The sequence below is a fragment of the Orbicella faveolata genome, unplaced genomic scaffold (assembly GCF_042242905.1).
Source record: "Orbicella faveolata isolate gen_17 unplaced genomic scaffold, um_ofav_v1 contig_25, whole genome shotgun sequence".
Taxonomy (NCBI): domain Eukaryota; kingdom Metazoa; phylum Cnidaria; class Anthozoa; order Scleractinia; family Merulinidae; genus Orbicella; species Orbicella faveolata.
This window is the reverse complement of record NW_028301553.1, coordinates 3,270,650-3,412,944: the sequence shown is the minus strand read 5'-3', so window position 1 is coordinate 3,412,944 and position 142,295 is coordinate 3,270,650. Positions and strand designations below refer to the sequence as shown.

Sequence of the window (142,295 nt, the reverse complement as noted above, 5' to 3'; positions counted from 1 at the left end):
TTCCACGAGAATTTCGTCCGAGAATTTACATGTTCATTTTACAAGATTTTGCACGGAGCACTACCAGCTTAGCTCAGCAAATGCACATACTGGGCAAAACTACGGAAGTTGGTCGGCAAAAGCAAATGGAACGTACATTTCGAATACTCCAGCTGAGAATTCTGAACTAGTTTTTATGGTGTTCCGTCGATTTTGGAAATTTTCTGGTAGGGCAACCCATATAAACAAATCACCAGTGAAACGAATTTTCTGGATTTGTTTTGGTTAATGGAAATAAACAATAACGGTCGAGATAAATGCCTCTGTTTTGGAAGGACATCATAAATAGCGTATTGTTTGGCTCCATAAGGTCTCCGCGCTAAATTAAACTTTCAAGGTATTGCAATGTTTCTGTTGAGACTAGACGGAAAAGAGAATTAAGCTGAATCCAAATAAAAGTATAAACACATGTTCTGTAGAAGTCAATTCTGACTCCTCACCTCATCTGTTCCTTCAGCCAAATCTATTTCTGCTCCGTCGATTTTGATTTTATTCTCTCCGTCTTTTTTCTCACTTAGAACTTTCCGAAGATACTGCGGAAAAGACAAGAAGAGACATGTCAACTACTCGCGAACGTTTAACAGTGTAATTTGTCTTCTGTTTACTCTTTATTACACAATACTAAGCTAAAAGAGAGAAAGGAAAAATCCACTAATATAAAAACAAAACAGATTGTGTTCAGCAATAAAGTAAAGCTAAAATGTTGAAGTTAATTTAACCGTAAAGCTAAAATTCTAATACTTGAGGAATTAGACCTAATAAACCCTAACTGCAGCTTGCAGCAGGGTCAAATGCTAGGGAAATCAGGGAAAAACACACTGCATTACATTGGAGATTGATTGCTCCCTCTAGCAAGCATTTCAAACTCGTTTTATCTCATCTTTTGACTAGTGGCCGTAGCGGGCTAAACTATTTTTAAGATAATCGATTTCGGTTGTATTTGCAGCTTGTATTCTCTCATTCCAACCTGTTTACACTGCTTCAGCTCAATTTGCTTTGTTTGCAGCTGGTCCTCCATCAGAAGTTTATCATTGTTCAGTCGATTCTTATCCTTCTCTAGATTCTTCACGCTCTATATCAAATCAAACACACACAAAGAGGTCAGAATCCTAAATATTTTCATTACTTAACCATACCATTAAGGTGCAGGGATGGCGCAGTGGTGACCAGTGGCCGATCCAGACCTTGAGCTAAGAGGGATGGGGGGGGGGGGGAGGGGAGAGGGGCGTTTTTTTGCTTGCCCTGCGGGCTTTTCTGCTTTCTTCTTTCTTCTTTTTTTTTTTTTATTACCCAAAATAAGAGGGGGGAGGGGCCCGGGCCCCCCAGCACCTCCCCATATATCTAGATCCACCACTGGTGAGAGCACTCGCCTCCCACCAAGAGTTGGTTCTCGCTTCGCTCAGAGGGTTTTTCTCCGGGTTCTCCAGTTTTCCTCTCTCCACAAAAACCAATTTGACCAGGATAGACTGACCCGCAAGACAACAAGCTAAGGCTGACGTGGCTTCCTCGATCTCTAAATATTTTAACTTATTGATTTAAATGTGTATCAATGCCCTTCATAGTGTAGATAAAAAATTGACACAGGGAGACATTCAGTATTGGGAACTGGATTCAGTTTAAAATCACTCAACTTACTTTCTCTTGTTTGCTCAACTCTCTTTTTAAACTGAAATTTTTAAAAGCAAATACTGATTAATTGATTTTCTAAGTCAAATATTAGAATAAAGAAGCAGGTAAACGAGGTCTCGCGCGATACATGAACTTGGTGTACCTGTGTAATACATGAACTTGGTGTGCCTGTGCGGTCAACCTTACTTGTCTATGAAGTCAGTCTGAGACTTCAGTGTTAGTATAATCCTGTTGAGTTCCTTCTCCAGAGATTCCTTGTCTATAAAAACGCGAAAACTGATTATTCACAGCCTTCTTCGTTTTAAATGGAACCTAAAAAAAATCACGACTGGGGAGCATAGGTGGAGTGGGGCGAGGAAAATCTTCATTGACAATATGAGGAAAAGGAGAGACTACTAACAGTCGAAACATAAAAACATCACACGTTGACAATTTTCAGTGATTTGATAAGACAGCTGGGAACACCCGGCAGGGTTATTCCACGAATAGAAATGGGCACGTGATCTTTGGGTATGACTGGCGAGGAAATGAAAAAGTTTAACAGATTTTTTTAACTATGGAAGGAATACAGTACACTACTTGTTATGTGCTGTCTTACCTAGCTTTCCTGCGTGACGCACTGTGTTTAATATATCGACCATTTCACCTGCCACAAGTTTCCACTGTTGAGTGTCATCTCTTCGAATACTTGATCTCCCTGCGGAAATGAACAAAAAGCGCGGGATTCAATCCACATACATACCGCCACACAATCTACAAATTTATATGAGTGAAAGCTTTTTTATAGTGAGCTGCTAAAACTACGCGCGCTTCTCAGATGATTTGCCCAATACTCTCGTTGTCCGAATCTTGGAAGCTTATCGAGAAAATTTGAGAGATCCTCCAACAATCAGAGGTTTCTTTTGCTTCTTTCTCATTGTAGCAAAATACTTTGGTCTTACTGTTGAAAATGTCTTTTCTTTGCTGCACTGCCATTTTCTTGTACATCTGCAGCTCTCTTTCCAGTTGTCGCTTTTCTCTGGAAAAGAAATGTGTCTGATAAGTAATGGTAATAGGGCTGAGCGGAGTCCAATTCGGTCTGCAATTACGAGTGATAACAAAATAGGACGAGTCCGATTTGTTTACCACGAGTATAATTACAGACCGAATTGGACGACACGAAGTCTTATTACCAATTAATGATAAAAATTACAATTTCCGAGAAAAGAAGAATAGCCAAGTTATGAAAGAAAGGGAAATTTTGCATTAAAAGACTAACAATGGAGGCGTGACTTGTTTAATGCCGCTCTGAAATTGAGATTGGTTCATTTAAACTACAGCTTTGAATGTGATTGGTCGATTTAAACTGCAGCTTTGAATGTGATTGGTTTAATGAACTGTCCGATAGTGGGGATACCAAACTGTCCGATACCAAATTGCATTTACATTGCATTTACATACCAAACTGTCCCTTGACAACTTGGTAAGTGAATTAGTGGAAAATAGGAGTTTTTTAAACCAGTCACAATCGAGGAAATTGTAATTTTTTATGATTAGGAAAGAAAATTGGCAAGAGTTGTACCTGTGAAATATGACCAAAATGGCTGAAACACCATACACTTTGGGGCCGCACATGCCCGGTACAGCCCATGAGTCACGATGTTTAGACCTGAATTATATAATTTAAACCAGTCCATATAATTGAAACATACTGTTCCAAGTCCTCCGTAGCTTCTCCTGCCTTTGATAAATCGATCATCTTTTTGTTCATCATTTTCAATTTGTCCGCGGTTTCTCTGACATTTTGAACTGTATCACTGCAAAAGAAAAAAAAGACATGGAAATGTCGGATCACTGGTCAAAACGATAGAAATGCGTCACTTTGCTCGTGTGGCCGGAGAGCGTGTGCAACCAAACCATTGCAGTGCTTTAGTCATTTCTTGTTGAATTCTCTTTTTGGGGACCAAAGTCAGAGAAGACACTGAGGAGAATAAAACGTTCAAGTTATATTGATTTGGGCCAAATCCTTATACGAGAAGGGAAAAGATTTACTGATTTGACTAATGCGAGCACTCCGTCAGTTGTGACTTCACCAAGAAAGATTGACTCCCGCAGGGTGCCCCGGGGTTTCGCCCTTTTTTCATAACACGACGTATTAACTGATCCTAAACACTAGACTACGAGTGGTCCCTCTTTCGCTTAGTCCGTCGTGCGTGACCCAAAAGAAAACTGCGGGAGAAAATTAGCCGCGCGAAATCCTGGGGGTGAGGAGCGCGCGAACGGATAATCCCCCAGGATTTCGCGCGGCTATTTTTTTCTCGCGGTTTTCTTTCCCGTCTCGCACGACGGATTAAGCGAAAGAGGGATTACTCGTAGTCTGCCTAAACACAAGCACTTGTCTTAAGGTAAGTGTTTTCACTTCCTTATCTTGATTAATTGATATTATACTGAAGAAATGCTCAGAAAGAATATTAAAATCCTCATTAATCTGTTATTGTCGGTACTAACTGAATGGCTTGCTGAGCGCCTTCAATGTCTATGGAGTGTTCCTTTCTACTCACAGCTTCAAGCTGCAATGGAAATTTAAAAAAACTTGTAAATAAACCTTGAAAAAATAAGCACAAATTGTGAATAAACGACAAATAAGAGTGATAAACAGTTTTCCGATCGAACAAGAAATTCCGGAAATTTGGATAAATAATAAACATGCACATTCATTGCTTATTTTTGTGTACATTATCCGTGATCAATTATGGAAAATGTGCTATTTTTTAATATGAAGACAATCAAGGGAATAGAGAGGAACGAATCAACCTATCACAAAGACTCAACTAAATATGTACAATCTTCAAAAATATCTTTGAAGCAAAGACAAGAGACTTACTGCGTCCAACATCTCCTCTTCGTCCACATCGAGAGACTTTGAGAGATACAAAATGTCAAGGAAAAAGTAATGTTAGCATGTAATATTAAACCACATTGCCTTTTACAGGGTCTTATGTATGCATTTTGCGTTCGGGTTTACTTTGGTGGTGAATATATACAGCCTGGGGGGTACTCCCAGAAAAATTGGTGGGGATAGGCGGCCTGCTTCCTAAAACCCTTACCCTATTTATGACCAAAATCTGCAATTTTCCCTACCCTACTTATGACCTGACCAAAACTTCCATACCCTATTTTTAGACCTGCTTCAGACCTGCCTTATAATTAGTTCCCTAGGTTTGACCGATGTTAAAAGCAGTGTGAAGGGCTTTTGTTGATGGTCTTATCGATAATGATGAAAAAGTAGCTTCTTCGAAAAAAAACATACACTATTCAGACTAGAGTGTAAAAAACATACCCTATTTGAGACCAAAAAGAGTGAAAATCGATTTCCCTCTAATTTTCTGACCAAAACGGCTAAAAACCATACCCTTTAGGGCCGAACATACCTACATAGCCTATACTAGGGAGTAACCCCCTGAGATATACAGATGGTAAAATCGGAACAACAAAAGAAATTGAAGAAGCGAGTCGAGCCCAGCTGAGTGAGAACTGACACTGCAAAAGGATGTTGTCGCTACTGAACTCGGTGACCACTGTCGTAGTAAGAGTCAAGAAAGTAAAGATAGCTACTTACATCTTGCAATGAATTCAACAGCTGAAATAAATAATATAAAACGAACAGTTAATGATTTTTGCCTTTTACGATTAGTACAAGGGTTTCTGTTTGGTAATTAAGGCAAATCAGTGAGACTGGAGCAAACGAAAAAAACTAACAAACGCAAATGAGTCACGAACAACGAATGAATGAGAGTAAAAAGTAAAAGTAAGTTTATTTGGATTGGACTTAGGTTAATGTTTGATTAACAATGTTCATGTTTACGTAATCTGTTTATTCAATTTTCAGTATATAAGAGTACGCATCAAGTGTTAGGAGTTCTCAGTTAGTGGGCTCTCTGTAGCCTGCTAGCTAGTAATTTGATCCGTTAATCAATTTGTTGTATTGTATTTTATACTTTGCCAATCAGAATGCAGGAAAGCCGTTGTATATCGCCCCCTACCTATCATGCACCGCGCGTATGTCGCACTGATTCTGTTAGCCATTCTATTTTTTATGGCATGGTATGAAATATCTGTGTTGTCACTTATATTTTCGTGGTATACGGACCTTTACTATCCAACTGCAGCGAATACCGTCCAAATATCGCGCGAAATGAATACAAATATACAGCGATATTGTACAGTTATTTGTACAGTAGCAAAGCTGTTTGCCGGACAGGTCGGCGCTCGCACGCAAAACTGTCAAATTCTCCCTCTTTCACTGATAAATTCATTGACTAACAGCAGTTGGATAATAAATCTCTTATTAGATGTTTTGGTGTGTAGTATCGCTGTATATTTGTACTCGTTGTTTATATTTGGACTCGCCCTACGGGCTCGTCAGAATACGGCACAACTCGTAAAAATATACAGCGATACTACACACCAAAACATCTAATAAGATATATGTACACACTCGCCTCGTGGCTTGAGTGTATACCGGGAAAATACAAGTGACTCGTGGGATATTCCGTGGTATACCACGAGGACGTGTTGCATAAGTGGTATATATTGTTTGATTATCATACATACGTCTTCTCTTTCACGACACAAAGATTTGTAATCACTCAACAGGCCTTCCATGGCCATCTGCGAGGAGGAAAAAGAATCTAGTTAATTTTTCAAGATTGGCTTATTTATTAAGTAATTAAAAGTGTTTTCCTTGAGACCATCGCCAGCAGTGACCCACACTAGGTGCATGGGCCCACGTTTTGTGATCGAGCGCGTGGCTAACCCGCACCAAGCAATTAAATACGTCACGTCACGCGCAAATCCGTCATGCGTCACACAACTGGACAAAAGAAAAAGGTAAAGTAGTTGCAAAATTTTTGCTATAAGGGGTGAGTGAAAACGGCCTCAAAATAATAAAATAATGAAAAGTGAAAAAACGATGTTCTTCACCTGCCCACTGAGGTGTTCCTGCATCGCGGCATAACCCTGCAGAACACACAAAAAAAGAAAAGATCAGATCACTTTAATATTGATTTTCTTCTGAGCTGCTTGCTGTTCTTGTACGTACAGTACCTGATTCTGGGCAGTGCACGAAACTGTTTGTAAATGAAAACGTGCGTTCCAATTTGCTCAACGTCTTACTTGGAAGGCAGAATGCGAGTGAATAAATATATTGATATTGAAAGCCATATTTAATGACTGAGCCTTGTTAGTCTTGTGGAATGGGATGATAATATGTTATTTTCAGATCACTCCCGGTGTTGCGGGAAATCCTAGGAAGGTGTAGGAATAACCAAACCATGGCCAGCCCACACGGCGAAGCACGCATGTTCATCATCTATGCAACGAGCGTGGAATTGGTACTATTCCTAAAATACTTCTGTTACTTGGAGGGATTACCTTAAGAATAAAACCCATATGGGGATTGGCCATCTTATTTTTCATCCTCTCTTTGTAGGTGTTGAAATAAACAACAACTGACAAAGTGATGATCGATGTTTATTTTACCTGTTGATCCTTGTCATCGTACATCGATTCATACTCGGTCAGCAACTGAAATATAAAAGTACTGAATTAGAATCAGTGATGACAGCTTATTTCTGGTAATCATGTTCTTTAATAAGAGTATGTTGTTTGTCTTGACTTACTGTTTCTCTGTGATAAGTTAAAAAAGATCTTGCGCAAAGTGCCTACACCAATCTACCGGATTCCTTCGACCAATCAGTAACAAAACCAAGAACAAAAAAGGTGCGAACAAAGACGAAACCAGTTTGTAATGTGGAGAAAGAAAAGTTTTAAACGCGATCCTCTGGAAAAGTTTGTTCATTATTCGAAAAACCACGTTAATCAGGAATTAATTACGTGATAAACTCGTTTACAAGTAACAATCAATAGCCTAAATCGGGAGACTCGAAAATTTCGGAAAAACGAAGCAATTGTGTCTCCAGCTAAAACACACGTGTAAACTGTAGAAACTCAGAACACCTTCCAGTAACGCGCACGGCCGTAGTTTCTGTTAGTCCGAATTAGATCACACTTTTCTCTTTTACATGCAATTTAATATTCAACAATTAGATATATGAGCTTTAGATTTCTATCGCATTACACCCTCGTTAACTATCACGCATAGAAACCAAGAGCCATTCAAAAGTCATTCAAAACTTTATTTGAATCCTTCTTAAAGACACTTCGAAAATGTAAAGAAGCGGCCGTCATTTTGTTAACAACCGCACACTGCTAGGCTACTCACTATCTACAACAGAATAGATAGTGAGTAGCGTGGCCAATCAGAGAACGGCATTTGTGATAGAACGCTAGCAGATTCATACTTAAGTTAGTATAACATCGTATTTCCAGGAAACAATTGTATGCTCTTTCACCTTTGATATTCGATCAGTGATGCCGCTGAATTCTTGACCAATCTGATTAGGATTCTGTTCTCCGATTCCCACTGCATGTACATTTAATGGAAGATCCTCGTCAACACCAACAGCTTCAGCTTTGTCATCGGTTTCTCCGGTTGAGAAGAGATCTCTTCTCCAGCTCGTTTCATACTCGGATTCTTTGGGGTCTCTCAACGAGGACACCACCTGGAAGTCTAGTACTTTGACCGGAGCCTTGGCTTTCTTTCGCCTACCGTCCTTTTGTATGGCAAAGTCGTATCTTCGCGCCATGATCAGCAACTAGCTAGGCTTTTCACAACTCAAAAAACACTAATACTCTGCTGGAATGTTGCGAATCATGGCACAAAATCCCTTCCGATCCAAAAGAGGGATTTTCTTGGTAAAACCTACATGGCGGGAATGCGGTATAACATTCTTGATTTTGGCGCGCGGAATTCCATCATGTGAATTGATTATTAGACTGCAATTATGTATTACATTTGTGACGTAAGTTTCGTAGATTTGACGTCATAATTTCTCCTGGGGTTTCTAGTTTTTGGAACTCCCGTAAGCTTGATATGGAGGCTAATTGACGGATACTTCTTTTGTGATGATACTGAGAACGTGAAGAAGGGGAACACACCTGGGTTAAATATAACCACATCAGACTTTCAGAAGTCTAAATTTGTAATTACAGTTACTCAAATTGAATAGTTTGAAAATAACTGTGGCTTTTCATTCTTTCTTCATTTCTTAATCAATTAAAAAGAAACTGATGATCAAAGTTTGAACTTAGTTTACATCATTTTGGAAAGCATGGGGTTTCATTCAAGGGCCGGGCACCCGGAATATGGACCAGCTGTGGGAATGATTTTGCCAGCCTGGTTTGACCTTCTAGAGGAAATATCTCTTATAAAGAAGTTCAGTTCCAAAAATTTTGTTCTCCTGTGAAAACCAGTAGCCCTCCTGTTGAAAACTTTGATGGAACCCCTGGGAAAGTCTTGAATAACGAAGATTTGAGGGAAGCTTATAAAAGCACAAAGGTGATCGAGATCACATACATACATGCCTTATTTGAAGGTTGAAAATAAAAGCAGCAAAAATATAGGCAACACCAGGTCAGATGCAGCTCTCCACAATAAGAATACAAAATGTGATACAGTTGAATACTAAAAACAAACCCAACAACTGGAATATGCTATGAAGAGAGCATTTTATTTGTACAACTACACAGTGCAAGAATTCAGATTAAATCCTTGAAGGGTACAGCATCTGCAAACAGAAAGAAAATGTTATTATAATTAATAATATTTCAAATGTCACAAAAAAAAACAGTTTTCTTGTTGCAATGTTTCTCGAAATTATGAGATTTGAACCAAATGGATCTCCTTCACGTCAAAGTAAAAATAAGACAAAACTACATAAAACTACATTTTGGTTAGTTAAATTTTCTGAGCTCTGCTCAAGTGTAGTTAAAGATCAAAAATGCTATAATGCATTACAGCATTTCAAGACAATGGAAAATGTTTTTCATCATAGCTCAGAAATGGAGAAGTAATTATTACAATATCTCTAACTCTCATGTAGTTAACAAATAGAATTGTTGTCATAAAATAACATACCACTCTGACAGTAGCGCCCATAGCTTTTGGTGGAAGGTTGTGCCTGAATCTAGCTCGCACCACACCACTGTTTCCATGAGGTCTGGTAATCTTTCCCCACATCACTCGGAGTTTGCTTGCTTTCTTGTCTCCTTTGGCTACCGTCTTTCTCTTGGCATGGTAAACAAATGCAACACGTTTGCCAAGGTAGAAGTCAGTTTCTTTCTTGTCGCTGACTCCTTCAAGCCTTATCAGGGAAGTGTTAGGTTGCTGATTCCGCAAACCTCTCTTGTAGCCAAGGACAATGCCTTTTGTATACAAGCTGAAAATAACCAAATTCTGATTATCAGTTAAAACTAAAAAAGCTTAAAGAACCGACAAAACCCAAAAGCAACCAACTTTGACAACAATAGGGTTTGTACCATTTCTGGCAAAGAGCTATTGTCCACTTTCATTGTAGATGGACTATCCAGATGGTTGTCTGGTCATGTCACTCAACAGTAAGATCACTGCCCAGATGTCTGCTCCCAAAATGTTAAATTACCTCTAACAAGTAGCTTTGCTCAATACAAAAGAACAGTTGAACCTCCACTAATGGCCACCTCTCTTCAATGGCCACTTTTTTTGGTCCCAGACAGTCCATACATGCACTCTTATTTCAACCTCTGTACAACAACCACAATGGCAATGGCCACAAAAACCTGACCCAATGGCAAAAATAATCTCTTGGAAACAGCCAGTTAATCAGTGACTGATGAATGGTGTATACAAAACATCACTTTTTGTTATTGTAAAAAGTCACCGGACTTGATCTGTATTGTGAGTCATTAGGCTCTATTTCTGCTAAGTTTCTGTTTTATTGATACATTTTGATTTATATATGCTAAATAAACATTTTTTGACAAAAAAAAGTTGTACCCTGAATAAAAAAAAAAAAGAAAACAGCTGTCAAATTACACCTCTACCTTCCCACAAAGCCACTTTCCTTTGTCCCCAAGGTGGCAGTTGTTGAAAGGTTCACCTGTAACTGCACTACAGACAGTGAAAACACTATTGTTTTATAAGCCCTGGCAAAATGACCATAATTCATCTGAACTGACACATTCAACATATTTTTGTAATTTGCTACACAGAGTGAAGTCACTTTGTGTGTGATCTAACTATTAGCGGGAGTGAACTTACTGGGAGCGATCTCACAAAGAAGCAAAATGATTGAAATTCGGCCAGGTTTTGGACGCTTCTCGGAGAATATGGTTTTCACTTGCAATTTATTCAATTCAAAATTTATTTACTATGAGTTCTAATACATAAATATTCTGCATAAAATAAAACAACAACAAATCCTGCTTGAGTTCATGTGGCAAAGCCATTAAACTAACATAAGCTTACATTAAGTATAGTGGTATCAAAATAGCGAGGCGTTTAAAACCTTTAGCATGATTAAAACTTATGTTTAGATAAACTTACCGTGTTGGTTGGGACATTTTAATCTTCTAGTTACCTGAAGCAAACAGAATAGCAATTAGTGTGGCAGCCATGTTGGAGAATAAATGAAGAGTTAAAAATGACATGAAATCGGACGTTTTCCTACAATAGAGTACACACAGGATAGAAGTATTTTATAAATGATACTCTTCTCCTGTCAAATGTGGAAAAGAAGCGATTGGTGCAACGATGGAAAGGGATTTCATTTTACACTCACTCTGTAGCCAGAAGCCGAGAAATGTCGACCCGAAGAGAAAGATTAAGCCCACAAACACAATCTTTAGTCGGTCAGCGATTCGCTAGTTTCCAGTTCCTCTGGGTTTTCGTTCATAGCAACAAGAAACATGGCGGCTTGAGTACTCAACCGTTGTTACGTTACTCTGGTAAATTTTGAGCCATTTCGACAGCATTCCTGACGGGTTATGGGTTCTGAAAGAAGAGCTTTGTCTTCTCGTTCTCCTGCTACGAGGTATGAAGTCCTTCTTGTCGAGGACACGCCAATGAAAGGTCTCAGCGAAGAGCGAATGACCACTTGCTTTCATGTATTCGATGAAATCATTCCAGATTTGGGAGTTTATAAGAAAGTTTTGAAGATGCTGCGAGATGAAATATACGAGGCTGTATATAGTAATGAATATACCACTATTCCACCGAAAAAAGGGAAAAACAAAACGTCTTATATTCAGCGTCTCCCGTATTTTGTTCTTGTTAATCGAGTTTTTGAAGAACGTGACAAAAATGCGGACCAACTGCAAGCAGACATCGCCGCACTGGAAGGAAAACTTGCCGAGAAAGATAAACAACTCGACGAAAGCAATCAGAACATTGAACAGCTTAAGAAGTCGCTCAAAGATTGCAGCGATAAGATTTACAACATGGAGATCGAAATGGAAAACAACTCTTTGGAACAGAGAAAACTTGAAGCTAACATTCAGTACGAGCAGATGATGCAACAGGCCGCTAAAGACAGGTACGAAAAACGCATTGCCAGTCTTAAAGAAGAGCTCACTCAAGCGAAGGAAAGAAATAAGTTTCTTGAAAAGTTTAAAGAGGGTTATGATGCTCTTGAAGAAGCTTTTAATGATTCAACAGTGTTTGAAAAGAAGCCCCTTAAGCCGGCTGTTTCGACGAGGAGGGCTCAGATTGTTCAGGAGATTGCTTCGGCTAAGCTTTTAGAAGAGCAGCTCCTCACCATGCAAAATGCAATTATTGAGGAATTCGAACTATTCTTGGAAGAGAACAAGGCTTCGCCCACAAGTGAAGTTGATTTGAAAAGCAGTGGGAGTAACTTTCGAGTGACCCCAGATGATGAACACGAGATGAGGGTGAAACTAGAAGAAGATTTGCACAAAGTTAAACAGAGGTTCAAGCAAAACATTGCTGATATTGAAAATGAATTTCAGCTAATTGAAATTCAGAGGTCCAGTCTTGAAGATCAGTTGGCTGAACTTGAGGAAGAAGCTAAAAGAACAGAAAGAGAGACCAACGATAAACCAGAAAGAAAAAAAAACATGTTTGCTGTGCAAGCAGAGAAAGAGAAGAAACCAAAACAGCCAGAAGAAGATGATGAAGAGATTGATTTTGTAAAGATTATGAACAGTGCACATAATCAAGATCCATTCATTGCACACGAGAGAATCCTGAGCAAGTATTCAGCAATGTTGTATTACTCATGCAACCAAGGAAAGAACTACCATGAGTTTAAAGATGCCAAGTTTTGTGCTAGCTGTGGTGAAACAACATTACTATGCCCACACAAAGTTACAGATCATAAGGTTGTTTCATTGCCCCATAACTGCACGCACATAAAAATTATCAGACCAACAGTGCACATATCACGAGATGAAAAACCTCCCGTTCTTGTTGCAGAAACCCCTGACAGTGTGCGAACTTTGTCAGCAAAAACCAACAGCACTCTGGGATATGGAGATGAGTCAATCATAAAAGCACAGCAGCACCTTACCATGTCATACAAGTCCCTTTGGGATGACTACTATTCTCGTACTTCAATTCAAAGACAGATTCCCAGGTCTCTTTCTGTGGATCGTGTGTCTTCCATCATTGAACAGTTTTGCGCTTCACTCATTTGGCAAGATGATTATGCAGTGGAAGATGAACAGATTGTTTCAGTGGTGGATACATTGTACTCCTTCTTCCATGAGAGGTATTTGGTTTCAGATGTCACATACCTGGCTGTGTATGACTTTGTTTCAAGCGTAATTACATTTGCACCAAGTAGCAAGACTATTCAGTTGTTTGCTCAAGCAATGTGTGGTAACCTAGATCCTGTTGTCATCCGTTATGTCCTTCTGGTCAATGAGTTCATTGATCTGGTTGAGTGGCTGGCAGTTAAAGACATCAGGAGCTTTGCTCATGTCGTGTTTCCCTTCATGAATGAGGAAGATATTGAGCAGTTTTCTATGGGTTACACCTCTTTCAGTGAGAACAAGATCTCCAAGGAACTGGTTTCAGAGTATTTTCTGTACATCATTCTGAAGTACAGAGAGCCTCGCTTTCAAGAAATGGAAGTGAAGCTTCTTCAGCAACCAGGAAGGAAGCCTGGATTTATGACAGATATTGAATACGCTGAAGCTATTGACAACATCTGTCCTCTGGCATCAGAGCGCTTGAGACGTCGTCTATTTGTGGAGTCTGTAGAGCACATGAGAAGCACTGATGATTCAGTTTCAGTTATGCGTCTGGCTCAAATCACTGGTTATCTTTCTCTACTACAGTTGACGCCAGTCATAAAAAATTCAATTTCTCAGAAGGTTGAAGAAGCACGTCTTGTCGTCACAGAGGGTCAGTCCCCTCCTCCTGATGTTCCAGTGAGCAGTGAATTCAAGCCTGGGAATTTTTTAACAACGAGCACTGCACGCGCAGTGGCAGCTGAGAATGCCAAGCGCTCAAGAACAAGGCAGCTGAAAAGGATTGAAGAGTATCAGTATGACTAGGACAGGAGAGTGGCTTGCAGAAAGCAAGAACTTTAAGTCCACAGTTGTGACCTTTGGATCATGTGACTAAATCAGAGAGCTAATTGTGGTTATTTAAAAATTATCAAATTGTGAGGAGAGCAGAGTTGATCACAGCAGTGACTACTCCCAAAAATGGGCTGTAGGGCATGCTTCTTGAAACCTGTACCCTATAATTTTGAGATCAAAACAAGAGATACATGTAGTTTCTATCCTTCTGAAAAACATCAACACTGACAACAAATTCCTCTTTATTGCTGTTTATGTTATTATATTATATAGATACAACTTTGAAAAACAAGGGTGCTGGCAACCCAAAATAACTATTAGGTTAAAAATGCTAGGTTGTCAGTTTACAAATTGACTGTGCTATGCCATACCCAACTCCACACCAGGGAATATAAACTATATCAGACCAAATAATCTCCAAACATTTTTCCATGTACCCTTTGCCATTGCACATACATTGCAAGGAGAAATAGACATTGAAAGACTGGTGTTAGCAAAATCATTGCTGGTTAATGTTTGGATTTGCACTGATTGATAATGAAACAATTTGAACTCTGAACTAAGATGTTGTCTCTTCAATCAGGTGTTGTCTCTTCACTTCACTGTCAACTTTTAGATACTTTACATGTAGATAACAGATTGTGTTTCAGATGTATCACAGGGCTAAATTCCAGGTTAAATTATGCAAATACAATGCTAATCTAAATGCTACTTTTGAGGATAATTGCAAAAGAACTCTCAAGGTTGAAGGTGCATCATTAAGGGGAACACATTCAAATGATTCTACCAGAGACACAAAGGAAGGGACAATGTTTGGACTATTTCCAGATAAAAAAAAAGTTAAAAAGTTTTAATGTTGCATAAGTGAACACAATTCTTGTATAGCACAGTTTGGGAATTACTGCTTGAGTGGAATTACATATGATCATTCAAGGTGTATTTTATTGTGCAAGTGTCGTTTGTTGTACTCTGTAGGAGTTGAGATATTGGAAGAGAACAGCACAGACATTTGTTTTTGTTTTTTGCCCATAGGCATGTTCACCATTTTTCACCCACCACACAAGGTTATCTTTAGATTATGGAGATCCTTGTTATAGCAAATACTATGGAAGAAATACTGTGGATACACAGTTCATTATGAATACATTTAATGTAAACTTTGTAAGATAGCTACATTGTATACTTGTTCAGAAGTGATGTATCATTTGCAATAGACAATAATTCACCACATTTTTTAAATACCAAGAAAACTACTTGTAACATGCTGGTGGAGTATTCTTGATGAACTTAAAAAAAAAATTAAATCTGACACATCTTCTCAATCAAAACTAATAGGATTCACAAACACTGTCACGGTTATGAACTCCTGAGTTTTAACTTGATCTATGATTAATGAGTTTGTAAACTTTGTATCACCTTTGATGCGTAACTTTGAAGGAGAGAATGTAACTCATATAAAAGAGGATTCCATGGATAAATAAAGATTTTACTGGAAATTTGCTCAGTGGTAGCTAATTAATGAAACAAGTATAGTTGTGTATCAGTTTCATAATTTGCATGATGCATCTGATGTTATAAAACTACTAACTGTTGGCCCAGCTTTTAAACAAGACTATCAACCTTTTTACATTTCACAAGTGACTATAACTATTCTGCCTTTTGGAAAGTGGAACAAATACATAAGATTAAAATTAATGGAAAATTATCCTAGTCTCTCTTTTTTGCAAGAGTCATAACACTGTAGTCTTTTGGATATGAGAACACTCATTAACTTGGCCAGAGTCAAAGGTTGTGCAAACTGGTTCTGTCTTCTGATGGTACATTTAGTTAATTTCTAAACTGTTGGACAATGGTTCATAAAGTCAGTCGTGACTAAAACATGTCTCAAGTCTGGGATTTTTTTAATTTGTAAAAATAGGTCTGAAATCTCTACAAACTTATTTTGAATTGAACAAAGATTATTCGCACCTTAAAATCCACAATACACAATCCACAATATAGTACATGACCACACAACTAGTAGACTGGAAATCAGTCCATATTTGTTGGATGAAATGTAGTGTCTCAATTGCACTTCCTGCTATAAATTTTGTGCATCGTACCCTTTTATCTTCAGGGAAAAACTTTGCACTCTTGACAACTAGAAGTGCTACTTTTCACTTAATCTTGCAGCAGAGACATCTTACTAGTGTTATGAAAAGATCAATGAAATTTTTTTGTGTACAGATTAAAAAAACTATGAGTCATAATCATCATCTTCATCCTCGTGCTTTCGTTTGATTGGTGTGATTAATGGCTGCTGAGTGCTGGCGACAGTCTCATCCATGCTTGGAAGAGCTGATACTGTGAGCATTGAAGCTGGGATACCTGTGACTTGAGATGCCGTGGCTCCTGTTTTGGGCTGACTTTTAGTGGGAGTTGTTCCAGGTTCACTTTTTATCTGGTGAATGGAATAAGTTATCAGTCAAGGCATGTTAATTTCAAGTCACTCTGATGCATGCACTGATAGCTGGGACAGGTGCTTGCCATGAGGGTTTAACTGAACTCGAGATAATTAACTCAAGTGTAGATTTTAGTACACAGCAACTAGAAAGAAGCAAATTCCCATGCATCATGAAGACTCCTAAGCCTGCTGACAAACACCTGAAATCAATGTTTAACCATCAATGTCCTGCAGACAGCATTGGTTCTTTGGTTGGGATTGCCATCATATTGTTGCCAAAATGAATACATTATTTCAATGCAGAAGTATACCAATATTAACTCTGTAATATTTGACAGTTAAAAATTTGAATTGAAGATCTAAAGTGTTTTCTCTGCTTCTTCAAGCAAAAACGTTTATTTCATAGGAACTGTTACAAAGCTAAGTAAATCTTTGCCTTTAAACTTAGAGATACGACAGTAAGTTACTGACTACAAGTCATGTTGAATCTTGACAAAATTTTCTGATAGAATATCAAGATCATGAATAGCATTTACTTTTATGATGATTCCCTAATGCCATAGCCTGTGAACACAGATGGATTTCCAGTGTTTGTTTCATGCCACCAAAAAATGAATGGTCAATTGATGATTGAAATATGTAAAAACAGGGATCCCACCTGTATTGTTTTTGCGGTTGTAGTTGCCACTCCAGGTTTCTGTACTGTGTGAGTAGCAGCAATCCCTATTGGCTCCTGTTTAACAGTCACACTACCCACAACTTTAGAAGTTGGCACAGCAGCAGCATTTGCTGCAGCTCCTGCAGATGCTGTTACTGGGGCAGTTACCGGCATTTTGACAGTTATAATAGTAGTTGGAGTGGCTTTGACAGGCGTTGATACTGAAGACTGGGAGATTGTTCTTGCTACCACTGGGTTGGAACGAACTTGAGAATGCTGTTGATTCAACAAGAGTTACTTATGTTAACAGCATTACTAATACAAAGCAACGCAATAATGGGGTTGAGCCAAAGGCCAGGCTTGCTTTCCAAAGGCCAAGTGGCACTATTCAAGAAAAAAAGAGCCAAGCTGGCATAGTTTAATGGAAAGATTTCCTTTTAGCATAAGAATATAATTTCCAAGCTTTTGCAAACAGGAGTGATGATGTTCTATCTGTAAACAAAAGTTTCTTATTGGCATGTTCTTTCCCATGCTCTTCATAGAGTTTTACTCCACATAACAAAGTATCAGGACTGTTACGACAACTAAGCTTCTGAGGCTTTTGCAAACTTTTGCATACATCACCTTTTTCTGTGTCTTGACTTTGTAGTTGGTGGAGGTCAGACAGTATCTGTCAGGTGGCAACCGTAAACCACTCTTTGTCTGGATCTGAGGTAGAGGGTGTCGATTCTTCTGGCGAGCAATCTCAATGAGAAACTAGCAAGAGAAAGAAAATTTGGACAAAAATGTCATTATATGAGACTAACATGACATTTGCAAAGACTTAGATAGATGCTAAAACACAAAACATCAAATGCTTTGAAGAACGTCATATAGGAGGGTTTGCAAGTTAACACAAGAGAGAGGGTTGGCATGGGTTTCAAAGACATTCAGTGTAATAGCATAGGATTGTAGTCTGTAAACTTGTGTGCTGATGACCTACTTTGGCATAGAATTGAACCATTCCATTTTTTATCTGCACCCCCCTAGTGAGGGTCTAACTGAGGGTGAGGAAACAGTCTCTTTAAAGGCTGTTTCTGAGGGAGCAAATGTGAAGGGGCCTAGTTGATCTTTTAATAAATTCCAAAGGGGGAAGTGTGTTGGCACTTTAACTTTCCTATCTTGGGAGGTAAAATGTTTACTTTTCTGAGGGGGTAAGAGCAAAAGATCCTCGATAAGGCAGGGGGAGGGGGGGGTTGCGGTTACGGAATGGAATGGCCCATCTTTAAAACTGTGGTGAACACCCTCAGTGTGCGATGTACACAGATTTAATGCATTCTGGCTACCATGGTATGACGTGCCCTATGTTAGCATGTGTATGTTATTTACTCAAATTAAGAAACAAATGGATATCATAATGACTTACCTCTCTCGGAGGTGGATTTGTATAGGAGTGGTCCAGTCTTGACTGTATGGCTAACTGCACATCATCTGCGTCAAGTTCTTTCTTGCCAGCATGTTTGGAGTAAACTGTTGCATCCTCCAGTACAGTGGTAATATAACCTGCAGTAAACAGACAGATTGTATCTTCACGAACCTTGTTTACAAGGTTTCAATTTTAAGTCTTTTAAGTTGAGCTTGATGTCCATGAAAATTAAGCTTAAAAATTTAAGCAAAAAAGTTTCACCCAATAGCAATTATTAGACGTAAACTATGAAATCTGCTGATACAGAGTCTCCAATCTATTACTAGGTTGAAAAAGCGACGTAAAACTGTGTCTTAAGACGAAAACAAAAGTCATAAAAGACCCAGGAAACTGATTTGTTATTGCAATCCAAGTTATCAAATATCTGAAGGACTTTTGAAAACTCACGGTAAGTGTATTCCAGCATTTGGTTGATAACTCTCGGCTCATAGTCACTGATTCCCATCTCTTTTAAAATAGCTCCCATGACTAAAGCATCTTTAGGAGTGCTTTTCGCTGGCAAATTCCCCTCGCTCTGTTCATTGTCTGTTTTGTCCGCCATTTTGTTCAGCTGCACTGGGAGAGACCGCTGACTGGTGAGCATAGAAGACAATCCCATGATGCATTGCAATTTTCCACAAAAATAAAATGGCGGAAGCGTTTCCATCAGAAAAAAGCACTAAAGATGTTATAAATGACATACTGGATGACTATGAAAAATTAACCAAGTATGTTATTATTTCTGTTTTTAGCTCTGTTTTGTTTTGCAAGGTGTGACTTTGTTCTGAGATTAAGATGGTTAATCCTGACAGTGCAATGACCTACTTTCACTGAAAATTATTTGCTAGTTTGTTGTAAGAATGGAGTTTCTCTCCTGTTTCTAGAGAATTATTCGAGAGTCTATCAGCAGTCTCATTGTATCGGACAACAAAACAAGATGCTAGCTCTGGAGATACAGCAAAGGTAAACTTTGACTTTGTCTTGATTGAGACTATATACAAAATAAAAATGAACTTATAATAGGGTGTCTGGAAAACCCGAATAGCGAATAGCGAATAGTCGCGAATAGCGAACAGCGAATAGTCCCGAATAGCGAATAGCGAATAGTACGAATAGGGCGAATAGTGGCGAACAGTCTCAAATAGTGGCGAATAGTGGCAAATAGAGGCAAATAGTGGCAAATAGTGGTAAATAGTGGCAAATAGTAACAAATAGGGTACCCAGTATCTCGCAGTCAACCTCGTAGCAACTCAGGATGGGATTTTTCCGCTAAAAAGCACAGACACTTATCAGGACAAAAGGTGTTTCTAAACGTAATTTCTTCTGTTTTAACCACTGCGAAAGCGTAAATACGTCTTTATTAGGTTATCCTTGTGTTTTCTGTTTTCTTAATGCTGGCGATGGACAGCCTACTAGCCCGAGTCCAGAGAAGAAAAGGTAATAAATTCACTGAAATTCTGTTGCTGATTTGGATAATTAATTAATGATTTATATTAGATCTAAAGCGGTGACTATTGACGACTATTCGCCACTATTCGCCACTTTTTGCGACTGTTCGCCACTATTCGTACTATTCGAGACTATTCGCACTATTCAGAACCATTCACTATTCGCTATTCGCTAATCAGATTTTCCAGACACTCCTTATAATAAGCTCAAGCCCAAGACTTAAATCAAAATCAGTGACAGGATTTTTTTTTATGTATAGGCTGTTGATCAGCTTATTGCAAAGGATAAAGAACTTCAAGCAGCCATTAAACAAGTGCAGGAACAGCAAGCAAGACAGCAAGAAATCCAAACAGTGAAAGAGGAAATTTCGAAGAAAGATCAAGAGATCCTTAGTCTGGAATCCCAGTTAAAGGAAGCAGAAAAGTTACTGGTAAGTCTGAATAAAGGTGCCATGATGATTTAAAGATGATTTCCAGTCCATACTACGCACTCAAGAGTTTGTTTATGTTTTTTGTTTTGATTCATGTAAGATGTCACAAAATGTAACATTATGCAATTAGTTTCATGTCTATATCCATTATGGATGCAAAGCTTAATGCTTCATTCTTTCTGACATCACTTGAGGAAACAACTTCAAATGTGAAAAGAATTTAAAATGCCTCAAAGATAAGGTAAGAGGTTGTTAATACAAATAACATGGATTTGCATTCCATTGAGTGAGACTTAAAAACATTTTGGTGCTAAGACTGTGCAGTATAGACTGGAAAATAATCATCTTTTAACTGTCAAAAGTTAGTGGAAGTTATAGAATGATGAAGTAAAAGACTTGTTAAGATAAAGGTTGTCATTATTCAAGTACCTGATTGAGACTCTTTTGCAAAGACACCTGTATTGTTATCATTGCAAGTCTCCTTATTTTGAGGCATGTTTGGTAATTTTATGAGTAAAGCAAACCCTGCTCCATATCACTCGCTCACTTACTCACTCATCCTCTTTGCTCCTGTGATTGGAGGATAAGGCTACAACCCTGCTCCAGATACATATTTCTCAGTATAATGTACATAACGACAGGGTTTATGGACCCACATATTGTAGGCACTCCTATGGAGACGCTTTCTAAGTCCACATGGTGTTTGTTTTTTGAGTTTGAACATGCATCACATAAAAAGACTGCTGTAAAGAATCATGTCAATTGCATTTTTTTTCATTTGTTTTAGTCTCAAGCATTGTTCCAAGCAAAGAAAAAGTTGTCTGCTATAAACCAGGCTGACAAGGGTAAGTAGAAAGTTATTATTTCAAATGTTGTGTTCTTAAGGCTTAGGGAGGAGTTGATGATGCTGTCATTAACATCTACAAGATCTCCACACCCTCTCCCTTGACCCAAACAACCATTCCACATTCAATTTGCCAAACGACCTCAAGTCAAAGTTATAAAATGATGTTTATCTCAAATTTGAAGATTTGACCCATTTTCCCTCTATTTATGACTCGGTTTCTAACCCACTTGTTTCATTTTAACAAGGAATGGTTTCCTCTGAAGACCTGATCAAGTATGCTCATCGAATCAGTAGCAGTAATGCTGTTGAAGCACCAGTATCATGGATGCCAGGTTTGTTCCTGAAGATCAAATTCTCTTAACCTTCTTCAGGCCCTGTCCACACTACAAAATGCAGCTTTATTTCCACAGTGAGGCCTACTGGTCACACTAATCCGTCAAAAAAAAAAGAGCTTTTCAAAAACTCTCTTCAAACTGGATGAATTTGAAAATACCAGCTTTGTGTTTTAGTGTGGACGGCAAACATTTTGACAACGGAGCTTTTCAAAAGCAATGTCATCATGATGATCATGTGATTTTGCTGCCAGAGTTTTGTTCAAACACAAAATAATCCAAAATGACCAGTGAGTGTTGCATTATCAAATTTCTCCAGCATAGTGAGGATGTAAAATATTTGGTGCATTTTCAGAGTGAAAATGCCGTTTTCAAATTTCTCTGACGCAGTGTGGATGGGACCTCAGTGTTAACATTCGCTGTAACAAAATGGGGAAATTTAGGGAATTCAGCCACTCTTGTCATTTATGTTTTTATGCACACTGATCTTTTATAGGTAGTTAGGATTGTAGGTTTGCTTTCTCAGAATTCTCCCAGAGGACGTTTTTCCATGCAGATTGTCTTATTTTGTTCAAAATGCCTGCTGTTAAACCTCACTCTTACATGACATTTCTTTCAAGGTTAATTTTCCCTGGGCTACTTGTAATTTTAGGGGATCCACGCAGGCCTTATCCTCAAGATATAGAGATGCGATCAGGATTGCTTGGTAGACTTATGGAAGGTGTTCCAAGTGAAACTGATCAGCCTGTGACCGGTGATTCAACTCTCCAAGAACTGATGCAGCCCTCAGTCTCTGCATCACACGTGTCGCAACCTGTCAGTGGACTTGGTAGGTTGTATTTTTAATCAAGAATATTAAGGTGGCTCCCTATAGTTTTACGATAGCACATGCACAGAAGACGAAAGCGCAAGTAATCTGCATGTGCTCAACAGAAAACATCAGTGTTTTTCGATTTTTATGATGTCAACACAAGGACAAAAAGCAAAACTGACAGTGAATTTTCTCGCATTTCCTTTGGTGAATATTTTTAAAATTTGGCTCAGTTGTAACCACATACACTTCCTATAAAATACCCTATTTTTGTTAAAATCTGTCAGAGCTAATCTTGTATATTTAGAAGAATGACAATTACAGAATATTGGAAAAACCGTCTGAACAACCTTCACTTTTTACCAATTCAAAATGTCAGGCAATATCATTTCCATGATCTGGCAAAGTATGAAAAAAATTCACCAAAGGAAAGCATAAATGTTAAGGAGTTTAGGCCGAAATAAGGAATATATCTGCCTCTCATTAGATGAGATGTTGCCATGGTAACGACCTTAATCCAAAAACTGACTACCAAAAAATAAGCCTTATTTTAACAGTACCCATTCTGGTAAATCTGCTGTTGTCAGAATACATTTTTACATGTCATAGAGATACCAAAACCCCTGAAAACCCTGTTGGCCATATAGACACTTAAGTAAGGTGGACAGCTCTGTAATGTAGACAGTTACAACTGGTCCTAAGAATGTAAACAAATTTGTTGTGCATTTCCATTTTGACCAGGTCTTACCAATGGTCAAGCATCTTCATTTTCCTGGCAGAGCCACCTATCCACGGGACAGTCTTCATCTCTGCAGGTGGGAAATAATGAGAGATATTTCTAGTAACTGCAGCATCTAGTTCTGTGCGCGCATTGCAGACCTATGATGCCACTTGACGAAATACATGGCCATTTCCGAATTGCCTTTTGCCTCAGTGTCAAAACGAGTCTTCGTGTGAAACCATTCACATGAAAATGTGTTCCGTCTACAGGTTCATTTTCATGCAAATCAAACTCATTTTCATACGAAAGATTTTGCATGAGGATTCGTTTTGAAACAGAGGGACAACATAACTCGGAAATGGTCTAATCTTGCGTAAAGCAGGACATTAATACCTGATTTCTTCACTAGCTTTGTATACGAAAATGTTAATAACAAATTTGATATTTTGACAGCATGACACCTCTTCTAGCTTGGACATCATAGCTAACAATCTGACGAAGGAAGTGACCAATGGCAGACAGGAACAAGGCGTGGATGAAGTCGAGTTCATGTCGTCATCATCATCATCGTCTTCTAGTGACAGCCCATAATACTAACTTTGTATAAAATAAATATTACAGTAAATAAACCTCCTTCAAATTGACTGACATCTGTGGTCTATGCGTCTATCAATTCCAAGGTGATCCTGCGCCCTCCGAACACAATCGGGACCCAGGAATTTCACCAGCTGAAATTTCACCAGTGTATTTATTTTTACAGCCACAATCTGAATGCCTACCACCTCTCCAACACCCCGCCCCCCTTACCCCTTACCACCCCCCACCTCCCAAAGGACTAAAAGAAAACACATGCGGTACAACTGGTGACGAACGCGGGAAAAAATTGAGTAAACCAAACTACGACAACTTCTGATTGGCTAAACAGAAAAAGCGTTGGCTCTGATTGGTTAAGAGTCTGTCTGTTGCACACCTCTTGTGAGTGGCTAATATTACCGCATGATTTCAGCATTTGTAGAAGAAAAGCGGTCAACGATGACTTAAAAATAGTACACAGGGAAATAAGGAATTAGCTGCTTCTGTGAATTATCTGATATGAAATATTATTCAACTCCACTCAACAGGGAATATCGCGGGAATCGAGTGCACGATATCTGTACGAGGGGAGACCGGTTTAAAAGGTTTTCTTTAGCCTAAGAGCGCCAGAAACGTCATTAATCAGGGAAAGAAACCATTGAATATTTTAAATTCTTTTATTAATCAGCCATGTTAGGCCCCTTCTACACTTCACTGGAGGAATTTGAAAACGGACGTTTCACTTTGAAAACGCATCTAATGTTTTCCGTGGACACTACGCCGGGGGAATTTAAAAACGCAATAATCACCGGTCATTTTAAATTTGTGTTTGAGATAAACTTGGGCAGGGAAATCACATGATTCTCGTGACTACGCCTTGTCGAAAAGCTCCGTTTTCAAAATGTTCTCCATCTACTCTAAAACACAAAGCCGGCGTTTTCAAATTCCTCCGGTTTGAAGAGCGTTTTCTAAAAGCTCCGTTTTCGTGACGGATTCGTGTGGACGGTAGGCCTAACCGAAGAAATAAAGTTGCAATTTTTAAATTTCTCTAGTGTATCGTGTGGACGCTGCCTTAGTGTGTTTCGATGTGTTTGCAGGATCATTGTATATAAAACTTTATTCTCGCCAATTACGTGTTGAATCGGCCCACGGGCTGGCCAAAATATCTCAAACAAGACACGTGAAAATATACAGTGATACCCCACTCTAAAATGTCTAATAAAATATAATTACTGGTAGCACTTATTCTAAAGAACCTGCCAAGTTTATCATCGATAATTTTTTAAGCTTTTCTTGTACAAACAGCTTTAAAAATACCTGCCAGTAGAAACCAAACTTGTGCTCTCGTGCAAAGGAAACCGATGCCGACAAGGTGGGCGTTTAAGATAAAGTCTTCAATATCGGTCTCGTCAGTCCATGCCATGTGAGAGTAAGCGACGCAGAAGAACTTCTTGATCGCCTGTGCAAAGCGACGCAATGAAAGAAAAGCGAGGTAACTATAACTACAGTAGCCTATTAATGAAAATATTCATTGCAGGCTTGTTGAGATCTCTAAGTCAAGAGATCATAATTTATAATACTAGAGTGAGAGACAAAGCCACTAGGCACGGAAACTGGACGTAAAGAGAGTTTTCTTTTTCGCTCTTCCTCTTTCTCTCGCCAGTCGAGAAACATGTACTTTGTAAACGAAGGCATCTTCTTAGAGGCCTTTATCATGGTATTAAACTTTAGCACAGCTCAAAAGAATATACATTCGGGAATTTTTTAGTTTAAAATGCATTTTCTGTCTATGAAATTAAACCGCTGAGAAGTTACAACGTAGTAAAGTCCTTGGACATTGTAGTATTTTAACAACATCACATATGAAATCCACCTTGGCTTTTATAGCTTTCATTTTTCCGCTTGGTCGTAAATTTTCACGCGGCCGAGATGAAAGACAACTAAATTGAACGTTCTTGGATATTTGACAAAAAAATTGTGTGGGCAAGTAATAAAAAGCTATAAAAATAAATAGCTTGTGTAAGCATTAGACCCGCACGGGCGTTTATATTTGTCTTATTTTTTTACGAACGTTGAATGGAATAGCGTTAGCGAATTAGTTGTCCTGACAAATTTGAGAACATTACTTGAAATTTTTTTTCTTCTTGTTGAAAAAATACTGCAAAACTGTTTCGACATAACTTACTTCATTAATTTCTATCATTAACATACGTCAGTTACGCTATCACGAAACGTCCGCCTACACTCCTAAACTCACATAATGTTAAGCTCTTTGGATATGCCATATGCACTTATTTTTATTTTGAATTCGATTTTATAAACAGCTGAATGTACAGGAAGGCAAACCCAATCAAACAGGACCTCGACCCGGCTACTGGTACTGTCATCTATACGAGCCTTTATTTAAAAGTTTCATGTAGAAGTTCACGAAAAAAAACTACCACTTATTACGCTGTATATGAATTATTTTGCTGATCATTTTTAATTAAAAGGGATAACGGTGCCATGGAAGCCAAAGATTTCAAAGTAAAAAATTCAAACTAATTTGCTGATAAAGAATATTTTACCTCAATGCCATATAGATCGATGCTGTAATACACGCCTCTTTACATGCCTTGCCATCCCCTTATCGCTAGCCCCCGCCCTCGTCACGCGCTACGCGGGAGACGAAACAGAGAGCGGCTATAAATAAAACCTTGTTTAAAAACAGCTAATGATTCTCAAACTTCACGTGACTCGAGTTTTTGCACGTGCTTTCGGGAAGGCCGATAGAAACTAATTAATTTGTGCACAGCCACTTTACAAGCGTCATTAAAAAAAAAACAACGATCTGTTATCTGCATTTCAGAGCAATATATGGAAATAAAGTGCGTGGGACAAAGTGATTATACCACGTGCATGCAAAATGAGCTCCATCATGTTTGCAGTTTTCTTTTTTCTTTTTTTTTTTTTTCTTTCCATCAGTGCGATCTGGCAAAAATAAAGACCTTTATTTTCAGTGGCCAGGGGTAAGAAGAAGCAGGCCACAATTTCCTACAGTTTTTGTAGAGCACGTGATTTCTGATTCAAATTGTTATTAGCCCTCTGAATAAAAGCCACGCTACCAATGAGAAAACATCTAAATTTTGGAAATATAGGAATAAAACGTAGCGTGTTAGCAAACGCCTTCTTAATTTCTCTTTATTTTAAGTAAGTTGTACCCCGTAACTCGGTTATTTCGAATTAGCGCTATTTTGAATTCACGCTTTTTCGAACTATTCTTCATTTCAAATGTTCAAATGTTGTTGTTTCTAATGCATGGTCAGTGCGCTTCGCTGCACCTAGCTGACCCTAACCAGTTAATTTCGAAATACCGGAAATAATTTCGCAATTTCCCCTGAGATCTCGAAATAGCGGGGTTCAACTATAACATTTTAAATATAGCTGTCGGATGGATCAGTATATTTTCAATACTAAAATACATTCTTCTAATTGTCTTCTCTGTGCTAGCAGATCAAATGATACTTATGCTCTCCTGTAAAAAGACAGCGATATAAGGTGGGCGTTTTAAATAAAGCTCTTACAAAAGGCTCATCAATATTACTCTGCGGCAATGGTACGTGACTTCTCGAACAGCTAGCGCAAAGAGCAGCACTGAATCGAAAGAAAACCAAGGTAACTAGTAAGAATTATAGTTTGTGATATAATGATAATAATAGATTAGTTGTTACACTTTCTCTGTTCTGGTGGTTAAACTTGAATATTGGTACTATTCAGGGGAAAATGGGCATCGAACCTGGTCGGGGGTTCTAAAGCGAAAGATAAAACTAAGGAACAGGTTATAACAGTAAGAAAATGCAGGAAAATGAAGCTTTATTTTAGTTTCACATGTTCTTTCAAGATGCCCAGTTTTTACACTTCTCCAACATGATCAAGGTGACATGTGAAGCAAAGTGGAAGCAACGGTTTGTAAAAGAATAAATTTATTGTTGGCATCAATACGGGACAAATTTTACGACAGTTTTTTTTTAAAGACTCGATTTTGACTGAATTTAATATAATTTACAATTTATTTTTTTATTTCTGAAACGATTGTGGCGAAAACTTAGTGCTATGGTTAAATAATAAATAAATATGAGCTTAGTACTCTCCGCCCACACTGCAATAAAAAAAAAAATTAACGTCTATATTTGCATAAGACATCTGAACTTGCCCCCATTTTAAATTCGATTTATAATCAATTATATTCGTAAAGGGCCAAAATGAGGTTGATTCTGCTGTGTTTAGAATGTCCCAAGGCTATTCCTTTATTTTTTCGTTTTGTCGCTTAACGATTTACATTCAATCACTGATTAGGCGGCATGTAAGTTATCAATGGTTTTAGAAAGCAAGAAAATTTAAAATTCACATCTTCACAAGTGGCTGGCTTCTTGACTTGAAGCTACTTGTTAACGGGTAAAACAGTTGACGAACAGACTGTTTTCACAATCGCAGGCTCACAAGAATTCCACAGATTAACCAAAATGTTGGTTATGCCGCGGTTAGAGTTAAATACGCCAGCTAATCATTTTAAGAGAAAAGTACACCTCCCACGTGCAGTCAAATGAACAAGCGATTTCTAGCAGAGATGGGAGAAGCGATGTGGGCCTCGCACTTGTGATATCATATTTGTGGTTCGTCACGCTATCTCCTTACCTGAAGCTTGCGTGACAAAGTGGCAAGTTGTACATCGGTGTGATAATAACTCAAGTGGCATGCAAGTTTGATAACATGATGAATTGAAGCTTTTTGTTGGTCATTCGCCATTCAATTCAACACAGCTTTTTTTTTAAGCGCGAATGCAAGTTTCTCTTCCACTTAAAACTTTTAAATAACTTGCAAGATGCAAAAAGGCACTCGCATTTTCCACGTGCTGACGAGCTAATTTTAAATTTTGATTCTGCACTTTAAGGTGTCATGTAAAACTAACAATCAATTCTAATTTTTTCGGAATTTTTAAGTGGTTATACAAAACACAGCTACCTCACATGACAAGCGAAACAAACGGCATAGGACATATTATTCATTTTATAATCAACAATTTTCTCCGTGTGGGAATACAACTTGTGTTGACATTGAAAACAGTTGAACTCAACATGCATTTTACATGTGCTACCGAGTGGGAAAAAAACTGAAATTCACATAGAAAAAGACAGTTTCCACGTAAATGGAAAAAAAAAAGAAGAAAGAAAAAAATGAACAGCCCTTCAAACCTGTCATGGTTTACACAATAGCAGAACCCCGTTGATTGGAAAATTTGCCAAATATACATGTTTGAATTAATCCTCCTCTATTTGTCATCGTTGTTCATTAAGTCTTTAATGCGTTTCTTCCTTTGGAAAGCTAATATTTTGAATTTATCTGTTATGACACAGCTCGTTTGACTACACCACCAACGGCCTTCAAAGTTTGGTGGCCGTATTTAAGGGTATTTTAATAAAGTAACTGACTATGTGAGCCTCTGTTCATACCAAAACAACATGGTATTCTTAGACAATGGAGCGGGCGGGCTACCACTGTGATCTATGAATGGCTGAAACTAAAATTTAAAAAAATTGCCCTATTGAATTATAATTATAAAATGAGACGTTAATAAAATGGGGTTAAAAAGTGCCACGACGGTTTGGAATATATATCTTAAAAGCGTTTTGAATGGTTGGTTGAAAATGAGTTTTCGTTTCAATAACACGAAGTTAATAATGACGAAACTCGCGTAGAAGTCAGTCCCCGTGAGAGTTATGTTTTTTGTTAGTATTTCGAAAAATATTATGACTGGGAACAATTAATCCCGGTTGCTTTGATAGAATGCTGTGTTATTGTCCCCATCGCCACTGTTAAACAAAAGACTTTCGCCTGAAACAAATTCCTCATTGACGCAATGATTGATCACCTGATATATTTTAAATTCAGTAATTTTATTTTTCTGGTGGACAGCTGCTTTTCATGTCTCGGACTATTCCCAGTTTGCTCCGCTTCTCTCCTCCTCTACAGAAGTTTTTCCAATTAAGCTTGAACTTATTAGAATACCGGTCTTTATTTTCATGCGCCCGTGAGTGTAATTGGCCAGCACAGAACAAAGCGAGACACGCGTGGGAAGCTGGGAAGCTTACGTCAAGTCTGAACATGTTACATGATGGTAATTTCCCTTCCCACTCCTCCCACGCATTTCGACAGGTGATCACTGCGCGCGCTCGTTAAAATCCACCAATACATAGCGTACACAACGCTAAAATCGGGACAAAACTCGGATATTTAAGAAATAATCTTTACTCAGAGTCAAAAGACGAAATAATCTGCCAAGCTAGATGGAATGAAAAACTTCTTTGGCTGCTAAAGCTGCGAGATCACCAGTGCAAAAGGTCGACGTGGCTTCGACAGCCTTGGACAATTTTCTTGTCATTGTTTTGGACAAAATTTAGTCACCGCTTGTTACCTATGAAGCTGACAACATCATCTGTGCTGTAAAATCACCGGATTCTTTCAAACCGTGATCTGGTCGACGAATGCTTTACTCGGAAGTTGAAAGTGGCCAAGGTCCAGAGCGTGGCAACGAATCGAGGTAATAAATGTATGTTTTTTTAAGAGTGTCATACTACTGAAAAAAAAATTAAATTGTTATTCATGCTCACGGCAACTTAATATTAAAAATTTCACCAGGCAGACTGTTTTTAGAAGTTCTTTTTTTAGGATTCAACATTTGTTATGCTAACAAAGCTGTCATAATTGAGTTTTCCTCCCATCGTGGAAATGCTATCATCAGCAAAATTCTGGCTTGATTGCTGATAGGGAATCGATCCGATTTTCGGTTCTAGGACGATATATATAGAACCTTTGATCGGCAAATCTCGATTTATAGGGCGATGCTTGAACGTGCAATAGCCTCAACCATATACAGATGTCTAGATTAATAATCTCTTGCGTTAAATGTACTTTTACTACATGCTTTTTAGAGCGAGGGAGTTACGTTCGATTCTTAAGTCTTACAACAGGGGAAGTGAAATTTAAAATTTTCCGTGGGTTAGTCATCAAACGAAACATAGATAGATATTATGTTGTTATTATAATTAGTTTTTCAGTTTTACAAAGAAATGCAGTTTTATTGATAATTTGTAAACTTCAACACCCACACGCTCACTTTAGTCTCAAAATAAATACTACAAAAGCTTTTGTTACGCCAAAAGTTGTTGCTACGCCAATACACGTAAAAACCTCATGGCTTTTGCTCAAACGCAATTTCCACCTCTCTTTAGTGACGAATCGAAATAGAGATAATTAGCGAAGTTTCCATCGCCAGGTTGTTTAATAGAAAGCAAACTTTTATGAAAAAATGGTTTAATACTCGAATTATATATGCGTTGGGGTTTGAGACAAAAAAAAATACCGTTCGCTATGTATTTTGCTGCGTGGTACGGTTGGTAAAAATATTGCCCTGTGTAGAAAGATATATTTCAATACAAAGCTTCAGTTGACTAGCCGTTTGTTTCATATTTATTTTGAGCAGCCCTTACAAGAAAACTGATTTTTATAAGTTAACTTAGTGTGTTTCAATACTATATGCGTTCTCAGAATCTAAAACTGACTAACAAGTTCTAATGTGTGAAGTAGCAATATATTTTGCCCATCGTTTATAGAAACATTCAATTAAGAGATGAGGCAAACGGTTGGCAAATAACGGCAAGTTCATCACTGGTGATTCGTGTCCCTCACTCACTTGCCTTACAAAATCATCACATCGAGTTTTCTTTCAATTTATACCTATTACAAATTTCTACATCAGAAAAAGGATTTCCGGAGTTTCGTGATTTAGTTTCTCTCGTATACCACATGCGAAAATTGAAAAATCGGGGGCGTGAGCTTCATTGACTTGTGAACTACTGACCGTTGTAGCTAAGAGAACAACAGAACGTGCAATAAAATTGTTTATAACCTCTCATTAAAAAACGAATCTTCGATAATAACAAGTTAGAATATATTTGCTATATTAGTTAGTTATGCTATACGTAAGTTTCTGAGCAAAATTGAAGTATAAGGGTGAGGAAAATACACTAAGATAAAATATGGCGGGGAGGTCTCATTTGTCAGCGAGCATTACCTCGAATAGTACCCAACAGAAAATGTTGAGCTCTATTATGAAAAACAAATTTTGATTTCAACCATATTTCGTCAATAAAGATCCGGTAAAACGCTTCAGTCAGTCGCAACTTTTGAACGCAACACACTGTTCCATTGCTGCGAGGAATTGGTCAACCTCTTGCCACATGTGTGCTTATGGAACAAGATGGCCGAAAGTTTACAACAATAATATTTTGCGTTGAAACGCTGCTTGCGTTTGGACGGACTTGAAGGTGTTGCCTATTCACAAGTTCGACTAGCCATTGACATTGTAATTAAGCTTTGGAGAAATAAGGTTAACAGCAGAGATAGCATTTCTTTAGAGCCGGGGAAAATTCGAGCTCGAGCATGTTCAAAACTAAAATGCAAATTACAGTTGTTGTGGAAACGCAGGAGGAGACAAGTTCCTCTTATGTTATCTTGAGTTATTAACTGAAGTTGCAGCTCGCCAAGGATTATTTCTAACATACGACGGCTCACAGGAAGAAGTACTGAGTATCTTCAAACATGAATGAGCCCCTTGCACACTGATAGAGAGAGAGAATCAGAATACGGTAAGAAAATGACCACGCGAACAAGGACACTGCAACGGGGACACTCGTTTTAAAACTCTGGGCCAATAATTATTCTGAATACGATAGCTCTAATGACTTCCCAAATAATGGAATAAGGATCATAACGCTGACAATTTTTTTATAGGGAACTGATAGTCACGGCTGAATGTAGCTAAAAGCAAACAAGTGAAGGATCGGAAATCCATAAGACTGATGATTGTAATAAAGCTTCCGTTAGCTATTTCTGGTTTCCGAAGACAAGCTGATTAAGATGTTCGCTAATAGCAATGTAATCTTATGATAATGTAGTGAAGTGACCATTTTAGCTTCCGCAGCGTGTTTTAAACAGCTTCCCACGTCGTGGTGTTCTTGTGAAAGACTTTATAAATAATTGATGTGACTGTGGCGTGGTTGCTTGGTGGCTCAGGAAACTCCAGATGATGACTGATAACCTGACAGTGGCTCAGAGCTAGAGTAATCTTGTCGGCGTTTTCGAATTGACATCTCGTGGATAGAGGTTTGGGTGAGTGAAAAACTTATTCGCAACTAATCCTGCTAACTCCACTAATAATACATGGATATTTTCCCATAAGTTGGGATAGTAAACCACAATGTTTAAGCTTAGCACCCTCGTTTTCTGCGCTTTCAAATGGCTGTAATGAGGAAAAAAGCCATTGTATGTATTGAAAGTGTATCGGCTCAACACGCTTGGTTCACTCTCCACTGCGAAAAAAGGTGCTAAAGCTTAACACTATTTTTTTGTTCTTTAAAGGCCCTCGTTGTATGACTATGAACCGTAATGTTTTTGAAGTTCGTGAATAAAGTTCATATACAGGCTTAAAAACATCTCATGGGGCTTGAAATAATACAATTTAAACAAGATTAACGCAATGATGAACTTCCTTGTAGGGTAGGAAAATGTCAAAATGTTAAAAACATGAACTTCGCAACCAATCCGGGACGCGTTTTGACTTCCTTGGGAAATTCCCTTTATCAAATAAGTCTTCCTGTTCATGTAATGTATGCTCAGCTGTTTTAAAAATAGCTCAAGCTTTAAACGGGGCGATAATTCAAATTTATACTTCAAAAGCGTAGCAATACGGTACCAGTGATTCAAATGCACATAGAAGAAGTATATGCACTTGAAATTTCTGATAAAATTTTGGACAAATGTAAACGCTAGCACAATACTTTGGCCGTGCACTTTTCAGAATACACTTCTTTAATTTTCAGTTAGCTAGAGCACAATGAGAAACAGCATCCTGTTGCGGATTTATAAAAACATTAAGCAGCAAAAACTAATTGACTTTTTATAAAATTTTGCTATTGTACCAATGTTTTAATTGGCACCCTGCGAGTCTTCACCCTTTTACCCTCGCAGGATTCTTTATATATATATTGAAAGATGTAAAAAGCCGGGAAAAAGCCGAGGAAACGAATTTCAGTTTTTTTTAACTCTAAAAATAACTTATCAAAAATTAAATAAACCATACGAAGTAGATAGCTACTTATCTCTTGCTTCTGCCGTAATATTGCATTTGGTAGACTAGGCCAATTCGCCTGCAGATACCGTAGAATGATCGAGTGAACTTCAACTGTGGAAGGCTTGGTTAACTAGTCTCATTCATGACAATAGATACTTAGCTTTTCCCATGAATATTTGCATAAATACTACTCGAGTGTCAACTGATCCGTGCTTGTTTGCATGTGATTTTCGTGAGCATAAGCGTGGGTGAGCGTGTTACTGCGTGCTCGTTAACCTGCGTGGCCCGTGCTCAGATGTGTAAATATCATCACTACATGTGCTTTAGGCGTGAAACTTGAACGTAAAGCGTGAGTATAAAAGCGTGTTCTCAACACAGTTGCGTTATTAAAGAAGACTGATTCGTCTGGTGAAGAGGAATGAACTGCTGTCTGTAGAGGCGGTGAAAGTCGTTTCAATAAACAGTTGCGTGTATATTGTACGACTCTCATCGTTTTTGTGGCAGCCTCGTAAACCCGATCAAAGAAAATTACTGGTAAGAAAAAATGGAAAGACAGTCTTCGAAAAGTATCTGAAAATGAACTTCCGTTCGTTCAAGTCGAGACCATTCTGCTCAAAGCTACTGAGCAGTATTTTCATGTGCTTCTATTTATTATGCTGTGCAAGGTAGTTCTAACTTCTAAATTTAAGTTGTAGATCAAACCCTAGTGTGTGACCATTCAAATGACAGCTATTGACCAGTACGTTCTTGTGGTACTATCTATATGCTCTGCAAGGTGTTTCTAATTTTTAGTTTAGTTTTGCTTTTAGCCATTTTTCTTTGGCAAGAAAACTCGTCATAATTTCTGCTTAATCGGCTAGGTATTACATTTGGATCTGCAGAACTTAGAGAAGACATTAGAGAATTTCTTAACTTTTCAACACTCGTTCGGTGTCTGTTTATTTGTTAATTTGTCTCCTATGCCTCTTGTCAATTTAATAACACCTATATTCAGATGGCAGTGTAACTGCTCTACTGTGATAGGTAATATTATATAAGCACGGAAGCATTCTGAATTTACGTTTTGAAATGCAATTGCAGCGGACCGTAAAATCACGTCATGTTATTAATGTATTGTATTGTACTTGTTCTCAAATGCCCGTCGTGTTTTATCACAGTGTAATACACGGCTTAGGCTTCTTTATTTGTTAAGTAATGTAATGGAATACAATGTAGTGTATTGTAGCGTATTGTACCGAAATGTAAGAAGAGTAAGTATTTAAGTAATTGAGCACTTTTTCCGTGTTCTGTTGCCTTTATCAATAATTCTCAAAAATACGCGCGAATCTAAAACGTCGCAACCGTGTTTACACACTCTCATCTAAACACACTCATCGACCAATGAGAGCGCGTGTAGTAGCTCAGTTATTCTATAATGTATTATATAAAATAGAGGAAGTATTGTATGTTATTATAAGTAGAATAAGAATCGTGCCACATTGTAAGTAGATTATTGTACCTTACTCTAAGCAGAGAGTATTGTATCTTATTAATAGTAAAGTATTTGTACCGTACTGAAAGTAGAATAAATTATTTTAAGTAGAGTAGGTATTATGTTGTATTGTAAGCAGAGTAAGTAAAAGTATTTTTTCTTAAAGTAATGTATCTCTCCTAAAAGTAGTGCACTGTAGAGAAAGTAGTGAATTGTAGAAAGTAAAGTACTGTAATGTAAACAATGTAAGTCATAATGGGTTCTGCAAAAAACATAAATTTCAAAAAAAAACTTTGTTTATTTCGGTAAATCAACCTAGTGGGTGACCATACATTAGATAGATAAAGACGGAACACGAACAAGTTTTCACAGAGAAATTTGCGTGATTCCACTGCTTGCATCGAGCCCCTAAGTAGTAACGCTCGCCTGGGTACTGGGTCATGTTCACGTGACCCAATGAACTCACGCTACCCTGCTTCCACTATATCACGCTCACATGACCCAGTAGAGTCACGCCAACCTTCATAACCTGGCCGTATATGACCACGATCAGATCCAACAAAGCTACTTATAAGAAGTGTTTCAAGTTTGGAGTATCTTAGTAACAGGGCATTTTAGTTTAACTTACTGTCGGGGCAAAATGTCAACGCTTTACACCGAGTTACCATGAACTTCAAATTTTTACCAGTCCCTTCCCAGAGTATCAAGGCCGTCCCCACCTATGAGCGACCCTTCCGCCAAAAAATTGGATTAGGGGAAGGACCATGCAAGGGTGGCCTCATGGTTAGTGCGCCCGTCTCCGGATAGAGCGGTCCGGGTTCGCGCCCTGGTCGGGAACATTGTGTTGTGGTCTTGGGCAAGACACTTTACTCTCACAGTGCCTCTCTCCACCCAGGTGTATAAATGGATACCGGCGAATTTAATGCTGGGGGTAACCCATCCAGGGGGGAGCAGAAATACTCCTAGTCGCTTCATGCTACGGAAACCGGGATAAGCTCCGGTCTGGGGGCCACTTAGCTCGTACGCAAACTTTGCCTTTATCTTAAAAGAATTTAACATTTTCATGCAAAGTTGAACACAGGAGTTGGATGGTAGAAAGTACTTCCTCGATATTTTTTTCCAGCCGTTTTTGCTGTAGTCTCCTCCGCAGCCGTTTTTTGGGATGTCACGCAACGCTTCCCCCAAAGAAACGGCTGCTCACATCCGAACAACATTCCTTTCACGAAATTAGCCAATCACCGATTCCGTTCCATTTTCAAGAACGTTTTCGCGCGAAATTCGCCCTTTGAAACTTGTCCAATCAGAGAATGTTGTTTATCTTTGTATCCCGTCGTGGGAGATGTCACAAATGAAACCTACAGATTTCCGACTTTTGTTTAGGGACGCCGAAAAACACAGGCGACGCTTGAACGAGCTTTCCATGTAGGTGAAGACTCTTCAAAGTTTAAGCTAATTAATAGAAGCTTTCAACCCAAAAAATTATTGTCGAGAAGGACGATATCTATTTCAACTTAATAAAGGAACCAGGAAATCAAGTAGCTTCGCTCGATTTGTTGACAGCGAGTTCTGAGTGCCGCTCTTTCCTCCTGGTTACAATCTGTAGGAAGTGTCAAGCCCTTGATTGACGTTTACAATACGACATTTCCAGAAAATATATATTCTCTCATTAGCTGAACATAGCGATGAGCACATGAAGGTCTTGTACTTAGGGCTTTCATTGACGTTTTTTTCAGTCCGTCATGATCGTAGCCTGCGAACACCGCCCACTTTTGGCGGCGTGCGGCGTGAAACAAAAGCCAGAAATCCCTCGCGTGTTCGCACCGCAGACTTTTTCGTGCGAAAGCTCACTCACACTTTGCTATTATGTGATTGGTCTGTTCAACAGAGCGCAAACAAACCATAAACACAAAAGGAAAAGAATGTGGTTCGGATGCGAGCAGCCGTTTCTTTGGGGCAGCGTTGCGTGACATCCCAAAAAACGGCTGCAGAGGAGACTATTTTTGCTGTGCAGAAAGTTATTTTTGAAACTGCTCACCCCCCTTCTCTAAAAGAAAACTATTGGCCCGTCTCTTACCACAATATGTTGTTATTGTCATCTAAGGGACTATCCTCATGTTACTCATGTCATATAAAACCAAACTTGCAAAGATAAAAATGTAAATAACAAGCAAACTCGAGATGTTCTCATTTCATATTTACTGCTACTTTCTTTTAATAACCCAAATCATTTTAGTTCATAGAGTTAAGGCGTATCCGACTTAAATTCAAAATTACTCATCTCAGGAAGTTAACACATAATCATTTTAGAATTAAATTCACAGTACTAATAACCAATTAACCAGTTCACATGAGTATAACATTCTGTCAGAACAATTTCCAGGCAGACATGAGCTTTCCACCTGTTAAAATAAAGAACCAGCCAATATTTCTGTTCTGACCAGTATTTCCGAAATGCTTGCAATATTGAATTACAAAAGTCTTACACTATTTTTAAGAAGAACGAGGAGAGGTGACGAATCTGGCGATGACTGAAAACGAGCTACTTGAAACTTCTTCCTTTGGAAAGGATTTCTATTTCGTGAAATTTTTTCCCTTTAGAGGAGACGAGATTTATTTTTGTCCCTTGCGCGTCACGCAACGTTGACAATGTCACGCTCTTCTTCCCATGGAGACGTTTGCGTGACAAAGCAAGTTGAAAACTGAACTAATGTAGTCACGCCACCACATGCATAGCAAAACTAAAGCTCCGCAACAGAAATAATTAACAATAGAAATAATTAACAACAGCACAAAACTATACATTAATCTTCGAAGACTGTTGTCATTTAATTCATATGATGGGAAAAACGATGAAACAAAACCGCAGGAGTCGCCGACTCCCGCAAAACACAGCCAATGTAATCAAAAAAATAACTGCGTATAGTTGAAAAAAAGAACGTCTTCAAATTCATAGAACCATTCTGCCTCCTGAACTGCCAAAATAATCCTGCCCCTCGAGCGATAAAAACAGAGAAGCAGCGATTGCAACACCATTTTGTAATTGTCATCATATAACCATGGAAACAAAGGACAGGTGATGCGCATGACTGGAGGATGTTCCGCTGACCCACTGGAGTGTGTATTATAGATATTGTTTATAGCTTCTCTTTGGATGGGATCCAAATGACTGGCCCCGATTGCTGACGTATAACTTCCTTGGATTTAGTGTAGATTTCGTCGTATGTGTCACCTTGAACAACCGCTGGAAGAAATAGAAAAGAAAACGATCTCAAATTTATTCTTGCAACAAAGTACTGTTCAGTTGACGAGTCACAACGACTGTCCCTTCAAAGTATCATACAGTACCACTTACAAGTACTGCTCACTAGCTTTCAGTTGAATGGTTAAACACTACGATTTCATCCACAAACTTAGAGAGAGTTAGAACCACGTTGTACAGCGTAATAAACGGTACCACACAAAGGAACTGTTCAATAACTTTCATTTGAATGGTCACATGCTAGGGTTTCATACGCAGACTAAAAAGTTAGAACCACCTTGTACAGCATAATAAACAGTGCCACATGAAAGTACTGCACAGTAGCTGTCATTTGAATGGTTACACACTGGGGCTTCATCCACAGACTTAAAAGTTAGAACCACCTTGTACAGCATATTAGACAGTGCCACATGAAAGTACTGCTCAATAGCATTCATTTGAATGGTCACACACTAGGGTTTAATTCACAGACCTAAAAGTTAGAACCACCTTGTACAGCATAATAAACAGCACCACATGAAAGAACAGCTCAATAGCTTTCATTTGAATGGTCGTCACACACTTGGGTTTCATCCACAGGCTTAAAAGTCAGAACCACCTTGTACAGCATAATGAACAGTACCACATGAAAGTACTGCTCAATAGCTTTCATTTGAATGGTCGTCACACACCCGGCCAGAATGATTCAAAATACCGCGACTGAGCTCATTTAAGATCTCAGGGACTACATCAGTGCAGAATAACATGTGATAAGTATGTGCTGTACTTACCTGTGAAGTACTCTCCAAATTCCTGCTCCAGTTTAAGAGCTCTGTCATATGTCTTCTGCGCCTGTTCCTCGGTCAGCCTTTTATTAAGTTCCCGGATGGAATCCACGGATTTTGGTTTTAAAAAGATCGCTATAGGATACAACGTCGCTACTTGAAGGCGCTTGATGGCGTAACCACTCACGTCCAAAATACAATGCTTACTCTAAAGAAAAAGATTTAGAAAACGCAATAAGTTAGAGATAGGAAGTGCACAACCTGAAGTTGAGCTAACATTGCAAGTTTCGTTTAGCATGAGTATCCCCTTAGGAAGTTTTGTTTTATAGACAAAGCTCGGTAATGAACACAACCTTTCTGGTCTCTTCAAAGAAATATCGCATTTTGAGTGATCATGGAGGAGTCAAGTGGAGAGAGACAGCAAGAGGGGGGGGGGGGTGGGGGTGAAGGAGGTAGAAAAACGGCGAACGCATTGGAGAAGAAAAAAATAAAAAAAAATAAGAAATTAAAAAATTAAAGAGGAAGGCGACAGAAAAAACACCTTGCGCTTTTTTCTAAGGTAAAACACACCTCAGTTTTCTCGCGGTAGTCTTTCTTTCACCTTTACTACTGCTCACGTCACAAACAAAGCGACATGAAGCACTGCTAATATTTTACACACAAACGAACAACTAGAAGATGCTACTACCTTTTCGGCGACTTCTTTTACTGATTGCACACTGGTTCCATAAAGATTATCGTTATATTGACCCGCTTCGATAAACATGTGGTTCTGAATTGATCGCTCCATCTCCTCGCGTGATGTCACGAAATGGTAGTCACGTCCATCCACCTCGTAGTCTCTCCTCTCACGTGTCGTATCTGTCACGCAAAGCAAAGCGTGACACGATTATGACGTGGAAAAATTATGTACAATATCTGACCGGTCTTCCAATTATTTGTTTTAGGCCGAGATAGTCGTAAACTTAGGTCGTGACATTACTCTTATAGCTGCCGTAAGCGTAAAACGCAGAGCGAAAGTTGCTTTTGTCCGTACAACGGGACTTTAACGCCTTGGGAAAGGAGGCGGGTGAGGGCTGAAGTGAATAGGCCAATTTCGATAAATGAAAACGAGGTTTAGGGGAATATAACGAAAGAAACTGATTATTCATCCCCCGAACTTGGAAGTGGTTTGTTATATTTTATTGCTCTAAGTCTCGGAGTAAGGGTAGAATTTTAATATATCGAAAATGGCCTATCAGCCAAACACCCACGCTTTGTGTTTCCCATGGTAAAGGCTATGGAGACATTTTTCTACTTAGTTTCTCATAAAAATTACTGTAACTTTCTACAACCAACATGCATGACAAAAGAAACCAAACTAACAAACAAAAGCATGGGTACATACGGGGTACACAACTGCCAAATTTATCCGGGAATTCAGAGATGAGGTCATCATTAATCCTGTCCTTAAGCGGCCCCAGTACAATTACAGGTCTGGTGTACTGTAACTCGTGTTGCACCACAGCCTCGTACGACAGAATGTTCTCCTCAGCGCGTGCGCTGTAGCTGCTTTCACTGTCGCTGGCGTTTGATGTGTAGCTTGGTTCTACGTCGCTGGTCGTCTCATTTTCGGATTCTTTCTTAAAGAATGGCAGCTTCTTGGAAAACTTGAAACTGCGCTTGCGGCCGGCTCCCGAGCCTTCATTGAATGAAGTCTGCAAAGGACAAGACTGGCAATGAAACGCTACGTAACCTGGTCACAGAAGAATCAGGTTTACAGAGAATGTGTTGGTAAAACCAAGGGAACCATAACTTCTCTTTTCTTTTCTCTCGATAAAATACAAATTACATGAAGCAAGACTTTCAGTCCTCCATTCCCGCTGAACTTAAGATATGGCAATGATATCAAAAACACCCGGGCAAAGGCCTCTTAAAAGTATTCACCTTGGTCTTGTTTTCCTCGCTGTTTCTTGAAAATTTAACTGTCTTCATTCTTGACTTTTCTCTTCTCTCGACTCTGCAGAATACGTTAAGTTTATTTTACTTTATAGCTGAAGCTAGTTCCAGCTTGGAAGTTTGTTATTGACGTTCTAGAAACGGACAGAATCTAATTTGACGGGAATGATTTGAATCAGATTTCAGTACAAACTCGGTACAACATCAATTGACTTTGGCTAATGTCAAGTTAATGTACCATGGTTGCCAAAGACATCATTTTTCAAAATTCCCTGACTTTTCCCTGATAAAAATAAAATTTTCTAGACCAAATAACTACAAAATGTCAGCTCTACCGGCAGCTTTCAGCCTCAACTTACAGCCGTCCTTTCCACTTGTTTAATAAGACTGATTAGTTTTCAACAAATTTCCCTTCTTCATAAGTGTAAATATCATTGAGATCACGATGACCCCAAAGTTTCTCCTAGCCTTCAATGGTTTTAAATCAGCCGTGTTAAATTATCTCAATTTTCCCTGACTTTTCTTCAAATTGTCAATTTCCCCTGACACAAAATAAAATTCTTTGACTTTTCCCATACTTTGAAGAACATTTTTTTCCCTGACCATTTCCTGGCCTGTGGCAACCCTGTGTACTACTTACCTTCTCTTACTGGGGATGACACCTCTCCCCTCTTCCTCCCCCATAGCATTCAGTCGTCTCGCCTGCCACCACTCGTCATCACTGGCATTGGTCACGTGAAGAATATCGCCATATTTGAAACTGAGACCCTGGCTGGGGAGACCGCTGTCCTTCGTTTTGTCGTAGTCAAACAGGGCCCTGAACAAAAAGCATACAGTTGTTATCTCCTTCTACGACTAGAACTGTACGCACATAAGAAGGATGTTTTGTAGGAATATAGCTTGCTGTTTTTTTGAATTCAGTTCATCATTTAGGGCAATTTCAATTGAGTGACCAAAACCAATGTAATTACTTTAGTCAATCACAAAGGACGCAGACAATACAATGAACGAATCAAAACTCGCAGTAATTACATGTAGCTGACGAAAAGCGCGGGAAAACGTGAGAGCGAGTCATGATTGGTTTTGATTTTACTTCTGATTGGATTAAAAAGTGGCGCGAGATTTTTTTTCAAGCGTAGTAATACAAAACCGGTGACTTTTCGACACTCAAGTGAAACCGTTCTAAAGGCCCTGTCCACACTAGGACGAAGAAATTTGAAAACGCAGCTTTATTTCTACGGTTAGGCCTGCCTCCCACACTAATCCGTCACGGAAACGGAGCTCTTCGAAAACGCTATTTAAATCAGAGGAATTTGAAAACGCCGGCTTTGCGTTTTAGTGCGGACGGAAAACATTTTGAAAACGAGGCTGTGAAAACACCATTTTCAAATGTGGCAATCCACTCACGGAAGAGGATATTCAACAAGGCGGCCGGATGACCCGCAAACCGGGGATATAGAGCACAGGCGACACGTCATATGACTTTTCTTAAAAAAAGAAAGTTTATCACACCATAACATGTCTAACATCTGTTCTCCGCCCACACACGGGTTTTCCACGTTCAGGGAATGCGTCTGCGAGGGTACGGAGCCATAAAACCACAACAAACGTGAAGGGTTTCATTCAAACCAGACAACAATAACCTAATATTACTTTCCCAGCATGTGGCGAACTAAAAAACCCTCAAGAGACACTACCTTGTGTTAAATTGTTGTTGGACTCTCAACCCTGTTCAGCGATATACATTTTGAGGAAATCCTGGTCAAGAAATTGTCTTTTGTTTCATCTTCTCTAACACCGACTAATTCAAAAAGGTCAACATAAACTGTTCAATTGTCAGTGATCGGCGAAGAGTTTTTAAGGTGCTAGAAGAGTTTTATTTCCCATCAATCTAAGACTGCTAGCAGCCGAAAACAAGATGGGATAACACTTCTTGTATTAAACACTGCCAGATTTTCACTAGTAAATTTTAAGACTTAGTTTACCAAATCGCTTGAAATTCTATACACGGAATACTTAAAATAGAACTGCTATTGCGGATAAATTAGTATCAACGACACTCTCTTTTTCATAGGTATATATTTTATAAGAATATCGTGGCTGAAGTTTGCGAAATTCTAAGAATATCTTAAGAATAAACCCGAGGCTGGGATTTCGAAAAGAATATAATTTTGGGTGTTGAAAGTTTGTATATACAATACAATTATATGTTTTTTTTATCTAAACGCTATAAAGTTATTCCTTTCTCTAAACGGCAAAACCAGCCAAAACACACACACACATAAAAAAAAAAAACAGCACTAGCCGTATGTTCAATGCTAATAACATTTCTGCAAGAAGTTATGTGCTTCATGTCAGACTTAAATGCCTGAAGGCTGGCTCCAAAATTACTTTAACACCATCCATACACCAAATACATTCGAAAACCGAAACGTCATACACTATAATCTAGGAATTTTCACAAATTTAGGACATTTTCGGCCTGAAATCTGCAGAAAAATAAGAATGTTCAGCCTCGGCCGGAAAAACAATATTCTAATAGAGTATTTCAGACCTGAGCAAAATTCCCGAACCGATCCTGCATATATCAAAGTCATAAAAACAAGAAAGGAATTGTAATCTTATCAATTTATATCACAGCTTACATAGGTAAATTTGTTCCCAGGTAAATTACAAAGACACTAATGTCCGGAAATAACCGACGAGAAGGAAGTACATTCGGCAGAAACGCAAATAACTTGTTACCGATGGAATCTGGACGATAATTCTTTGCTTGATCCAAGCGGGCTTCTAGTAATTTTCAAGTGTATTTGACACATGTTCTGATTAAAACATAGCAGGGGGGATATTAAAAACATCACGCCTTTCGAATGCTAAGTAAATAACGCAACAGGAGGGAAGTTTTGGGGAAAAGTCACGCCAAGAATGTACAAATCGCAAACACACCTTTCCACAAACCCGCTGTAGCAGCAAATGCTTTGTACACTTAACTCTCAAGAGAGGTTCATTTTAACCAAGATTAAACTGAATAATCTTCCGGCGAAACTCTTAGGACATTTTAGTTCCCAAAAATAGGTGTAAAACATAACAACATTAATATCGCTTGGATCGATTTCAGGAGAAAATGGCGAATATTTCAGGAATGCCAGTGACTTCTCATGACCGTCACATCATGCGCGTGGTTTCATGCGACATGTTTCATATAGTGATTTGTAATTCAAACTCAGCAAAACCACTCGCTTATGAATCGCCTGGCGTTCCTAAAAATTCCCACGCACTCTTCTCGAAAGCAGAAACATCAGGGTATCTCGGGGGAATACGTCGAGTGAAATGAACACCACGAGGCGAGAGACAGAAATCAGAATGATGATTTCAGCGAGGCGTGCTATTCACCAACGAGGAGTTCAAATATTTACGCTTGTTACTTACCTAACATAAAGCTGTCGCTTAACAGAAGTACGAAGAGTTCCCGGACTGCCACTGTTCATCATCTTTTCACGAATATCGTGAATTTTCGCTTCAAACTGGTTGTATTCTGTAAGAAAAAGACAGAAAAACAAGCGATTATGATAACTACGCGAAGAGATGGCAACCACGCGCTCACATCGGCAGACAAAATAACTCTACAAGAGCGATGAACTCGCTACGATATGCAAATTGTTTAGAATACTCGCTCTTTACGTACATTTACACATAATGTAGACTGGTACATCAATTAACAATCGCCTGGAATACCCACTAAGACTCTAAAATCAGATTTACGACGATAAACGGACAAGCAGATTACCAAATGTAACGCAATATTCGTTTCGTAATCAACGCGTCGAACTTTCAACCCGTCGGCTAATTTACAATCCAATATTGTTATGTCGCGTAGGAGCTGTCCAACTCCATTGAATGGCGGCGATTCCACTTTTGATTTCACGACTTTCACTAGTTATCCACTTGGAGTTTCCGCGATGACAGACGAGTGTAACCAGCCATCTTCAGCTTAAGCGAAAATCGAATCGCTTTCTTGTATTCATATTTAATGGAGCGTCAAGCCGCATTGTTCCTGGGTATCCTGTGCGCTATTGTGTGTCAATTCTCAGCAGACCGCAAAATGCTCCAACGGAATCAAAACAAAACACATTGATCATAAATATCCACTGTGTAAATAAATCCACTATTTACAATGGCGCCTCTTTTTTTCGCGTTGCCACGACATGACCGGAAAAAACATATTCGAATCTTCCGCAAAATGAAAAATTTGCGTCCTCAAAAAACGCCAACTTGATTAATTACTTTCCTTTTATATGCACGCTACTAATAGCATTCCAAATATTCAACATTTAAATTATATACACTTCAGAGAATTATTCCAGTGAGAATTAGAGTGACATTATTTCGGCAATTAAGATATTTCACCAGTCTGTCGAATCGGAAATGAGAAAAGTTGGTAAGGGTCGTAGAAAAGCATAAAATATTCAAATATGCAAGTACCAAAATTTACCACAACGTCGAGACATCAAGAATATTTTTATCTTTTTTAAACGTCTGGTCGATTTTTGACGCCTGGGATAAAATAAATCAACACCGCCTAATCAATTCTGGAAGCAAGCGAAATAATTTATTTATATTTGCAACGATACCTTTTTCCCCTCGTAAATGAAATTCGTGTTTCGCTTTAAGAAGTAAACTACTGAAAACCAATCCAATAATTTGGGAAACAAACGCTAACTAGACGTAAACTCTTACAATATAGGTTTTCGCTTCGTGTAAAAACATCGCACAAACATAAATGAAATAATTATATAAATCCCTCTAAAAATAAACCAATCTCACAAAAATAAAATAAACCATTCGCGAATAACATCCGCCAACACCTTCACGGGCTAAATTACGGACACCATGTGCGATATTTATAAACATTTTTGCAGGAAGTCGACTTGAAACAAATCAAATATATCCAAATGGTATAGTACCAGTTGAATCGACGGCTAAAGCATGAAATAAGATTTCCGACTTCTGTCGAGTTTCGATCACTGTTGTATTCTGGAGTCATGTTCATGCGAAGGCGAAGATGGAAGAAAGAAAGCAAAAAGCCGAGCAATATCACGATTGAAAACTGCGTATCTATATTCCCGAGAGACGTGAAAACTTGTCAAGAAGGTACATCTAATAATCTAAGAGAGAAAAAAAATCTATTTAATTCTTGCATTAATAAAATTCATTTTTACAAACCATCTTACCCGTATAAATTTAAAAAACCTCTCAGTCGGCGAAGCGGTGGCGTCGTCTTTTTAGAGACTCTAGAATTCAATTTATCTTTAATTCAGACGACGGGTAAATTAAAAACCCTGATAAAATCTAGAACACGTTATAAAACTGAAACATCACAAGGCTTCTCTTACCTTCTGGTTTATACTGCGCTAAAATCGCCACCGTGTTACCGGCGCCTTTCAAGGCAGCTGCTGCTTTCTCGTGTGTCGCGTTTTCCAAATCCGCATCATTCACCTGAAGGAAAAAAAACATGAATAAAAAGCCGTTTTTCTCTAGTTTAGGAATTTAATCCTATTCTCAGAATGTTAAAATGCTCAAACTAAAGTTCAATTCACCTCCGTCGAATTTCCAAATTGAACTCGAATGAGTCATCTTTCAGAGCTGCTATTTGCAAAATTAAGATTTATTGTTGATATATCTGGTTTCGCTATTTATAATTCATCACCCAAGTCGTCAGCAAGGTAGCACCTCTTTCACGCCAGCAATTAGACAGAATGATTTAAGTGCGTCCAGATTTAAATTTTAATTGGAAATCGTGAAAATATTAGTCCTTGTACTGAATTTTAATGAGGATAGGATGCGCAGATAAGGAAAAAACTAAATAAACGACACAATATCCTTTTCTTTGCACTTAAAAATCGCATCCACATAAGCGCTGTGATTTTCTCAGATGTCCAATTAATGAGAAGTTTTGGAGAGGAGTGCAATTTGTAGCAAAATGGTTTTAAGATTGAAACGTTGAAAAACCGGCCTTTCACGAAGAAAAGATGTGAAGAATAAAAGAAACAATACTTGGTGTATTACCAATGTTATTAGTGTATATTGCTGTTTCATCTTTTATAAAATGTTTGTTCAGTACAGCAATATTTGCTCGTCGTTTACATTTATTAAACAAGTTGGTCGTAAAGGAAGATATCACCCATGCTAACAAAGAGAAAAGCATTTCCCACCCACGTTACCAAAAAACGGACAGAAGTCTTCCTGGCGAAAATCAAACGAATATTGAGAGCGAATGAAGCAAAAAAAAAAAAAAAGAAAAAAAAGGAGACGAAAAAACCGGTATAATCACAAACATAAATACTGCTAGAAGTGAACAAATGAGAAAAAGCCCAGGGAAGGATTGGTTATAGCTTTTCACCTGATTGGCTGAGACAACATCACCTTTGCCCTGATTGGATCAAAGTAATCACAGCCGCAGAAAAAGGCGTGTACTCAGCAGAAAGGCGGGAAAAGATCAAACTACGCTTTGCATCTGATTGGTCATGGTGGACAAGACATGATCTTTTCTTCGATTGGTCAGAGCACTCTGCACGCGTTCAACAGTTCAACAAACGAAATACTTTCGCCAGAGCGGTTTTGAATTGAGTGTCGAAAGTAATCAGGCAATTTCTTTGGTTTTGGTTTCGGTTTAACTACTTTTTGAGATTGGGTGGGTAGCCTAATTGGAAAGTAATCGGTTTGGTTTGGTTTTGGTTTTATGACACTCAGTTTCAATGCTATTACAGCGCCATCTTGAGGTACAGAGCAACGTTTCAGTTCAGTTCCAGCCTCTGACATCGAATAAGTCGTTTATTTTACGTCTTAAAAACGCGCTTATATGCACTTGACTAAGAAACTTAACAGGAGTATTCCTAAAAAGCGTGGTGCTGAATTATTATGCAGAAGATTTTTTTAACCAAATACAAAAAGCGACCAATGCAGTACATCCTACCATAATTGTGGTTGGCTGCATATTGGTAACGTAACGGAAAACATGGTCAACATTGATCTCACCGATAGAATCTGATCTCCTCTTCTAAGTTCTCCGCTCAAATCAGCCACGCCTCCAGCCAAAATGAAAGAGATAAAAATCCCTTCACCGTCTTCGCCTCCAACAATGTTGAACCCGAGGCCTGTGGGTCCCTTGTTCAAGACCACCTTCCTAGGTTCCCTGTAGAGAAATAAAGACAAATCCATCACAACAAGAAATTTTAGATTTTTAAGTTACAGAATGTTACTCGAGTGAGTGAGGCAGCGTCCACAGTACGCCTGAGAAATTTGAAAACGCAGCTTTATTTCTACGGTTAGGCCTACCGTCCACACTTATCCGTCACGGAAACGGAACTTTTCGAAAACGCTCTTCAAACCGGAAGAATGTGAAAACGTCGCCTTTTCGTTTTCGTGTGGACAGCAAGCATTTTGAAAACGGCCTCAAGATAATGAGGTGATTTACCTGACTGAGTTTTCCTCTCGAACACAAATCCAAAATGACCGGTGATTGTTGCGTTTTTAAATTCCTCAGGTGTAGTGTGGACAGAAAACATTTGATGCGTTTTCAGGGTGAAATTTCTGTTTTCAAATTCCTCCGGCGTAATGTGAAAGGGGTCTTAGATTTTGACTGGCAGACTGCTTGTGTTCTCACCTGGTAAAACCATCATCCTCTGGCACTGCAGGCGCTTGTGGTTTTCTCGGCAAACTATTTGTTTGTTCACTTGGTGTGAATTCTTCTTGCACGGGTGGTGAGGGCTGTGTTGGTTTCTCGTCCCTGGGAGGAGATGGTGGGGGAGGTGGACCTGTCATGAAATGAACATAAGCCACTTCAGTGCAATCCTTGCTTGCATTTTTTTAAAATTAAAGCTGCTTATGCAAAACTCAGTCTAGTCGGATGGTTAAAAGTTTTGCATGAGGTGCCATGATGTCAAATTTGTGATTTCTTGCCTTATTTTACTGGAAAGAAGAATCACGGAGGCTGATGTAACAACCGAGCATGTGCAAAATAAACATTGGAAGCTCATTGTTAAGCCAAAGAGCTGTGACAGTTCTCTTGTACTCACTCAAGTGTTTCATCAGCTTATGTCGATGTTGTTTTTCTGGAAGATTGAGCATCTGTATGAATAAGATGTCTGTAGTTAATGGTTGAATGTTAGAGAAAATGCATGGTATTTTCTTGAACACAAGGATCCAAAACACTGTATGTCATTTTAATGAAGTGTCCTTCTTATAGAAATGACTGTAAACTACATTTCAACGCAACATGAAGGTCTTCTGATCATTTGATAATAATGTGAACCTTCCTAAGCAGACCCATTCACTGACTGACTGACAGATGCACGGATGGATGGATGGATGGACTGGGCGAGTGAATTATTTCTTCCCAAACTAACTGCTATAACTCCCTCTAGCTACGCTATCGCTCGTTGAAAATGTAGTGTTTGTGTGTGGCTACAGATTGTGTGTGGCTACCTCGCAGAGGTTTGACGGTACATTGGTGAACCACTTACTAGAATTGACAACCTCTTGATATTGTGGGGGAGGTGTCACTGATTCAGCATTCATCATACCCACTCTGGCTACAACGATCACAACTTTATTCTGTGTCTTCTTCAGAGTGGCAACAGCATCTTCATGTGTAACATCCTCCAGCGACGTGTCATTAACCTGCACGGAGGAGAAGAGACTAAATGTTAAGTCATTTCCAATCCCAAGGATAGAAGGAGAAACAGACAGAGGGCTTGTTACTACCAGCGCATCACCCCAGTTCAAGAAGCATGAGGTTACTTAGAGCAATTTTATAAACAACGGTTTGCAAGTGTGCACCAACAATTGGCCAACTTATACACCTGAGTGGAGAGAGACACTGTGTGCCTTGCCCAAGAACACAACACAATGTCCCCGGCTAGGGCTCAGCTTGGAGTGCTGAATCCAGAGTTTAGCACACTAAGAGTTAGCGCACCTCACTTTCCACTGCAGAAACCAAATACTGCACTTCTTCGTCTAGTAAACTGGTGGTTTTAGCAAATCACAGAACCAGAACCCATAGAGCTTGGAAGTCTAACATTGTTCAAGACGAAAATGACTGCAGAAACTGCTAGCACACTAACAATTAAATTCTTGTTCCAAGAGACTCGGGCCTGGGGCCAGTGGAAAGTCTGCGATTCACTGACTTCTTATTTCTCAAATCCGATTGGCTGACAATCGAAAATGAGCCCACTGTGCATACCAGCCAAAGGTTGCCAATCATGTTGCTGACTAAAATGACTGCCGTATCTGGGGATGAGGTGGAGTAAGTGGAGGCACCATGGCCTCACGGTTAGTGCGCTTGACTCTGGATTGAGTGGTCCATGTCAAAGCCCTGGCTGGAGACATTGCGTTGTGTCCTTGGGCAAGACACTTAACTCTCATGACGCCTTTCTCCACCCAGGTGTACAAATGGGTACCCGTAAATTTAATGCTGGGAGTAACTTTGCGATGGACTGGCATCCATTCAGGGGGGACTAGAAATACTCCTAGTCGCTTCATGTTACAGAAACCCAGATATGCTCCAGCCTAATGGGCCACTTGGTTCATATGCAGACTTTACCTATCTGGGGATGAGAATGCAGGAACAGGAGCAGCCACCCTACTCACCCTGACAATCTTGTCTCCAACTTGCAGTCTGCCATCCATTTGAGCTGCGCCACCATCAATTATCTTGGTAATGTAAATGCCGTCATCATCGGGCACATGCTGATTTCCCTTTCCCCCTGCAATACTGAAACCAAGACCTATACAGAAAAGAACAAAGCAGGCCTCAATAAACAAAGATGCTAATGGATGCCCACCTCTGGTTCAACTCAAATATAATCAAACAAAAAATGCAATCTTCAAAAGATAATAATCACCAATTTCTCATCACTTAAGACTTCAAAACATTGAAAAAAATTTTAACATCAGTTCTTTCAATAATAATAACAATAACACTCAATAACAATGATGATGATGATGATGATGATGATGATGATGATGATGATGATGATGATAATAAAATTTATATTTTAAGTGGAGGACTCCAATCACCTAGAGGTGGTTTTCAGGTGGTCCTCTAAAAATAAGACTATTGCAAAAGGTAAAATGACTGACTTAACTGCAGCTGTGAAAGGGAATGTTTCACGGGTCAGTACATGTGCAAGCTACAGTACAATGTTAGCCGATGCGATTCCATCGTTTATATTTCAGATCAAATACAAGTAGAGAACAAGTACATCTGAGTCCAGAATACATCCCTTGAGCTAAAATAATACTAAACTTAATGCTTGATAATTTATTTGACATTTTCTGTGTAAATTGTCAGCAAGTTTTGTGAAGTTTGAGCATCAGTCATTCTGCTTATGCAAATAGTACAGTCTGTGATTGTTAAACATCATGTGGTTCAGTAAGAATGTCCAAAAATCGCATTGTCATACCCTTGGTTCCTTTAGTTAATACTATTTCTTCTGTCTGCTGTTTTCCAGTAACTGGTTTAGCTTTCTCTCTCTTTAATGTCTAGTGGTAGAAACAAACAGACAAGGACACATGATTTCACATTTTCCACATTACAATGCAGTTCATGGTCTCTGCTTGAGTAGTTGCATACTGTGCAACACAAAACTTTTGAGGGTTCTAATTTTTACGTTTTTTTTTCCCAAACTGCAAAAATAAGTCTTCCCCAAAAAAAGTTTCTGCAAAAATGTTTGCCACAAAAATGTACATCACATGGTGTCATTTATTTAAAACATCTCTTTCATTCAGAAACAAAACTCAATATGCATCAAGTGACACTGTGGTTTTTGCTGATCCATTGCCAGAGCAATAAGAAGAAAACTTGGGTCTACTTGTGAGTCTGTTTGCAAGGCTCCGCCTTGCGTGCACTTGCGATGACTTGCAGTGACTTGCACTCACATTGGTTGAGTTCAAATTTGCATGCAAGTTGACACAAGTTTTTCATCGTTTAGCCATCACCCCAAGTTAATGCAAGTTGAGTGACATTCAATGAAATACTAAGCCCATAGCCTTGACCACCCAAGTCTCTATGCAAGTTCCACTTGCCGCTACTTGCGAGTCTGTTCGGGTAGGGCTTTATAGTTCAAGCTGAGAGACCGTCAAACATCTACTGTAACAAAACAGTGTGACCTGCCCCGTTAATTAAACTAGATTGGAAAAGAAATTAAATAATCACCAAAGTGACAACACCACCAGCAGCCTTCAATGCTTCCACTGCCTGCTGATGAGACACATTCACTGTTGATACACCATTCACAGCCACAATACAGTCTCCAACACTGCAAATAATCCACAAAATATATTAATCCTGGTCAACACTTTAAAACCTTTGAACTGCTGTCTACCAACGAAATAATTTTATACCCTTGGTGCCATAGGCTAGATTCTATAACATTCTCCAGATCTGGTCAAAGGCTAGCCACAATGCTTAATTAAAGTCATTTACTGCCAGTGGTTTGTTTTTCTTTCATTTGCCTTTGGACAATCAGTCAACAAAAACACAGAAGAGAAAAAAAAATCTATCACCCATGGCTTAGGCCCTGACTACACTGCATTTTCAAAAACCTGTTTTCCATCTCAACAAAAATGAAACAAAATATTTTCACCCACACTAGCATTTTTAGTTTGTTTATAACACCTTTTCAACACCATTTTCAAGAGCCTCTGTTTTAACCTACCCACACAAGAAACGGAGCACTTTTAAAACAATGTGTTTTCAACAAGCTTGACTTTTGAAGTAATATATCAAACACGAAAGACAGTGTTCGACCATATTTCCAAACATCGAGAAGAGAATTGAAAATACAACACGTAGCGGAGTATTTTTGACAAATTTCGAGGTGTTTGGAAATTTGGTCAAACACGGTGTTGAGTGTTTGATATATCTTCTCAATCAAAACTTAAATTAAGGAGAAAAGGGAGAAAGAAAATCATTAAAATCTATGCTAATTAAGATCAGATATCCAAACACCGTCACGGTCATGATTTCCTTTGTTTAAACCTTATGAATTATTAATGAGTTTGAGAAACAGTTTTCAAAGGCCTCTGTTTTCATCAGCGTTTTTGGTCATTTTATTTTGGATGATAGGCAAAAACGCATCAAAAAGTATGCCTTTTCATCCAAAAATGCATTAGTGTGGTCAGTGCCTTAGTGACCTGATTCATAAACGTGAAGAGCGAACTCATGCAATGTTCAATGATGGTATTCCAGCATGCAAAGTTCATTGTTACCCTGACTTAAAGAAAACATACACTTCTAATCAGCAACTGACACAAAAATTTCTTTGAAATGTTAGCGGTTTAGCAGCTTACTTACACCAGCCTGCCATCCTCTGCAGCGGCACCTCCTTTGATAATCCTTGTGATGTAAATTCCAAAGTCATTATCAATGTGAGGGTTATCTTTTCCACCACCAATACTAAAACCAAGGCCTGTTGTGCCCTGACAGAACAAACAAGAGCATATGTAAGCCAAGAAATCAAAATTCATGTACACTGTTTGAAGCTGTCAGATGCATATTTTGCTTTTACACTACACCACACCACACCACACACCACACACCACACACCACACACCACACCACACCACACCACACCACACACCACCATTCAAAATTTTAGTAATTTTCAAGTTGAAGAAATTCATTTCCAGATCCCATCTTTGAGCAAGTAAACTTTCCACTTTGTTTTGTACATCAGGCAAAAAAAGACAAGGAATACAAACACAGGGCAATGTTTTCCTATTACGTTGGAGACCACATGCAAAAATTTGGGCGCTTTTGAACGAAAAAATCATTTTTCACCCGAAAAAGTCACTTATGTCAGTCTTGCACTAAGCCATTCAATTATTAAACCACTCAGTAGCATTCTAATGAAGATAGGTTTGAATACTTACCCGTTCTAATGTGATGTCCTCACATTGGTAATCACCAGAATCAACAAAACCATTTTCCTGTGACAGAAAGCACAAACAGTTTTCAACAAGATGATATAGTATATAGCGTTCTCTGGTAAAAGGTATTTAAAAACATAAGCTTTCAACAGCTGGTCTACTGTCTTCAATGGATAAAAATTTGTTTCATCCATCTTCAACAGAGATAAAATTTTTATCCGTCTAAGGCAGCAGACTGGCTGTTGAAAGCTTGTATTTTTAAATACTTTTTACCAGAGAACGCTATATCCAATATTATCATGATCAATCCTGGTAAAGGATCTGCAATATTTTTAGTTTATAAAACACGTTTATAAGATACTATAAAATGTGAATGAAGGAAGTGATAATTTTTGAGGTTGTCTTAATGTATTTGTAATCAAATTCTCCAAATCTAGAATAATTCTAGTATTGATAAGTTAATAAAGATGGTGAATTTTAAGCTCGGTAATGAAATGTGAAGGTGAATTAATCAACATGACACGAGCGTGGGACAAAGAAAAATTCTGAGTCCCCGACAGGAATCGAACCCATGACCTCCCGAACACCGGGTGGGTGCTCTATCCACTGAGCTACGAGGACTCATGGAGAGCAAGGTCATTTAACTGAGTTCATATATGTGACCGTGAACGGGAAAACGTACCTTAATGCTTATCCGTTAAACGGGCGCTAACGGACGGATAACTAACGGATAGTTAACGGTCTTCACAGCATTCTAACGTCTTGTCCTAACGGTCTAACGGTTACCTAAGTGTGCCTAACGGATGATCAAAGCGTTCTAACGCTCTCTCCTAACGTTCTAACGGCTAACTAAGTATGCCTAACGGATGAAGAAACCGTTCTAACGGTTGTGCAATTTGTTCTAACGGATGACTGGAGCCGTTTAACGGTTGTCTAATGGTCTACATCTAAAGAGGTTTAATGGTTGTCTAACGGTTTACATCTTAGGACGTTTAACGGTTGTCTAACGGTTTACATCTAAGGACTTCTAACGAACAAATAGCGTAGCTTTCAGTCCGATGTTAGAAACACATAATCATGCCAAACCATTATTAGTCTTACACTCATGAGTTTTAGAAAAAACGAATCACAAAGTGCCGATTTCATCAGTCGTCGACGAGACAAACATTAATAAAATTATTTCCACGGTGAGCATTGAAAACAAAACTCAGTGATGTAAACTATCACTTCCTTATCGAGACAGAATAACTCAGAATTCGAGTCCTATATTATCATGTGGGACGCGAACCTAACGTCGCTAGACCCGTGTGTAAACAATTTAACTCGCCAGTCGGGATGAACATTTTTTATTGTTTTACTCAAATGAATTTGTCACTTGTACTAATTTTTACATAATGACTTTGCCTAGAGTTTTGTAAAAGTAACTGTTTTATCCAGCTGTGGATTTGCAAGAGATTAGGCTTTCTTGACAGAGCATGCATGCGAAAAGCGGTACCTTCTGAGGTCACGAAGCTAGTCTCAAAGCGACAGGCGTTTTGTTGGCGCTGGTTCCATCCGATAAAGTTGTTTTTGTCACATACATGTAGTTTAAAATTGGTTTCTTCTGATTCAGAGTCAGACAACAGTCTACCAAAATATTCATCAAACTTTCTGCCGGAATATGGCCGTTTCTCACATCTTAGAATATGTAAACAACTTTATGCAAATTTTTGAACCCGCGCACTTTGTGAATTGACACGTGATCAGTGTTTACTTCGTAGAACATCTTTATCCATCGCATGGCCATTTTGGTCGAGTTTTCTCCGTGTTTCTTTCGTCCATTTATGGCATTTGTTAAGTATTTTTAACTTTCGTTTGTTCACAAATTACAGTAACAAATTACAAGCTCTCGAAACAACCGGACTTTGCCGAATAAATAAAACAGTTCATATAATGACGATCATAGTTAGGATTTTACATGTCGTCCGGCTGTTTGTGGAAGCGGCAAACATGTTTTGTTTTGGATCGTGTATAACAATTATAGCATGAAGGCTTTATTGAATTTCATTCAAGTTGTATTTATCAATCAGAGCATCAAAACATAATAATTGCCAAACTTCTCGTCGAAAGATAGTTATCTCTCATGATTGTTTTGAACTAAATGGAAGCCAAGAGCTGCTCTCGTTTCACACTATGTTAGGCTACCACATTCTACTTCAATGCATGTCATGCCATTCTAACGGAATCGTGACCCATTTAACGGATGCTAGTTTATTCTAATGGATCCTAACGGCTTCTCTAGCCCTGCTAACGGATACAGAGTTTTTACTAACGGTTATGCTGACCCGTCTAACGGTCTGATGCTAACGGCTAACGGATACATGTCTCTTGCTAACGGTTGCACTCTCCATTCTAACGGCCTGATGCTAACGTCTAACGGTTGGGCTAACGCCTCTAACGTTTTTAAGAAACTTTCTAACAGATGACTAACGGATGCTTAACGCTTTTGCCCGTCTAACAGATAAGCGTTAAGGTACGTTTTCCCGTTCACGGTCACATATGATAGGTGTCCTGCATACTGCTAGGATCAACGCTATCGAATTCATCGTGAGTAGTGATAAGTTAATAAAGATGGTGAATTTTTAAGCTCGGTAATGAAATGTGAAGGTGAATTAATCAACATGACACAAGCATGGGACAAAGAAAAATTCTGAGTCCCCGACAGGAATCGAACCCATGACCTCCCGAACACCGGGCGGGCGCTCTATCCACTGAGCTACGAGGACTCATGGAGAGCAAGGTCATTTAACTGAGTTCAGATATGATAGGTGTCCTGCATACTGCTAGGATCAACGCTATCGAATTCATCGTGAGTAGTGATAAGTTAATAAAGATGGTGAATTTTAAGCTCGGTAATGAAATGTGAAGGTGAATTAATCAACATGACACAAGCGTGGGACAATAAAAAATTCTGAGTCCCCGACAGGAATCGAACCCATGACCTCCTGAACACCGGGCGGGCACTCTATCCACTGAGCTACGAGGACTCATGGAGAGCAAGGTCATTTAACTGAGTTCATATATGATAGGTGTCCTGCATACTGCTAGGATCAACGCTATCGAATTCATCGTGAGTAGTGATAAGTTAATAAAGATGGTGAATTTTAAGCTCGGTAATGAAATTCTAGTATTTTAGTACAGTACCTCTACAGTAGAAAGATGGGAGAAGATAAATACGGCTTTCATTTATTTGTTAAAGATATGAGGTCAATCACCAAATTCTCCTCACTCAGACCTCTATAATTATTATAGGGGTCTTAGTGAGGAGAATTTGGTGACTGACCTCATATCTTTAACAAATAAATAAAAGCCATATAAGTCTTCTCCCATCTTTCTACTGTAGAGGTACTGTACTAAAATACTGTAGTTCTCCATTATTCTAAAATTCTCTAGTTATGAAAAGTACTCCGAGGACATATTTCACCAGAAGAAGTGTTTCTATTCAAAGTAAAAGATAAAATGGCATTTGAGAAATAAAAACATTTTCCATGTTCCTGTTGAGTTAGAGAAAAAACAAGTGGAAGTTTGGGAGAATGAGAAATCCCACAATCCTGTTGAGTTAGAGAAAAACAAGTGGAAGTTTGAGAAAATGAAAAATACTGTGGGAACAGGAATCATAGGCAAGTGTTTCAAAAGCTCTAGCAAAACATTCATGAGTGAAATCCCAGACTTTCATGAGTGTTTCTATAACTCAAAAGGGTCATGGAGAAAATGTTGTCAATTTCTTTTACCAAACACTTTGAGAGAAAGAAAGGAAAGTCACTTGATTACTATTTTGATTATTAAAATGTAAATTCTGTTTGATTGTGTTGTCATTGCGTGAAGGGCTTATGCAAGTGCTGTGTTGCTACCGAGTTATAGAATTATGGCTTTTTCACACACTTCTTTCAAGGGTGTTCTCTAAAATAATAATGTTTACTGTTCACTAACATTGACATAAATATCTTTTAACTACGCTAATTTGCCAACCATTAAACAAAAGAACTTTCAGTTCCAACGGCCAGTGAATTTCTGATTGGAGTATTATAACAAAAAGCGACCTTATGCAAAATGCCACAGACTACTCTTGAGTGTGAAATAATTTCTCATTTCCTGAATCTTGCTGGTAAAAACTGTGAAGCAGCTTGTGCATGTAGACACACATTGCAGAAAACAACTAGAAAAATCTGAACTTTCACTGGAATTTGCACTATGACCTGCTTTATCATTCTTTATCAGCTGGCATGCAGACATATAAAAAATAGAAATAAGTACCTAAAACAAGCAGTAACTATTTCCAGTGACCCTGATCTTTCATCACATCCACACCATATTATTTTTAACATATATTGTCAAGCCAAAAAAGATTCAACCAAGAATTCATGCTTCCTCTAATATATAATTTGCATGTGTTTGGTATCAGCTGACTCAAAGATGTCACATTTCAAGGAGAAAACCCGAACAAGAAAGAAAATCACTCAAACAACACTTTGATGACTTAAATTTGACCTCTCGTCAAGACATTAGGTAAAAAACCTTCAGTTAGATGTAACATTGAGCCCTGTTAGCTTTCTTTCTATTTTCGTTGAAAATTATTCCACTACATCTGTGGACAGAGGGAGTCTGAAACTATGTGATACACTCAACTGTTGGCCACAACAACAGTCATATATGATTAATTAATGATCCCTAGAATCAGTAATTTCCTGAGAACTATTTCAGTGAATGACAAATAGACTAATAATGTGCCCTGGGTAGAAATATTCATCCAAAACAACAATTTATCCTAATACATGAATCTAAAGTTCACAAAAATCATTGATGCATATTGTCTCTTTAGGTTTCTAATAATCAAAGAAAAACTGTGGTTTGAATTAGCATAGATAACAACCACAAACACTCCCTTGCTTCTTCGTCACATATTCGTTTGCTAACAGCAATAGCAAATGATTAAACAGTGCTTGAACTTTGTAGCAACATTATTTGAGTCTTACTAAGGGTTTCTGTGTAAATGTCACACTCTTAAATCTGCTAACTGTATATTCTGCTTACATTCAAATGCTTTTAGAGGACTGTGATTATGTCATCATTCAAACACTGCTAAAATGCTTATTTTTGTCTTAATGTTAATACTCACCACAACTCCATCAACATGCGAAGTTTCTGCTGTTGTCTTGCTCTGTTTAGAGATAAAGTAACCCAAACATGTTAGAGTTAAAAGAACATGTACATTGAATAACTTTAGAATATAACGAGTTGAGAAAAAGATACAGTCTAGTGAATCCGTACCCCACTGAAACCTGTACATGCTCTCAATAAGTTCTTCATTTTTGTGTTAAAAGCCACACTTTCAAAAAGTGAGGGTCAGGATCTGTTTTCGATTCAACATTTCCCGATTGATGATCAGAACAAATTTGCCACAAATTCACAAGATGAACACGCGGAACCTGCCGTAATGTGAGACTTTGAGCTTCAATAATTAGCTCTAACTATGCATACTAATAAGCAGCTTATGTCAAAACATCATGCAATCAAAACCACGGCCCTTTCTTTAACACTGAATAGAAATCTCATGCTCCACTGCACACATAAAATTAAACTCACACTTGACATGCAAACCAAAATACTTCTTTAACATAAATTTATTTTTAGAACTGACTTCAATAACATAATATTATATAGAAAAACTTAGATGGAAAGAAAAACTACTGTAACACCCTTCACATATTGAACAGCAATACTGTCTAGTAGAACAAAGTAATAGGTTTATCAATGTGGAAGCCCTTATGGCTTTGTTAGGTAACACCTTTCCTGTTGTCCTTGACCTGTAACCCAGGAATGATCAAAATGTAATTTCCCCTTAAATTATTGTCATGCAGGCAGGTGATGAGAATAAGGAGAATCATCAACTTGAAAACATCATCTCTTAGAGTCATATGCACACAGTAAGAGAGATTGGGAACAAAGAGACTTGTTGATAAATATTGATCACTGTGGGAAATCAAACAAAGAAAATCAACAAAATTATTTTGAATCAAGATTTACACTGATCATGAAGCCTGTCGTTAGTTCAATTTTATGGAGTTTGTTGTAATGTTACCACTTGAAGAGTAAGCAATTTTAGCTCAAATGGATAATAAAGAAAACTCTAAATTAAATTAACTAAAAGTACGTTTTTAACTTATGATAAGATCTTTAGCTGACTATTATTAGCTTTGAACGTTTGAATTTACAGACATTCCTGAGTACAGAAACAAGATTTCTAGACATTAAACAAGACAATAGCATGTGGAATTAACAGAACTAATGACAATACCAAGGTGCCGACCAGAAAGATAGACTTATCTTAATACCCAGAAAATCCTTAATTTATCTTCTGTCTGGAGTAAAGAAAGCTTTGTTTTTATTACTGCTGTTTTTTTTTACCACAAAAATAACAGTAAGTCTAATGGAAGCAAAGTTTTTGAATTCTTAAACATTGAGCTGTGCCAAAGAAAGGCTTGATTTCTGTTTTGCTTACGATGTTAAAAAAGACAACAAGGTATCACAACAGCCCTATGCCTATATCAAGCCACCTCAAAATATAATTTTCACAAATCCTGTAATGTCGTTGCTCGCTGCTAAGAAAGTAAGAAATAATAATTATAAACAGGTATGGATCATTAATAATGATAAAAATAAGCACTGCAATATTGTGTGTAACATACAAGTTTTCTTCCTCACGTTCTAAGCTAACTATAGAATTGGCGACAGAAAAACAAAATCTAAAAAATGCTGTGACTTTTTTTTAAATTGCGTTTTAGTTTAGAGACAAGAATATGAAAAAACTATATGCAAGTGTTGCAATATTGTATGCAATATGCAAGTTAATTGCATATTGCCATATGCCTCCTCAGCTAATTTTAGATTAAATGTCACACTAATGCAACCAGTTCATTGTAAACTTTGAAGAAAAGCCTGCTTTGATTGAAACCCCTGCTGTAATCTCATGGAGATAATGACAAGATAGTTTACAAACAAGCTTTACTAAACTGTATTGAAGTGTCAAGAAAGAACAACTAAGTTTGGGTATAATTTCTACAAATAACAAGGGCGAATTGACTGGCTGTGCCGACAATTTTGCCCGCCTGGTTTTAACATGAAGAGGAAAGTTTTTCTTATAATGAAGTTCAGTTCACAAAGTCTTGTGTGCCTGCAAAAACCAGTTGCCTTGCCGCACAGCAAAACAGCAATGAAACCTCTGTTATAAAATTTTGCTTAACATGAGACCACCCACCTGAAAGCTTTCTTGTTGAACGTTTTGAACAATGGCTGAAGATGCTACCATGGAGGGTGGTTCTGTTTCTCCATTAACAGGTCCCTGCAAATATCAGTGGTAGAACATACATTAAACAGGTTACATCACTTGCTTCGCACCTGACTGAGGGCTGGGGTATGTCATGGGTTCAAATTCTGACCAAAGCACCAACCGGGGTCTTAAATCAACGACCAAGTATTATGAACATTGTGCAGTTCCAGAAAATATCCATACTCCCCCAACAGAAGGGATTGGAATTCCCTGTGGGTAGGGGAAGTAAATGTAAGACCAAAAAATATACAGAAATTTATGAAGCTTAATTGGAATTTCCAGAAGGATGATCGGCCTTAGAGAAACTCCCTTCCGTGGGGGAAGTTTGGATATTTTCTGGAACTCCACATTGTAAGCGTATAACTAATAATAGTTGACAATACAGCTGCCCCTGCTGTACGATTATGGTTTGCTTTATTTTCTCATGTATGATTCTCTTGTTATTGATTCTTTTGTTTTATTGTTTTTAGCTTTCTCAGTATGGTTATTTCATCACCTATATAGGTGAGAAAAGCTAAAACATGAGAGGTAAGCTAAGTATACCTCTCACGTTTTAAATTTTCTTGCCTAGGTGACAAAAACAACTCCTTGCGCATGTCAAAAAGATCACTCTTCAATAACTCAAACAGTTTGCCCCCTTAGTCAGGTATTATCTGAAATTATGGGATGCCACAACTATTGCTTATGTTGGTAATGTGAACATCGACAAAAAGACATAACAAATATATCAGGTTTCCTTTATGTCATTACATTCTTGCTGTTATGTTGTTATTATGTCACTATGTCAGGCTGTTCACACTGCAAACATAATGACATAACGTCCACCTTACACCCACTTTCAGTGTTACGTGCATAGCAACTATCTCTCGACACGCCATCTTTCGACATGCTATGTAATCTAGCCTACATCAAAATGTAAGCACAAGTTGCTTCTTTACGGTTGACCTTGACTTTTAGTCATGAAAGATGGATTTATTTGACATCAAACTAAGGCTAGGAGCATCAAGAAAACATTCTGTGAGTGATAAATCGACTGCTTTGAATGATTACATCTTTCGAATATTAACTGAGTGGTAGCGGCCCAATTCTACTGGAAGTCACTATTGAGAGCCGATCGAGCACACTAAACTCATTTGAATTATTCCATAAATCGGGAGTCCACAATCTTCTTCATTCATTTGAGGTCATTAATTATCATATACTTGTCATTTGTTCCGCTAATAACCGGAAAAATTGCTAGTTTCACAGGTAAACCGTATTTCAGCTGTTTACATAGCATGTCGGAAGATGGAATGTTGAGAGATGTTGAAAGATATCGCCTGTGCACGTAACACTGAAAGCGGGTGTAAGTTGTCATGTTTATGCCCTTATGTCGTCTTGTCTCTGGTGTGAACTAGGCTTAACACAACACATGGCAAGCTTGACGCTACAGGTACATAAACTACAAAGAGAGATCAAACAAAGAAAACCTATACAGCACAGGAAAACACCTGGCTCTTGTTGTACAAAGGATGGATCAGTGTTTCAGCCAGAAAATTTTACTTAAGGGCCAAAGTGGCCCCTGAAGATCTTTTTTAGGGGCCAATTTTTTAGGAAAGGGGCCAATAAATTGAAAGCTACAGAAGGGAAAAATGCATCAGGATACCAAGAACAATAAAGCAGTTTATTAGGATCTATGATAAAATTTAATAGAAAGTGCTTTTTGAAGTATTTCTACTCAACAAAGTTGCTTTTGAATCAGATACTAGTATGAAGGATCCGTGCATTACAAGAGAACAATCCTTAGACATACATGACATAGTCAATGATCAAGGGTTTGCAATGCATTATAGGGCGATTTCATACACGGTCACCCATTTGGAATTTTCCAGTGTGAGAGAATCAAAACAGCAAAGTAAAAGGACAGATTGACTTCTTTTCTTATGTTGAATGTTTTAGAAGCAAAGATCTTTCAATAGGATTTTCTAGAAAGACATGTGTGACAAAATAACCGTTACTGATCGTCAACACAGAGAAATGTAGTTGCCATTATGCCGTATTATGGCGACTAAACCAGAATTTTTGGTTGCCAAGGATGAAATGCTTGTTGCGTTGGCGACCATATCGACCACAATTTCGAGCCCTAGGGTGGCTTTTAAAATATTATGCCTGTGTTAAGCCTGCAGTCTTGTAAAAGGAAAGGGCTAAATTGACCCTTTTTTCATTTTTCTGGGGGCCATCTCTGATTGAAACGTGGGATTCCTGCAATGGCGTGCTCTGGCGGAAAAGTTGATGGATGATGCTATCTCCAATGACTAAAGGAAAGATGGGAGAGTGATGTAAGACTGAAAATTCAAATTACAGACATAAGATAACAGATTGAATTAATATTTTAAGTCCAGATTTCACTGCCAAATTGTGCTAGAGAGAATATCTTTTAGGGCAAATGACTTCAGATGATTTGCAGGCATTTCTAAAGCAACCATTGAGCTTTGTGTGTGGGAAAGAGAAGCCCTTAGCATTTATTGACTTCAACTTGATAAAGGTAAATTCACTGTGGTAGCAAGTTTGTGAAGGTGACATTTTGCACATAAACCCTTTTTCACTTTGCTCTAACAAAGGGCTAATGCTTGAAACTTCAGCTTCACAAACCCATTAAGGTGGTTTGTTCACCTTTATATCAATTTTAAGTTAATAAACAGTCAAGTCAGTCTCGTTCCAGTTTGTCCATGGGACATTCCAGAAAATTCGTTTTCTTTGCATTGCGAGGACAGTGTTATCCACCTTTTGAACAACTAAGCCTTAGCTGCGAAAAAGCCAGTTTATTATGGATATCCTAGAACAGCTCGGGCATGACAAGGGTTGTCTTGAACTGTTTCTGTATCATATTTGCAAACTTCCTGTTACTCTGTCAACAACCAGTGCAAAGAAACAAATCATATGCATACTGCATGACCTTTATGTCACCATTCCAGATCAATACATGAAATTAAAAAAAAAATGCTGCCAATATCTTAAATTTGGAAAGTATATTTTAAAATTTTAAATTGTTATCCTGGACGGGTCTGAAAAAATTTAAAATGTACAAAAACATTGATTTTTACAGCATTGTAGTAATAGGCTTATCTACAGGTAGGTTGGTGCAAACATCGAAATAATTCAAATTTATCTTTTAAACAAACGACTGTATCGTATAGCAGGAAAACTTGCATTAAATTTGAATGTCTGGTTTCTGGATATTCACAACCAAATTTTGATAGAATGACTAGATCACAGATTTTGAAATTATAATGTAGCAATGGACTCATTAGAATAGTTTGCTTTGTTTTGTTGGTACATCCGAGACAACAGAAAGCTTAATTATCCCATCTGGCAATGCTACGAAAATTCTGAAATTAGCCTTACTGGAGTTGTAATAAAAACTAACTTCAACTGAACTGATTGCGGGTAATTTGTGATTTATAAACAACAGCGGCGATCCGAAAATTTCACAATATCTTTAAAACGACAGTGTACTGTCTATTCTCCATGACATGACCAATATTTCGGACCCAAATACACGCAAGGCCATGTAGTTATTTTAACGGCTGCATACTCGCGGTTTATTAACTTCATTCGTACCTGTTCATGTAGTTGACAACCACGTCTTCAAGTTCCAAATGTTATTAATAGCTATTTCGAAGTTTCAACCACACATTATCTGATTTCCTGACAACTGCCAACTAAAAATGTGACGACCTACATAAAAACGTTCTAAAATGTATGTGAAATTGCCAGAACTTGCCTTGTCAAAGTCCGAGTAGCTCGGTGGAGGAGATTCCACTGGCGGCGAATTGTTCGCCCATCTTTGTACGGCTTCCTCCGTTTCTTCTGCCTTCTGTTCGGGTGTTTTGGTATCATCTAACAACGTGGTTTCGTAGAACTCTTGTATATCTGAAGTTTGGATAGTAGAAATCGTACAGTTTGAAAACATAACAGCGAGGGGCTGAAGAAATATCACAAACGCGAAACTTCAAAATTATATTACACAATGAGCGTTTATCGACTTTATCTTGCCGATCATTTGCTAATTCTAGATTGTCAAGGCAACATAAATTCAAACCAAGATTAAACCTTGAAATTTTATTTTAGAGAAGATATCACTAAATAGTTCTCTCCACTGAATAGAACACTCAAAAATGCAAACATCGACCGACCCTCACCTAGAAGGGCCAAGAATAGATGACTTTGGAATATCCGAATTACTCTTTCGATGGCAGTGCGGAGCGCTCGATCTTGTGGCTTGTTTAACTTTTCATAATAGCGCTCCAACAGCTCAAGAGCCTTGCCTGCATCTGAAAGAATGATATTTGAATTTCATTAGAATCATCACACAGAAGCGATAACATGGGTTTAGTGATCACCGCAGCTTGCAAAACTCTGCGTGAAATCGAACACAGTCGATCTACCTTCCTTGCGAACTGGCATGATTCGCCGTTTTCTGCCGTCCGACTGCGTGAATCAAAAAAACAGAAAGTAAAACGAAAACTTATTTTTAACGGTCTTCGGGCCCACAGATGAAAATTCCCCTGTACTAGTCCCGAAGGAAGGCCAAATTTAGTGCAAACCGTTCCACTTTGATAGAATCAACATGAACGCCTTTTGCGTGCCAGCGGCCACAGACTAAGTCACGTGCCGTAATCAACCAATCGTGAGTGAGACAAAGGAATGAATTCGCCTCTTGAAATAGACACTGCTGATTGGCTGCAAGTTATAGAACTAAAGGCTTACAATCGTTCGATGATGTCGATGTTGTACAGTAGCATTTTAAATGAAACTGACAAAAATTCACTAAAACATCAATTTTGCAGTAGTTTTACAGTAGTTTAAGGCCTCAATTGAATTTTTGTCAGAAGGTTTAAAAAACCTTTAAAAAAATCCAAGCTTTCGCCGATCTACAGCATCATCAGGGATATCATCAGGGATAAGAGAAATATTCCGCGTAGTTAAGGCTTATGTACAGATGTAAAATAAGTTATTAGAATACATTACTTTACATCTGTATGTAGCCCTTACCCGAAATATTTTTCTTATCGGTCCTTATCCCTGATGATGACGCAGATCGGCGAAAGCTTGGATTTTTTTAAAAGGTTTTAACATCAATTTTGCAGTAGTTTTACAGTAGTTTAAAGCCTCAATTGAACTTTTGTCAGTTTCATTTAAATGGCTTATGTACTCTGATTCTCTGATACCATTTTTTTTCCCAGATTGATTTTTTATTGGCTGGTTGTAAACCAAAACGGACATTTATTTTATTCAGAACTCATGCAAGATAAGGAATACTCTGCAAGGGTTTTGTCTTTCTTATTGAAATGTGAGAAGCGCCCGTGAGTCGCAAAAACAAAATTTATCATTCGGCCAGAGTTCCTCGGACACTCGTGTGTCACGATATCTTAAAGTCATTTTCCTAATGTACGAAATACCTTGAAGAAAATACAAAATGACAGTTTTAAAAGGTAAAAAAAACAAAACAAATTTAAACAAGGTTGTATTCTGAAAAAGGAGCTGCAGGCAACAAACTTGAAAAAAGCAACCATCCTTGGTCAGGCTTTTGCAGAATGCTTTCGGCTATCGCTTAAGCTCTTTTAAATCACATGTAAATTAGCGTATGATGTTTTATGTTCGTGACTTCAAGGTAATCGTTTTAGCTAAATGAGATGTAACGCCTAATCCTTCAAAATATTGATCCTCGCAAAAGCGCGCTAAGTGAATTCTCGGAAAAACAGCATTTCCTTTAGAATTAATTAATTGTACACGCGACCGAAGCCCGATTCAGAAGAAGAAGAAGAAGAAGATACTTTATTTATGTGTCAGTTGAGGATCTAGCTCCTAACAGTATATTAAAATTGGAAATTCAAAATATATACGATAAGAATTACCTAAAAATATACTCATTAGAACTACGGTAATTTCAAATATAATAAGAAGTTAAAACACAATGTAAAAAGCATTGAGAATACTCTAAAAAAATTATCAAATTAAAAAATTAATGTGTCAGCTCTCACAAAGCATGCTCGAGCAGCGTTCATTAATTAAATCACAGTACTAAGATCTATTCGTCTAATTTTATTGTTAAAAGCTTGTAGTGTATCCGATCTTCTGACGTCCTTACTCAGTTCTGACCAAAGAACTGATCCTAAATATCTAATGCTGTGTCTACCAAAATCCACAGTGTTAAAACTCGAAACAATAAAGTCAGCATTTCTTAGGGCATAACCAGATGTGTTCAGGTTAAAAAGGTCACTAATGTACTTTGGACCTCGTGGGGTACTCCCAGAAAAGTTGGGTGTGGGTATGCGGCCCACTTCCCAAAACCCTTACCCTATTTATGACCAAAATCTGCGATTTTTGCTACTGGCCTAAAATTCGATACCTTATTTATGACCGTTGCGGCTGGCACAGTTGCCCTAAACATCAGTTATGATGGGATTTTGTTGACGGTCTTATTGATAATGATGAAAAAGTAGCTTCTTCGAAAAAAAAAAAAAAAAAAAAATACCCAAATCACTTTGTACATGAGTGTAGCCACATCCTCGAGTCGACGACTGCGTAGCGTTGGAAGTTTGGCTATGTTTAGAGGAGTGTCATATGTTACAGTTTTACTGCAGTAGACCGGCTCGAAGTGCCTTTTCTTGTACAGGTTCCAGTTTGCATGCGTCTGATGCTGTACAGAAATGCCAGACAATATGACAATATGTTAATAGTGGTACAGTATAGCGGTTTTGTAAATCTGGAGTTTAGCAGACGTAGTATAGTACGTAGAACTCCAACTTGTTTTGATGCCTTTTTCGTAACCTCGCCAACATGTTTTTTTGAAATTCATTTGGTCATCTATGGATACCCCCAGTATAGTTCTAATATCGGATAGCTTTCTACAGATGTATCCCTGATGACAATATCAAAATCTTTGTCCGTAGATTTGAGTCCGAATCGTAACTCTTGGTATTTAGAAAAATTACCCTGGAGTGCATTTGTTGAGTACCAGTTTGAGACATTGTTGCCCTCATCATTTAGTTCAGGGGTAGAAACGTACTTTTGGTTCGAGTTATCGGTAGCCATGCAAGCCGGTGCGAGCCTCCGATTTTTTCGAAAAAAAAAAAAAACCGGATGCTCTCGCAAGCCTAGTTATCGGAAGGTTCGAAAACTCTTGGAATTCCACTGCATGTCACCGAATTCCTCAGCCCCTTATTCTCGTATTAAATTTTATTTTTCCCATTTTGGAACGGCTATAAGGTAGGGAGGGGGAGAGTGGATGGTGCTGTATACATATGTTCATTTCACCAGGGTGTGCCTAACGTGCCACGAAAGAAGAGCTCCTCTCATTGGACATGCAATCTGCACAAGGGATGGCGTAGCTGTAACAGGTACCTTAAGCTGGTTTGGTCAGTCGAATTTTTAAAATCATCCTCGCTTTGTACGGTCTCTGCCTTTATATTCCTCTTTAAATTACGGGCTTTGTGCATCAAGCATTGGAAAAGAGAGGACTAAAATCTTCCAGCGCAGTAAACTACAACGCGACAGCTGGAGTTCGAACGCCACTGGCCATTTCAGGTGATTGCGTCACGCTATGTTTTAGAATTCCGTCACGCTATGTTGCGAAACCCAAACCCCACCTAATCATCTTTATTACTTTTTTTCTTCCACAGTTTCGAAAATCCTTACTGAAAAATTTTTCTTCACACTAATCTCATTTTCCTTTTCTGAGATTTATTGAAGGAAACACAGTGTTTTACACGATATAACAAAATAGCAACAGAAATTTCAGGTCCATATCAAACTGGTTTGTAATCCAACTTCGACTCCAGCTTCTTGTTATCGGAGACTTTACGTGCAGCTTTCATGAAGTCCTCCTCGATAACGTAATCTCTTTCTGCACGAATGGCGAACATTCCTAAGGAGATAAAAATCAGAAAAATCAGCCCTGGCAATCATAAAAAAAAAAAAAACACGGAGGAAGCATTTAGTTCACGAGATCTCGTGTCTGGTCGAGGAACGCGAACTCCTTACCCGAACAGCGGCTGGTAATCGAACCTAGATTGCCAAGCCCTTCTGTAAATCAAAACCTATCCCAAAAACAAAGTCTGCATTCGAGCCAAGTGGCCGGAGCTTATCCCGCTTTCTGTAGCATGACGCGACTAGGAGTATTTCTTCTCCCCCCTGGATGGGATGCTAGTCCATCGCAGGGTTACCCCCAGCATTAAGTTCGCCGGTATCCATTTATACACCTGGGTGGAGAGAGGCACTGTGAGAGTAAAGTGTCTTGCCCAAGAACACAACACAATGTCCCTGGCCAGGGCTGGAAACCAGACCGCTCGATCCAGAGACGAGCGCACTAGCCATGAGACCGCCGCACCTCCACACAAATAAAACTTCCCATAAACCCATCACGAGCATACATGACAAGGACTGATCGAAAATGAATCCTTTTAAAAGCCAAACCTGCTTCAGTGCAAACGTTCCGCAAGTCGGCACCGTTGAATCCGTCAGACAACTTCACTACTGCCTCGTAATCTGTAGCAAACGATAAAAAAGAAACTATCAATAAACAGCGCGCAAGAAAATGTGAGCTTAATTTTACTTCATGCATTGGACTCAATAAATCTTCAGATCAATTATAAAAAAAAAATAACTAAAAAAATTAAAACACGTTACGAATATACTGCAAATGAGGCCACTCTATCTATTTCTCCAAATAACGTTTTCCCAATGATGATCGTACGCAAAAAAAAAAACAAAAAAATTATCACCCAGTTAGATCTGAGAACTGATCCGACTAAAGCGACCTTTGCAAGTGGGTTATCAAAATTAAGAGCTCATAAACTAGGTAGCTAACTAGCTTAACTTTCCTGTCACTGTCTTAACGTTTGGCGGATTTCGGAAATTTGAGGCGTTTTAATAAGAGACAGTTTTGGACGAGCTGGGTGCGTGTAGTGCGTTCGTCCGTACGCTGGTTACATGTTTTCCAGCGCCAATGTTTTGACATTTAATTTTTGAGTTTCCAGGAGAAGTTCACCCACCGATATCTCCATGCTTTGTAATCTTTGCTGAATGAATCTTTAGAATGTCCATACGAGCCTGCTCGTTAGGAAGCGGGATTTCTGTAAACAGAAACAGTCAAACAAACATCACTTTTTTTTTCTAACAAGTACAGGCTTTTTGCCAGTCCTCGTAGCTTGAGAATCATAGCCTGCGTAGCAGGCATTTCCAAAAAAGCACGCGAAGAGAACGAAACTGTCAGCGAATGCTCCCTTCCTCCCCACTTCTCCCTAATTGTTTGCTCACCCCAGGCGCGCTCCTTCGCTTGCACGCTTGCTCGCTCGCTTGTTCGATTCCTCGCCTGCATGGAAAATGAAAGGAAACGGATGCTACGCAGGCTAGAGGATCAGGCCTTCCTCGGGGCAGGAGGAGAAAAGCAGAAGAAAGCCTGACACAAACGCATCTCTTTTTCGTATCTCTCTATTTTTCGCCTCTACCACCTTAAATTCGAACAGTCTGATACTCAGGTAGCATTCTACGCAGACGCTTTTTGGACTCGTCACGTTATCTTCCTGGCGGAGGACGATTGCGTGACTAACCCACAGAAGCTAATACTCGGGCTACAGTTCTTGCAAATGTACAGTGGTACAAGGACAAATCCTAGGTAGTGCTTGGTAATGTTGGAACATTTTACAATCCTTGACACATCACTACATCTCGCTAGCTTTATTTTATAGAAAGAGCAGAAATTTTCCTAAAATTCCACTCTTATTTGAAGTATGTCACAAACTGAAATTAATGAGATAACGTATGTAAATTGTTGGAGTGCTGAGTGGAACGATGCAGGAGGAAATTAAGTTACGCGTTTTGCGGCTGTACGAGGACCAAAACAGAAAAAAAAGAAAGATTTCACCAAAATAACTTCATGAGCAACCCTTAACCTTAAACTTTCCGAGTTCTCTCAAATGCTTTCTCTCGCGTGTTTTCTCCTTTGCAGTTTGCAAATAAAATCGATTTAATTACTTTCAATGTTTTCTCACCTATCTTCCGATCCAGACGACCTGGCCTGAGGAGGGCTGGGTCGAGAGTATCAGGGCGGTTGGTTGCCATGATGATTTTCACCTGGGAGGGGAAGGAAGGGACAGGTTTTGACTTCTCTTGTATATAAAGGAATGTGAATAATTATTTTCAAATTTATAATAAAATCGATTTCTTACACAAATCCTTAAAAAAGCATGGTTGACACAGATCCCTTACCTGTCCTAGAGCATCAAAGCCGTCCATTTGATTAAGCAGCTGAGTAAAGAAACATCAAATTACATTAAGAGCTTGGTTCTGCTACAAATCAAAACTGTTCGTCTGGATTGGTGGGAATTGAAAACACCGTTATAGGCCAGGGCCCAGTCGTTCGAAGGCTGGATAACGCTTATTCAGGGGATAAGGGTTAACAAAACAAACCACGCCGTCCACTAGATAGTGATTTATACGGTGGATAGCTTTATCCACCTTTTGAACAACCTGGCCCAGGTGTAGTAAGAGCTATTGGGGATAGAATCTCGACATTAAGGTAATTCCACTGAAATAAAAGTGACAATAGATTTTTGTTCAAACTTTGTCCACTGAATATTTGCCATATGATAACTTCAATTTTGAAATAAAAAAGAGGGGTGCCCATGCTCATTAAGAAGCAGTGAGGCATTGAAAACGCCCCATTTTGGCGTTATTTAATGCTTATTATAAGAACGAATTCCCAGTAATTGTAAAATCTTTGTGAGCCTAGACTCATAAGAACACGCATTAAACTACAGTCAATACATTGTGTCGGACACAAATAAACACTTTAAGTTTGATTCAGACAGAAAGCTAAATCCTTGATTAAAAATTTGAACAAAATTTCTTGACGTGGTTACCGACTGCAAAATAGAAAAGACCACAGTGTATCTGCTATTTTTCTTATTTATTCAAATTTCAGCAATAGAAATTAGATCAGTCTTTTCTCACGCAAAGCTTATGATTAGTTGATTACAATGACTGGAAAAAAAAATTAGGGTGCCCGTGCTCGTTGGTGAGCTAGAGCCATTTTTCAACTCACAGAGCTCAATATCAAGGCAAATCCATCATGTTTTCAATATGCGCGTGCACGAGCGCGCGCTAATGACGCCATAAATTATGCGCAGTAGGGATGCGCGATGCAAATGTGAGGAATAACCTTAAGGCAACTCAGATGAAAATTATATATTAAGCAAGTTGTGGACTACCAACCTCCATGAGTGTTCTTTGAATTTCTCTGTCGGCAGATGTACCCTCTGAGAAGCGTCGACCACCTAAATATGCAAGGTACATTATTGTTGATCCTTGCTATTTCAAACTCAGTTATACTGAAGTCCCCACTATCTTGAACTTACACCATTTTCACTAGGATATTTTCTTTCAGTAATTTACTATTGGCTATCTTGATATCCCACTATCTTGCACTGTATTAGAGTCTAAGATGGCAGGGTTTCAACTGGGCTACCAGTACTGGTAATTTGTTACAAACCAAGTCTGTTTATTATGCACCAGATGTTCTGTAGCATGACATGACGGTAGAAGGTTTGCCAATCCTCTTGGAGGGCATAACAGTAATCCATTAGATTCCCCTTGAGTATTCACTTAGCTTGCATGGTAGGCATTCAAAGAGAAAGAGAGGGGAAAACTAGAAGTATGATCGGAGGGGAGGGATGGGAACACCTGCAAGTACGCCACTGTTTTTGACATTCAGCCCTTTAATTAAGTTTGCAAAACCCAGAAAGCTGTGAAATGTCTGGCTGTCAAAACGATCCATGTCCCTCCCCCTCCAATCACGATTCGCACTACTAGTTTTCCCCTCTGCTTCCCCCTTGAATGCCTGCCATGCAGGCTAGTGTTCACGAGTCAGGTTTCAATAACATTTAAAGTAAATACACTTGTGTAGAGAGAGTCACTGACACTAGAATGACCCGGACGTCCACGTCAATTCTCACCCTAAGCATGTGGAGCCTTACGCACTAGCAATTAGACCATTGCACCTATTGTGTTGTCTCTTGAAAAGACAACATTAATGATGTTGATTGAGCAGTATCAAGAAAAATCTGTGTGATGGATGGACTTTTTTCAATGCTACACAAAAACATACTTCACCAGAGTTCTTCCTTCATGACATAAAATAATATTATTTCAAAGAAACCTGTCCATCAGGGCACATACCAATGGCATCAATTTCATCCATGAAGATGATGCAAGGCTCGTGATCTCTGGCATAACCTGTACAACAAGATCAGGTTTAGTAAAGTCCACTAAAAACAGGTCACTAAATTTAGGAAATGGTCACAAAGAAGAGTATTACTGTAATAATTATAGAGAATGAGGTCTTCATGTGGTTGTAAAGAAAAACCTTGATCACAGCTTGATGAATCAATTTAGCAAAAAGAAAGAGATGCTCAAAGTTCACAGTTCTTTTTTTCTCATTAAGTCCCTCGCGCACAGTTCAAATCATTTACTTACATTTCCTATATTTACTGTCACAAAGTAGAGAACAATTCAAACAAGAACAACATACCAAACATCTCTCGTATAAGTCTTGCACTTTCGCCAATGTACTTGTCAACAATTGCACTAGACACAACCTAAAGGAAAATGAGATGCTATTAAATGATGAATTGATCAACAAGGCAGAATTCTTAACAGCATGAAGAGTAGTTTCAAAGGAGCACATGGGCTCAGTTAGTGGGAGGCTTGAGTCCTGGCTGGGGACATTTTGTTGTGTTCTTGGATAAGACACTTTACTCTCACAGTGCCTCTCTCCACCCAGGTGTATAAATGGGTACCAGTGAAGTTAATGCTTGGGGTAACCCTGCAATGGGGTCGGATCTCATCCAGGGGGAGTAGAAATATCTCCATTCACTTTATGCTACAGAAATCAGAGGTAAGCGATGCCTTCCTACATGGGCTCAGCTTGACATAGATTGGGGGAGGGGGTGGGGATAGTGAATGACTTTTGGGCTAGGACATCATTGTTAGGGCTTGCCTTAAACGCTAGGGTAAGCCTGAAAATTAGTTTTCTTTGCACCCTTAATAGGATGGTATTTCAGTGTCTTCAAGTACAATTCCATAACCTCTGTCATCTTACCCTCCAGTAAACTAACAAGAAATAATTGTCTAACACTTAAACACCTTTCTTATATTCAGTTTATTATGGTAACCTGAGAAAACATACCTTAAGAAAGTTAGCATCCAACTGGCTAGCAACAGCCCTAGCAAGTAATGTCTTGCCAGTTCCTACAAAAAGAAATATGTTAAGAGTCGACATGTCATATAAAAACTAAAACAATACATTTGTACCATACTATATGGAATTTGTGCAAGGAAAATTCTTGATTATTACAAAACTTCTTGCAGGGTTTTCTGTTTCAAATAAAGCTCTGGCTTTTCAAAAAATGTACTCTGGCACATTTCAGCCTGAAAAGTAATCAACATGCTACCCTGTTTGAAAACGTCAAGTACAGAATTGAAAGTAAATTTACAACTTATATCATATGCCACAACAATTAAAAACATTGATATCAATATAGAAATTGTCAAGACATGTATTTACAAAATTATCCCAGCTTGGACGTCAAGGAATGCATGTAGAGCAGTCAAAACAATTGACAATTTGGCATTCCTTTTTTCAATAAAGCTGTTTGCAATTTAGATACTCCTAACCCTGACAAAGACCAAGTTGCAATACCTGGAGGACCAAACAGAAGGCAGCCTTTTGGTGGACTGATTCCAACTCTCTGAAACAGTTCTGGATTTGTCAAGGGAAGTTCTATTACCTGCAGAAAAACCATATAGATCATTGATTGATTGATCAACTTTCTATATTATTTATTTATTATCAAATTTGTTGGTCTAATAAGTTGTTAGTCTAAGACTCCCCCTCCCCTTTTGACACAACTAATATCAACCTAGGTTGAAATCATTCTGACCTAAAGTATATTTTAAACTACACTGTACAACACATACACAGCAACAGTCTATCATCTTCTTAATGGGACTAGACATCTGTGCAGGGTATCTGAGCAGGGTAAATAAAGAGCTCTGGGAGCCTGGCCAGGTCATGTGCACTAAAGCATCTGCAGTTGAGTGTCAGTCGATACCCTCGATTGAACTGTGATCAGCATCTTGATCGACACTCGATTGACACTCAGTAGACATCTCGATTGACACGTGGTCAACACCCGATCAACAGTCAGTCAAGTGTCGACCAACTCATATGCATTGATCAAAAATTGGCCAACCTTCAACCTGCTGTCGATCGAGTTGTTAGTTGTGTGGCAATCGAGTGTCAACAGAGTTGTCAAAGGTGTGTTGATTGAATGCCAATCAAGAGTTGATCAAAGTATTGATTGAGGTTATTGATCGACACTTGACTGCAGATGCCTTTAGTACACATGATCTGGCTGGCCTATTGATGACAAACCTTGTGAAGCTAGACATACTAAAAATACAAACCTCTCTCAGTTCTCTGATCTGCTCACTGAGTCCTCCGACCTCAGAATAAGAAATATTGCCAGGATCTTCATGAGACATGTTGTATACAAGGGGGTCAACTTCACGAGGGAGATATCTAAAATAGGTAGGCAAGTAAAGACCTATGGTATGAGTCCTCTCTGACAATGAAGTAGCAACGGCAAAAACTTTGTCTGTTAAATAGATAAATAGAAGCAATTTCTAAAGCAGGTACTAGGCATTTTCCATTTGCCCAAAAATTCCTATCTGCATTAAGTACCAAGCATCTCCAGCACTGAATGGGAAAGCATTTCCCAGAATTTTTGGAAATGAGGTCAACCTCATGAGCTATACCCAAATTTTCAAAAATTTCTTATCAGGAACATCTTTTCCATTTGATTTTCTTCCCAGAACTCCTAGAGTGTTTGGTTGAATGGTTTGTATTTCAGAAATTTAACAATTTTTCTTATTCAGACACTTTCCAAGGAAACTCTATTTCCCATACCATTTGCCCTGCTATGAAAAGTTCCAGAACTTTTGTCGAATGGAATGTCGCTACTATTACATATAATAACACAATGAACCTCATAATGGTCAGGGTTGTCATGTCAAGAGCCACACGTGTTCCTTGCTTGAGTTTCTTTTTATCCACCTGTTGCGACAAGATTAAACAGAGTTAACCCATGGACTGTGCTGTTGTAGAACCCTTTCCAAGCTTCACATGTAAGTAATATCATGTATTCAATACCTGTCTTCTACATCCCACAACATAACGAGGACCATTAGTGGCTTTCACAATGACTGAAAAAAAGAAAATCAGGTGAGTCAAATAAAAGCATCGCATATAGAAAAAAAAAAAACTTTCAAGGAAGACAGCCTCCACTGTTGTCATCAATTATGAGAAATTTCAAACTAAATAAACTAGCATTGTTGATAAAATGTGACAAAAGAATTCATGTTAAGGTAAAACTCTCACTATAGCTCTTGTGCAGTTACATGTTTGTATACGTGTACTTCTGCTATATGTTCACTTTTTTGCATATTTAACTATTTTGGTTCATTCCACATAGTGAGCTCATAGTAAACTCCACAGTTGTCCTTTTATTTCACTAGCAAAGACGATTGCGGCTGTCAAAATGTGTCTTCATTTAATCCTCAAGTGTTTTGACAGTTTTTTTTTTCTAGCAGTTATGACTTTCATTTTGTTTCCAAAAAAATTAGACATAAGTTCTCTACGTTAAAGGAAGTTAAAGTGTATGCCATGCAGAAGTTGAAACATGCTGGAACACAGCTCAAGACTTTCTGGATTCAACCCCTAAAAACTGAATACTGATCTCTGATTGGTTGTCACAGATGCAGTAGTCAGGATATTACAACATGTCTTGTTTTTCTTTGAGCCTGAACCAAACACAAGAGTTTTCTTCAATTCTCAGGACTTGAGAATGGACTACATGAGAGAGATAATATAAGCAAGTTATTGGGTGCAGGTTATTAAGGGTACATTCCTTTGGAGTGATCTGGAACTGGATCAGCCACCCAAGATCATTCTGGATCATGGTACATCAAAGGAACCAATGAATTCACTTTGGCCACAGATTCGTCAGTTTCTTTGATGCATCATGACCTGAGTGATCTTTGATCACTAATCCTGATCAAGATCATCTCAAAGGAAAGCACCCTAAAATTAATGGCTTCTATGCAGTCACTTACTCTTCTCAAGAATAGCTGGCTGCACAAAGACCATGTTTCAGTTGTGTTTTAATAAGACATTAGTTTACACAATGAACCAACAATAAATTTCAATCTTAATCTTTGAGCCTAATTGAGATAACATATCGAACCCCAAATCATGGGTACTTATTCCCAGGGCGGGGGCGATGTTGTAGCTGCCAAAGTAACTTTTAGGGTGCACTCAATGAAAGAATAATTAAAAAATGCCTGTTTCTGTTTTTACACCCAATTTCCACCGTTCTCTTAAGTCCAGTCCACTAGCCCAGGCTTCCTCCCTGAACAGCAGCTGCTAATCAAGCCTATTCCACTGTAAGTGGTATTTTTTAGGGGCCAAATAAAGCTTAAGCCACACCCAGATTGGTCCCCTTTAGGGGTGCAATTCAAATTATCCGACAAGCATCCCTGACCTTTTCATATGGGAGTCACTCCCCAGTACTTATTGTGCTCCGTTTTCTTTTTACCGTCGTTTTGTCTTGATACATAACAGCCTCGAATAACAGAAATTCAAAGTTTACTCATCCAACTATCAAATACTTACACTTTTCTTCTGTAAGCTGCCGAAGAACTTCACCAACAATCTATAAAGTGACATAAAATTAAGGAGAAAAACTGTTACCATTAAAATTCAATTTTTTGCTTAAGGTGGCTTACTACAGTTTTGTTGGAGCATAAGAGCATAACTTTTAATTATTTTGAAAAATGTTCCACATTGTTTTTACTTAAGGTTACAGTATACCTTCAGATCGGCAATTTTCTTCAAATTTGGATTTTTGGTTCAAAGTAATGATTGAAGTGTAATCTCTAATTTCTGAAAACAAAATTGAAAAAAACTCAATATTGGCGGAGAAATGGAGGTTTTACGTTACAGCCGGAAGTAAAAGTTCCCTCTTGATTGACAGCCCTATAACGTGTACGCAATCAACCGAGACTACTTTCGCGGGAATATATGGATACCACGAATTGGCTGGCTATTCAGATCCAAGCATTTTTCGTATTAGATGTAATTCTATTAAGTTATAAGTAAACATGGGCCACGGAAAACATTGTTTACCACTTCGAAAAAGCGAAGAACGAATGAAAACACATCAATGAGTGAAGAAGCGAAAGTTGGCCTCGCGGATGAAGCTATAGCTATCGTATCAAGCGGGCGAAAAGATCGAGTCAAGAGTACAGAAAGATTCTGTAAAAATTTGGGAACTCGACAGCTATAACAGCGATGTTTACATTGACTCTTTTGTTGAGTCCGATACTGATGAATCGCCCAACTCATTGAGATCCATTGGAATATTATCCATGCACATTTGCTCCGCCGCGCTTTCTTTTGTTCAGTTTGTTCTCGTCGCCCAGCCACTCTAGCGTTCGTATCCTTTTTCGTCTTCCCCATTTTGCCAGACCAGCTTCAAGAAAAACCGAGCTACAGAAAAATTATCTCTCCACCTTGAGCGCATTGCGAAACACAAGGGTTTTTTCGAGATTCACGCGTAAATTTAACCGCAAGTTAATGGTAGTAAATTTTCCAAACGCTGATTGGCTCAGTGATCTGAGAACCCAGTTGAAGGCGTCTGTGGGTGGAGTTTGTTTGCGAAGCAAGAGATTTTTCTTAGCGCTGTTTTCTCGAATAAATTTTTTCGCTTGAAGCAGACACTTTAAAGAGTTACAACTCAAAGGGGATTTGTTTGATTGCCCTCAAATTTGGACAGTAGCTAGATTAAGATATAAAAAACAAAAACTTGTCTGCGAATTGTTTATTTCGACATATTTTTTCTCCGAGAGCAATTTTTGTACGATCACTTCACATTTTTTAAATCCTATTTTGAAAATGTTCTGTAACTTTTTACTGCAATTGAATGTGGAAAAACGCAGACACGCTTTTTTAGCGCTTTTTGTCCTGAAACCGAGGAAAAAAATAAATTGGCGAAAAACAAAATTCGCTTTGACTTGTAGCTTCCAAAAGGTGATTAGGACGTTCGCATTTAGTGGCCGTGAAAAAATCGGCACTTCATTTTATTTCAAAATTTTTGGTATGGTTTAATAGCCAGCTCTATAAGCTTTAATTTGATATAGGGGTTTAGGTATCTACATCTTAAACCGGACGCGCTACATCGCTTGGACGTGAGACACCCCTGAAGGTATACGGTAACCTTAAGTTATTTACTATTATATATGAAATTTGAAAAATTTAAACCTAAATAAATGGCCAAAATGAACGACCACGTGCCTAAGGAAAGAATAAGCACCCCTGATAATAATGGCTCCCCGAAAGTAATCTTAATTTTTTACCTTCCTATCGAACCGCGAAAGTAATGGTGCCCCAGAAAGTAACAGCCCACCCAAGAGTAGCAGCCCTTTGAATAAGTCAATAACAGAGCTCATCTGAAATGTGGATGGAATAGCCTGACTGCAGACTGAACGACTTGAAGAGTTATTTGCCATTAAATATTTAACTTAACTAAATTTTTCGTGAAATTATAAAGCTCTATTTGTCTGGCAGCAGAGTTAAATGATATAGTGAAATCAGTTGCATTGTGATAAAATGCGACCATTATGCTTTCGCCCAACAGTACCAATATTTAGGGACTTTTTCGTTTTTACATTCAGCTTTGTTTTTGTGGGTAGTTAGTAACATCCCTGAAATGGAACTTTTAATTTAATAGAATACACATCCTCTTTGTCTAAAATGACTGTGAATTACTTACTAATGATTTTTGACCATCTGAAAGTAACGGCTGCCTGAAAGTAACGGCTGCCCGAATGTATAGCAGCCCTTTTAGCCTGCTAAATCCGAAAGTAATGGGGGACGTTACTTAAACAGTATAGCTTATAGATTTCCTTCTCTATTCTCTAATACATGTACTGTTTTCATTTTCTTTTATTTGTGTCCAAGTCAAGCGTGAAATTTTCTCACAAAAATTTTCCATTACCAATCATTTCCCACAATCACTGAACATGGAACCAAAAAAGTGCTACCAATTAAATTTGAAATCCTGGGGCTTGGCAAGGTAGCCTTGAAGTAAATCCAAGCATTCTGACTGGTTCTTTCTTAGTCTGGATTTTGCCATACAGAACATTTCCCTAAGCCGGGTATTTTTTTTTTTGGAAACCAGCAAATTCAAATATAATATACCATATAACAAACTAATAACTAACCTAACTTGCTTGAGCTGCACTGGGGAATATATAGACCTCACTATACTTGGCCCATACTGTCACAACCTCGGGCAAATATTCCCCAGAACTATGAAGACATGATTGATCACCCCAATTATTTACACAACTTAAGCAGCTGTGCAATGAAAGCCTAAAAAAATTCAGGCTTGAATGGGATTCAAACTCATGAAAGATCATATATTGGAACTGCTGTGGGCTGTGTCTATAACTGCCATGATTGACAGAGGTCATGGCTTTGAATCCCATGCAAGCCTGAATGTTTTTCAGGCTTTAATTTCACAGCTGCTTGAGCTGTGTGTATAACTGCGATGATCAATCATGTCTTCATATCTTTCTCCCCAGTTCAAATATATGATCTTTCATATATCCACTTGTTTCTTCACCATCTATGGGTATCTTATGAACTTACAACGTGACCAGCTCCCAGTTGGCCCAATAGCTCACTTGGTATAGCACTGCACTGGTATCGCAGAGGTCATGGATTTGAATCCCATTCAAGTCTGAATTTTTTCAGGATTTAATTTCACAGCTGCTGAAGCTGCGTATATAACTGCGATGATCAATCATGTCTTAACTTCTTTCTTTGTCTATCTAAAGGTGTCTATCTCTGCAGTTCAAATATCTGAACTTTCATATATTCACTTGTTTTCCTCAGAGCTGCCAGTTAAGGTTGGTTACGTTGCTTGTAGAGTTTGATATGTTCGAGTTCGCTAAGTGTTCGCTACCGTACCGAACGTAGCAAACTCGAACATAGTGAACTCAACACGGAGCGAAACCAGCTGTAACTGCACTGCCACCGTGCTAAGTTGTAAGGGGTTAATATAAATTCTGTAAATCAAATCCATACTATACCTGACCAACACTCTGGAGTGCTTTCAAGTCATTTTCAGATTTGTCATACTCCTTACTTAAGTCTTTGAGTTGTTCTCTCACTATAAGAAGAGAGAAGAAAGAGAGCCAAAGTCCAGTAATTTTTGTAAGCTTTGAAGCTCAATATAAATGTTTTTGACTAAGTTCTCAGATAGATAAGTTATCATGCAAGAGGACAAATTATAAGCTTATGCTTACGTGGTATAATTTCAAATTGTAGAGCCATACAATATTTCAATAAATAATCACTCGCTATCAGCTAAGACATTTATACCAGCACGGCCAACTTTCAACTCACAGACAACAGAAAAAATATATTATCAATCAAAAATGGATAAAGAAACTGTAGGCTTACAGTGCATGCCATTCATATTTTGATTCGGTGAAAAATCGACTGCTATTCCTATTAACATAAAACATTTAAACTTGAACAAATTACGATAAACAAAACTAAAATGTACATACTTTCTTTTAACCGTGCATCAAGTTCTCTGTGTTCTAAAAGCTTCTTTCTGTAGTTAGCCAAAGCCTTCTCCCTCGCGGTTTCAGTAGTCGCCATCTTTGTTGAGTGACTAAGCAACATCCCATAAGTCTACGCGGGCTCATATTTTTGCGAGAAACCGCTGGCTTTCATTTTGGCGGGGAAAAAAAGTTAAAAAAATAATTCAGTTCGCTGATGATGACTCAGAATATGTGCTTTAGGGGCGTGAGCATACATTACAGGTGTACAATTACTCTTGAGCTATTAACTCCACCAGCACGGTGTGGACGATCCTGAAAATGGCACCTCTAACGACGAGTTCTAATGGAGAAGGCTTCTGGGGGGAAGTAACTTCGACGATCGACTGGTGCGAGGAAAATTACGCGGTGACTTCTTTTCTGGCGGAGTTCTGTAAGTGGCGTTATGAGCTTATTTTCGTAATGCAGCTGTTGATCGAAACTTCGAAGCTGCTTTCGAATGATTAAAGCAGTTCACCGCATTGTTTTAAAACAACTTTTGTTCAATGCCATTGAATTCTTTTCTTGTTGTGTTTAATTCAGTCGCTACACTTTAATCGAAACAACTGATGAGTGATCCAGATCGAGTTAGCCCAGCTGACGCGCTGAAATTCTGCACTACTCAAATTCTTGTTTACAGTATTAGCCACTGGGGTACCTAATGTTTTTGGAGAAATTTGTGTTCCGTGATTAACCTTTCTTACGTAACTCGGTTGCAATTTTAATGCCCTAAAAAGAACGAACGTGGCAGTTTTAATGACGAACAGTTATATGCAAAGATGGTGTCGAGCCGTGAATTGCAATGGGCAATGTATTGTATTTGGGATCTATTTAGGATTTAATAGAAGTTTTGCCTGTTTGTAGCCGGAAGCAATTTCATTTAATGTAATCGAGCTGCGACCCACAAAAGGCGTGAAATTGTGCTTTGGAAAACTAAATTAGCCGATTACTTGTTCCTGGGTGGTCCGATCAATTAGCACCCTCTCTTTTACTTCCAGATGCAGACTACATTGTTGGTGAAATGTTCACTGTTTTCAAACATCGATTTTAAATTCCTTTGTCATTCAAATTTGTGAATCAATATTTTAAAAAAATAAAACTAATCTCTTTTGCGGGTTTACGTGCATATAATGGCTGTTGTGTTATGGCAAATATTGTTTCTCTTTGTTGTTTTATTTAGGGAACACTATAAGCAACTGGTTGTTTTTGATCCCCCCATTCGTTGGAGCAATTTTATCGTGGGAGAACAAGTTGGAGAGACGTTACACCTTTTCGTTCATTTCACTGTGTGGTAAGTTGTGTTGTGCCTGCTTTCAGCACATTGTGACAGTCATGGCAATTTGCCAGTACCCATGCACGCATTCATACCCATTTTTACAATAACTGTCTAATTTCTTGCGTGCTGATTGGCTTAATTTTATCATCAGTAAGAGTACAGACTGATAAAATTTTAATTTAGGCAATCTTGCAAGTTCAAATTTCAGCTGTCAGACTGTCAACTCTTAAACCAATGAGATTTTATGGACTTTTTTTAAGTAGCCAATCAAAAAACAAGAAAAGCTATCGACAATTTTCACAGCTGAATGTCTCAGTACCATTGGTCTGTTACGAAGAAAGGTACTACCCTGTTCAATAATTTATTGTTCTTCATTCATAATCTGGGTGGTCAGTTTTCTTCCAAATAGTGTGGGGCTGGTGGATTCCATCTTGTACTTGCCTGACAGGCAAGTGTAGCTTTTTGGGGAAAAGTTTTGAAGAATTCAAATTACAGACTGTATGAAGTGAAATTACTGTATTTGTTTAATTTTTAATTCATCAGTCATACTAGGGGGATATTTTTTGTGGGCTAGTGACAATAGCTACTAAGCTAACCAGACTGAAAGGTTAACTAGAAAAAAAAAAATTGACATCCTAGCTAGTTTAAGTTGTCATAAGCTTTGCTTTTAAGAGGTGGGTATTTAGATAAGCGGGATCAGCTTTATAAAATGGCTGCTGGCTAGCTCCGATTGTTCACCTCCACCAGCTCCCCTGCCCCCCTCCCCCCTCCCCACCACCCCGATAAATCATATTTTTCTCCCATACCATCACCTGTACTTCTTGAATGTGCACTAAGGTTAAGGCGACTTTTGAATATCTTTTCTATTAAAATAAATTATTTCTTTTTCAGTTGTGGGAATAGGCTCATTTTGTTTTCATGCTACACTGTTATATGAAATGCAGGTAAGGAATTATGGAATTTAGTCCAATGTGTTTAATCCTTTTCACCTACAGTACTTTCCTGTTTATCTCTTGTTTACTTATTACTTCTCAAGGGGTTTTAATGAAAAATATTTTATTTGCTGCAGCTTCTTGATGAACTTCCAATGATTTATGGTACTTGTGTGTTAATATTTTGCATGTAAGTTATCTTAACATTTTCTATTAGTAATAAATTTACAAATTAAATTAAAAAAAAGAATATTAGAGCCGTTTTCAATAATTATTGAGTGCTGAAAACTAATTGGCTTTGCGTTTACCTACGCTGGACGATTGGCTTAAGAAACTCGCGCCACTTTTTCATCCAATCAAAAGTAAAACCAAAACCAATTGAGACTACTTTGCATGCATTTTCCTGTGCTTTGCATCAGCTACATGTAATTACTTAGAGTTTTCATTGGTTCACTGCATTGTCTGTGTCCTTTATGACTGGCTAGAGTGATTACTTTGGTTTTGGTTTTATGGCACTCAATTTAAAACCGCTCTATGAGAGAGTTGTAAAATGTTCAAGGAATTGCATGCACGACTAGTTTTGGTCAGTTTCAGTTTATTTGAGCTCCATCATAAACCCACAGGCCTGTGCTATGCTTATGCTTTATAGAGTTATGTAGTCCCAGCATATATCGCATCTAACAATTCAACCAAGTGTTTACAAAGTGTCTTGAACTTTTTATACAGAAAACAGTCAACTAAGTCTTCGGCATTGTTGAGTGACATAAACACTGACAATACATATTGTTAGAGGCACTGAGTTATGCCTCGCACCTGGCTCTTGACTAGATGCTCTTCTTATGCTTTTAAAAGTTCTAGTGTTCTTATATAACTCAACAATGCAGGTTCATATCTATTTAATTGACTACATGTATTCCTATTATTAATGTTAAAAAGTATTAATTAATTACTATTAAATAGAGAAATGTTATTTAAAAACAGAGCTTTCTGGGAATGTTTCATTTGCTGCTTCAATGACAAACTTAATGAGAAGACATGTTACTGCATATTTTATCTTTTATATTGCATTACATGACCTGTTAGCTTTTTGCTTGATGTTGCATACATTTGTCATTGTTCATTTTCTTTTTGGCTCAGCTGGCATTGTTCCTATCGCCCACGGGAGCACAACATTACACTCTCATTAATTCTTATTGTCTGTTGTGCTATGATCACCCTGGTAAGCTATTTTTAAGTAAAAAGTAGTTTTAAACATTTAATACGCCATCCAGTGGTCAATTAATTACTTATGCCACTTTACTGCTTGCCTGTTGCTTATTTTATAAGGTTCAAGTGGTTTCTGTATGTTTTTAAGGGTGGTTATTGGTCCCATGTCTAACCCCCATGACCAGAGGGCCCAAGAGCTTTTCGTTTGTCATGCCTCTCCCCACTGATCAATCTGGCAATTGCCATGTTTAACACACACTAAGCCTCCAGCCAGCATAACTTTTACTTATCTTAGGATTATTAAGACACACAAGCTAAGCTTTCCCTTATGAGTCATCACAAGGTGACATGCCTTGCATGATAAAATGCAGTCCTAATTAGTGTTTGAGATTTAACAGGTTTAAATTAGTCTTTATCGTGGACTTATGTGCTTGCCAACTCACCTGCATTACGTGTGTGCCATGGGCCTGTAGATCATAAATTTGATGTTATAATTTAATTAAGACGGTTCTGAAACCCATGTTCAGAATTTGTTTAAACTTTGCTGTAAGTTGTATCTTGCTCAAAAAAATAATGGTTCATCTCATAAAAAATGTACATGCTCCCAAAGAGGAAGTTAAAGAGTTTCATGTAAATGACAATTTTCAGTGATGTGATTTAAATGTGTTACATTTCAACTGACAGTTACTCTGTATTGATCTCCAGGTGTATCTGACTGTTGTGAATCCACTGATATTCCAGGTATATTTTTTTGACAATTATATGTATGGGTAATCAAAAGATGACTAGTGAAATTAGGAAATAATTTCACATGTGTTTTGTCAAAATTTTTATAACTTCCCTCGCCTTCATGGGTGACAATTAATATTACCCTTACAATCGTGGGTTATTAACTTGTTTATTGTATCAAGAAATCCCGTGCAAAACATTGCCATGACAATTTACATGTAGTAGTTTCACTAGTGAAGTTCTAAAATTAATGCTGAAATTTTGTGCCAAAATTAGTTTGGTGATTAAACTTGAATATAAAGTTTGCAACTTATATTAATTAATATAAAGATATATTATTTAATAAATACCTTAAGTTTCAATTCACCATTTCTTGCTATGGTAATAATCCATGGTTGTAACCTTTTTCCTGCAGTGGGCATATGGTATTCTTGTTGCTACCCTTGTCATTAGAACTGGTATGGCTTGTAGGTAAGAAAGATTGTCATGAATTTGTCGTGATCATGCATAAAGTATTCTGATTTGCTGGGTTTTTTTATTAGTTGCTGGCCTTCTCACAGCTGTCTTTCAGGGGTTTCATTAACATTTCCAGCAAGAGAGCAACTGCTTTTCTCAGGCGTGCAAAACTTTTTGAACTTAACTTCTTTATAAGAAAAACTTTACTCTAGATGGTCAAACCAGGCAGGCAAAGTTGTCCTTACAGCCGGTTAACCCAGCCCTTAAAGAAAACCCTGGTCTTTTATGTATTATTACAATACCTTAACAGGGCTGTGCTGAAGCGCCTGGGTGCCACAGGCAACTAACGTTGCCTTTGGGTGAGTGGAAAAACTTACTTTCCTCATAATTTTTCCCAGACTGCAGCCTATGATTATGATTATTTTTTTCATGGCAGAAAACACAATGGTTCAAAGAAACTTTTGACCATATCACTTGTAAGGTAAGAGCTTTTATTAATTATTAATATTATTGTTGTGTGTGTTTATTAACAGTTTTTTTTCTACATATGAAAAATGCTAGACTACGAGTAGTCCCTCTTTCGCTTAGTCCGTCGTGCGTGACACGAAAGAAATTCATGAGAAAAAAATGGCCGCACGAAATCCTGGGGGCTAGGAGCGCACGAAAGGAGGGACTACCGCCTAAGCCCAAGAGTTTGCCCTTTCACGGCCGAGTGATTTTTCGGTGTAGGATTTCTCATCTTGATGTCCTCTTATTATCGCCTGTTATCAATAGCCCCAGGAGATCTGAATAAAATTGCTCTACTCTACTCTTCAAGTAGCCAGGCAAAAACATATGCCGTGAGAAGTATATCTTCGTTCAGTGTTCGTTCAGCGAAACTGCCGAAGAAGTTTTAAAAAGAAGACGGCGAAAGAGGCCTCTTGTAACGATTTTCACTGCGTCTAAAAGTTATTGCGAAAATTTCAACAGAGTTTCAACCGAGAATTTACATTATACATTATACATTATACATAGGAGATCATCCAACTGCGGTGAAATGCGGAAATTTTCAGGTGAATGTCCGGTTTCAAGTGAGAGGCCGGGTCAATCTTTCAAATGGACGGCAGAAAAAGGCCAAGCTCAGTAAATTTATAGTCGCTGACTTAGACGATGCTGTTGAGCAGCAAAATCACTAACACGCTTGCAGTCGGGTTGGAGGCAGAAAGCTCTGCCAAACAAAACACTGGATAAATTTAAACCTTTCCACAGCCTGTTGGCAGATTCGCAAGAACATCACGGCTTGCGAAGCGCGATTCCAACGCTTCGATTTGCTCTGGTACCGCTTCGATTTGCTCCGGTTCCAAAACATTCCTGCAAGACGTCACAGGTATCTCGAATGTTGACAACATGTTGTCAACGCTCCTAACATAAGCCAATCATATTTTTGCGTTGTGAGAGCAACGCATAATTCAAACTCTTGGGCTTAGGCGGTAGTCCCTCCTTTCGCGCGCTCTTCGCCTCCAGGATTTGGTGCGGCCATTTTTTTCTCGCGGTTTTCTTTCGCATCACGCACGACGTACTAAGCGAAAGAGGGACTACTCATAGTCTAAAAAAATGCTTTAAATAAATACTAAAACTGAATAAAATGAGTAAATATAACTAGAAATTCCAGAGAAATTGTTCATATGATTTGATAAATATTCACTGTCCGTGAACTTTATAAATTAATGTAAAAAGAAAAATTATTGACTTTTTTCTAGCTATGCAGTTGGATTTATTCTTTGGAACATTGACAACAACTTTTGTCCATACATAAGGTAAGAGGCACTCATATTGGTGTGTTCTGTGGTGAAATTATTTTAAGGACCTCCTGAATATATCAAACTTTTGTAGCAGTAAATGGCAAGTATCATTTTAAGTTTCTTAATCAAGATCCTAAAGTATATTTGGTCAAGAATCTTTAGGATCTTTAAAGTTGTTGCCAGGAATTCAAAGAGCTTGCATTAATTGGATCATGTTTACTAAAGGCATCCAAGGTCAAGTGTCAATGAATACCCTTGATCATCACTCCAGAAACATCTTCTGATCAAGATCTTGAGTGATACTCAGTCAACACTCAATCGACATCTCTGAGTCAACAGTCAGGCGAGAGTCAACGAATTCAAGTGTCGATCGATAAATATAAGTTGGTTGACACTTGGCCAGCTATCGACGGAGTGTCAATCGAGTGTCGATCGAGATGTCAATCAAGTTTTGTTCTTAAGTGTCAACTAAGTATCGATTGAGATTTCAATTGAGTGGTGATCGAGATGATGTTTGAGATGATGATCGAGGGTCAATCAGAGGTATTGTTTGGTACTTGACTGTGGATACCTCTAGTACATATGATTCCATTAATCTCTGAAAGTGCTGTCTTTTTTTATCAGGGACGTAAGGAATTCACTGTTCCCTCCTGTCAGACCATTTGCACAGTTACATGCATTATGGCACACACTGGCGGCCATAGGATGTTACTATCATGTTCTTTTCAGGTTGGTGATTGTAAATATTTGATCTGCCCTGTGTGGGACTTCAGTATAACATTACTGTGGGGAGAATTGACTGGTTGTCTCGTAAATTTACGTTCATGGGGGGTCTGGGAGCCTCCCCGGGAAAATTTTGAAATTTGGGTTCTAAAAAGTGCATTTCAGTGTATTTTAAGCAATCATGGATTTGTTCTTTTGTTAAAGAAAAGCAATTTCACAGAGAAAAGCATACATGTAATATATTGTGTTAGTTGAACAGGTTAATCATCGTCATCCGTATCAAATTTGAAAAAAAATATCAAAAACGTTCTCATTTTGTGGTCAATCACGCATGTAAAAACAGATGAGAAAGCCAAACGAGAAAAGAGTTTTGCTGGCATTGAAGGTACTAGATTGAGGTTTGACATATATTTTGTTAAAAGACAGGTTTTGAAAGGCTTTAACACAGTGCTAGGGGTGGAAATCATCGAATGTGATGAAGCCTGTGATTGGTAACCGTTGCAAGCGCAAGCCTGTAATACTTTGTGAAGTTTCCTGCGGATTTAAGCTCAGGATTTTTTCTGATTAAGCGTGCGGACCGTCATCAATATTTTGAACCTTTGCGGTAGTTTGCGTTTTTTGTTCATGATTTCAAAAGTGATAAAATTAATACAATCAAACTTAAACTTGACATATTTTGCAAAAGTTTCGCTTTATAATGAAGCCTTGAAATAGTGCATGTATTTATTCATACTTCCCTGCTCGATAAGCTCGCCAGTTTTATATCTCACTTTCAATATTTACACAAACATCTTACAGCTGCTGAGTTTAAAGATTGTGTAAGATCTTGCAGAGTTTGTTTCTTTTGTTGAAAGAAATCTTTGCAGTTATTTGTTCTTGAAAATCCTCCATGTGCGAGCCAAGCACTGGGTTGCATTTTGTTGTGTTTATAGAACTAATTAAATTACATTCACTGGAGATAAAAGAACTAATTTTAATTATATTTTTGAAAGAAAACAACTTATGACCTTCGTTTGTGTCATCTCTATTTTCTTTTCAATTTATCCCTGATACTGAACAGCAATTGCTGGGTTTTTCGCTTCATTTTCAGAGGAAAAACAGCTTCAACTTAACCTCGACTGTCAAATATTTTAGTGCTGGTGTCACGGCACTCACGTCACATTTTTGGCGGCAATTCTCACGGCCTGAATGATTTCAGATTTCTTTTATCTTACAGCTATAAGAGTTGTATTTTTTAATGGCTACTTATTTGTTGAGAAAATTTGACACACTGTTTTTTTGCTTGATTTTATTGACGGATAGGCTCACATTGTTACAAATAAAAGTTTTTCATAATTTATTTACTATAAGTAGCCAGTGCGCCAAGGATGACTAGACGGCGAGTTTCGTCGGTCGCCGGAGCTTACGGAGAACTCTGGCAAAGCACAAAAGAAGCTAGATTTTCTCTCAGCTGGCCTCACGCAATAACTCTGATCTTATCCTTCTTTTAATTGTACTGTCCAAATTTCTTCCGTTCATATCATCACTGGATGATTCCATTAGTATTGAATAGTAGCAATGTATTTGATTGTCATGTTAATAAAACGTACCTTTAAAAATTAATAACAAGTTAATAGTTTATACAAAAGCATAAATCAATTAATGTGACTTAAAGCTCTATTCAAGTAATTGGTAAATTCCTTATTCTGCTGGTATAATGCTGATGGAAAAAGAGGGCTAATTCTGCCTGAAATTCTGCTAAGCAAAACACCTAAAAGGCACATGACAAGCATTCCTGTATGGTATACAAGACAGGTTTGTGATTGTTATAAAAGTCTTAATTTTTTATTCTGATTAATGTTATTGTAGCATAGATCTAAGGTTACGCTGTCTTGGAAAACCAGGAAATCTAAAGGTTGGTGGACAAATTAATTTTGTTAAGTACTGCATTTGTATGTTAATATTACCTGCACAGTCACTAATCAAGAAAAGAAAGTTAAATTGTTGTTTAGATAATAAATTGATACATTGTCCAACATGTAGACTAGTGGGAAAAGTAATATTGATAATATTTGTGTGTACACTAGTCTTACTTTTGCACCAGTTCTATAATAACAAAAATTTTGCAAAAGTGCAAGGGAATCAAATAATTAGATTTTAATGTCACCTCTTTAGGGTGGCTTATGTGCTTTCTGACTCAAGACACTGCTAAAAAAATATTAGTGAGAAAATCTTTTTTTTTTCAGTTTCCCACTTTTTTTTATTGTAACCTTGTGAGGTTCAAAAACAAAAAGAAATTACATATTCTTAATACAGTGTGTAACACCTAACATTAGTAACATCAATTATTTTATGTGCCCTGATATTATAATGAAATTAAGTAAAGATAAGACTGAATACTATAAATTAAGTTTCTAATATGAATTTTACATACGGCTGCCATCTAGCCTGAAAGTCAAGTTCTGTGTTGTTTTTCATGGCGATATATTTCTCAGTTCTAAATTTCGTTTTGACAAGTGAGTGAGAAAATCTAAACTCTGTCAACTGTGGCCTTGTAAGATTTCAACACTGTTATTGTCCAGCAAACCTCTGTAATCTCTATAAGGTGGGAAGAGGTAGAATTCAATCAACAACTATATACATTGACTTTATTATCAAACTGGAGACAATATTTAATTAAGTTTTAATTTGTCTCAATTCGACTTTTTTTTACTACTTGTTCTACTATTTTTCAGCTGTTCAGGGAATGGCTTCCCTTTGTTTATCCTTCCAACGACTATTTATCTAGAGACATTCTTCCAACAGTAACCCACAATACTGCAATTTTTTTGTTGCTGTTTGGTGTCATCTTGAAGCTGCTTAAGTAACACCTAGACCATCAATTGAATTTCCATTTACAAATTCTATATAACTTTTAAAGGTAACTTATTTATTTGGAAAAGTGTTCTTAACTTGATCCATTTTTTTGTGTTCTTAATATTTTCACTAGTTTCTGTCAACCCTCATCAAAACTACAATTTAAGAGGTTCATTATTGCTAGCACTTCAAGCCTGTGAGCTGTTGTTTTATTGATTTTGAATTAATGGTGCATAAGCACAGGGGGCTCGGTCTCCTCTTGTTAACAGCATTACTGTCCAAAGTGGAGTGCCCGTGACTCCAAGAAAAGCCTCTTATGGTAGAATGTTCACACAAAAAAGATCAGATTAAGAAAACTTTTAAAAATTTTTTAGACTGGTTGCACTCCTGAAAGTAGTATTTCCAGTCATTTATTAGGTTGAAACAATAATATTGCAATATACTAAGAGTAGAATATGAGAGGGAGAGCGTTTTGAAATGCCTTAGACCAAGAGCAAATTATTGATTGAGATGGATTCCAGAAAAAGGGCTCCAACGCGGAAGATCAAAGGAAATTCAGAGGACCACAAGATGACAAGAAGCTGGCCTTTTTTATTGTAAATTGTCCAGATTTTCCTGCATTCTTCTGGGCTGGTTTCCGAGGGTCGACTCACCAGTATTTTCTAAAGTGGCAGAGTAGGTAATGAATTTATCATTACTTAATTTTTCCAAGCCAAGGGAAACATAAAAAAAAACGGTGTGGTAACCATTAAAGATAGGAAGAACAAATGGGAGAAGAAACAGGGTGGATAAGATCCACGAAGACAAGCGAGGCAGATAACTGACAAAGAACTAAAAAAATCCAACTAATATGACTTTTTTAAGTTCTCACTTGTTCAAGAAAGTTATTATCCATACCCACCCAACCCATGGAGTGCCACTGTAAATTCCAAGGGATGGGGGTCTCAAAAAACAAAAATTCTTGAAGAAAGTGTGAAGCTGAACTGAAAATTTATAGAAGGGGGAGGGGCAGTGTTCAAACTGTGGGGAGGGTATGTATATTTTTTTGGAGTTTGTAGATATGAGATTCAGTTGCAAAAATTGAGGTTGTAGGTAGTTTTGTTGTAACTATTTAAAGCAGATGGTTTTCTAAAGTGTTTTGTGTTATGTAAAGTTGTGTTATATAATAGAGCAGTTTTCACTTGAGTGTCATATTATTCATATTTGGCTAACCCTAACCCTTAGTGACTGGTTTGAAGAACTTGCCCCATCCCTTCACTAGTCAGAAGTTAAACCAAAACAGGTTGCTTGGTACCAGTTGCACATGTTTGCTTCAAATAATTTTTGATTGCTTCACAGGATTGTTTGGGTGCTCTGTGACTGGCCATAACAATGGTTTTGATTTTTCGACACTCAATTGAAAAGTGCTTTAAACTGTAATAGAAGCTCTGCGGTGACAGTATGCATAATCAAATAAGCGGTTGTTGTAAAAATATGTTAGGAAATATTATTCAAAAGCTAACAAGTAAGTCACGCTATATTTAGAGGGCTGTCACAGCCATGGTACACTTATAACTTGCATTGCATTCCTAAATAGTCACAGACTAGATATACACACACTAAATTGTATAATTAAGTTAATTAGTGATTTATTAGGTGATTGAGTTCATTACCGTAGTTACTAGGTAATTATAGGTCAGTTATGTAACTGGAAAAATGTGTAAGTTGAAATTAATTAGAATATGCACAATGTAACGTAGAGACACATGATAATTATGAATACTGTAAAATGTCGATTATAAGTCTCATCACTTGCATGCCCTCTAGTTACTGCACCATCACTCTGCTAGCAGAAGAATATTCCGGTTAAGCCTCTCCTTGAATTTGAGCCCTACTTAGGTAACTTTCCTATACTTTCTTGCAAACATCCTCACAGAACAATTTACTTCAGCTAGAAACATGCATGATTGCAGATAAAGAATTTTAATCACAGTGGTTTTCCTACAATATAGGCTTCATCAGAGTCTTAAAATATTTTCTTTGTCAGCATATTTCCAAAACGTGTTTTTGCCTTTTGTAAGCTCCTGCCTTCACCAGATATAAGCTCCCCGGTAGTAGTTATAAGCCTATGCAGCACCCCCATACATAGTTTAAAGTTGTATAAGTTCAGGGCTTATAACTGGCATTTTATTGTAATACTTTTAAAATACTGCATGATATATTTATATACACTAGAATCTTTAACATCTAATGTTAATTATTACATGTTTGCGTAACTGTAACTGAATTATATTTTTAAAAAACGCGAGTTCAAATTTATAGTGTGAATACTAGCCACGGTTAATGGGTTACAAAACATGGAATTGTACCGAGGTACAGTAGATAGGAAAATAAGAGTAATAAGGTAATTCATTTATAATAAATGGCGGGGTCTGAAACAAATAGACTAAAGCAATTTTTCACAATAAATTTCTGGTAAATTTCGTACTAATTTTGTAATCAAGGGCTATAAATTTTGTGTGGAAAGAAATGAAAATAAAGTTTTAGCTAAATATGGTAATGTTCACATAATGGTTAGCAGGGATATTTTAAATACTTTCTTATAGCACCAGTGTTTACATTTAGAATTAGGTAAAAATGGTAAAGTAGTATTTCATAATAAATTTACATGCGAAAAAAAAAATTCTCATTTGTGGGCTCAATTTAATTAATTAGTGAACATAGGCCAATGACTGTCAGATATCACGAATGCCGTTCTCTGATTGGCTACGCTACTCACTATCTATTCTGTTGTAAATAGTGAGTAACGTAGCAATGTGCGCTTGTTAACAAACTGGCGGCCGCATTGCGTTTTCAAAGTGTCTATGTGTCTGTGGAGGCTACTACAGTCGAACCTCCTGTACGTGACCACCCAAAATGTCAAGCGTAGGTGGTCGCGTACGGGAGGTCTCGCTTAAGAAAAATTAGGCCATATTGGGTCAAAATTTTGCCTCATTAGCATATGGTAACTGCAGAGACTTACCAATGTTTTAACTGTTTCATTCATGCGAAAAGTCGATTTCGAGAAAAAAATCAGCCTGTACTTCCCATTGAGGAATTTCCGTCTCTTGTACTACCCAGGAATGTAATATGGTTACAACACCTCATTATCCAATTTAGCTCTGAAAGTGGTCGCGGTCGCTTACAAGAGATGGTCGCTTACAAGAGGTTCTAAATATAGTCAATAAGAAAACTTAGACCATTAGATTTGACTTGGAAACTTGGTATTTTGGAACCCTGGTCGCGCTGAGGAGAGGTGGTCGCTTAAGAGAGATGGTGGTCGCAACTGGAAGCTACTGGAGGTTGGACTGTAGTAGATTTATTTTAAAACAAAAAAAAGTGTGAGATAATTCGCTCTCGATCTCTATCACAGGATAGAAATCTCGAACTCAATCTAATTGTTGATTGGAAAATTGAAACTTGCTTGCTCGAATTTAGACCGTTGAAGGGGATCAGCCCGTCCATGGCACAAGAATTTGACCCCTAATAAGTCTAATAAATGCGATTCTAAAACAGACAGATTAGAGCTGTAGGGAATTTAATAGCCAGTAATGGTGTTTTGATGTGCCTTCGTCCATATAGAAATTTCAAAGATTTCATGCTTGACAAAACTAAACTAGCCACCATTTATAAGTCAGTATGGCGCTTTTGTCTCTTCGCCCAGAACCCTAAAAGATTTAAAAGGTACCTTGGTGGGTAAAAAACATCGAGAGGTCTCATTGAACTCTGTAGCTCGTTCACAGATTTGGCAAGTTGTTAAGAAAGGTCGATCAATGGAAACTGGTTTTATAGATACTGATAAAATGGTGGGGTTTTTCTTTTCCCTAAAATTTTCGCCCGGGATTTATCATTTTCGCGGACTTTTTCGCGCAAAGTGCAGTGCAGTTATCCCTCAGAGACACGCAGCTTAATTTAATTAAACACGCGCTCTTCTGGGTTGAGTTATGGTCACGTGGCAATGGCTTATGTCGCCCACGTTCTCTTTCTGACTAACCAGAAGTTACTTTCACTTCTTGTTGCCTTATTACAAACAACAGAAACAATGCCCCTAGCCCGAAAATAATAACAGTTGCTAACAATGAAAAGAATTACAAGCTTTCGAGAGCTGCTACACTTCTGATGCCTGTTCGAGATTCTCCGGAAAACAAAACTGATTGACTGTTTCCCTCGGCCGGACCAGTAATTAAGTATATAATGCGTTCCACTCAATTGCGTAAAGGTCCGGTAATACGGGCAACATTTTTCTTCAACTTGTCTCGCAACATTGTTGCATTGCAAGTTGAAACACATTGCTTGCGCGTATTACCACGTTTGTGACCAACTTGTCTCGCAGCAAAATACATTGTTGCAAGTTGAGGCAACATGTTGCGCAAAGTAGACTCGAGTTCTACTTTCTGCAACAAATTTTAGTTTTGCTGCTCGTATTACCACTGAAGCTACAACTTGTCTCGCAACAAATTTGAATTCAACGCTTGTGATTGGCTGTCGCAAAGCGCGGCAAATAAAATGAAAACAAACAAGGCGGACGGTGAAGGCGAGCCTGAATTCTAAGTAGACCAGTAACTCTCGGAAAGTCGTAACTTTGTCCTTTACAAAGACCTCGAGGGCTATCATAGTCTTTGGGACACCTCGTTTGTCCCTTCAAAACAAGCAGGAAAAAAGGCAAAAGGCTTGGAAGAACTGTCGCAAAAATACAACTTTTCGCCTAGCTACCTGAAACGACACTGAGCTTCATACTGAGAGAACTTCGCTGGCACGGAAAATTAAGAAGAAAATGACGGCCAGAAGTCGAAGTGGAACTTCGTCGAAATGCTAAATTATATTAAAGAAGGCGCCATCTTTATTTATACACGATTAAGCAATTGTACCTATAGAATTCCGCAGACTTGCAACACTGTATTTTGCTGCGAGACAAGTTGGTCACAAACGTGGTAATACGCGCAACAATGTGTTTCAACTTGCAAAGCAACAATGTTGCGAGACAAGTTGAAGGAAAATGTTGCCCGTATTACCGGACCTTAACACAGCGTAAATCTAAGAGTTTGTTATGAGAATGTGGTGAACGACCGTTTACACAGGGACGGCGGGAGGCTTTAGCCCCCCAATTTCGAGCAAAAAAATGCATAAGATAATTAAAAACCCATCTGAAACGTAAAAAAGCAATTAAGAGCTCGCTTGTAAGCCCCACAATTCAAAATACGCTCCGCAATCCCTGTTATAGCAGTTCGAAATATGGAAAGGAAACACACTAAGAAAGTCGTACTTCTACTCTGTCAGTGTGTGCTACTCGTGTTTCTGTGGTGTTTTGCGTCTATCAGATAGTGAAACTAAAACTCGCTGGAATTTTATTGTAACGGTTAAGGTCGTAAGGTTACTCCAAACCTTCACTGGTGTCCTTCAGCCCGGGTCCTTGAGACTAAAATTCGTCCGAGGGTTACTCCCTACAATGACCTATAAAGGGAGGCTCAGCCTGCATAAAAGGGGCACCTTTTTTAGGCCTCAGGTATATAGAAGGGTAGGGATTTCACAAGTTGAGACATATGAAAGGGTAGGTTAGTTATTTTAAAGGGCCTTTCATTAAAATATTTCGAACAGACGCACCTTATGGCTGCATCATTTCATTTATTAGGTGACTACATGAAAATGACAAGAAGACTAAATTTGCAGACTAAATCTACCTAAATATGGAGTCAGAAAACCTCTGTTTTCTACATATTTGGCCGAATTTACGTGGAGATATATGTATATTTGAATGATGTAAAGAAAATCTATGTGACCAATTAACGACCCAAAACAAAGGTACAGGCCAATGAACACATTAGGGCGAGAGATCCGAGGAAATCTTTGTCAACTGTTTTTGAAATTTTATAATATAAATAAATAACTAAAATTAGAAAATTTGCCATTTGTAAGTTTTGTAGTAGACTTGCTACAAGTGGACCTCATGATTTTCAGGGTAGAATAGCAAGTGGAGCGAAGCGAGCTGCGACTTTTAGGCCGCGAGGCGGGTAGTAAATAAACAAGACGAAGGACTTTTCTGCAAGTCTAGTTTTGTAGGTCTTTCAATTTTAATTACGAAGCCCTATTAGATATAAAATGCTGTCTTTTAGTTTCACATTTAAAGAACGAAGAATATACATGTATATATTTTCATGCTAGCGCACACTCTTTGTTGGTTTTGTTTGCCGTGATATTATACTCGCACTGTTTTTTTTGTTTTTGATAAACGTAGTGTTTTCAGTCTGCTTTGAATTTGTTGACAACAGACCTCTTTCGACTGGGCGGTTTGTTGGCCCATTTCAGACCATGTGATGATTCTCTTGAGAATTCTTCCTTTCAAATTTTCAAATAGTCATGTGTATATGAATAAATAATTTTTAGATGGATAAAAGAACAATTCTCCAGAGAATATCACGTGGTCTGTAATGGGACAACAAGCCGCCCAAGTGAAAAAGGTCTATTATGTATGATAAGTATGTGTTATGTCCGCCAAGAGACTGGGCTTAAAATTAACGACCACGGGACTGCAGGACTGCGGGAGCAGAACATTAATGTCACGCAATCGTGGCCGGGTATTCTGAAGTTTAGTCTTCCTTTCAAATTCAACTCAGCATTTCGCATTTTCATCCGCAAGCTTTAAGCTCCTTGTTTCGTAATTTCCATTGGAAAAGTGCACATTTTCATGAGCCACCACACGGCCGGATTCCTCTGGACTACAAACCTTTACCTGCCTTTAGATCCTTATTTTAAAGTTAAATCGTTCCTCTAGCTCTCGAAAGCCGCTTGAGACCACTCGGAACTGAAAGCTTAGCTGAAGTCCAGTTTGTGATTGACAGCTGTTGAACAATTCTAACAAGGGTTGTGATTAATTTAAATATTCTATGAAACTTGAGAGTCTACAGAAACTACAGGGAAAAACACTCGACAACGTCTCGTGTTTTCCCCTACACTTCTTTCGTGCTCTACCGCTTCCTGCGTACTTTACAACAGAACAGAACACAGTCGAGACTTCTTTATTTGTTAATTATAACATTATCCGCAGTCTGCCGAGGTGAAACTAATTCACTTAAGTCACTTATGTCAGTCTTTCTCAATAAGTCTTGATAGCTTTTGTTCACGTTTTTTGCAATCAACATCTTCATTCCAATACGTCTTGAACATATCAGAATAAACTTTGGGTTTAAGGCATTCATCGTGCAGCGCATCGCAAACATCACAAGCTGGAAAACTGTCGATGCTCTTTGAAGCAAATTTCTGTTTCCAAGAAAAGTATTCGTTGTATGCAGTGTCATTTTTATCAAGGTACAGTAGGTATTCTGCCAAAGCTTTCACAGATGGAAAGTCTTGCACACTGATAAACGAGCCTGGTGGAACCACATCAGCACTGTAATAATCTCTGGCAAGTACAACAGGCACTGAATTCCTACTTAGCGCTGTCCAGAATTTCTCGGTGATATAATCAGTACAAACTCCATTTTCAAACGCCAGAGTAAATTTGTAAGGGTTGAAAATGTCGTCACAGTTGCTTGATTTCAAACACTGGTTGTCTTGCCCATAAATATATGAACAATCGCCATAAATGTCAACATTGATGTAGTTCAGAAGCTTTTTGACATACTCTTCTCGAATAGTGCCACAGTGTGAAACAGCCCACAACACAAACTTAGTTTTGTTTGCTGCGAAGTTAATAGAAGTGCTTGGATTTTCAGCAGGTGGCAATCGAACGTAACTTCCATAAGGGAAATGAAAATCTGAGTCCGTTTTGAAAGTTATCGTCCAGTTAAAAAAGCCATGCGGTATCACGATATCGTCGAGAGGCTCGTTTTGAACGCTTTCGTGGCTTAGGAATGCCGTTCGTTGACTCGGACACCGATATTTGTGAATTTGTTGAAGTTCCTTGCGGCTAACGAATCGTGGCATATCTGAAGCGTGAAAAATAATCAAATCACTCTTTCCTATATCGTAAACGTTGTAGGTAATTTTACATTTCTTCTCTGGGCAGTTGGCGTGAGACAGATCGAGCTCTGTAGAAGCGAAATCTGGCCACGGTTTTCGTCCAAACCATGGAGTGTAAAACAAAATGATCCTTGTTCCGCTGCTATCAAAATGGCATCTGTTTGCCATCCGTTTAGCTTCGGTAGCGTTTCGACAAATCCAAGGCTGTAAATGTGGAAAATTTTCTTCAGATTGGAACATTTTGATGGAGTACAGTAGTAAGAGAAGAATTAAGCCAACCAAAATTGCGAGTATTCTCCAATTCATGATACTTGCCATATCTGAAATATTAGCTCGCGATACAGGCGACTACACACCGACTAGAGGATGTAGTTGTGATAAGTCCGGCTTCTCCGCGTGGTATTCAATGTATTAAAGCTTTAAGCTTGAGTTGATGTACGACGAGTTGATATCGTGAGCATAGTACATGTATACCAGCTTATTTTGCAGCCTTACATGTATGATGATACCTGAAAAAGCGACAAACCATTTTGGTCCACCTCACCTGAAGAAAACACAGCTCGTGATGGGCTCTGATGCCTCTGAACAATAGCTATGACTTCAGTTTGTATGCCGTTGTAAAGTGTTCTCTAAAATTTAACCGTTGAATGTGTTGTGAGAATCAAAAAAAGTCCGCGACTGTGCAGGCTTTGTTTCCTTGCTTGAGTCCCTGGATGTACTGAGAATGCGAAATCGATTTCTGTTTTGGTTTCGCCTGAAACCTGAACATTAAAATGCAAAGCACGCTATACATGTAAATCAAGTCCAGCGGCAGGGAGCAGACAATCTTGTTGAGTTGGATGAGAGTAAATAAAAGAATGAGAAGAATGAAATAGTTCACCCTTGTCTTACATGTCAACCATTATGTCAACAAGAGAAATTTTTTCAACAGCGCGAAAAGGTCTAGGTACGATTTTTTAGCGCTACTGTTTTTATCCCGCAGCAGTGAACAACAACCCTGCAACAGCACGTGTAAACTTGCCACAAGTCTATCTTTTCTTTATCCTTGATCTTTGACTTATTTATCTCGAGCGACGAAGCCCAATCGGGCATGTACTAAAACCCGAAACAACGAAACGAAACGACCGAAACGAGCGAAACGAAACCACCGAAACAAGCGAAACGACCGAAACGAGTAAAATCGTAAATAAATAAAAAAAAAGTTTAAAAAAAGTCTTGATCTCTAGCACGTTACTATGGCAGCCGGATCTCGTACTCAGATCCTGCTCTTAAGCCACACGTGTGACATCGTGACATCACAAACCTGAAAGGTGGATGAACGCAAGCGTGTCGAGCAAGAAGACATCGAGAAAATGGTGGGTATTTTCACATTCTGTATGGTATTCTAGCTAAAACAAGAAATCTAATTTCAAAGAAAGGTTTTCTGGTCGTATCGTGGATTCTTAGACGGTGGCGAATCGAATGGTCTTTTCGAGAATGACTTTGCAGCATTCCTCGTGCGAACCAGGACTTTCTTTAATATATATCTCTGAGGAAAAACGAGGGCGACTTGACAGGCTTTAATCATATTAACGTCAGGCCTCCGTGACTCCTGCATTCCTCAAAGTAATTTCTTATTAGGCTCTCAGCTTCACGGATACTCTTGAGATTGTGTTTCCGTACATCCTGGGCTCGGCGTTGTCGATTTGCCACCGCCTAAGAATCCAAGATACAACCAGAAAACCTTTCTTTGAAATTACATTTCTTGTTTAGTTAGAATTCCATTCAAAATGTGAAAAATACTCACCTTTTTCTCGATGTCTCCGTGGTCGTCGTTGACACCCTTGCGCTCATCCATCTTTCAGGTTTGAGATGTAACTATGTCACACACGTGGATATGGGTACTAGATCAGGCTGCCATAGTAACGTGCCAGAGATCAAGGCTGGTTTTTTTTTTCAACTTTTTCATTTATTTACTTATTATTTTACTTTGTTTCGGTGGTTTCGTTTCGTTGTTTCGGGTTTTAGTACATGCCATAGCAATATTATATTTTTGAAAGATAACAACTTATGACCTTCGTTTGTGTCATCTCTATTTTCTTTTCAATTTATCCCTGGTACTGAACAGCAATTGCTGGGTTTTTCGCTTCATTTTCAGAGGAAAAACTGAGCTTCAACTTAACCTCGACTGTCAAATATTTTAGTGCTGCTGTCATGGCTCAGTGTTCACGTCATGTTTTTGGCGGCAATTCTCACGGCCCAAACGATTTCAGATTTCTTTTAGCTTAAAGCTATAAGAGTTGTATTTTTTAATGGCTACTTATTTGCTGAGAAAATTAGACATAATTGTTTTTATACTTGATTTTATTGACGGATAGGCTCACATTGTTACAAATAAAATTTTTTCATAATTTATTTACTATAAGTAGCCAGTGCGCCAAGGACGACTAGACGGCGAATTTCGCCGGTCGCCGGAGCTTACGGAGAACTCTGGCAAAGCACAAAAGAAGCTAGATTTTCTCTAAGCTGACCTCTCGCAATAACTCTGATCTTATCCTTCTTTTAATTGTGCTGTCCAAATTTCTTCCGTTCATATCATCACTGGAGGATTCCATTAGTATTGAATAGTAGCAATGTATTTAATTGTCATGTTAATAAAATGTACCTTTAAAAATTAATAACAAGTTAATAGTTTATACAAAAGCATAAATCAATTAATGTGACTTAAAGCTCTATTCAAGTAACTGGTAAATTCCTTATTCTGCTGGTATAATGCTGATGGAAAAAGACGGCTAATTCTGCCTGAAATTCTGCTAAGCAAAACACCTAAAAGGCACATGACAAGCATTCCTGTATGGTATACAAGACAGGTTTGTGATTGTTATAAAAGTCTTAATTTTTTATTCTGATTAATGTTATTGTAGCATAGATCTAAGGTTACGTTGTCTTGGAAAACCAGGAAATCTAAAGGTTGGTGGACAAATTAATTTTGTTAAGTACTGCATTTGTATGTTAATATTACCTGCACAGTCGCTAAACAAGAAAAGAAAGTGAAATTGTTGTGTAGATAATAAATTGATACATTGTCCAACATGTAGACTAGTGGGAAAAGTAATATTGATAATATTTGTGTGTACACTAGTCTTACTTTTGCACCAGTTCTATAATAACAAAAATTTTGCAAAAGTGCAAGGGAATCAAATAATTAGATTTTAATGTCACCTCTTTAGGGTGGCTTATGTGCTTTCTGACTCAAGACACTGCTAAAAAATATTAGTGAGAATATCTATTGTTTTTTTCAGTTTTCCACTTTTTTTTATTGTAACCTTGTGAGGTTCAAAAACAAAAAGAAATTACATATTCTTAATACAGTGTGTAACACCTAACATTAGTAACATCAATTATTTTATGTGCCCTGATATTATAATGAAATTAAATAAAGATAAGACTGAATACTATAAATTAAGTTTCTAATATGAATTTTACATACGGCTGCCATCTAGCCTGAAAGTCAAGTTCTGTGTTGTTTTTCATGGCAATATATTTCTCAGTTCTAAATTTCCTTTTGACAAGTGAGTGAGAAAATCTAAACTCTGTCAACTGTGGCCTTGTAAGATTTCAACACTGTTATTGTCCAGCAAACCTCTGTAATCTCTATAAGGTGGGAAGAGGTAGAATTCAATCAACAACTATATACATTGACTTTATTATCAAACTGGAGACAATATTTAATTAAATTTTAATTTGTCTCAATTTGACTTTTTTTTTTACTACTTGTTCTACTATTTTTCAGCTGTTTAGGGAATGGCTTCCCTTTGTTTATCCTTCCAAGGACTATTTATCAAGAGACATTCTTCCAACAGTAACCCACAATACTGCAATTTTTTTGTTGCTGTTTGGTGTCATCTTGAAGCTGCTTAAGTAACACCTAGACCATCAATTGAATTTCCATTTACAAATTCTATATAACTTTTAAAGGTAACTTATTTATTTGGAAAAGTGTTCTTAACTTAATCCATTTTTTTGTGTTCTTAATATTTTCGCTGGCTTCTGTCAACCCTCATCAAAACTACAATTTAAGAGGTTCATTATTGCTAGCACTTCAAGCCTGTGAGCTGTTGTTTTATTGATTTTGAATTAATGGTGCATAAGCACAGGGGGCTCGGTCTCCTCTTGTTAACAGCATTGCTGTCCAAAGTGGAGTGCCCGTGACTCCAAGAAAAGCCTCTTGTGGTAGAATGTTCACACAAAAAAGATCAGATTAAGAAAACTTTTAAAAATTTTTTAGACTGGTTGCACTCCTGAAAGTAGTATTTCCAGTCATTTATTAGGTTGAAACAATAATATTGCAATATACTAAGAGTAGAATATGAGAGGGAGAGCGTTTTGAAATGCCTTAGACCAAGAGCAAATTATTGATTGAGATGGATTCCAGAAAAAGGGCTCCAACGCGGAAGATCAAAGGAAATTCAGAGGACCACAAGATGACAAGAAGCTGGCCTTTTCCATTGTAAAATTGTCCAGATTTTCCTGCATTCTTCTGGGCTGGTTTCTGAGGGTCAACTCACCAGTATTTTCTAAAGTGGCAGAGTAGGTAATGAATTTATCATTACTTAATTTTTCCAAGCCAACGGAAACATAAAAAAAAAAAACCAGTGTGGTAACCATTAAAGATAGGAAGAACAAATGGGAGAAGAAACAGGTTGGATAAGACCCACAAAGACAAGTGAGGCAGATAACCGACAAAGAACTAAAAAAATCCAACTAATATGACTTTTTTAAGTTCTCAAACTTGTTCAAGAAAGTTATTATCCATACCCACGCAACCCATGGAGTGCCATTGTAAATTCCAAGGGATCGGGGTCTCAAAAAACAAAAATTCTTGAAGAAAGTGTGGAGCTGAACTGAAAATTTATAGAAGGGGGGGGGGGGCAGTGTTCAAACTGTGGGGAGGGTATGTATATTTTTTGGAGTTTGTAGATATGAGATTCAGTTGCAAAAATTGAGATTGTAGGTAGTTTTGTTGTAACTATTTAAAGCAGATGGTTTTCTAAAGTGTTTTGTGTTATGTAAAGTTGTGTCATATAATAGAGCAGTTTTCACTTGAGTGTCACATTATTCATATTTGGCTAACCCTAACCCTTAGTGACTGGTTTGAAGAACTTGCCCCATCCCTTCACCAGTCGGAAGTTAACCCAAAACAGGTTCCTTCGTGCCAGTTGCACATGTTTGCTTCAAATAATTTTTGATTGGTTCACAGGATTGTTCGGGTGCTCTGTGACTGGCCAGACATGATAACATTGGTTTTGATTTTTCGACACTCGATTGAAAAGTGCTTTAAACTGTAATAGAAGCTCTGCTGTGACAGTATGCATAATCAAATAAGCGGTTGTTGTAAAAATATGTTAGGAAATATTATTCAAAAGCTAACAAGTAAGTCACGCTATATTTAGAGGGCTATCACAGCCATGGTACACTTATAACTTGCATTGCATTCCTAAATAGTCACAGACTAGATATACACACACTAAATTGTATAATTAAGTTAATTAGTGATTTATTAGGTAATTGAGTTCATTACCATAGTTACTAGGTAATTATAGGTCAGTTATGTAACTGGAAAAATGTGTAAGTTGAAATTAATTAGAATATGCACAATGTAACGTAGAGACACATGATAATTATGAATACTGTAAAATGTCGATTATAAGTCTGATGACTTGCATGCCCTCTAGTTACTGCACCATCGCTCTGCTAGCAGAAGAATATTCCGGTTAAGCCTCTCCTTGAATTTGAGCCCTACTTAGGTAACTTTCCTATACTTTCTTGCAAACATCCTCACAGAACAATTTACTTCAGCTAGAAACATGCATGATTGCAGATAAAGAATTTTAATCACAGTGGTTTTCCTACAATATAGGCTTCATCAGAGTCTTAAAATATTTTCTTTGTCAGCATATTTCCAAAACGTGTTTTTGCCTTTTATAAGCTCCTGCCTTCACCAGATATAAGCTCCCCGGTAGTAGTTATAAGCCTATGCAGCACCCCCATACATAGTTTAAAGTTGTATAAGTTCAGGGCTTATAACTGGCATTTTATTGTAATACTTTTAAAATACTGCATGATATATTTATATACACTAGAATCTTTAACATCTAATGTTAATTATTACATGTTTGCGTAACTGTAACTGAATTATATTTTAAAAAAATGCGAGTTCAAATTTATAGTGTGAATACTAGCCACGGTTAATGGGTTACAAAACATGGAATTGTACCGAGGTACAGTAGATAGGAAAATAAGAGTAATAAGGTAATTCATTTATAATAAATGGCGGGGTCTGAAACAAATAGACTAAAGCAATTTTTCACAATAAATTTCTGGTAAATTTCGTACTAATTTTGTAATCAAGGGCTATAAATTTTGTGTGGAAAGAAATGAAAATAAATTTTTAGCTAAATATGGTAATGTTCACATAATGGTTAGCAGGGATATTTTAAATACTTTCTTATAGCACCAGTGTTTACATTTAGAATTAGGTAAAAATGGTAAAGTAGTATTTCATAATAAATTTACATGCGAAAAAAAAAATTCTCATTTGTGGGCTCAATTTAATTAATTAGTGAACATAGGCCAATGACTGTCAGATATCACGAATGCCGTTCTCTGATTGGCTACGCTACTCACTATCTATTCTGTTGTAAATAGTGAGTAACGTAGCAATGTGCGCTTGTTAACAAACTGGCGGCCGCATTGCGTTTTCAAAGTGTCTATGTGTCTGTGGAGGCTACTACAGTCGAACCTCCTGTACGTGACCACCCAAAATGTCAAGCGTAGGTGGTCGCGTACGGGAGGTCTCGCTTAAGAAAAATTAGGCCATATTGGGTCAAAATTTTGCCTCATTAGCATATGGTAACTGCATAGACTTACCAATGTTTTAACTGTTTCATTCATGCGAAAAGTCGATTTCGAGAAAAAAATCAGCCTGTACTTCCCATTGAGGAATTTCCGTCTCTTGTACTACCCAGGAATGTAATATGGTTACAACACCTCATTATCCAATTTAGCTCTGAAAGTGGTCGCGGTCGCTTACAAGAGGTTCTAAATATAGTCAATAAGAAAACTTAGACCATTAGATTTGACTTGGAAACTTGGTATTTTGGAACCCTGGTCGCGCTGAGGAGAGGTGGTCGCTTAAGAGAGATGGTGGTCGCAACTGGAAGCTACTGGAGGTTCGACTGTAGTAGATTTATTTTAAAACAAAAAAAAGTGTGAGATAATTCGCTCTCGATCTCTATCACAGGATAGAAATCTCGAACTCAATCTAATTGTTGATTGGAAAATTGAAACTTGCTTGCTCGAATTTAGACCGTTGAAGGGGATCAGCCCGTCCATGGCACAAGAATTTGACCCCTAACAAGTCTAATAAATGCGATTCTAAAACAGACAGATTAGAGCTGTAGGGAATTTAATAGCCAGTAATGGTGTTTTGATGTGCCTTCGTCCATATAGAAATTTCAAAGATTTCATGCTTGACAAAACTAAACTAGCCACCATTTATAAGTCAGTGTGGCGCTTTTATCTCTTCGCCCAGAACCCTAAAAGATTTAAAAGGTACCTTGGTGGGTAAAAAACATCGAGAGGTCTCATTGAACTCTGTAGCTCGTTCACAGATTTGGCAAGTTGTTAAGAAAGGTCGATCAATGGAAACTGGTTTTATAGATACTGATAAAATGGTGGGGTTTTTCTTTTCCCTAAAATTTTCGCCCGGGATTTATCATTTTCGCGGACTTTTTCGCGCAAAGTGCAGTGCAGTTATCCCTTAGAGACACGCGGCTTAATTTAATTAAACACGCGCTCTTCTGGGTTGAGTTATGGTCACGTGGCAATGGCTTATGTCGCCCACGTTCTCTTTCTGACTAACCAGAAGTTACTTTCACTTCTTGTTGCCTTATTACAAACAACAGAAACAATGCCCCTAGCCCGAAAATAATAACAGCTGCTAACAATGAAAAGAATTACAAGCTTTCGAGAGCTGCTACACTTCTGATGCCTGTTCGAGATTCTCCGGAAAACAAAACTGATTGACTGTTTCCCTCGGCCGGACCAGTAATTAAGTGTGTAATGCGTTCCACTCAATTGCGTAAAGGTCCGGTAATACGGGCAACATTTTTCTTCAACTTGTCTCGCAACATTGTTGCATTGCAAGTTGAAACACATTGCTTGCGCGTATTACCACGTTTGTGACCAACTTGTCTCGCAGCAAAATACATTGTTGCAAGTTGAGGCAACATGTTGCGCAAAGTAGACTCGAGTTCTACTTTCTGCAACAAATTTTAGTTTTGCTGCTCGTATTACCACTGAAGCTACAACTTGTCTCGCAACAAATTTGAATTCAACGCTTGTGATTGGCTGTCGCAAAGCGCGGCAAATAAAATGAAAACAAACAAGGCGGACGGTGAAGGCGAGCCTGAATTCTAAGTAGACCAGTAACTCTCGGAAAGTCGTAACTTTGTCCTTTACAAAGACCTCGAGGGCTATCATAGTCTTTGGGACACCTCGTTTGTCCCTTCAAAACAAGCAGGAAAAAAGGCAAAAGGCTTGGAAGAACTGTCGCAAAAATACAACTTTTCGCCTAGCTACCTGAAACGACACTGAGCTTCATACTGAGAGAACTTCGCTGGCACGGAAAATTAAGAAGAAAATGACGGCCAGAAGTCGAAGTGGAACTTCGTCGAAATGCTAAATTATATTAAAGAAGGCGCCATCTTTATTTATACACGATTAAGCAATTGTACCTATAGAATTCTGCAGACTTGCAACACTGTATTTTGCTGCGAGACAAGTTGGTCACAAACGTGGTAATACGCGCAACAATGTGTTTCAACTTGCAAAGCAACAATGTTGCGAGACAAGTTGAAGGAAAATGTTGCTCGTATTACCGGACCTTAACACAGCGTAAATCTAAGAGTTTGTTATGAGAATGTGGTGAACGATCGTTTACACAGGGACGGCGGGAGGCTTTAGCCCCCCAATTTCGAGCAAAAAAATGCATAAGATAATTAAAAACCCATCTGAAACGTAAAAAAGCAATTAAGAGCTCGCTTGTAAGCCCCACAATTCAAAATACACTCCGCAATCCCTGTTATAGCAGTTCGAAATATGGAAAGGAAACACACTAAGAAAGTCGTACTTCTACTCTGTCAGTGTGTGCTACTCGTGTTTCTGTGGTGTTTTGCGTCTATCAGATAGTGAAACTAAAACTCGCTGGAATTTTATTGTAACGGTTAAGGTCGTAAGGTTACTCCAAACCTTCACTGGTGTCCTTCAGCCCGGGTCCTTGAGACTAAAATTCGTCCGAGGGTTACTCCCTACAATGACCTATAAAGGGAGGCTCAGCCTGCATAAAAGGGGCACCTTTTTTAGGCCTCAGGTATATAGAAGGGTAGGGATTTCACAAGTTGAGACATATGAAAGGGTAGGTTAGTTATTTTAAAGGGCTTTTCATTAAAATATTTCGAACAGACGCACCTTATGGCTGTATCATTTCATTTATTAGGTGACTACATGAAAATGACAAGAAGACTAAATTTGCAGACTAAATCTACCTAAATATGGAGTCAGAAAACCTCTGTTTTCTACATATTTGGCCGAATTTACGTGGAGATATATGTATATTTGAATGATGTAAAGAAAATCTATGTGACCAATTAACGACCCAAAACAAAGGCACAGGCCAATGAACACATTAGGGCGAGAGATCCGAGGAAATCTTTGTCAACTGTTTTTGAAATTTTATAATATAAATAAATAACTAAAATTAGAAAATTTGCGATTTGTAAGTTTTGTAGTAGACTTGCTACAAGTGGACCTCATGATTTTCAGGGTAGAATAGCAAGTGGAGCGAAGCGAGCTGCGACTTTTAGGCCGCGAGGCGGGTAGTAAATAAACAAGACGAAGGACTTTTCTGCAAGTCTAGTTTTGTAGGTCTTTCAATTTTAATTACGAAGCCCTATTAGATATAAAATGCTGTCTTTTAGTTTCACATTTAAAGAACGAAGAATATACATGTATATATTTTCATGCTAGCGCACACTCTTTGTTGGTTTTGTTTGCCGTGATATTATACTCGCACTGTTTTTTTTGTTTTTGATAAACGTAGTGTTTTCAGTCTGCTTTGAATTTGTTGACAATAGACCTCTTTCGACTGGGCGGTTTGTTGGCCCATTTCAGACCATGTGATGATTCTCTTGAGAATTCTTCCTTTCAAATTTTCAAATAGTCATGTGTATATGAATAAATAATTTTTAGATGGATAAAAGAACAATTCTTCAGAGAATATCACGTGGTCTGTAATGGGACAACAAGCCGCCCAAGTGAAAAAGGTCTATTATGTATGATAAGTATGTGTTATGTCCGCCAAGAGACTGGGCTTAAAATTAACGACCACGGGACTGCAGGACTGCGGGAGCATGCTTCTCACAATATTAATCAACTGCGGGACTGCGGGAGCAGAACATTAATGTCACGCAATCGTGGCCGGGTATTCTGAAGTTTAGTCTTCCTTTCAAATTCAACTCAGCATTTCGCATTTTCATCCGCAAGCTTTAAGCTCCTTGTTTCGTAATTTCCATTGGAAAAGTGCACATTTTCATGAGCCACCACACGGCCGGATTCCTCTGGACTACAAACCTTTACCTGCCTTTAGATCCTTATTTTAAAGTTAAATCGTTCCTCTAGCTCTCGAAAGCCGCTTGAGACTACTCGGAACTGAAAGCTTAGCTGAAGTCCAGTTTGTGATTGACAGCTGTTGAACAATTCTAACAAGGGTTGTGATTAATTTAAATATTCTATGAAACTTGAGAGTCTACAGAAACTACAGGGAAAAACACTCGACAACGTCTCGTGTTTTCCCCTACACTTCTTTCGTGCTCTACCGCTTCCTGCGTACTTTACAACAGAACAGAACACAGTCGAGACTTCTTTATTTGTTAATTATAACATTATCCACAGTCTGCCGAGGTGAAACTAATTCAAGTCACTTATGTCACTAAGTCACTTATGTCAGTCTTTCTCAATAAGTCTTGATAGCTTTTGTTCACGTTTTTTGCAATCAACATCTTCATTCCAATACGTCTTGAACATATCAGAATAAACTTTGGGTTTAAGGCATTCATCGTGCAGCGCATCGCAAACATCACAAGCTGGAAAACTGTCGATGCTCTTTGAAGCAAATTTCTGTTTCCAAGAAAAGTATTCGTTGTATGCAGTGTCATTTTTATCAAGGTACAGTAGGTATTCTGCCAAAGCTTTCACAGATGGAAAGTCTTGCACGCTGATAAACGAGCCTGGTGGAACCACATCAGCACTGTAATAATCTTTGGCAAGTACAACAGGCACTGAATTCCTACTTAGCGCTGTCCAGAATTTCTCGGTGATATAATCAGTACAAACTCCATTTTCAAACGCCAGAGTAAATTTGTAAGGGTTGAAAATGTCGTCACAGTTGCTTGATTTCAAACACTGGTTGTCTTGCCCATAAATATATGAACAATCGCCATAAATGTCAACATTGATGTAGTTCAGAAGCTTTTTGACATACTCTTCTCGAATAGTGCCACAGTGTGAAACAGCCCACAACACAAACTTAGTTTTGTTTGCTGCGAAGTTAATAGAAGTGCTTGGATTTTCAGCAGGTGGCAATCGAACGTAACTTCCATAAGGGAAATGAAAATCTGAGTCCGTTTTGAAAGTTATCGTCCAGTTAAAAAAGCCATGCGGTATCACGATATCGTCGAGAGGCTCGTTTTGAACGCTTTCGTGGCTTAGGAATGCCGTTCGTTGACTCGGACACCGATATTTGTGAATTTGTTGAAGTTCCTTGTGGCTAACGAATCGTGGCATATCTGAAGCGTGAAAAATAATCAGATCACTCTTTCCTATATCGTAAACGTTGTAGGTAATTTTACATTTCTTCTCTGGGCAGTTGGCGTGAGACAGATCGAGCTCTGTAGAAGCGAAATCTGGCCACGGTTTTCGTCCAAACCATGGAGTGTAAAACAAAATGATCCTTGTTCCGTTGCTATCAAAATGGCATCTGTTTGCCATCCGTTTAGTTTCGGTAGCGTTTCGACAAATCCAAGGCTGTAAATGTGGAAAATTTTCTTCAGATTGGAACATGTTGATGGAGTACAGTAGTAAGAGAAGAATTAAGCCAACCAAAATTGCGAGTATTCTCCGATTCATGACACTTGTCATATCTGATATATTAGCTCGCGGCACAGGCGACTACACACCGACTAGAGGATGTAGTTGTGATAAGTCCGGCTGCTCCGCGTGGTATTCAATGTATTAAAGCTTTAAGCTTGAGTTGATGTACGACGAGTTGATATCGTGAGCATAGTACATGTATAGCAGCTTATTTTGCAGCCTTACATGTATGATGATACCTGAAAAAGCGACAAACCATTTTGATCCACCTCACCTGAAGAAAACACAGCTCGTGATGGGCTCTGATGCCTCTGGACAATAGCTATGACTTCAGTTTGTATGCCGTTGTAAAGTGTTCTCTAAAATTTAACCGTTGAATGTGTTGTGAGAATCAAAAAAAGTCCGCGACTGTGCAGGCTTTGTTTCCTTGCTTGAGTCCCTGGATGTACTGAGAATGCGAAATCGATTTCTGTTTTGGTTTCGCCTGAAACCTGAACATTAAAATGCAAAGCACGCTATACATGTAAATCAAGTCCAGCGGCAGGGAGCAGACAATCTTGTTGAGTTGGATGAGAGTAAATAAAAGAATGAGAAGAATGAAATAGTTCACCCTTGTCTTACATGTCAACCATTATGTCAACAAGAGAAATTTTTTCAACAGCGCGAAAAGGTCTAGGTACGATTTTTTAGCGCTACTGTTTTTATCCCGCAGCAGTGAACAACAACCGTGCAACAGCACGTGTAAACTTGCCACAAGTCTATCTTTTCTTTATCCTTGATCTTTGACTTATTTATCTCGAGCGACGAAGCCCAATCGGGCATGTACTAAAACCCGAAACAACGAAACGAAACGACCGAAACCAGCGAAACGAAACCACCGAAACAAGCGAAACGACCGAAACGAGTAAAATCGTAAATAAATAAAAAAAGTTTAAAAAAAGTCTTGATCTCTAGCACGTTACTATGGCAGCCGGATCTCGTACCCAGATCCTGCTCTTAAGCCACACGTGTGACATCGTGACATCACAAACCTGAAAGGTGGATGAAGCAAGCGTGTCGAGCAAGAAGACATCGAGAAAATGGTGGGTATTTTCACATTCTGTATGGTATTCTAGCTAAAACAAGAAATCTAATTTCAAAGAAAGGTTTTCTGGTCGTATCGTGGATTCTTAGACGGTGGCGAATCGAATGGTCTTTTCGAGAATGACTTTGCAGCATTCCTGGTGCGAACCAGGACTTTCTTTAATATATATCTCTGAGGAAAAACGAGGGCGACTTGACAGACTTTAATCATATTAACGTCAGGCCTTCGTGACTCCTGCATTCCTCAAAGTAATTTCTTATTAGGCTCTCAGCTTCACGGATACTCTTGAGATTGTGTTTCCGTACATCCTGGGCTCGGCGTTGTCGATTTGCCACCGCCTAAGAATCCAAGATACAACCAGAAAACCTTTCTTTGAAATTACATTTCTTGTTTAGTTAGAATTCCATTCAAAATGTGAAAAATACTCACCTTTTTCTCGATGTCTCCGTGGTCGTCGTTGACACCCTTGCGCTCATACATCTTTCAGGTTTGAGATGTAACTATGTCACACACGTGGATATGGGTACTAGATCAGGCTGCCATAGTAACGTGCCAGAGATCAAGGCTGGTTTTTTTTCAACTTTTTCATTTATTTACTTATTATTTTACTTTGTTTCGGTGGTTTCGTTTCGTTGTTTCGGGTTTTAGTACATGCCATAGCAATATTATATTTTTGAAAGATAACAACTTATGACCTTCGTTTGTGTCATCTCTATTTTCTTTTCAATTTATCCCAGGTACTGAACAGCAATTGCTGGGTTTTTCGTTTCATTTTCAGAGGAAAAACTGAGCTTCAACTTAACCTCGACTGTCAAATATTTTAGTGCTGCTGTCATGGCTCAGTGCTCACGTCATGTTTTTGGCGGCAATTCTCACGGCCCAAACGATTTCAGATTTCTTTTATCTTAAAGCTATAAGAGTTGTATTTTTTAATGGCTACTTATTTGCTGAGAAAATTAGACATAATTGTTTTTATGCTTGATTTTATTGACGGATAGGCTCACATTGTTACAAATAAAATTTTTCATAATTTATTTACTATAAGTAGCCAGTGCGCCAAGGACGACTAGACGGCGAATTTCGCCGGTCGCCGGAGCTTACGGAGAACTCTGGCAAAGCACAAAAGAAGCTAGATTTTCTCTCAGCTGACCTCTCGCAATAACTCTGATCTTATCCTTCTTTTAATTGTGCTGTCCAAATTTCTTCCGTTCATATCATCACTGGATGATTCCATTAGTATTCAATAGTAGCAATGTATTTGATTGTCATGTTAATAAAATGTACCTTTAAAAATTAATAACAAGTTAATAGTTTATACAAAAGCATAAATCAATTAATGTGACTTAAAGCTCTATTCAAGTAACTGGTAAATTCCTTATTCTGCTGGTATAATGCTGATGGAAAAAGAGGGCTAATTCTGCCTGAAATTCTGCTAAGCAAAACACCTAAAAGGCACATGACAAGCATTCCTGTATGGTATACAAGACAGGTTTGTGATTGTTATAAAAGTCTTAATTTTTTATTCTGATTAATGTTATTGTAGCATAGATCTAAGGTTACGTTGTCTTGGAAAACCAGGAAATCTAAAGGTTGGTGGACAAATTAATTTTGTTAAGTACTGCTTTTGTATGTTAATATTACCTGCACAGTCGCTAAACAAGAAAAGAAAGTGAAATTGTTGTGTAGATAATAAATTGATACATTGTCCAACATGTAGACTAGTGGGAAAAGTAATATTGATAATATTTGTGTGTACACTAGTCTTACTTTTGCACCAGTTCTATAATAACAAAAATTTTGCAAAAGTGCAAGGGAATCAAATAATTAGATTTTAATGTCACCTCTTTAGGGTGGCTTATGTGCTTTCTGACTCAAGACACTGCTAAAAAATATTAGTGAGAATATCTATTTTTTTTTTCAGTTTTCCACTTTTTTTTATTGTAACCTTGTGAGGTTCAAAAACAAAAAGAAATTACATATTCTTAATACAGTGTGTAACACCTAACATTAGTAACATCAATTATTTTATGTGCCCTGATATTATAATGAAATTAAATAAAGATAAGACTGAATACTATAAATTAAGTTTCTAATATGAATTTTACATACGGCTGCCATCTAGCCTGAAAGTCAAGTTCTGTGTTGTTTTTCATGGCAATATATTTCTCAGTTCTAAATTTCATTTTGACAAGTGAGTGAGAAAATCTAAACTCTGTCAACTGTGGCCTTGTAAGATTTCAACACTGTTATTGTCCAGCAAACCTCTGTAATCTCTATAAGGTGGGAAGAGGTAGAATTCAATCAACAACTATATACATTGACTTTTTTTATCAAACTGGAGACAATATTTAATTAAATTTTAATTTGTCTCAATTTGACTTTTTTTTTACTACTTGTTCTACTATTTTTCAGCTGTTTAGGGAATGGCTTCCCTTTGTTTATCCTTCCAAGGACTATTTATCAAGAGACGTTCTTCCAACAGTAACCCACAATACTGCAATTTTTTTGTTGCTGTTTGGTGTCATCTTGAAGCTGCTTAAGTAACACCTAGACCATCAATTGAATTTCCATTTACAAACTCTATATAACTTTTAAAGGTAACTTATTTATTTGGAAAAGTGTTCTTAACTTGATCCATTTTTTTGTGTTCTTAATATTTTTGCTGGCTTCTGTCAACCCTCATCAAAACTACAATTTAAGAGGTTCATTATTGCTAGCACTTCAAGCCTGTGAGCTGTTGTTTTATTGATTTTGAATTAATGGTGCATAAGCACAGGGGGCTCGGTCTCCTCTTGTTAACAGCATTGCTGTCCAAAGTGGAGTGCCCGTGACTCCAAGAAAAGCCTCTTGTGGTAGAATGTTCACACAAAAAAGATCAGATTAAGAAAACTTTTAAAAATTTTTTAGACTGGTTGCACTCCTGAAAGTAGTATTTCCAGTCATTTATTAGGTTGAAACAATAATATTGCAATATACTAAGAGTAGAATATGAGAGGGAGAGCGTTTTGAAATGCCTTAGACCAAGAGCAAATTATTGATTGAGATGGATTCCAGAAAAAGGGCTCCAACGCGGAAGATCAAAGGAAATTCAGAGGACCACAAGATGACAAGAAGCTGGCCTTTTTTATTGTAAAATTGTCCAGATTTTCCTGCATTCTTCTGGGCTGGTTTCTGAGGGTCGACTCACCAGTATTTTCTAAAGTGGCAGAGTAGGTAATGAATTTATCATTACTTAATTTTTCCAAGCCAACAGAAACATAAAAAAAAAACCAGTGTGGTAACCATTAAAGATAGGAAGAACAAATGGGAGAAGAAACAGGTTGGATAAGATCCACGAAGACAAGTGAGGCAGATAACCGACAAAGAACTAAAAAAATCCAACTAATATGACTTTTTTAAGTTCTCAAACTTGTTCAAGAAATTTATTATCCATACCCACGCAACCCATGGAGTGCCATTGTAAATTCCAAGGGAACGGGGTCTCAAAAAACAAAAATTATTGAAGAAAGTGTGAAGCTGAACTGAAAATTTATAGAAGGGGGAGGGGCAGTGTTCAAACTGTGGGGAGGGTATGTATATTTTTTGGAGTTTGTAGATATGAGATTCAGTTGCAAAAATTGAGATTGTAGGTAGTTTTGTTGTAACTATTTAAAGCAGATGGTTTTCTAAAGTGTTTTGTGTTATGTAAAGTTGTGTCATATAATAGAGCAGTTTTCACTTGAGTGTCACATTATTCATATTTGGCTAACCCTAACCCTTAGTGACTGGTTTGAAGAACTTGCCCCATCCCTTCACCAGTCGGAAGTTAACCCAAAACAGGTTCCTTCGTGCCAGTTGCACATGTTTGCTTCAAATAATTTTTGATTGGTTCACAGGATTGTTCGGGTGCTCTGTGACTGGCCAGACATGATAACATTGGTTTTGATTTTTCGACACTCAATTGAAAAGTGCTTTAAACTGTAATAGAAGCTCTGCTGTGACAGTATGCATAATCAAATAAGCGGTTGTTGTAAAAATATGTTAGGAAATATTATTCAAAAGCTAACAAGTAAGTCACGCTATATTTAGAGGGCTATGACAGCCATGGTACACTTATAACTTGCATTGCATTCCTAAATAGTCACAGACTACATATACACACACTAAATTGTATAATTAAGTTAATTAGTGATTTATTAGGTGATTGAGTTCATTACCATAGTTACTAGGTAATTATAGGTCAGTTATGTAACTGGAAAAATGTGTAAGTTGAAATTAATTAGAATATGCACAATGTAACGTAGAGACACATGATAATTATGAATACTGTAAAATGTCGATTATAAGTCTCATCACTTGCATGCCCTCTAGTTACTGCACCATCACTCTGCTAGCAGAAGAATATTCCGGTTAAGCCTCTCCTTGAATTTGAGCCCTACTTAGGTAACTTTCCTATACTTTCTTGCAAACATCCTCACAGAACAATTTACTTCAGCTAGAAACATGCATGATTGCAGATAAAGAATTTTAATCACAGTGGTTTTCCTACAATATAGGCCTCATCACAGTCTTAAAATATTTTCTTTGTCAGCATATTTCCAAAACGTGTTTTTGCCTTTTATAAGCTCCTGCGTTCACCAGATATAAGCTCCCCAGTAGTAGTTATAAGCCTATGCAGCACCCCCATACATAGTTTAAAGTTGTATAAGTTCAGGGCTTATAACTGGCATTTTATTGTAATACTTTTAAAATACTGCATGATATATTTATATACACTAGAATCTTTAACATCTAATGTTAATTATTACATGTTTGCGTAACTGTAACTGAATTATATTTTAAAAAAAGGCAAGTTCAAATTTATAGTGTGAATACTAGCCACGGTTAATGGGTTACAAAACATGGAATTGTACTGAGGTACAGTAGATAGGAAAATAAGAGTGATAAGGTAATTCATTTATAATAAATGGCCGGGTCTGAAATAAATAGACTAAAGCAATTTTTCACAATAAATTTCTGGTAAATTTCGTACTAATTTTATAATCAAGCGCAATAAATTTTGTGTGGAAAGAAATGAAAATAAATTTTTAGCTAAATATGGTAATGTTCACATAATGGTTAGCAGGGATATTTTAAATACCTTCTTGTAGCACCAGTGTTTACATTTAGAAGTAGGTAAAAATGATAAAGTAGTATTTCATAATAAATTTACATGCAAAAAACAAAACTCTCATTTCTGGGCTGAATTTAATTAATTAGTGAACATAGGCCAATGACTGTCAGATATCATGAATGCCGTTCTCTGGTTGGCTACGCTACTCACTATCTATTCTGTTGTAGATAGTGAGTAACGTAGCAATCTGCGCTTGTTAACAAACTGGCGGCTGCATTGCGTTTTCAAAGTGTCTATGTGTCTGTGGAGGCTACTACAGTCGAACCTCCTGTCAGTGACCACCCAAAATGTCAAGCATAGGTGGTCGCGTACGGGAGGTCTCGCTTAAGAAAAATTAGACCATATTGGGTCAAATTTTTTCTCATTAGCATATGGTAACTGCAGAGACTTGCCCACGTTTTAACTGTTTCATTCATGCGAAAAGTCAATTTCGAGAAAAAAATCAGCCTGTACTTCCCATTGAGAAATTTCCGTCTCTTGTACCACCCAGGAATGTAATATGGTTACAACACCTCATTATCCAATTTAGCTCTGAAAGTGGTCGCTTACAAGAGGTTCTAAATATAGTCAATAAGAAAACTTAGACCATTAGATTTGACTTGGAAACTTGGTATTTTGGAACCCTGGTCGCGCTGAGGAGAGGTGGTCGCTTAAGAGAGATGGTGGTCGCAACTGGAAGCTACTGGAGGTTCGACTGTAGTAGATTTATTTTAAAACAAAAAGGGAAAAACACTCGACAACGTCTCGTGTTTTCCCCTACACTTCTTTCGTGCTCTACCGCATCCTGCGTACTTTAGAACAGAACAGAGCACAGTCGAGACTTCTTTATTTGTTAATTATAACGTTATCCGCAGTCTGCCGAGGTGAAACTCATTCACTTAAGTCACTTCTATCAGTCTTTCTCAATAAGTCTTGATAGCGTTTGTTCACGTTTTTTGCAATCAACATCTTCATTCCAAAACGTCTTGAACATATCAGAAACTTTGGGTTTAAGGCATTCATCGTGCAGCGCATCGCAAACATCACAAACTAGAAAACTGTCGATGCTCTTTGAAGCAAATTTCTGTTTCCAAGAAAAGTATTCGTTGTATGCAGTGTCATTCTTATCAAGGTACAGCAGGTATTCTCCCAAAGCTTTCACGGATGGAAAGTCTTGCACACTAATAAACGAGCCTGGTGGAACCACATCAGCACTGTAATAATCTTTGGCAAGTACAACAGGCACTGAATTCCTACTTAGCGCTGTCCAGAATTTCTCGGTGATATAATCAGTACAAACTCCATTTTCAAACGCCAGAGTAAATTTGTAAGGTTTGAAAACACCATCACAGTTTCTTGATCTCGGACACTGGTTGTCTTGTCCATAGATACGTGAACATCCACCATAAATATCAACACTGATGTAGTTCAGAAGCTTTTTGACATACTTCTCTCGAATAGTGCCGCAGTGTGAAACAGCCCACATCACAAATTTGCTCTTGCTTGCTGCGTAATCAATTAATGTCGGTAGATTTTCAGCCGATGACAATCGAACGTAACTTCCATAGGGGATATGAAAATCTGAGTCCGTTTTGAAAGTCATCGTCCAGTTAAAAAAGCCATCCGGTATAACAATATTGTCTAGAGGATAAGACTGAGGACTTTCACCGGAAAGAAAGGCCGTTCGTTGACTCGGACGCCGATAGTTGTGAATTTGTTGAAGTTCTTTGGGACTGACGAATCGTTGCATATCTGGAGCGTGAAAAATAATCAGATCACTCTTTCCTATATCGTGAACATTGTAGGTAATGTTACATTTCTTCTCTGGGCAGTTGGCGTGAGACAGATCGAAACCATCTGGCCACGGTTTTCTTCCAAACCATGGAGTGTAAAACAGAATGATCCTTGTTCCGTTGCTATCAAAATGACATCTGTTTGGCATCCGTTTAGTTTCGGTAGCGTTTCGAGCAATCCAAGGCTGTAAATGTGGAAAATTTTCTTCAGATTGGAACATTTTGATGGAGTACAGTAGTAAGAGAAGAATTAAGCCAACCAAAATTGCGAGTATTCTCCAATTCATGATACTTGTCATATCTGAAATATTAGCTCGCGATACAGGCGACTACACACCGACTAGAGGATGTAGTTGTGATAAGTCCGGCTGCTCCGCGTGGTATTCAATGTATTAAAGCTTTAAGCTTGAGTTGATGTACGACGAGTTGATATCGTGAGCATAGTACATGTATACTAGCTTATTTTGCAGCCTTACATGTATGATGATACCTGAAAAAGCGACAAACCATTTTGGTCCACCTCACCTGAAGAAAACACAGCTCGTGATGGGCTCTGATGCCTCTGAACAATAGCTATGACTTCAGTTTGTATGCCGTTGTAAAGTGTTCTCTAAAATTTAACCGTTGAATGTGTTGTGAGAATCAAAAAAAGTCCCCGACTGTGCAGGCTTTGTTTCCTTGCTTGAGTCCCTGGATGTACTGAGAATGCGAAATCGATTTCTGTTTTGGTTTCGCCTGAAACCTGAACATTAAAATGCAAAGCACGCTATACATGTAAATCGAGTACAGGGGCGGGGGAGAACACTCTGCGACGCCTGGCACTTTTTGTGTATCTGAATCATCCAACAAAAAATGACGTCACATCCGGTAAAAAAGAGCGCTGAGTGGCAAAATCAAATTTGAACATGGCATAATCGTTCTCTCAGTAAGTAAAATGGCAATATTTTGCAATCGGCCGGATATTTTTAACGTTTTATTTGGCCACGATAAACAAAATTTTGTCTTCTTCCTCGTCATATCAGTTTGTTTGAAGGACAGGTTAATTATTTATTCAAAAACACGCTGTTTTGAAGGCGTGGTTTTTACGAAATGTCGCCCTTTCTTCCTCGCTGAATTCCACAGAAGTCATCGTTTGTGTGGAAATAATGAATTCTAGGTAAGTTGCACTCAATTCAAATATCCTATTCTCTTAGGTAGGCATCACATTAAGAAATATGCACTATGACAGGTTTCTATACATGGGGGAACCTTATTAACAGAAGCGCAGTTTTTAAAATTTACTGTTGCCAAACACTCGAGAGTACTTGAGTGCTGTTAATCGTATCACTGCAATAATAGACCCACACACATAACGCGCTTTGCAGAACTTTCTTGCCGATCGACACTAACACAAACTCATGTGTTTGCTCATGACTCAAACTGATGCCATAAAATATGTTACGATTGGTTAAGAACCTTGAACAAGATATGTTTTCCCTCAGCAATCCCTTAATTGATAAACGCTTTGTTACAGGCAGGCCGTGAACCCCTTAACGGCGAATAAGTAATTTGGACATGTCGTGGTTTTTTCTCATTGATAATCAAATTTATTTTTCCCTTTCAACAGTGTTAAACGTCAGCAACGCTAAGTTCCAATACCCCCCCCCCCCTCCACTGAGGTCAAGCATGCACCTTTTAGTTCTTCAAACCCTCTCATTTACCCTGTTTGCAGACCAAGTTCCTTATCTATTAATCCCTGTCACATTGGCAACCCATTTTAAAGGGTTACTAAAAAATTGTGCATTATATTTCAGTGTGCTTTCTCTATGTAATCTTACATCAAGATATTCCTAAGGGAATGAGAGAACACTAGCAATACTGACAATTTTCAGTAATTCATGCATCACTCTTTCAATATGCCATCTAAACAAATTGTTCGTAAACAGTAGTGAAATTTAATGCCCCTACATCCAGCCATAAAATGAAGTCTGGGAACAGGCAATACCAACAGTGACACTGCCAGGCTGGTGAATTTTACAAGCTAATGAACTCATGTCTAACAATGATGAGTGATGATGAAGCATGGTGCAGTGAAACTGAAGAATCAGACTGAGTGACACTGATAGAGTCAGTGTCGTGAGAGTGATGCCAGTGTCTGTGAACTTGGGCCAGATCAGCAAAGTAAAAGGTTTTGTACTAGAAATTGACAGAGAGCAACAAGTTTGTGCTTCATCACTACTTACAGTACTTGTCAAGAGTTCCTGACTTGTGTATGTGGGAAGGCTCTCTGTAATGACCTATATGGGGAGGCTCAGCTCAAGATGAGTACCTTTTTCAGGCTTCAGGTATAAAATGATATGGATTTCACAAGTTGAGGTGTATGAAAGGGTAGGAAAATCTGTCATTTAGGGATTCCATTCTTCTGGTTCTAAAATGTTGTTGAAAAGCTTTCATTTACTCTCCTCAGCCAGAATGAAGAGATTCTATAATATTGTTTATTAACTTCTTTCCAAGGGAATAGAAAAGGGATGCAGTATTTTTAAACAGGTTTTTTAAAGGGGCACATTTACCCTTTTTGCAATGTAAGGTTGACACATTAAAAGAGGTGCCATTTCTATCAAAATGGTACAAATGTATAAACAAAAGGGTAAGGGGTAATGGACCTTGAGATAAGGCCTTTCCATTTAAAACTTTGTAGAATACCCCTTTCTCTCCCCCCTGCCAGCTTGTGTAACAAAGATGTTCAAATTGTTTTGTGAAAAAAGCAATTACTACAAAAACAAAACAGTGCCAAGAGATTAAGTGATTGTCAATGCAAGTTTCCATTTGTATTTTGAATTAAAATGGGTATAACGTACATTATCCTCAAGTATACTTTGCAGCTTCGAATTCACAGAGAGGCCAAAACTGATAATGAAAACATATGTTTTAACACTTAAAATTCTATTTTTGCCCCTTCCCTTGTACCTTGTGATCTTTGGAGGGAAATTCTGAAAAGGTCCCCACCCCCCCAACCCCCTCCCCCCTCAAAAAATTCAAATTTTATATACAAATCACTTTTTTATCTTGAAAATGGTCTCAGAGACAACAAAACATTTTTATGGCTAGCTAAACTACTTATTAGGAAAATAAAAATGTTCAAGGAAAAAATGAACAGCAAGAAACAACAACAAATTAACTTTTTTTTTTTTCAGAAGAGCTACTACTTGTATATTTTTTTAACTTACATGTAGATCAACATAATTTGTTTTCACAATTTACCTCAAAAGAAAACACCACAGAAAGGAGAATTATAGTTGTGGCATCTGAGCTACATTTTTAAATGGAAACATTTCCCATAAAAAATTTCCAAATTATATTCTTACCATTACAACATACCAAATGTATTTTGCACAGAAGTTTACTTAATTAATAAAATTGATGTAGTGAAATTTTCTATTTAATTTTTGTACACCTGATCTTACAGCGAGTGTAACCTTTTGTTTAACTGGTTCACTTTGTTGTTAAGGAATAATTAAATAAATCACACTTGTACACTGGTCCACTGATACTCTTACATGTTTGTTAAACATGGGCAAGCAGGTTGCATCATCTAAATCATAGCATTGTATGCCTGTGTGGAGTGTATATGCCAGGAGGTAACCACCTAAGAAAAGACAAACACAAATTATGTCATTGTTTCGATGACTCACCGTAAGTGGGTATTTGCTTACTATTTAATAGGCTTGCTGGATCATGCAGATGAAGCACCATTGGCAAATATCAAAATGGAACTCCAAAGGTGGCCAGAAAAGCCTAAAATATCAGGAAAGGTCTGAAATGAAGTCTGTTGCCATGGGAACAAAACTGTTAAGCATATTACGTAGCACATCTGCAAATTGCATCGTAATAGCACTGCCCCCACTGGAGCCCATGGTTCAGTAGTTTACATGGACGATAAATTAACAATAACTTTCCTGGGGGACTGGATGATCTAAATGGTATGTGGGAGACTGCCAGAATATTTACAAGAATGTATGACTATCTCTACAGGTATTCATTAATAAATAAATAAATAAATAAATAAATAGACACTAACACTACTAACATGGCTGAGTTTGGAAAGTATATAATATATTTTTAGTTTATGACATTTTGAAAAATTCCCCTCTCCCATCTAACATGCTGATTGTCTTTAATTTGGTACTTGAAATTGATAACAAGGATGCTACACCTTGGCAACTCGTTGGCCAGGATATGTTGCACAGTCTTCACATCAGATAATGGGTCTGTACATATTATTTATGTATTTATTAAACAGAGATCTCCCCATCCCATCCCTATGGAAATTCCAAATTTGATTAATACATTTCTTTAAAAAGTTTGGCTTTTGAGACCCTCCCCATCCTTGGAATTTCCAATAATCTCCTTGGGGTGGGTATGGACATTTCTAGAACCACACAATAAAACAAATACACAAACTTTAAGACAAAATGTTAAAGTATAAGTTAGTGTGACATATATACATTGATTGACTTATGAAGACATGATTGATCATTGCAACTATACACAACCTAAGCAAACTAAGGTGAAATTATAGCCTGAAAAAAAAATTAGGTGTGAACTGGATTCCAACCCATGAACTTTGTGATACCGGTGCGATGACTTAATTAATTAAAGTTCTATGCTACAACATACCAAACTGCTAATTTATTGTGAAGTGACACACCTAAAGGAGAGTTGCCAAGATATCAACTTTTTTGTGAATCCTAAAAGATCAATATGAGTCTTCTAAATTTAAGATTATTATACCTAACAAAAGACATACAGTAGGACACTGCACTGTGTGCTCTCTCTACACACTCTTCCAGGCAGGATAGTAATACATATAAATGAATTTTTTTTTTGAATATACTGTTACTGCATGGTCATACAAGAAGTACTCGTTGCTGCTGAGTAGTCTTAAAATATGTGAACTAAGTGTGACAAAATATAATGTATATTAAATCTGCACCAGTTCAGTACAATTTAATTCTAAATTTTAATCAGCCGCAAAAAAAATTATTGTTAGCACCTGATATTACATGTACTTTGTGAAGGCTTCTGGAGGGGTTATACTTTTATAAAGTACCTGGCAGCAAGCACTATTTTGATTTACTAAAGCAAGACTGTAGTAACTGCTAAGAAAATGTGTTTGGTACATCCCAGAAAAATTGGGTGCGGGTCAGTGCGGCCCTCTTCACAAAAGTAAAACCCTTAACCTATTTATGACCATAATCTGCGATTTTCCCTACCCCATTTATGATTGTTGTGACTACTACAGTTGCCCTAAACATAAGTTTTGAAGGACTTTTGTTTATGGTGTTATCGATAATGATGAAAATTGAGGTAGCTTATTCTAAAAAAACATACCAAATTAAAGACTAGAGGGCAAAAGCCTTACTCTAGAGTATTTATGACTAAAATGGCTGAATAACCATACCCTTTGGGGCTGCACATAGCTATATATAGCACATAGAGGAGAGTCCCCCCCCCCCCCCCCCCCCCTCCTGCTAGAGCACTGGAATCAAAATATTGCCTTGTTGACATACAGTAATAAAGATAAAATCTCAAAATAATCAATAGTTACATGTATGCATGGGACTTCACCATCAAAATGATGCCTGTTGCTTACTGTAAATTGCATAAATTACTCCTACAGTGTGCCAGAATTCTGTTAATCTGGTCACCAACAGGCCACAAAAATCTGGCTGTATAATTAATAAACAAGAAAAAGACAGACTGAGCTTTTGTTTGAGCCAGAATAGAGTGGCCATAATAACGAGGTGGCTGTGTTAACAGGGGTGGCTGTAAGGTGAGGTACATTCCACAGTAATGATAAAGATGACACTCAAACACCAGTACCCAAAAAGATTTTGGGCAGTATATTTTGCATAATCAGTTGGAGGAGGAAGAGGGAAAATGGACATAAAACAGGCAGAGCTACCTTTCACTTATTTCTTTGCAAAATTCAACCAACCATTTACACGAGGATCACGAACCAGACTTGGGGGTGAGACAATTCAGGTGGGCAAGTTGACTCACCTTGGCAGGTAAAGTAACCAACAACTTTTCTTTGAGTATACATAAACACTTTGGCTTGCCTAACTGGAACAACTCTCAGCATGGTGATTGTCACGTAATACCTAGATTTAAGATTTAAAGCAGCAATTTGTATCAAAGAAGAGAAAATTAACTCAGCAAAACCCACTGTGATCAAATGACTGAGGGAAACTTAAACAAAGAGGGATAGTTGCACATTTGATTATTCAGTAAGAGTTACGAATAATCATGCAGGGTCAACTTTTACTCGGCCTACAGGGGCTACATTTTCACATACAAACACTTGATAAAGTTGGCTCAGGGGGAGGGTTATCTCGGGTACCCGAGACCATATAAATGGGACCTGTGTTGCCTCAAAGAACACCCCCACGATTTTCAAAGGGGAAGGTCCTTAAACAGGACCTTAACTTAGGGCAGCTTCAATGGCAGATTCCCCCTGATGGCCTGGATTTGAATAATTGATTTAATTACTTTTAAAGAGGACTAGAACTTAAAAATCTTGCTCGAATTTCGATCCAGCGAGACATAAGCTTCCATGCCGTGAATCAAGTTTTTACTGGGCGTTTTAAAAGCACTCACCAGAGAAAGAGACTGATGACCCCAAAGTACCAATATATATGTACTGTATCTTACTGAAAAGAACAATCTTCAATGAGAGATGTGGGAATGTGGGATACTGACCTTCAGCATGCCATCCAGCTTGTCTCTTCTACCAATACACGTGAGCCAAGAGCAACAAAAGCTCTGGTGACAGCGACTTTCGGAGCTAAACGGCTTCTGTTAATTATGTTCCCGTAGTACACAATGCAAACTATCGCCAGCAATACTTCATCCAGGTTGTTGGCAACATTATAGGCTATTGCACTTATTGTTATCACTAAATCACGAACAACAAGAACCAAAAGTCGGAACAACACCAGTTTTTCAAATGTGTAAAATTCGCCCGACGGTGACCAAAGGCTCTCCGTTATTTTGCTTCAAAACAATAATAAACGTTTCTCTTTTCCCGAAATTTTTGCTTAAAAAGTCGAAGTAATGTGTCTGCAACATCTTTCCATCCTCAATATAAAATGAAACGAAACTGATGGTTTACAAATAGAGGGAAATCGTGAGTAATCGAAACGCCATTTTCTCGCTTTGTGAAACGAGCCGCGAAGCGCAGTTTAAACCGGATGTGACGTCATTTTTTGTTGGATGATGCCTATACGAAATTTTCAGGAGTCTTCTGCGCCCAGGGTATGAATATTTTTTGGAGTTTGTAGATATGAGATTCAGTTGCAAAAATTGAGATTGTAGGTAGTTTTGTTGTAACTATTTAAAGCAGATGGTTTTCTAAAGTGTTTTGTGTTATGTAAAGTTGTGTCATATAATAGAGCAGTTTTCACTTGAGTGTCACATTATTCATATTTGGCTAACCCTAACCCTTAGTGACTGGTTTGAAGAACTTGCCCCATCCCTTCACCAGTCGGAAGTTAAACCAAAACAGGTTGCTTGGTGCCAGTTGCACATGTTTGCTTCAAAGAATTTTTGGTTGGTTCACAGGATTGTTCGGGTGCTCTGTGACTGGTCAGACATGATAACATTGGTTTTGATTTTTCGACACTCAATTGGAAAGTGCTTTAAACTGTAATAGAATCTCTGCTGTGACAGTATGCATAATCAAATAAGCGGTTGTTGTAAAAATATGTTGGGAAATATTATTCAAAAGCTAACAAGTAAGTCACGCTATATTTAGAGGGCTGTCACAGCCATGGTACACTTATAACTTGCATTGCATTCCTAAATAGTCACAGACTACATATACACACACTAAATTGTATAATTAAGTTAATTAGTGATTTATTAGGTGATTGAGTTCATTACCGTAGTTACTAGGTAATTATAGGTCAGTTATGTAACTGGAAAAAATGTGTAAGTTGAAATTAATTAGAATATGCACAATGTAACATAGAGAACATGATAATTGTGAATACTGTAAAATGTCGATTATAAGTCTCATCACTTGCATGCCCTCTAGTTACTGCACCATCGCTCTGCTAGTAGAAGAATATTCCGGTTAAGCCTCTCCTTGAATTTGAGCCCTACTTAGGTAACTTTCCTATACTTTCTTGCAAACATCCTCACAGAACAATTTACTTCAGCTAGAAACATGCATGATTGCAGATAAAGAATTTTAATCACAGTGGTTTTCCTACAATATAGGCCTCATCACAGTCTTAAAATATTTTCTTTGTCAGCATATTTCCAAAACGTGTTTTTGCCTTTTATAAGCTCCTGCCTTCACCAGATATAAGCTCCCCAGTAGTAGTTATAAGCCTATGCAGCACCCCCATACATAGTTTAAAGTTGTATAAGTTCAGGGCTTATAACTGGCATTTTATTGTAATACATTTAAAATACTGCATGATATATTTATATACACTAGAATCTTTAACATCTAATGTTAATTATTACATGTTTGCGTAACTGTAACTGAATTATATTTTAAAAAAATGCGAGTTCAAATTTATAGTGTGAATACTAGCCACGGTTAATGGGTTACAAAACATGGAATTGTACCGAGGTGCAGTAGATAGGAAAATAAGAGTGATAAGGTAATTCATTTATAATAAATGGCGGGGTCTGAAATAAATAGACTAAAGCAATTTTTCACAATAAATTTCTGGTAAATTTCGTACTAATTTTGTAATCAAGCGCAATAAATTTTGTGTGGAAAGAAATGAAAATAAATTTTTAGCTAAATATGGTAATGTTCACATAATGGTTAGCAGGGATATTTTAAATACCTTCTTGTAGCACCAGTGTTTACATTTAGAAGTAGGTAAAAATGATAAAGTAGTATTTCATAATAAATTTACATGCGAAAAAAAAAACTCTCATTTGTGGGCTGAATTTAATTAATTAGTGAACATAGCCCAATGACTGTCAGATATCATGAATGCCGTTCTCTGATTGGCTACGCTACTCACTATCTATTCTGGTGTAGATAGTAACTTAGCAATCTGTGCTTGTTAACAAACTGGCGGCTGCATTGCGTTTTCAAAGTGTCTATGTGTCTGTGGAGGCTACTACAGTCGAACCTCCTGTCAGTGACCACCCAAAATGTCAAGCGTAGGTGGTCGCGTACGGGAGGTCTTGCTTAAGAAAAATTAGACCATATTGGGTCAAATTTTGCCTCATTAGCATATGGTAACTGCAGAGACTTGCCCATGTTTTAACTGTTTCATTCATGCGAAAAGTCAATTTCGAGAAAAAAATCAGCCTGTACTTCCCATTGAGGAATTTCCGTCTCTTGTACTACCCAGGAATGTAATATGGTTACAACACCTCATTATCCAATTTAGCTCTGAAAGTGGTCGCTTACAAGAGGTTCTAAATATAGTCAATAAGAAAACTTAGACCATTAGATTTGACTTGGAAACTTGGTATTTTGGAACCCTGGTCGCGCTGAGGAGAGGTGGTCGCTTAAGAGAGATGGTGGTCGCAACTGGAAGCTACTGGAGGTTCGACTGTAGTAGATTTATTTTAAAACAAAAAGGGAAAAACACTCGACAACGTCTCGTGTTTTCCCCTACACTTCTTTCGTGCTCTACCGCTTCCTGCGTACTTTACAACAGAACAGAGCACAGTCAAGACTTCTTTATTTGTTAATTATAACATTATCCGCAGTCTGCCGAGGTGAAACTCATTCACTTAAGTCACTTCTATCAGTCTTTCTCAATAAGTCTTGATAGCGTTTGTTCACGTTTTTTGCAATCAAGATCTTCATTCCAAAACGTCTTGAACATATCAGAAACTTTGGGTTTAAGGTATTCATCGTGTAGCGCATCGCAAACATCACAAACTAGAAAACTGTCGATGCTCTTTGAAGCAAATTTCTGTTTCCAAGAAAAGTATTCGTTGTATGCAGTGTCATTCTTATCAAGGTACAGTAGGTATTCTGCCAAAGCTTTCACGGATGGAAAGTCTTGCACACTAATAAACGAGCCTGGTGGAACCACGTCAGCACTGTAATAATCTTTGGCAAGTACAACAGGCACTGAATTCCTACTTAGCGCTGTCCAGAATTTCTCGGTGATATAATCAGTACAAACTCCATTTTCAAACGCCAGAGTAAATTTGTAAGGTTTGAAAACACCATCACAGTTTCTTGATCTCGGACACTGGTTGTCTTGTCCATAGATACGTGAACATCCACCATAAATATCAACACTGATGTAGTTCAGAAGCTTTTTGACATACTTCTCTCGAATAGTGCCGCAGTGTGAAACAGCCCACATCACAAATTTGCTCTTGCTTGCTGCGTAATCAATTAATGTCGGTGGATTTTCAGCCGATGACAATCGAACGTAACTTCCATAGGGCATAGGAAAATCTGAGTCCGTTTTGAAAGTCATCGTCCAGTTAAAAAAGCCATCCGGTATAACAATATTGTCTAGAGGATAAGACTGAGGACTTTCACTGGAAAGAAAGGCCGTTCGTTGACTCGGACACCGATAGTTGTGAATTTGTTGAAGTTCTTTGGGACTGACGAATCGTTGCATATCTGGAGCGTGAAAAATAATCAGATCACTCTTTCCTATATCGTTAACATTGTAGGTAATTTTACATTTCTTCTCTGGGCAGTTGGCGTGAGACAGATCGAAAACATCTGGCCACGGTTTTCTTCCAAACCATGGAGTGTAAAACAGAATGATCCTTGTTCCGTTGCTATCAAAATGACATCTGTTTGCCATCCGTTTAGTTTCGGTAGCGTTTCGAGCAATCCAAGGCTGTAAATGTGGAAAATTTTCTTCAGATTGGAACATTTTGATGGAGTACAGTAGTAAGAGAAGAATTAAGCCAACCAAAATTGCGAGTATTCTCCAATTCATGATACTTGTCATATCTGATATATTAGCTCGCGGCACAGGCGACTACACACCGACTAGAGGATGTAGTTGTGATAAGTCCGGCTTCTCCGCGTGGTATTCAATGTATTAAAGCTTTAAGCTTGAGTTGATGTACGACGAGTTGATATCGTGAGCATAGTACATGTATACCAGCTTATTTTGCAGCCTCACATGTATGATGATACCTGAAAAAGCGACAAACCATTTTGATCCACCTCACCTGAAGAAAACACAGCTCGTGATGGGCTCTGATGCCTCTGAACAATCGCTATGACTTCAGTTTGTATGCCGTTGTAAAGTGTTCTCTAAAATTTAACCGTTGAATGTGTTGTGAGAATCAAAAAAAGTCCGCGACTGTGCAGGCTTTGTTTCCTTGCTTGAGTCCCTGGATGTACTGAGAATACGAAATCGATTTCTGTTTTGGTTTCGCCTGAAACCTGAACATTAAAATGCAAAGCACGCTATACATGTGACTCAAGTCCAGCGGCAGGGAGCAGTGCAGTAGAATGGAACGTAGACACGAATATAGGCTTGCTTAAAGGTCTTATTTTAATCGCCATGTGCTTGGCCCAGGGCAGGGGCGGGGGAGAACACTCTGCGACGCCTGGCACTTTTTTTGTGTCTGGATCATCCAACAAAAAGTGACGTCACATCCGGTAAACAAGCGAGTTGAGCGAGAAAGTGAAATTTGAGTACGACATAATCGTTCTCCCTGTAAGTGAAACAGCAATATTTCGCAATCGGCCGGATATTTCTAACGTTTTATTTTGCCATGGTAAACAAAGTTTTATCTTCTTCCTCGCCATATCGTTTGTTTGAGGAACGGAACAATTATTTATTCAAAAAGACGCTGTTTTGAAGGTGTGTGTTTTCATGAAATGTCGTCCTTTCTTCGTCGCTGAATTCCACAGGAGTCATCGTTTGCGTGGAAATAATGAATTCTAGGTAAGTTGCACTCAATTCAAATATCCTATTCTCTTAGGTAGGCATTACACTGAGAGAAAAGCGCAATGTCAGTTTTCTACCCCTGGGAGAACCTATTTAACAGAAGCCCATTTTTTCAAATTTACTATTGACAAACACTTGAGGGTAATGGAGAGCTGTTAATCGTATCACATTGTAAGACCCACACACATAACGGGGCGGAATTAACTTTCTTGCCGATCGACACTAACTCAAATTCTTGTTTTTGCTTGTCACTCAAAGTGGCATTATAAATTCTATTACGATTTGTTAAGAACCTTAAACGAGATATCTTAAATTTTCCCTTGGTAATCCCTTAATAATGGTAAACGCTTCTTTTAACATGAACATAAGCAGCCCGTGAACCCCTTAAATATAAACAAGAGGATATTTTTATGGGCGATTCAGTAATCTGGGCATCTCGCGTTTTTTTTTTTTGTTGTTGTTTTTTTTTCAGTTATAATGTAATTTATTTTTCTGTTTCAAGTGTTAAATGTCAGCGACACTATAAAGTTTCAATCCCCCCCTCTCCCCAATCCTATGAGGTCAAGCAAGCACCTTTAATTTCTTCGATTCCTTTCATTTGCCTTGTTTACAGACCAAGTTCCCTATCTTTTAATCCCTAGCTATCATATGTATTTGCAACTTATTTTGAAAGGTTACTTAGACATTTTGCCCTATTTTCAGTCTGCTTTCTCTATATAATAGACATTTCAGTGCCAGGGAATGAGAGAACACTAGCAATTCTGACAACTCTCTCTTATAGAGTTCAATTATTTTAATTCGTCACTCTTCAATGTGCAATCTCAAGCCCCGACACCCAGCCATAAAAGGAAGTCTGGGAACAGGCAATAGCAACAATGACACTGCCAGGCTGGAGAATTTTACAAGCCAATGAAGTCGTCTGACAATGATGAGTGACCATGGTGCGGTGGAACTGAACAACCAGAATTTGAGTGACATTGTTAGTGTTAGTGTTGTAAACGTGATTGCTAGCTAGTAGTGTCTGTGAACTTGGACCAGACCAGAAAGAAAAGGGTCCATACTAGAAGTTGACTGAGAACAACAAGTTTGTACTCACAAACTGAAGAAGCTGCCTGATCAGACTAGTCTTAAAGCCAGCTTCATCACTACTTATTAAGAGTTCCTGGCTCAGGACTCCCTGTAATGCCATATATGGGGAGGCTCTGCTCAAAAGTTTTCAGGCTCCAGGTATAACTATTAAAGGGTAAGGAATTTCTGACAAGTTGAATTCGGGTCTATGAAAGGGTAGGGAAATCTGTCTTTTAGGTATTTCCCTTTTTCCTGTTCTAAAATGTTGTTGATAATCTCTCATTTACTTTACTGTGCCAGAATGAGGGGATTATGTTATATTGTTCAAAGACATTTTAGAACTTCTTTCTAAGCTGGGTTTAGAAAAGGGATGCAGTATTCTTAAATAGGCTTGTAAAGGGGTACCCTTTTGCAATGAATTGCCTACAAAAGAGGCACTTCTTCTGTCAAAATGTTACTAATGTATGTGAATGGGTAAGGGTTGGACCTAAAGATGGAGCTTCCCTATTTAAAACCATGTAGAATACCCCCTCCCTCTCCCTCCTTGTGTAACAAGGATGTTGAATTTGTTTTGTGGAAAAAGGCAATTGAAAAACAAAACAGTGCCTAGGGCTTGAGTGATTATCAATGTAAGTTCCCATTTGTATTTTGATTTAAAATGGGCATAACTATATCCCCAACAGTATAAAAAAATGACCATACTTTGCAGGTTCATAGGGAGACTCAAACTAATAATGAAAACATAACTTTTATTTTTGCCCCTTCCTTTGTACCTTGTGATATTTTTAGGGAAATTCTCAAAACGTCCCTGCCCAAAGAAAATAAAAAATATAAATAAAAATCATTTTTTTATCTTGAAAATGATCTCTGAGATAAAAATGTCCTTTTTATGGCTAGTTAGTATCTTACAATGTGTTGTGAAGAAACTGCTGATAGGAAAATAAAAATGTTCGACAAAAAAAATGAATAGAAAAAAAAACCAGCAAACTTTTTCAGAGGAGTTCCTATATTCATCAACTTACATGTAGGGTAGTAGAATTTGTTTTTACACTTTCACACTGAAGAAAACACCACAGAAATGAGAATTATTGTTATTGTGTCTAAGCTGCATATTTTTTAAATGGCAACATTTCCCATAAAATTTCTATATTATATTCTTGCCAGTACGACAGCATACCAAATATGTTTTGGAGAGAGGAGTACTTATAAAATTAATACAAACTGGAGTAGTTTAATTTTCCATTTAATTTTTGTAAACCTCTTACAGAATGCAACTTTTGGCTAGGTTGCACTTCACTGTCAAGAAAGAAATCACACCAAGGTGGCTTTGTATCTTTATTATGATTTCCATTATCAGTAAAAAAAAATCACACTTGGACAGGTCTGTTGTGGGTATTTGTTCATTTACCACCTATAAAAAAACAAGATACAATGTATAATGTTTACCTGTGCTGTAAATTTTTCAAATCAGTTAGTTTTCACTTTCAGAGTGGTTTTTAAAAAGGGTCACAAGCACACCACCCACCCCTCAGTTCCTATTCCTACCCTACAACAGTACAGCCAGGATCCCATATCAACCCCCCAACATAACTTACCATAATACTCCTATACTACAATACAATCTTTTTTGTATTTTGTGCAGACAGACCTTGATTCAAACATCAGATCTCTGACTTTTTGGCCCACTTCATCTCTACTAGGCCATGAAAGCAACCATTGCAAATGTCCTTATATTTATTGGTCTAATTTATTGTTGCTCTCAGATTCCCCCTTCCCCTTTGATGAAATTAAATTGGTTTAAAAAAATAAACTGGTTTAAACAAATTAAAGCAGAGGTAGAAATTGAGCCATAAAATTACTATAATTTTAGTATGAGGATATTGAAATATAACTATACTATTAATATCCATATGTTCTATTGTAAAGACAGTGTAACTACTCAAACTGACCTTCATTGTCAGAGACAAAAACCTAAAAACATCTAAACACAGGTCAGTGAGGATATTGCCAGTTCTGCTTTTGCCAACAACCACTCTGCCTCAAAAATATAGAAGATAATGACAAAATCAATAACAAAACCAACCTCTGTCAATTCAATAACCACACCAAATTCCCCTCCAAATTCCTTTTGACACCTTATAGTAAAATTTTGCCAACAGCATAAATTCAACTCAATGCTTTAAAGTGCTTCTATCATTAAATTTTTACCCCTAGAGTCAGAATTTTCAGGTGTATCACATAGAATTCCACAAAAGATTTAAAATGCAGTTTACCTTTTGCAAATATGTGCATCAGTTACAAAGATATTTCAGTTTGAAAAATATAAGTATGTAAATGAGTTGACTGATGTTCTCATACACTCAACCCAATATTACATCATGTTGGTAGGCTTATAGTTAGAACTACAGGAAACACACCTATGGCTATAAAAATTATATACAGCCTGTATTTTCCCATGGCAACTCACTCTTTTCCAGTCCCCTCTAACCTGATTTCACTAAATCAGTGATTTTCAGCTTGAAAAATGTTAAACAAGGCTACAACTTCAACCTTGCATATTAACATGCTTCCTGGATTGTGCTGATGAGGCACCATTGGCAAATATCAAAATGGAAAGCCAAAGGTGGCCAGAAAAGCCTATATCAGGGAAGGTTGAAACCCAGTATGTTGCCATGGTAACAAAACTGTTATGCTCATATTATGGAGGACAACTGCAAATTTCATCATAATAGCACTTTATGCACTGTCCCTAGGAGCCCATGGTCCCTTGTATCTGGACAACAGTTCAAAACTTGTCTGGGGTGGATGATCTAAATGGTAGGTGGAAGAGTCCCAGAATATTGAGGAGAGTTGCTAGAATGATTGTATAACTATCTCTTTGCAGGTACTCATTAGACACTAACACTACTAACATGACTGAGTTTGGACAATATATATTTTGTTTTTTGGATATGTGTATAAAGGAGAAGGTCACTCCAAAAAACATATTACATTTTATGTAGACGCTAATGAAAACCTTGCACTTAGGTTAGCAACTCACAGAAGTTTCAGCGTCTAAAGTGCAGGTTTTCCTTATGAAGTTCGCCTCTAAAGAAGCACCCAGGCCAAGTTTTCATGACATCATTCCATCTGAGAGATTTTGTCCTAATGGCTCCCCACAAGCTTTTGACTACCACTCTGGGTTATGGCTGCTCTTGAGACATATTATTTTGAGCTAAACATGCTCTAAACTCCGAAATAATAGCATAGAAGATAATGAAGAGGATAATTGATTGGAAAAAAATAGATTTTGCTGACCTTGTGACAGATGCCAAGTCAGTTGCAGGTTCTTCTCCTTCCCGCCAATTTTGAGTTGGATAGAATGAAGTCACATGAACACAGCCTGGCTGCCAAGACAGTCGCAAAATGGTGGCCTCTGAAGTCGCTTCTTAATTTCAAGATAAAGTTCTTAAGGATAGCAGGCACTTCAGAGGCTGAACCTTTGATTAGTGGAAAAGCTGAATATTCACTTGCTATAAGTGAAGACAAAAAAAGTAAGCTCTTTGGAGTGACCTTCTCCTTTAAACTGAAAACATGTGAGCTAAATGCAACAAAATGTATATTAAAACTGAGCCAGTTCAGTATGATTTATAACAAAATTTAAATCAGCCACAAAAAAATTGTTAGCAACTGGTATTACTTTGTGAAGGCTTCTGGAAGGGTTATACTTTTAAATAATAAACCACCTGGCAGCAAGTACTATTTTGGTTTACCAAAGGAAGACTCTTGTTACTGCTTATGGAAACTGTGTTTCATACAGTAGGTGTCAAAATATTATGGCTTTGATGACATGATGATGGAGATATCAGCCTTGTTAATTTCAGGGATAGGGGATAACCAATCTCCAAATAATTATGGGACTTAACTATGAAAGTGATGCCTGATCTCCTAAAATGTACGATCCAGAATTTTGTTTTGTGGGTAATAGCTCAAATTCGTTTTCGCCTCTATGAGGTACAAATATTCTAAAAACAACCAACACTGACAATTATAAATTACAGTGGAACTCTGTTAATCTGGTTGCCAATGGGCCACAAAAATCTGACCACATTAACAGTGTGGTTAAAGGGGTTCTTTACATGTAAATAAGAAAATGACCGACTGACTGAGCTTTCGTTCAAGCCAGAATAAAGTGGCCGTAATAACAAGGTGGCTATGTGAATGGGGTGGCCATATGGCAGGGTTCAACTGTAGTGATGAACATATCAGATGATCCTCTCAGACACCTACCCACAAAGATTTTGGAAAGTGTAGTTTGCATAATCAGTTGGACAACACACAACTTGGGCCCAGAGCTGACTAGAGATATTCCATTTTATATTCACACCCCCTCCCCCCAGCCACACTCACTAAATAAGTCAATATTTACCAACTAACAGAAAAGATAAAAGTGCAGAAATAACTCTTTCATAGCCCTGTCTAAAGCTCATGTCAACAGAGGAAGAGGGAGTGTGGAAATAAAATAGAATGTCCTTAGGACCCATTTATATAAGGACCCATTTATATAAGGGCCCATTTATATGGTCTTGGGTACCCAAGACAACCCTTCTCCTGAGTTCCCCTGGCCAAGCTGACTTTTCACTTATTTCTTTGAAAATTCAACCAACTGTTTACATTTAGGATCACGAACCTGTCTCGCCCCCGAGACTACAGGGGTGGGTGAGTTGTCTAGCCTTGGCTCATGTCCTGACAGGCAGGACAACTTTTCTTCATATACACACTTTGGCTTGGCTAACCGAGACAATGCCTAGATTTAGAATTTAAAGCAGAAATATCAATTTACAAAGAAGAAAAAATTAACTCAGCAAAACCCACTGTGATTGAATGACTGAGGGAAACTCAAACAAATATTAAGAGGGATATTGCACATTTGATTATACAATAAGGGTTATGAATAGTCATGCAGAGTCAAATTCAGCTGAATGCATCAGGAAATTAATGGCAAACAATCACTTTAAGATCACACCAAGCTAGAATTCTCAGCCCACCCACAATGGAGCAATCACAACTGACCTTTGTGAATTATTTGATGCATGTGTATGAGACAGTCATTTTTCATTCTTTCTTTACAAGAGGGAAGGCAGATGCCATTTAAACATTGATCAAATAATGAACAAGGGTTCCATTGCTACAGAGCTACTTTGTATCCCCACCAGATTAACAGAAGATGAGGTGTTGTAAACAGATCTTTGGAAGAACTAAAAAAGCTGTGAAAACAATCAACAGTGGCCTGAGTTCCCACAGCATCTCTTGTTGAGTCAACTTGATATATAGAACATAACTTAAAAATCTCAAAATGGTTGAATTTACTAATTATGACTACAAGTATGAGAATTGTAGATAAATTTGTATGATTGCACCTAAGTATGAAGTTTGAAAAAGAAACAATGGTAAATCATGGTTCGAGGAAAATTTAATTACAATTCTACTTAACAATATTATTGGATTGCTAGCTTAAGATTCCCATCAGGTCATAATACAGTTGATACAGCCTCAAACTATCACCTCAAAGAATTCTTGACCTTATAGTCCAATTGTTGAATAGAAACACAGAAGATGTCCTCTATTTTATTATTAATAGGTAATAATTTACAGCTTAAAGCTAATTACAGGATGAAATTTGAATTCTGTCCAGCATTTATTTATGAACCACTCATGGAGTGCGGCCAGCTTCCCAAAACCCTTACCCTATTTATGACCAAAATCTGTGATTCTCCCTACCCTATTTATGACCAGACCAAATATTTGATAACCTATTTACCACTATTGTAGCTGACACAGTCGGCCTAAACATAATATTTTAAGGCCTTTTGTTTATGGTCTTATCAACAATGATGAAAAAGTAGCTTCTTCTAAATTCAAGACTAGAGTACAAAACCCATACCCTATTTAAGGCCAAAATGGCCAAAACTGATACCCTATTTATGATCAAAACGGCTGAAAAACCATACCTTTTGGGGCCACACATACCCCTATACCGCATATAAGCGAGTAACTCCCACCCTAGGTCACAGTAGAAGTGGGTACCTGTCAAAAGCAGGGGTAAAGTTAAGGGCTAAGGATATACCATACCATCGAGAGCTAACCCTAAACAGGCCAACCCTACTCTTTTGGAACTGCCCAAAAAAGTTGATCCCCAGGCCAACATTGCAGTTCAGACAATACAGAGGACTGGATAAAATTTGAATTCTGTCCAGCATTTATTAATGAACAACTTCACAGTGCCCGGGGGTGGCGGGGGTACTCCCAGAAAAATTTGGTGGGGGGCACTGCTTCACCCCTTTGTTGATCTCTTCGGGGAAGTCTGTAATCCCCAAAGCTCGCCTCTAACTCTCAACATTGCTTATTTCTTACAGAGAAAAACCGTATTCAACAAGAGATACGGAAATAGGATACTAACCTTCAGTATACGATTCAGCATGTCTTTTCCACCACACGCACGTGGATACAGAACTTCAACTGTGTTCACTTTCAGAAAAAACGGCTTCTGTTAAATATGTTCCCGTTGTACACAATGCAAACTATGACCAGCAATACTTCATCCAGGTTGTTGTTAACATTATAGGCTATTGCAGTTAGTGTTATCACCGAATCACGAACAATAAGAACCAAAAGTCGGAACAACACCAGTTTTGAATATGTGTAAAATCCGCCATTCGATGACAGAAGGCTCTCCGTTATTTTCATTCAAAACAATACTAAACTGTTCTCTTTTGCCAACAGTTTTGCTTCAAAAGTCGAAGAAATGTGCCTTCACGATATTTCTATCCTCAGTATGGAAGGACACGGACCTGACGGTTTACAAAGAGAAGAAAATCTTCCCCAATCGAAACGCCATTTTTTCCACTCTGCGACGCCTGGCACTTTTTTTGTGTCTGGATCATCCAACAAAAAGTGACGTCACATCCGGTAAAAAAGCGGGCTGAGCGGCAAAATAAAATTTGACTGCGACATAATCGTTCTCCCTGTAAGTAAAACAGCAATATTTCGCAATCGGCGGGATATTTCTAACGTTTTATTTGGCCATGAAAAACAAAATTTTGTCTTCTTCCTCGCCATATCGTTTGTTTGAGGAACAGAACAATTATTTCTTCAAAAAGACGCTGTTTTGAAGGCGTGTGTTTTTACGAAATGCCGTCGTTTCTTCGTAGCTGAATTCCACAGGAGTCATCGTTTACGTGGAAATAATGAATTCTAGGTAAGTTGCACTCAATTCAAATATCCTATTCTCTTAGGTAGGCATTACACTGAGAGAAAAGCGCAATGTCAGTTTTCTACCCGTGGGAGAACCTATTTAACAGAAGCCCAATTTTCGAAATTTACCATTGACAAACACTTGAGAGTAAGGAAGAGCTGTTAATCGTATCACACTGTAAAGACCCACACACATAACGGGGCGGAACTTTCTTGCCAATCGACACTAACTCAGATTCGTGTTCTGGCTTGTGACTCAAACTGGCATCATAAATTCAGTTACGATTTGTTAAGAATCTTAAACGAGATATCTTAACTTTTCCCTTGGTAATCCCTTAATAATGGTAAACGCTTCCTTTAACATGTACATAAGCAGGCCGTGAACCCCTTAAATATAAACGAGAGGATATTTTTATGGGCGATTCAGTAATCGGGGCATGTCGTGTTTTTTTTTTTTTTCTTTTTTTTCCAGTTGTAATTTATTTTTCTGTTTCAACAGTGTTAAATGTCAGTGACACTATAAAGTTTCAATACACTCCCCCCCCCCCGATCCTGTGAGGTCAAGCATGCACCTTTGATTGCTTCGATACCTTTCAATTGCCTTGTTTGCAGACCAAGTTCCCTATTTTTTAATCCCTAACTATCAAATGTATTTGCTTACTTATTTTGAAAGGTTACTTAGACACTTTGCTCTATTTTCAGTCTGCTTTCTCTATATAAGCTTACATCAAGACATTTCAGTTCCAGGGAATGAGAGAACCCTAGCAATTCTGACAATTCTCTCTCATAGAGTTCAATTATTTTAATTCACCACACTTTCAATGTGCGGTCTTAACAAGCTATTTGCAAACAGCAATGAAATATCATGCCCCAACACCCAACCATAAAAGGAAGTCTGGGAACAGCTAATAGCAACAATGACACTGCCAGGCTGGTGAATGTTACAAGCTATTATGAACTCATGTCTGACAATGATGAGTGACCATGAAACATGGTGCGGTGAAACTGAACAACCAGACTGCGACTGACATTGCTAGTGTTAGTGTTGTGAAAGTGATTGCTAGCTAGTAGTGTCTGTGAACTTGGACCAGACCAGAAAAGAAAAGGTTCCATACCAGAAGTTGACTGAGAGTAACAAGTTTGTACTCAAAAACTGAAGAAGCTGCCTGATCAGACAGTCTTAAAGCCAGCTTCATCGCAACTTGTCAAGAGTTCCTGGATTGTGTATGTGGGAGGACTCCATGTAATGACATCTATCGGGAAGCTCTGCTCAAAAGTTTTCAGGCTTCAGATATAACTATTAAAGGGTAAGGGATTTCTGACAAGTTGAATTCAGGTGTATAATGAAAGGGTACAGAAATCTTTCTTTTAGGGATTTCCCTTCTTCTAGTTCTAAAATGTTGTTGATAATCTCTCATTTACTCTCATGAACCAGAATGAGTGGATTCTGATATATTGTTCAAAAAGATATTTTAAAAC

At 38.0% G+C, this 142,295-nt stretch overlaps 12 protein-coding genes and 2 long non-coding RNA genes across 16 annotated transcripts in view; 4 read left to right on the top strand and 10 right to left on the bottom strand.

Annotated features, from left to right (window-relative positions):
- The window catches only part of LOC110052939 (uncharacterized), an 18,230-nt gene extending 10,968 nt beyond the window's left edge, over positions 1-7,262 (bottom strand). The window contains exons 1-13 of the mRNA XM_089293579.1: positions 7,189-7,262; positions 6,631-6,666; positions 6,262-6,318; positions 5,267-5,287; positions 4,532-4,567; positions 4,156-4,217; positions 3,360-3,464; positions 2,610-2,686; positions 2,267-2,365; positions 1,855-1,927; positions 1,675-1,705; positions 1,007-1,111; positions 480-572 (exon numbers count right to left, since the gene is read on the bottom strand). Of these exons, the coding sequence (XP_089149705.1) occupies positions 480-572; positions 1,007-1,111; positions 1,675-1,705; positions 1,855-1,927; positions 2,267-2,365; positions 2,610-2,686; positions 3,360-3,464; positions 4,156-4,217; positions 4,532-4,567; positions 5,267-5,287; positions 6,262-6,318; positions 6,631-6,666; positions 7,189-7,212 (819 nt within the window). The 5' untranslated portion in view covers positions 7,213-7,262. The remainder of the gene's footprint in view (positions 1-479; positions 573-1,006; positions 1,112-1,674; positions 1,706-1,854; positions 1,928-2,266; positions 2,366-2,609; positions 2,687-3,359; positions 3,465-4,155; positions 4,218-4,531; positions 4,568-5,266; positions 5,288-6,261; positions 6,319-6,630; positions 6,667-7,188) is intronic.
- A 1,995-nt stretch (positions 7,263-9,257) lies between these two features.
- Positions 9,258-11,409, bottom strand: LOC110052768 (large ribosomal subunit protein eL33-like). Its single transcript, XM_020758936.2, has 4 exons — positions 11,367-11,409; positions 11,132-11,165; positions 9,686-9,986; positions 9,258-9,335 (listed from the first exon to the last, which is right to left on the bottom strand). The coding sequence occupies exons 2-4, from the start codon at positions 11,146-11,148 to the stop codon at positions 9,312-9,314; spliced, it is 342 nt and encodes a 113-aa protein (XP_020614595.2). The 5' UTR covers positions 11,149-11,165; positions 11,367-11,409; the 3' UTR covers positions 9,258-9,311.
- Positions 11,410-11,447: 38 nt separating this feature from the next.
- On the top strand, positions 11,448-15,626 carry LOC110052764 (uncharacterized). The gene has a single exon (XM_020758931.2). The coding sequence runs from the start codon at positions 11,572-11,574 to the stop codon at positions 14,101-14,103; it is 2,532 nt and encodes an 843-aa protein (XP_020614590.2). The 5' UTR covers positions 11,448-11,571; the 3' UTR covers positions 14,104-15,626.
- On the bottom strand, positions 15,262-19,309 carry LOC110052766 (transcription initiation factor TFIID subunit 9B-like). The gene is made up of 5 exons (XM_020758933.2): positions 19,084-19,309; positions 18,637-18,773; positions 17,856-17,987; positions 17,232-17,507; positions 15,262-16,570 (listed from the first exon to the last, which is right to left on the bottom strand). Exons 1-5 carry the CDS (start codon positions 19,292-19,294, stop codon positions 16,367-16,369), a joined length of 960 nt encoding a protein of 319 aa, XP_020614592.2. The 5' UTR covers positions 19,295-19,309; the 3' UTR covers positions 15,262-16,366.
- LOC110052767 (mediator of RNA polymerase II transcription subunit 4-like) lies at positions 19,284-23,909 on the top strand. Its single transcript, XM_020758934.2, has 8 exons — positions 19,284-19,403; positions 19,560-19,638; positions 20,384-20,554; positions 21,342-21,399; positions 21,647-21,733; positions 22,386-22,562; positions 23,286-23,359; positions 23,719-23,909. Exons 1-8 carry the CDS (start codon positions 19,324-19,326, stop codon positions 23,854-23,856), a joined length of 864 nt encoding a protein of 287 aa, XP_020614593.2. The 5' UTR covers positions 19,284-19,323; the 3' UTR covers positions 23,857-23,909.
- A 13,749-nt stretch (positions 23,910-37,658) lies between these two features.
- On the bottom strand, positions 37,659-66,380 carry LOC110052798 (disks large homolog 1-like). 2 transcript variants are annotated; one of them, XM_089293227.1, is made up of 21 exons: positions 66,162-66,380; positions 65,916-66,047; positions 65,498-65,646; positions 61,663-61,746; positions 59,524-59,565; positions 54,372-54,428; positions 53,794-53,918; positions 52,654-52,756; positions 51,902-51,980; positions 51,087-51,223; positions 49,961-50,117; positions 49,102-49,252; positions 48,474-48,630; positions 46,832-46,934; positions 44,868-44,973; positions 42,079-42,255; positions 41,427-41,499; positions 40,888-41,197; positions 40,189-40,361; positions 39,507-39,708; positions 37,659-38,718 (listed from the first exon to the last, which is right to left on the bottom strand). In XM_089293227.1, the coding sequence occupies exons 1-21, from the start codon at positions 66,178-66,180 to the stop codon at positions 38,612-38,614; spliced, it is 2,643 nt and encodes an 880-aa protein (XP_089149353.1). In that variant the 5' UTR covers positions 66,181-66,380; the 3' UTR covers positions 37,659-38,611. The 2 variants fall into 2 exon arrangements, with proteins under 2 accessions (XP_089149353.1, XP_089149352.1); XM_089293226.1 differs by lacking the exons at positions 61,663-61,746; positions 65,498-65,646; positions 65,916-66,047; positions 66,162-66,380 and adding an exon at positions 59,676-59,901.
- Positions 66,381-69,439: 3,059 nt separating this feature from the next.
- On the bottom strand, positions 69,440-82,617 carry LOC110052818 (26S proteasome regulatory subunit 10B). Its single transcript, XM_020759003.2, has 16 exons — positions 82,474-82,617; positions 81,991-82,070; positions 78,509-78,548; positions 76,988-77,040; positions 76,824-76,891; positions 76,243-76,357; positions 75,476-75,563; positions 74,963-75,024; positions 74,306-74,372; positions 73,954-74,010; positions 72,991-73,052; positions 71,986-72,024; positions 71,769-71,850; positions 70,770-70,850; positions 70,192-70,263; positions 69,440-69,643 (listed from the first exon to the last, which is right to left on the bottom strand). Exons 1-16 carry the CDS (start codon positions 82,589-82,591, stop codon positions 69,525-69,527), a joined length of 1,203 nt encoding a protein of 400 aa, XP_020614662.2. The 5' UTR covers positions 82,592-82,617; the 3' UTR covers positions 69,440-69,524.
- A 60-nt stretch (positions 82,618-82,677) lies between these two features.
- Positions 82,678-106,988, top strand: LOC110052819 (alkaline ceramidase 3-like). 2 transcript variants are annotated; one of them, XM_089293097.1, is made up of 12 exons: positions 82,678-82,900; positions 83,687-83,797; positions 84,674-84,726; positions 84,852-84,904; positions 85,852-85,933; positions 86,626-86,661; positions 87,065-87,120; positions 87,542-87,586; positions 88,845-88,901; positions 89,511-89,615; positions 91,458-91,503; positions 104,191-106,988. In XM_089293097.1, exons 1-12 carry the CDS (start codon positions 82,789-82,791, stop codon positions 104,320-104,322), a joined length of 888 nt encoding a protein of 295 aa, XP_089149223.1. In that variant the 5' UTR covers positions 82,678-82,788; the 3' UTR covers positions 104,323-106,988. The 2 variants fall into 2 exon arrangements, with proteins under 2 accessions (XP_089149223.1, XP_089149222.1); XM_089293096.1 differs by lacking the exon at positions 104,191-106,988 and adding an exon at positions 92,324-95,106 and having other exon boundaries at positions 82,680-82,900.
- Positions 98,496-101,613, bottom strand: LOC149108599 (core alpha-(1,3)-fucosyltransferase-like). The gene has a single exon (XM_089294107.1). It carries the CDS (start codon positions 100,734-100,736, stop codon positions 99,543-99,545), a length of 1,194 nt encoding a protein of 397 aa, XP_089150233.1. The 5' UTR covers positions 100,737-101,613; the 3' UTR covers positions 98,496-99,542.
- Positions 106,989-110,360: 3,372 nt separating the features above from the next.
- Positions 110,361-113,528, bottom strand: LOC149108598 (core alpha-(1,3)-fucosyltransferase-like). Its single transcript, XM_089293935.1, has one exon. It carries the CDS (start codon positions 112,653-112,655, stop codon positions 111,462-111,464), a length of 1,194 nt encoding a protein of 397 aa, XP_089150061.1. The 5' UTR covers positions 112,656-113,528; the 3' UTR covers positions 110,361-111,461.
- Positions 113,529-118,181: 4,653 nt separating this feature from the next.
- Positions 118,182-123,617, bottom strand: LOC149108597 (core alpha-(1,3)-fucosyltransferase-like). Its single transcript, XM_089293938.1, has one exon. The coding sequence runs from the start codon at positions 120,912-120,914 to the stop codon at positions 119,736-119,738; it is 1,179 nt and encodes a 392-aa protein (XP_089150064.1). The 5' UTR covers positions 120,915-123,617; the 3' UTR covers positions 118,182-119,735.
- Positions 123,618-123,689: 72 nt separating this feature from the next.
- Positions 123,690-128,259, bottom strand: LOC149108596 (uncharacterized). The gene is made up of 3 exons (XR_016208533.1): positions 127,357-128,259; positions 126,658-126,758; positions 123,690-124,240 (listed from the first exon to the last, which is right to left on the bottom strand). It is a non-coding gene; the product is annotated as an uncharacterized LOC149108596 (long non-coding RNA).
- A 238-nt stretch (positions 128,260-128,497) lies between these two features.
- On the bottom strand, positions 128,498-132,143 carry LOC149108595 (core alpha-(1,3)-fucosyltransferase-like). The gene has a single exon (XM_089293937.1). It carries the CDS (start codon positions 131,559-131,561, stop codon positions 130,383-130,385), a length of 1,179 nt encoding a protein of 392 aa, XP_089150063.1. The 5' UTR covers positions 131,562-132,143; the 3' UTR covers positions 128,498-130,382.
- Positions 132,144-132,377: 234 nt separating this feature from the next.
- LOC149108594 (uncharacterized) lies at positions 132,378-134,546 on the top strand. Its single transcript, XR_016208534.1, has 2 exons — positions 132,378-132,512; positions 133,297-134,546. It is a non-coding gene; the product is annotated as an uncharacterized LOC149108594 (long non-coding RNA).
- The last annotated feature ends 7,749 nt before the right edge of the window (positions 134,547-142,295 follow it).

What these genes read in the sequence shown, in the direction of transcription:
- LOC110052764 (XM_020758931.2), top strand. Translation starts at nt 11,572, where the DNA reads ATGGGTTCTGAAAGAAGAGCTTTGTCTTCTCGTTCTCCTGCTACGAGG.
- LOC110052819 (XM_089293097.1), top strand. Translation starts at nt 82,789, where the DNA reads ATGGCACCTCTAACGACGAGTTCTAATGGAGAAGGCTTCTGGGGGGAA. An exon ending in TACTATCATGTTCTTTTCAG is followed by an intron (nt 89,616 to 91,457) that starts GTTGGTGATTGT and finishes ATGTTATTGTAG; the next exon opens with CATAGATCTAAGGTTACGCT. An exon ending in GAAAACCAGGAAATCTAAAG is followed by an intron (nt 91,504 to 104,190) that starts GTTGGTGGACAA and finishes ACTATTTTTCAG; the next exon opens with CTGTTTAGGGAATGGCTTCC.
- LOC149108597 (XM_089293938.1), bottom strand. Translation starts at nt 120,914, where the DNA reads ATGACAAGTATCATGAATTGGAGAATACTCGCAATTTTGGTTGGCTTA.
- LOC110052798 (XM_089293227.1), bottom strand. An exon ending in TCTATTCTTGGCCCTTCTAG is followed by an intron (nt 65,647 to 65,915) that starts GTGAGGGTCGGT and finishes TCCAAACTTCAG; the next exon opens with ATATACAAGAGTTCTACGAA. An exon ending in ATTAACTAAAGGAACCAAGG is followed by an intron (nt 51,224 to 51,901) that starts GTATGACAATGC and finishes TTTTCTGTATAG; the next exon opens with GTCTTGGTTTCAGTATTGCA.
- LOC149108598 (XM_089293935.1), bottom strand. Translation starts at nt 112,655, where the DNA reads ATGACAAGTGTCATGAATCGGAGAATACTCGCAATTTTGGTTGGCTTA.
- LOC149108599 (XM_089294107.1), bottom strand. Translation starts at nt 100,736, where the DNA reads ATGGCAAGTATCATGAATTGGAGAATACTCGCAATTTTGGTTGGCTTA.
- LOC110052767 (XM_020758934.2), top strand. Translation starts at nt 19,324, where the DNA reads ATGGCGGAAGCGTTTCCATCAGAAAAAAGCACTAAAGATGTTATAAAT. An exon ending in GCTCTGGAGATACAGCAAAG is followed by an intron (nt 19,639 to 20,383) that starts GTAAACTTTGAC and finishes TTTTATGTATAG; the next exon opens with GCTGTTGATCAGCTTATTGC. An exon ending in GCAACCTGTCAGTGGACTTG is followed by an intron (nt 22,563 to 23,285) that starts GTAGGTTGTATT and finishes CATTTTGACCAG; the next exon opens with GTCTTACCAATGGTCAAGCA.
- LOC110052766 (XM_020758933.2), bottom strand. Translation starts at nt 19,294, where the DNA reads ATGGGATTGTCTTCTATGCTCACCAGTCAGCGGTCTCTCCCAGTGCAG. An exon ending in CAAATCCACCTCCGAGAGAG is followed by an intron (nt 17,988 to 18,636) that starts GTAAGTCATTAT and finishes TTCTCTTGCTAG; the next exon opens with TTTCTCATTGAGATTGCTCG. An exon ending in CAACCGCAAAAACAATACAG is followed by an intron (nt 16,571 to 17,231) that starts GTGGGATCCCTG and finishes TCCATTCACCAG; the next exon opens with ATAAAAAGTGAACCTGGAAC.
- LOC149108595 (XM_089293937.1), bottom strand. Translation starts at nt 131,561, where the DNA reads ATGACAAGTATCATGAATTGGAGAATACTCGCAATTTTGGTTGGCTTA.
- LOC110052768 (XM_020758936.2), bottom strand. An exon ending in TGGGCGCTACTGTCAGAGTG is followed by an intron (nt 9,336 to 9,685) that starts GTATGTTATTTT and finishes TTCTGTTTGCAG; the next exon opens with ATGCTGTACCCTTCAAGGAT.
- LOC110052818 (XM_020759003.2), bottom strand. Translation starts at nt 82,591, where the DNA reads ATGTTGCTTAGTCACTCAACAAAGATGGCGACTACTGAAACCGCGAGG. An exon ending in TGATGCACGGTTAAAAGAAA is followed by an intron (nt 82,071 to 82,473) that starts GTATGTACATTT and finishes CTCTTCTTATAG; the next exon opens with TGAGAGAACAACTCAAAGAC. An exon ending in ACTTATACGAGAGATGTTTG is followed by an intron (nt 74,011 to 74,305) that starts GTATGTTGTTCT and finishes CTTGTTGTACAG; the next exon opens with GTTATGCCAGAGATCACGAG.